General features: G+C 46.2%; 2 protein-coding genes across 3 annotated transcripts; both read left to right on the top strand.

The window, feature by feature from the left end:
• Window positions 1–23,777: 23,777 nt before the first annotated feature.
• Window positions 23,778–59,192, top strand: LOC126525214 (uncharacterized oxidoreductase TM_0325-like). The gene is made up of 9 exons (XM_055067588.2): window positions 23,778–23,880; window positions 33,171–33,310; window positions 40,822–40,914; window positions 43,101–43,239; window positions 43,616–43,656; window positions 44,635–44,704; window positions 50,521–50,557; window positions 55,211–55,274; window positions 58,583–59,192. The coding sequence occupies exons 1-9, from the start codon at window positions 23,844–23,846 to the stop codon at window positions 58,781–58,783; spliced, it is 822 nt and encodes a 273-aa protein (XP_054923563.2). The 5' UTR covers window positions 23,778–23,843; the 3' UTR covers window positions 58,784–59,192.
• A 15,203-nt stretch (window positions 59,193–74,395) lies between these two features.
• LOC140216766 (COMM domain-containing protein 7-like) lies at window positions 74,396–111,807 on the top strand. Of its 2 annotated transcripts, none has more exons than XM_072287293.1 (3): window positions 74,396–74,645; window positions 99,275–99,445; window positions 110,526–111,807. In XM_072287293.1, exons 1-3 carry the CDS (start codon window positions 74,487–74,489, stop codon window positions 110,730–110,732), a joined length of 537 nt encoding a protein of 178 aa, XP_072143394.1. In that variant the 5' UTR covers window positions 74,396–74,486; the 3' UTR covers window positions 110,733–111,807. The 2 variants fall into 2 exon arrangements, with proteins under 2 accessions (XP_072143394.1, XP_072143395.1); XM_072287294.1 differs by lacking the exon at window positions 74,396–74,645 and adding an exon at window positions 84,464–84,589.
• The last annotated feature ends 32,372 nt before the right edge of the window (window positions 111,808–144,179 follow it).

Below are 144,179 nucleotides of genomic sequence, written 5' to 3'. Positions count from 1 at the left end.
GTGTGTTTTCATCTTAAAATATATTGGCTGGCGCGGACAATCTGCCTCGTGCGGAACGATGCAAACAGAAGCGAAATATGGCGCGACTGCCTCGTCAATCGGGAGATCGCGAGAAGCAGCGCGTGGGTGACGCGTGGGCGCGATTCATAGCACGCGCCGCAGACAGATCTCCATGATGACGCACGCTACTCCGGCGGCATCTCGTAGCCATCGTCGCCGCAGCGCATGTCTTGCGAGGCACTACACTTTTCTTCTCGCTCTCGTCACACCCTGCTCCTCCACTTGCCCCCTCATGCTTCCGCTGCACCCTCCTCCTCCGCTTTCCTCCTCGCGCTCTCCCTGCTCTCGCCACTTTTTTTATCCCCCGCTGCGCTCCACCTTCGCGATTTCATCCGGTCCGCTCGTTCGCTTGGTTACGTCGGAAACGCGGACGCTCGACGCAGGAATGGGTACCTAAGAGCTGAGCTCTAAAAATTTCCAAACCACATTTCACAGTCAACATCTCGCAATTGTCAGTGACCACAGAAAAAGCCTCAACCATTTCACACTCAAGCACATCCTTCACTAAAAGCACAGCACCGCCGCCTATCTCACCACCCCTGTTCAAAAAATAAGCCGCCTAATTACGGATCAGAAGGACTTCAGACTCGTAGCGATACCTAGGTTTCGGTCATAATGATGACGTCGGAGGAGAATTCAAGCGATTCAAGCAGTGTCGTTATTTGGTCTGCTTTATTCCTTGTTCATTGTGCGTTTATATGAAGGAAAGAAAGGGTCGCTTTTATTTTGAGACAGCAATAAAATACACTCCTGTGGCGTTAAAAAACCTGCACCAATTTTGATTGCGTTGCTTTGTTTTTGATGAAACGGTACGAGCTTAGACAATCTCTTCCAGGCCGCTTTCAATTGTTATCTGAAGTACCCTCGACATCTCATCCTTCCACGGTAAGCCTTGCCGCCTTTTCTACAGGAAAAGCTCCATTTTGCTTTCTGCTTGTGTGCAACATTTTGTTCAAGTAGCTTTTCAACTGTGGGCATAGGTGTTCATTTACGTACTCGTATGCAGTAGTCGTTCCTGGGCAACCAACATCAGCTGTCGTTAGACGCATCTTCCTCACCTTCTCTAGTACGGTGTCGCCCTTTGTTAAACTACACGACATGAGGGCAAGAGCGATCTTTAGTACTCACGCGAAGGCAAATTACTATCATATTGACACGTGTACTTATCTTTATCGGGCAACCACGTTTCGCCGCTTAACAACTGTAATCGCACAGCGAGGGACGCGCCTGCATGTATCCGACGTTTCTGGAAAGTTATCGACGCTTCTATCCGCGTGTCTGTTGTCGCCGAACCTTGTGTTATCAGATTTCATCGCGTGACACGAATGGTGTAGAACTTTGTGGAAGACACGCGGGTCCCATCAGTTAATCAGTAACATTCGCCGACTGATCTATAAAAGCCGACGCGCTTGACCCGCTAATCAGTTTTCCGACGATCGCCGACCGTGTTCGCCGCTATCGTTGTGCTATAAGTGTAGCCTGTTTTTGTGGGCACAGGTTCGCCCAATAAAAGCTAGTTTTGTATTCCACCGTATTGCTTCTTTCTTCACCGTCACTACCACGTGACATCTGGTGGAGGTGCTTTTCGTCCATGTACAGGACGCCCCCGACAAGCCGTGATCCCAGCCCAGACCACGAACAGAACACCAACGTAGTCCCGGACCACCGAGCAAGCCGCCGTCTTCAACAGCTGCCCCCGGAGCACGGACTTCTACCTGAGAAGACCAAGAAGATTGTGGCCAAGGCAACCGCAATGGCAGCCCCGGCGTCCCCCATCGTGCTGCAGCAGCCCAGGGAACCACCAACGTTCCGCGGTTCCACATTTGAGGACCCGGAAACCTGGCTGGAAACGTATGAGAGGGTCGCTACGTTTAACAACTGGGCAAGCGACGACAAGCTACGACATGTCTATTTCGCATTGGAGGACGCCGCCAAGACGTGGTTCGAGAATCGAGAAGCCACCTTGACGACGTGGGACCTCTTCCGAAGCGGCTTCCTGCAAACATTTCAAAGCGTCGTGCGAAAAGAGCGAGCCCAAGCTCTACTGGAGACAAGAGCACAGCTGCCGAATGAGACGATCACGATTTTCACTGAGGAAATGAGCCGTCTGTTCCGCCACGCCGACCCAGAAATGTCCGAGGAGAAGAAAGTACGTCTACTGATGCGTGGTGTAAGGGAGGAACTTTTCGCCGGTATGGTAAGAAGCCCACCGAAGACCGTCGACGAGTTTCTTCGTGAGGCGACGAGCATCGAGAAGACACTGGAATTGCGGAACCGGCAATTTGACCGACGCACCAAGCCAACAAGCTACTCCGGAATTCAATCACTGGCCACGGACGATTTATGCGAGACCATCAGGGCCATCGTGCGCGAAGAACTGCGCAAGGTCTTGCCATCGTCGCAGCCTCAAGTGGCCTCGATCGCTGACATCGTGAAAGATGAGGTTCAGCGATCGCTTGGGGTTCCTGAGGCGCAACCTCAATTACCGCAGCCCCAGCCAGAAGCGATGACCTATGCCGCCGTCGCACGCCGTCAAGGTCCCCCTCCGCGACCACGCCAGGGCCCTGTAACGACGCAATTCCGTCGTCCACCGCCGCCGCCGCCAGCACGCCCACCCGTCGCCCAGCGCACTTACGCGAGGAAGACGGACATTTGGCGCGCCCCCGACCACCGCCCGCTCTGCTACCACTGCGGCGAAGCCGGCCACGTGTACCGCCGATGCCCATACCGCGACCTGGGATTGCGAGGCTTCGCCGTGAACGCACAGCGCCCGAGGGAAGGTGAACGCCCTCGTGACATCGCCGACTACCTCGCCGCTACTCAGTGGAGCCCTCGACGACCGTCCCGTTCGCCGTCTCCAGGCCGCTACCTGTCGCCGCAGCACCGACCATACACCGGCCCAGCCCGGGGCCGCTCTGCGAGCCCATATCCGGAAAACTAAAAGCAGCAACCGATGGAGGTGCGGTTGCTGTTCGTCGAACTGACGAAGATCCTCCGCCGCCGACGAAGACGACGAAGAAACCATCTCGACGACCTAATGACGACACGCCGCCGTCCCGACGAAGTCAGGAAGCCAAGACTACACCGACGAAAGACGACTTGACGAAACGACGTTCCTGCTTCAGTTCAACACGACGCAGCCGTGATCCGACGCCACGACCTAACTGCAACGCCAGACAAAGAACCACCGACCTTGACGTGCTTCTCGACGGCCACGCAGTCACTGCCTTAGTCGACACAGGGGCCGATTACTCCGTAATGAGTGGACACATCGCCGCCCAGTTGAAGAAGGTTAAGACTGTATGGGAGGGCCCCCAAATTCGGACCGCTGGAGGACACCTCATTACGCCGACTGGAGTCTGCACGGCAAGAATTACCATTCATGACCGGACTTACCCTGCCACCTTCGTTATCCTGCAACAGTGTTCACGAGACGTCATTCTCGGCATGGACTTCCTAAACCAACACGGCGCAATCATCGACCTGAAGTCGCAGTCAATAACGCTGTCGGAAGATCAAGCGATACCATCGGAGAGCCCTTGTAGTCACCACGCCTTGAGTGTGCTCGAAGATCAAGTGAGCATCCCGCCTCGCTCCAGCATCGTTATTTCGGTCGGCACCGAAGCACCCGCTGACGTAGAAGGCGTCATCGAAGGCGACCAACGTCTACTACTCGACCGTGAAATTTGCGTCGCAAGAGGGATCGCTCGACTGCATGGAGGAAACACGAGAGTGTTGCTGACAAACTTCAGCCAGGAGTTCAAGCACATCAACAAGGGCACGACGATCGCATTCATCGAGGAAATACAGGAAACCAGCGATGCCTTTGTCCTCTCGGATTCTGTTGCATCTACCCCGACGACCGCAGTTCCCGAGCCAGACTTCAACATAAATCCAAGTCTCCCCGTGATTAAGCAGCAACAGCTCAGAAGTCTGCTTCGACGATACAAAGACTGCTTTTCGACGTCATCAAGGATTCGACAAACACCAGTCGCAAAGCATCGCATAAACACCGAAGAGAGCGCTCGACCACTACGCCAGAGCCCTTACCGAGTTTCGACGCGAGAACGCGAAGCTATAAGACAACAAGTCGACGAAATGCTGCGCGACGACATCATCCAGCCGTCGAAAAGCCCGTGGGCGTCTCCAGTTGTTTTAGTGAAGAAAAAGGACGGAACCCTACGTTTCTGCGTCGATTATCGTCGACTGAACAAAATCACGAAGAAAGACGTATACCCCCTCCCACGGATAGACGACGCATTAGATCGGCTCTGCAATGCTAAATACTTCTCATCGATGGACCTCAAGTCTGGCTACTGGCAAATAGAAGTCGACGAAAGGGATCGCGAAAAGACCGCCTTCATCACGCCAGACGGCCTCTATGAATTCAAGGTTATGCCATTTGGACTGTGCTCGGCGCCTGCAACGTTCCAGCGCGTGATGGACACGGTTTTAGCAGGATTGAAGTGGCAGACCTGTCTTGTTTACTTGGATGACGTCGTCGTCTTCGCCGGAAATTTCGACGATCACCTTAAGCGGCTTGCGACAGTATTAGAGGCCATCAAGTCATCAGGGCTCACCCTGAAGCCGGAAAAGTGTCGCTTCGCTTACGATGAGCTTCTATTCCTAGGCCATGTCATCAGCAAATCTGGAGTGCGCCCCGACCCGCAGAAGACAGCTGCCATCGCAAAGTTCCCGCAGCCAATCGACAAGAAGGCAGTGCGCAGATTCCTTGGCATGTGTGCCTACTATAGGCGCTTTGTCAAGGACTTTTCGCGCATCGCGGAGCCGCTAACACATCTAACGAAATCTGATGTTGAGTTCAATTGGGAAACGCCGCAGGCCGACGCATTTGAAGAACTCAAACGACGCATGCAGTCGCCGCCGGTACTTGCACACTTCGACGAGGACGCCGATACTGAAATCCACACTGACGCCAGTAGCCTAGGCCTCGGTGCCGTCCTAGTCCAGAGGAAAGAAGGACTTGAACGGGTGATATCGTATGCTAGCCGGTCGCTGTCAAAAGCGGAAAGCAATTATTCTACGACTGAAAAGGAATGCCTCGCCATCATTTGGGCTACAGCTAAATTCCGCCCTTACCTCTATGGCAGGCCATTCAAAGTCGTCAGCGACCACCACGCGTTGTGTTGGCTAGCTAACTTAAAGGACCCTTCAGGACGGCTGGCGCGGTGGAGCCTCAGACTACAAGAATATGACGTAACGGTAATATACAAGTCCGGAAGAAAACACTCCGACGCCGACTGCTTATCACGCGCCCCAATCGATCCCCCGCCGCAAGACGACGTGGACGACGACGCCTTCCTTGGGATAATAAGCGCGGAAGACTTCACTAAACAGCAACGAGCTGACCCGGAGCTAAAAGGCCTCGTCGAGTATTTCCTTAATGGATTCAGCGACACCTTCGCCAATTTTCTGAATGACCCTAATGAACTGTTCCCCCTCCACGACAGGGAGGCTTTTCACTTCAATATTTCGATTTCGCGAATATTGCTCTAGAGCGGTAGTTCCGCGGCCACTTATGAGAACGAGCTCCTTCAGTTGGCCATACTCAGTGGCGAGAGCGTCATTTCGAGCCTTTAGCTCACTCTTTTTCTTTTTCAAACATCGTGTGCTGGGTCGACATTTCTTCACTCTCCTAATTTGAAAATTCAAATTGCACTGCACTGACCTGAAAAAGCTGTAGTCAGTAGCTCAGTAAGCTGCGAGCAGATCCACTGCTGCTGCCAAAGTATGGATTAGCACACCCCGCGTAGCTCTGATCGAAACAGTAATCCAGGCGCCTTTCACAGCGGGTCACGACAAATCACGACCGCGATGATCACTGCGATGACTGGCCTTGAACTTGTAATGCATAGCAAAGCTTTGTTGCCAACGATGTGTTCGAGGCCTCAGCTTTACCAAAAATTGAAAGGTTCTGCGCTACAAAAGATTTAACGTAGCCTTCAAGGGTTGGAATCCTCTCTTTCCAAAAGTGTGCACTTGTGTGCATTTAATAGAACACCAAGGTATTTCGGTACCACCACAGACCACTCTAGCTATTCTAGCGAACGAAGTGGGTGTAGACCACCATGACCGAAACCACAGACTGAAAGCGGAATTCACTGAGAACTTACGAACAAATTTTGCCGTAAGAAAACTATTTGCAAGATCAGCAAACTTGAGATGGTCGGCGCTGCAAACACAAGTGCTGTAGTCGAAAAAAAGTGTGTGTGTGTGTGTGTGTGTGTGTGTGTGTGTGTGTGTGTGTGTGTGTGTGTGTGTGTGTGTGTGTGTGTGTGTGTGTGTGTGTGTGTGTGTGTGTGTGTGTGTGTGTGTGTGTGTGTGTGTGTGTGCGTGCGTGCGTGCGTGCGTGCGTGCGTGCGTGCGTGCGTGCGTGCGTGCGTGCGCGTGTGCGTGCGTGCGTGTGTGTGTGTGTGTGTGTGCGTGCGTGTGCGTGTGCGTGTGCGTGTGTGTGTGTGTGTGTGTGTGTGTGTGTGTGATGGCAGCACAGGTGCAAACTTCAGTGCTTGCGCCAACAGTAAGCGTACGCGGATTCAAAATTCATAAACCGTTGCAGCTGCCCAAGGAACTTCTACGATAGGGGGATAGCTGTCTTAAGATAATTATGTCTATGTGCGCCAGTGGACCTGACATTATTAAGCGTTGGAACGCGCTGATGCGGCCGATTGGCTAGAGGCCAGAATTGATAGCCGAGAATCAGGCGTGCTTATATCAGATTTTTCAACTCAAAGTGCACTGCGCAGTTTTACTGCATAATTGTACTGGGCGTGCGCTCCTGTGGAATCCAGTAACATTAATGATGTGCTGTGAACTGCTCTTTGATGTGTTATCGACGGTGTTTCTATGTGCACGCAATAGCCAGAATGTTCATGCTTGTCACGACACTCTACTGGGTCGTAGCAAATAGAACTGTGGTGTCCGTCGCCGACAACCGTCAAGTTAGTCATTGATGTGTGTGGAGGACTTCTAAAGTTGGAGCTTTCTCTCGCTCATAGGGCTGAGGATGAATATTTTTCCCAGAGCTTTTAATGCAATATAATTAATTCTCCTTGCGACATGAAAAAATGAAAAAGAAAGCCAAACGTTTGTAATACCAAAACATCTTGCTGTTGTAGAAATTGCTCTCGTTTTCCGAGTTGTAAGCCTTAGCCTTCTGTTTAATTACCCAACGCGCCATGGTTTCTTAGTGGCTATGGTGGTGGGCTGCTAATAACGAGGTCACGGGATCGAATAGCGGCCATGACCACCACATTTGCATGGGGGCGAAATGTGAAAACACCAGTGTGCTTAAATTTAGGTGCACATTAAAGAAGCCCAGGTGGTCCAAATTATTCTAGAGTCCCCCACTGCGGCGTACCTCGTAACCAGGTCGTGGTTCTGGCACGTGAAACCCCAGAATTCAATTAAAGAACTCACGGTTTCAATTCAGCATTAACTCGAAGCCCCCGGTCATGCTCATCCTGTGGCCTACGGTGTGAGCGAACCTATGCGTACGAGGTACGGCAATCCTTTCTATGATATGAAGTGGGACGTCAACACTAGACACATAGAAAAAAGAAATGGCGAATAATATCACATACCGCCATTCATACGAAAATCACGTAGACTGCCCAAAGAAGCCTGACGCTGCGGAATAAGATACATTTCACCAACTGAGCGAATAGGAGTAGCACCAGTCCTCGCACACACAAACAAACATACAAACGCATGCACGCACGCACAGACACAGGCACACACACTCATTTATATATGTAACCACTCTGACGCGTATCGCGGCAGACATATCGGTTTTGGTTTTCAGAAATTCACCTACTATTACGATACTCCCTAATACGGAATTAGAGCGCAGCTCTATACATTTTTTTTATTTCGTGCTTTATTGGCTGGCATGGACAACTGTCTCGTGCGGCTCCTTGAAATCGGAACGAAGTGTGGCGCGGCTGCCTCGCTAATCGGGAGATCGGGAGGCAGCGCGTGATGACGCGTGGGCGCGATTCACAGCAGCTGCTACAGGCAGACCTCCGCTCATGCACTGCTTTGTTTCCATATGTGGTATCGGTGGTGTCATCGGTGAACACACGACGTGAGCTACTTTGACGCCATCTCGTAGCCATCATCGCCTCAGAGCTCGTCTTACACGACACTACGCTTCTTTTCTCACGCTTTTGACATACCCTCCTCATCCGCTTTTTGTCTCAAGGTTCAGCTGCACCCTTTTCCTCCGCTTTCCTCCTCGCGCTCTTTCGCTATCGCCGTCTTTCATCCCACGCTGCGCTCCGCGTTCGCTCTTTCACCCTTCAATGTGCTGGTTCGCTCGGTTACGAAGGACGCCGACTCTCGCCGCAGGAACGGGCGCCTAAGAGCGGTGCTTTAAAAGCGCGCAGAATAACGCTCATAAAGACGCCACTACATTTTTGCTTTACATGCGCAAAGCCAGCGAAAGAGAAACAGTACACGGGAACATCAGACTAAAAATGAAGGCAGCAGACGACATGCATCGTCGTCTTATGATTCGCTAGAGATATTTATTCTAAACCCCCGACTAAAATCAGTTCCTGGCGACATGACATCATTAACGACTTTCACTCGCTTCGTGCCAATGTTCTTTCTATCTTTTCCTTCTCTAACTTAAGGAACCCTTCATAGGCGTTCAGTGAAAAAATTTCCGTCGAGCCGGCGACGGTGTTACGGTGCTCCGCGCCTGCTGCGTAGTAGTCTGGTTAACATGAGGGCATGAAGAAGCCGGCCACAGTGGCCTCGTATGGCGAAGTAAACAATGTGAAACATCCAAGACGCTAAGCGATGTCACTAAAACGCGTCGTATCGGCAAGATGAGCATTTGCGTCGCTCAAATAATGCTGTCGTTTGTGCTCTCACGGTAGCTTACATTTCGATCACCTCATTCCGAGCATCTGGACGAAGCAACGAAATCTTTGTGCATTTAGCCGTCCAAATGCATATCGTGTGGTTTGTACTGAAGAAGTGAAGGAACTTCACAACAAAGCAGCGGTGCTTGCAGCATTCGGCTGACAATTGAAAAAAATTATTTCATTCATTTCATTATTTCATTCAGTGAAGGAGAAACTAGGAATTGGCAAGGATCAGATGTATGCGTTAAGAGACAAAGCCGGCAATATCATTACTAATATGGATGAGATAGTTCAAGTGGCTGAGGAGTTCCATAGAGATTTATACAGTGCCAGTGGCACCCACGACGATAATGGAAGAGAGAATAGTCTAGAGGAATTCGAAATCCCACAGGTAACGCCGGAAGAAGTAAAGAAAGCCTTGGGAGCTATGCAAAGGGGGAAGGGAGCTGGGGAGGATCAGGTAACAACAGATTTGTTGAAGGATGGTGGGAAGATTGTTCTAGAGAAACTGGCCACCCTGTATACGTAATGCCTCATGACCTCGAGCGTACAGGAATCTTGGAAGAACGCTAACATAATCCTAATCCATAAGAAAGGGGACGCCAAATACTTGAAAAATTATAGAGCCATCAGCTTACTGTCAGTTGCCTACAAACTATTTACTAAGGTAATCGCAAATAGAATCAGGAACACCTTAGACTTCCGTCAAGCAAAGGACCAGGCAGGATTCCGTAAAGGCTACTCAACAATAGACCATATTCACACTATCAATCAGGTGATAGCGAAATGTGCGGAATATAACCAACCCTTATCTATAGCTTTCATTGATTACGAGAAAGCGTTTGATTCTATCGAAACCTCAGCAGTCATGGAGGCATTACGGAATCAGGGTGTAGACGAGCCGTATGTAAAAATACTGAAAGATATCTATAGCGGCCCCACAGCCACCGTAGTTCTCCATAAAGAAAGCAACAAAATCCCAATAAAGAAAGGCGTCATGCAGGGAGATACAATCTCTCCAATGCTGTTCACAGCGTGTTTACAGAAGGTATTCAGAGACCTCGATTGGGAAGAATTGGGGATAATAGTTAATGGAGAATACCTTAGTAACTTGCGATTCGCTGATGATATTGCCTTGCTTAGTAACTCAGGGGACCAATTGCAATGCATGCTCACTGACCTGGAGACGCAAAGCAGAAGAGTGGGTCTAAAAATTTATCTGCAGAAAACGGAAGTAATGTTTAACAATCTCGGAAGAGTACATCAATTTACTATAGGTAGCGAGGCACTGGAAGTGCTAAGGGAATACATCTACTTAGGGCAGGTAGTGACAGCGGATCCGGATCATGAGACGGAAATAATCAGAAGAATAAGAATGGGCGGGGGTGCGTTTGGCAGGCATTCTCAGGTCATGAACAGCAGGTTGCCATTATCCCTCAAGAGAAAAGTGTATAATAGCTGTGTCTTACCAGTGCTCACCTACGGGGCAGAAACTTGGAGGCTTGCGGAAAGGGTTCTACTTTAATTGAGGACGACGCAACGAGCTATGGAAAGAAGAATGATGGGTGTAACGTTAAGGGATAAGAAAAGAGCAGATTGGGTGAGGGAACAAACGCGAGTTAATGACATCTTAGTTGAAATCAAGAAAACGAAATGGGCATGGGCAGGATATGTAATGAGGAGGGAAGATAACCGATGGTCATTAAGGGTTACGGACTGGATTCCAAGGGAAGGGAAGCGTAGCAGGGGACGGCAGAAAGTTGGGTGGGCGGATGAGATTAAGAAGTTTGCAGGGACGACATGGCCACAATTAGTACATGACCGGGGTTGTTGGAGAAGTATGGGAGAGGCCTTTGCCCTGCAGTGGGCGTAACCAGGCTGATAATGACGACGATGATGATGATGATGATGATGATGATGATGATGATGATGATGATTTCATTTATGTGCAGCTTCCATATTTACGTTCAGCCACAGGGCACGCCTTCGCAACTCATCTGACCCGCTTAATCTCGGCCTCGTTGATAGTTCCGGCTTTAAGTGTTCTAATTATCCACAAGAAAGATGGCAAAAATAGTTCTCAATAAAGCGGTCGGACAAGGAGACACAATCTCTTCAATGATGTCACGAAATGCTTAGAAGAAATACTCATGTTGCTAGACTTGTAGGGATTAGGAGCGACAATCAAAGGCTAATATATCGACAACCTTCAGCTTGCCGAGGACATTGTCCTCTTCCGCAACGCTGGGGAAGCACTGCCACAATTGACTGAGGACCTTAATTGAGAAAGTATAACTGTAGCTTGAAGAATAATGTGCCGAAGACAAAGCTAATGTTGAATAGCCTGTGAATTGAACAATAATTCATGATTGACCGTCAGCCTCTAGAGGTTGTACAGGAGTAAGCTTATCTACACGTCATTTACTCACGGGGAACCCTGATCATGAGGAGGAAATTTGCAGAAGAGTGAAAATGGGTCGGAGCGCATACGGTCGGCATTACCAAATCATGACCGGAGCTCGCCACTGTCGTTAAAAAAAGGTAGAATAATTGCATTCTACCGTTGCTAGCATATGGGGCAGAAACTTGGATGCTAACAAAGAAGCTTGAGAATAGGTTAAGGACCGCTCAAACAAGAGATCGAACGAAGTATGTTATCTAACGTTAAGAGACAGGAATAGAGAGGTACGGATCAAAGAGCAAAGGCGGGTAGCGGTAGTTGGCATAAAGAGGGTAAATTGGAGCTGTGCAGACCTTGTAAGTCGTAGGGCAGATGCCCATTAAAAACAAATAGTGGGTGCTAATGGAAAACAAGCACTGTTTAGGAAGGCACAAAATTAGGCGGGGTGATGAAATAAGGAAATTTGCAGACAACTTGGAAAAAACTAGCACAGGTCAAGGGTAATTAGAGATCGCTGGGAGAGGCATTCGTCCTACAGAGAACATAAATATACGTAACATCTTGATGAGGGCTAGTTGGTTCATATTTAGAACTCAGGTTGAATAGCGCGAATAAAACAAGGACACGAGGAAACAAATGCCACAGACAAGCGCTGTTTTTTTTACTGCCAACTGGAAGTTTATTTGAAATTCTCCAGCCATATTATAGCTTTTCCAGCATAGGCATGCGTGCACCAGTCGCAAACACATGTGCGAAATCAGCTACATCGTAATCTTTCATGCAAAAAAGCTATTTCTTTTTCAGACAAGGCAAGAGAGGGAGCGCTTGCACATTTATCTCCTTCCTTTCTAATATAATAAGCCTCTATTATTTCCCTTTCCCTCTGTTTCGTCGTGTCCTTGTTCTATTCGCGCTTTTCAACATCAGTTCTAAATGAATATACTCTGACGACTTTTTACATCAAAAATTTCTCCGGAATTTCGACGCACTGTTGCTCTAAAGACACAGTTAGCTTCCTACTGCGAGGCCGCATTCGCACGTTTGCAGAATGGTGCCCCTTACATATTTTATACCAATAACCCCATCTTGTCCTCGTGCTATATGTGCAGTGACTGCTCCGAACTATCACCGTGGCAAAAATTAAGCGGTTCAGATGAGTTGCAAAGACGTGCCCTGTGGCTGAACGTAAATATGGAAGTTACATACAAATGAAATAATTTTTTTGCGTCAGTGTCGCAAGATGCCCAAACGCTTACTCAGAACTGAAAACATTTATTGAAAGCAGTGGCGTAGCCAGAAATTTCGTCCGGGGGGTGAGGGGCCGGGGGCTCGTGACAGCTCGGCCTCCTCCTTATAGAATTTGTCGAGGGATCAAATACATGAATAACTGCACTGCCATGCCAAAGATGCTCCGCACTTTCAAGGCAAATAAAATCTCTATTTTCTCATAAAAGAATATGTTCGTATATCCCAAAAATTGTGCCCAAAATAACTGATATCAATGGTTCCATGCTTTTTGTCTATTTAATATGCAAAGAAAATATCACACGAACTGTACAAACATACCAGTTCGAAAGCAACAAAGCAGTGCATACCGCTCATATGAAAAATGTACCCGCCGGGGTTGCTTAGTGGATATGGTGGATATGAAACATTGTCATTCAGGAAACTTGTTTACATTTTTATACATATACAACAGCCAGGGAAAAATCTCAACGACACTGTCCTTCGTTCCATTGTATTGCGAAGAAGCAGCTGTCACCGGTCGCGTATTTGAGTAATCGCACTGAATTTATAGTCGCAACAGAGAGGCCATATAGAAAGCAGGAGTTTTGCAATATATACGAGGGTGAGTCAAATGAAAGTAAGCCAATTTGATATATGACTAACGGCGTGCTTTGTTTAAAGTAGTCTCCACGACCATTTAGACTTTTGTCCTACTGTCTAACGAGTCGGGCGATTCCGGTCTCATAAAGCTTCTTGTGTTGCTGCTTCAAAGAGTCGGTAACTGACTCTTTCACATCATCGTCCGACGCGAACCTGGTTCCCTTGAGCTGGTTATTTATTTGGCCCAAAATGTGTAAGTCACAAGGCGACAGGTCTGGGATGTATGGCAGATGTTGCAGCGTTTCCCACTTGAAGTTTGCCAGTTTAGCGTTAACCACATCAGCGACGTGAGACGGGCCTTGTCGTGGAGCAAGATGACCCCATTCGTCTATATTCCACGTCGCTTGTCCTTGAATGCAACACGCTGCCGATCCGGCGTTTACCAATATCGGAAACGATTGATAGTCTCTCCAGGTTTATCAAATTCGATCAGTAATGGCCCCTGATGACCTAAAAAAAAAAGTCAACACCTTCCTGGCAGAAATGACGGCCTTTGCATTGGGGGTTTCCACTGTAAGCATTGCCGTCGTGTTTCAGGCTCATAATGGTGCCACGATGATTCGTCCCCGGTGACAACTGCAGACAAGAAGGCTTCACCCTCATTGTGATACCGGATCAGATGATTCAAGGCAGCGCCGAACCTCTCCGTCTTATGGCGGTGATTTCTATATTATTGGCATCCATTGCGCACACAAGAGCCGATAACCGAGATGTTCAAGAATTGTTGTGTGAACCGAACTTAACACGCTTTGCCAGTTCATCGATGCTTATCCTCCGTTCTTGTCTAATCCGGTCATCAACCTTTGCAACTGTATTGGGGGTGACTGCACGGTGACTTTGGCCCGGTTTCGGATCGTCTTCGCCACTTTCAAGTCCTTCTTTGAACCGTTTCCTCCAAACGCTTCACAGTGGCCAATGAAGTGCAATGTTCAACGTACACGGCAGCGATACGGCGAATAATTTCTTTTTGGAAAACACCTTCAGCTCTCAAAAACCTCACGACACCACTCCGTTCGACTTTTGGAGTGGCCATTATGTCACGCAACCATGTTCAACCCAGTGTATGAGAGCATTAAAGAACATTTATTCTCACACCTGCGTATCACTTTTGTAAACGAGAGATGGCTACGGGCTACGCGCATGCCTCGCACATAATGAACCAAGCCATTATTGCGCAAGCTGGGTAGGCTCACTTTCATTTGACTCGCCCTCATACATAAGAAATGCGAAGATACAATGGAATATATGAATGCGAAAATACAACTTGATAAAGGGCAAAAAAGTGTCACTGGAAACAATGTTCACTTCACGTATACACAAAACCTCGCAACAAGATATTTAAATATACGTACAAGTCTCCAATAAATCTACGTATCTAAGAAAAAGTCCCGGTATATAATGCGTCAAACAAGGTTAATAAACATGTTGCTCAGTCAAAGATGCACAGATCACAGAATCCTAAGGCTCCCCCCCCCATCCATCCGTTCCCCCTAATGTATCGCGGGCAACGGAAGGCGGCGCGCTTCCTCCCCACTTTTCTCCCTTGCGCACACAAGACCGTGCCACCATCGTCGGTCCACCCAGGCCACCCCCCACCCCCCAGCGGCTTCACTCGAACATACAGCATGCGGCGCGCGGTCACGGTTTTATCGCCCTTCAAGTTTATACGGAACATGAGGGCGACGGCAGTAATGCGCCTACATGGTGGGTCCGTATAGTTGCTACCGCGATAATATAGTAAGAGTATACGGTAACTGATGCGTCCCGTGGCCCATTACTTTCCGCAAAGGAAGTAAGAAAATCGAACTTTCCCCATGCGACAATTCGCTGCCACGCAACAATGCCTTTTGTTTTTGTGGGGCGGGGGCACCAAAATGAAAAAAAGAACTCAAAGGAAAGGATGTTGGCCACGATCTAATGCCTACTTTGGGCACTTAATGAGGCTACCGAAGGAATATCGAAGAAAATGTGAGACGCTTGGTCCACAGATAACCATACGCATACTGCTCGGTGTCCTACACCGGCGAGGCAAGACCTTCCTGAGAGCTTGCGCTCAACCGAACACATTGCAATCCGTCGAGTCCCCACAGTGATGGAAGCGAGCGACCATTGTTTATTTTTCTCGGCTGCTAGCCAGACAACGTCAAAAACTCTGCCAGGCGAAAATCTTCTCGGCCAGTGAAAAACGAACGCGCACCCAAGTGCGCCGCGCGGTGGTCGGGGCAACACGAGACAAACGCATGCGATAAAAACGCAAGCTGGCTCTGGCAGCCCGCGGGTAGGGAGAACTAGAAAATTGAAGAGGCTCAATGTGTCCTCGCGAATAAAAGTCAAAGTAGGAAAATAAGAACGTTGTTACTTTTGCTGACTTTAGTGTCTTGACATGGATGCTTTGGCGCACGTGAAAAAAAATGTTGATATTCTTTTCTGTGACATGACGGCACGAATGAACCATCACAACGCTTTATCACATCGAACCTCGTTGCGTGTTTTGTCAACATGTCTGACAGTGTGTTGATTTGGCTTGTCTCGCTGTATGGTGCGATGTAAGACTTTAGAAAAGTCAATGCACTTTTAGCGTCAAATGTTTATAAGAACATTAAACCCACAACGTTCTGGAACTGAAAATCTAAAGCATGAAAACGTCAATGCACCTTTCGCATCAAAAGTTTATGAGAACTTCTTGCCCATGAAGTTTCGGAATTGAAATCCATGCTCTCTGTAAATTCCGCGGCTTCCGCGAGATGCCGCGACGAGCTCGCTCGCCATCAAAACGCCCTTGAAACTGTGGGCTCGGATGAGGCTCCTTGCGTCGTGTGACTCCCGGTGTATGGGTGTCGCCGCGAAGTCCATCCCCAGTTCGCCATGTTCGTGCTCAAATGTCTATTCGAGCGCAAAAAAAAAGCATTCTAAACAAAATCCAGAATGCTTTCCGGCGTTGGGAGTTGTTTGGGTCGGGGGTGCATGACAGCACGAAAATATTACGGGAAAGGGGGGGGGGGGCTGAAGCCCCATAAGCCCCCCCCCCCCTGGCTACGCCCCTGATTGAAAAAAAAAACAAATATATACACACAAAAACGGAGTAGGATGGCTAAGCATGCGTTACAAGGATCACGTTTCTTGATAGTTAGGACTTTTTTACCTTTTTTTACTTCTAATGTTGCCTTTCAAATTATTTAACCCGTGAGCCTTGTAACGCATGCTCAGCCGACCTACTCGGTTTTTGTGTGAATATATTCGTTTCCTTACAATAAAAGTTTTCAATTGTGAGTAAGCGCTTCCGCCTGACCACTCTCTTCGTTCTCGTCTTTGTGCGCTTTTACAGTATTAAGATGCAAGTAAACCAAGTAGCCCAGTTATCTATTCTGTTATAGTGAAGTGTTTTTTTGTCATAATTTGGAAGCATCGGTATAGCCACCGCTTCTTTCAGCATTTCTCTTTTACTTTGTGGGGATTTGGGGAATTCGACGCGCCATTGCGCGGGCGCATTTCACCCATGTCTGCAATCCGTAAGCTACATCGTTCTCGCTCCGAACCAGTTTTAGCGGTGGCGCTCCACTGGCGGTGGTTCGCGGTGAGGGCGGAGCTAGTGACGTCACGGAGCGGCCCCTGGTGGCTACTGCCGTGACGGTAGCGACTCTCTTGCTCCTTGGGACGGCGCCCGGTACGTACATGCTTCCTCTCGTCCGCCGACACCTTTGTGACTAGGACTGAGCTCACGCACGGTGCCTTTGCCCGTGCGGGGAGCGCGTACCTCGTGTTGTTCCTATCCCGACGCTAAGCCGAAGAACGGGTGCCTAGTGCTCGCGCGAGGTCGTACCACGCCGAGCCGCACTCATCGGAGGCCCAAGCCGAAGGAGATTGCCCGAGCTCTCGCGAGTTGGCCCATTGGTTATTGCGAGAGCAAGTAGCATAGCCGCCGGGACTTTTCCTAGCGGCGTGTCCCAGCTTGAGCCTGTGCTCTCGCAGCGACGTGCTACAGGCGCCCCTGACTGTATTTTTCGCCCTTGGTGCGGGACCCCTTTGGTTCCCCGCCGTCCCGGGACCGGGCGTTCGTGCAGTCTTGGGTGCCGTGGGAGACAATAAATGGTTTCCGTCAACTTAGGGCAATACTGTGTTTTTGCGTGCGTCGCTCGGTAGCCCCTTGTGGCCTGAGCTCGCGCGCAGCGGCGCTAGAGGCTGACGGCTGACGCGGCCCTGTGGCTCGCTAAGCTCGAACCCGCGGTGGTCGATACTCCTGTGAGACCTGAAGACCCCACAACTTATGCTTTCATAGCTATCCGTACCTGGACAGGCACTCTACAAGTTTTCTGACGTTTCGACAGGTCTCATCGTCGGTTGGCGTTCCACGACATCGTCGACCAGCACTATTGACGGCACCGGCTGGCGAGACAGCAAATACTGAGCCTATTCGCGCCATTAGAACCACGAGTGCAACCCCTTAAGGCGCGATCTCATACTATACCGATAAACAAGCTGATGCTGGTTGCCTTGTCCTGAGGCCATATTGTCACGTGGTAGTGACGGTTAAGAAGGCAGCCAAACTGGGAAAGACGAAACTAGCGTTTTATTGGGCGAACTTGTGCCCTCAAAAACAGGCTACACTCAAAGAACAATGGTAGCGGCGAACACGATCGGCGGTCGTCGAAAATCTGATCAGCGGGTCAAGCGCGTCGGCTTTTATGCAGCAGTCGTCGAATGTTCCAGACTAATCGTTGGGATCCGCGTGTCTTCCACAAAGTTCTACACCGTTCGCGTCACGCGATCAAATCAGATAACGCAAGGGTCGCCGACAACAGACAGCGGATGGAACCATCGATAACATTCCAGAAACTTCCGACACATGCAAGCGCGTCCTGCGCTGTGTGATAACATTTGTTAGGCGGTGAAACGTGCCGCTCGATAAAGAGAAGTACATGTGTCAATATGAACTAGTTATCATGCAGCTTTTTTTTTCAATTTCATAATTAGTACCAAAATAAAGGCGTGTAGTCGCTTTGTGATATGGTGGTAGTGGTCGTGGGGATGTTGATAAAGGCCTGGTTTACAGCCTGGCAGACCAGGCCGGCAATAGCTCGTCTCTTTCTGCGCTAAATATGTCACCACGTACCCATCAGTCCTGTCTCTCATGTGCAAATTGAGAATGTGTGACACTTGCACTACTATTTTTTCTTTTTTTTTTTTTGCGGTGAATGGGCGAGCGTGACGTTACTTGTCGGTGCTGTAGCAGACGCCAGGAAGAATTAGCTGTCGAATAGGGGTGTGCTGTGACTGGGGCGTAAGAATATAGCCTCAACTACAGATACATGATGCATGATGTGCGAACATGACATCAGGTTAACCGCGTTTGTTTCGTTTCGTGTCGTTTAATCTGAGCTTTGCTTCCTCCTCGCTCTCATACGACGCCGTAAGTTAAAAGCGCTGCCACTTGGATTGCACCCTTATCTTAGCGTGAGAACATTTTGGCTAAGAAATTGCGTACGAACAGTTCAAGTTAATGAATCCCCCCGGAAATTTTTCAATAGTTCGTCTGTGCGCCTGAAACAATACCAAATTGCTCTGCAGCAGTTAGAACTTCTTCAATGCTTACTTTGCCCTTGTAGAAAAAAGGCAGTTCGTCTGCGTACGCTAGACCACGCTGTCCTAGCACGCTGTAACCACAAACGCTATCAGGGGTGCGATAACGTAAAGCTATTCCAAACTTGGCTATTCCAATTCTGCAGTCAGCCATCCACGATTGGTAAAAAAATTATCGGGCCACAGCCGCTTCACCTGTCTGTCACGCGACGCCTAGAAAACCGTGAAAACACCCAATCTGATATGACATGTGCACATCCGTTATGCATGATTAGACTGAACGAAACAAAAATAATTGTTTCTGATTCGACGCCTTTTTGGCCACTAGCCTTCTGCTGTTGGTCAGACGTTTTCGGGCTACGCCCACTTCACCTGTATGTCACGCGACGTCACAAAACTGTGAAAACTCACCGCGTCAAAGTGACGTGTACGCATTAAAAACGCATTAATATGCCGAATAAAAGGGATTTTTTTTTTATTAGCCGGAGTCTACCTATTCCAAACGGAATATAAGATGGCTACCCGCCGATCGCTCTGGCACTGGCTACTCGGAGCTGCTAGGGAGCATGGATTTGTTTGCCTATAATAAGAATTTACGCGTGGTGCTATAAGGTTATCGAGCCATTTCAGTACGAATACGACATCGCTCTGTCAACACTTCTTTGCTTGTAAGGGGCAGCGAACGAATCGCAGACGCCGGCACCACCCTTCTCATCCGGTTATCTTGTGCTGGTTCGCGGCGTCGAAACGCTCTTCACTTGAGAGTGCTCCACGGCTCTTGTCAGCCAATTAGATAAAAAAAAATTTGCTCAATGTATACGTGATGCTACTCGCGTTGAAAGCAAAAAAAAGTGACCTCCTATAAACAAGGAACGCGTTTGATTGGGCTTTTCAAACAACCCTACGGCTTACCGCCCAATGCTTGCGTAGGTGGCTACGTAAATTTGACATGGGGAAAATGGAACAAAGAGAAATTGGAATAGTTGTACTTTATAGGGCCCCAGGTTACATAACGCATAATCACAGCGGCTCTAAGTAAAAAGAAAGCATCACAGGCGTCAGAGGACAGCCTTCCATGACAGAGGATTCCGAGAGATATCCGTTCACAATCAAGTTGGCAGCACAATACCTGTAACAAATTTGCTATCCTTTTCACAAAGTAGGGCCAAGATTAGCTTGTATTAGAAGAGAAAGCATAAATTTGTCGGAAACACGATCCAATGCTCTTGCGAGTTCAACTTTAAGGCATTTCAATTTTCTCGTAAGGGTTTGGGCAAACATCACGAATATATTGAGCTATGTGAATGTTAGTATAGAGTGGACTTTCAATCCACACATTTGCTGTTGCCCAATTAGGATTGACACTACAAGTTGTAATCTATTACACAAAATTTAACAAAAGATTGTACAGTCAGCATTCGATAATGTTATTTGATGGTGGGGTTTTCAAAGTCGCAGTTTCCCCTGGAAGGCGAAGCATCGATTGTAATAGCAAGTTAGTAGAAAGCTCAAAAATAAATATAGTAGTTTCATCGGCCCTAAAACTCGTAAACATGTGCTTACTAACTAAATTAACAAGAGTGGTGTCACGCGCGCACAGGCAAACATAAGCACATATCGCCCGATGAGTGCCGACACTAGCTGTCAAAACGCTGGCGTGAGCTATAGCGGCAGCAGAAGCCAGCGAATTGACTATCGCGCTGCCTCTCCCTTCAGCGCGAACTAAGCGGTGAGAACACAGCGCACACGAAGCTCTCAGACCTTGGTGCACGTAGACTCTGTACTCAACGCAGGTCGCTTCCAAGACGCAGCCCGCGCGGCTGCCCTCAGTCGCATCATAAAGTGCCGGAGTAAACCGCCGCCGCCCCACACACACACCCCGGTGCCTTGCGCGCGGTGGAAGACGGCGCGCATCCTCCCAGCCTATGCCCCTTGCGCACGCGAGATCAAGTCACCATCCTCGGCTTACCCTCGCACACTTACACTCGCACCTACAGCATACGGCCCGTGGACAAGGTGTTATCGAAATTGGACATTATACGGAACATCACGGTGACGCCAACGCCGACGGCGATGCTGTGCACCTAAAATGTGCATATAAGTGCTATCGCGATACTGAAAATTTTGACTGTGTGTCAGGAAAACGCCGTTACAGAGAGTTAATATGTACGTTGTTCCCGCCACTAGTTTACCGCGCAAGATGCATTGGCCTCACAGGACAGAATGTGCTAGCCCGTGTATGTAAATGCATTTGCACCATCTACAAAAACGTTCTCTTTTAAATTATATTTGAAATCTTGACTAACAGAACTGAACGTTTATTTTCATTTAACATTTATTTTCTTTTATTTCATCATTCATCATTAGCACTGGAGGATGTCCCGGAGTTAGAAACTCTGTTAGGTGGACCTCTTATTAGTAACTTAACAATATAGTAATTAATACATTATGGCAACATAGAAGTGAGAGACATCAGATTACACTAAGTTAATGAAGGAGATGAGCAAATACAAGAAAAGTGCTCATAACAGTTGAAGTTTAATTCAAACAAAAGCAAATGAAATAGATGTTGTGTATCAGTAAATACAAATGTAGTTATTGACACCTTGAATTAACAAAAGAATGACATATATCAAAGAACACGAGGTTAATGTAGCAGATAGTTAGAAGCAGAAACTTGCTTACAGTATGCAAAGTACAAGTCAAATATACGCTATGGAACGAAAAACTTACTATTTCTAAGAAATAAGTATGAAAGACAATGAAGGATAGATAGACTTGGCAAGGTTCAAAAGACATTTTCGCGACAACAATTATTTTCACTTGAGGGATGTATCCGAAATAATTGAGCCACGACCAGCATACGTGTTTGTTCTCATAAACTGCAGATGGGGTCGTCATAAGTCGTGATGTGCGTAAGGTGCGCTGCCGGTCATAGCCTTTGCATTTTTGCAGTGCAGTGAGAATGCAGACCTATTTTCAGTTGTGCAGAAGAAGTAGCGGGAGACCGGCCTCACAGACTAACTTGCCGAGTTAATTATGAACTCGTCTGAACGCTTCAGCACAATACTCGGACGAAATGATTTAGGCAACGGCATCGCGATGGTATACACTGCGATTGAATCCGTTCGTCGGACCACTACGGCGTGCGCACGTCAGAGCAGCCCGGCGTGATTGTGCGCCGAAGGCGAGAAATGCAAACAAGAGAGCAGAATCTGCCCCGACAAGATGGCAGAGTAACGCCAACTTCCGGCGCCCCTGAGCTCCGCAAATAGTGACGTCAGGGCCTCTTTTTAGTTTTTTCCTTCCTCGATGGGCCCAATCCTGTTTGCTCGCAGCGCTCGCACAATTTTTCTACACGCGGCGCCTCAGCGGAAGTGCCGCCCGGCTCACTCAACCTTGTTCCAGTACACTCTAGTTTCAGCAGCCCGTGTGGATGCACTACAATGGGCCACCTCGTGTCACCGAAAGTAATTTTGCGGACGAATGAATCCGCGACTTGCCGAAGGAGCCTATGGCCCCAGCTTGTGTAGAGCTGATTCTTGCACAGCCGTGATACCTTGCAGCAACCGGGAGCCGAGACAAGATGACTCGCTGAAAGCCGCAGCAGCAAAGCTGGATGAGTAGTGGGTCGGAATGAGCTGTCAAATTCTGCAAGCAGGCGTCTCTCCAGTATTTTCTTTCTTTGAAAGTATTCAGGACAACGTGGATACAGAGAAAACAAATGTGTGCACTTCAAATCGATGTTGAGCCAGTCATGTCTCCTACTTGTTGTACAGGAGGGTTGACCGGGGATTTCAAGTGAAGCTCCTGACTACTCCTGAATGTTCTGGATGTATGAGCGGTGCTCTGCGCCTTCCGCTCGGCTGAGTGTAGGTCAAATCCAATTTTCATCTTCCTACAATCACCTCTAAATAAGCGTACATAAAGTCTTTAAAGCATATTCGACAGGTGGGATGAAGAAACGGCTACAGGGGCAAAAGGTGAAGGATCAGGATCAGTGAAGGACCACGAAGCTCATATAATCCGCCTGAACAAGTAGAAGCTAAAGCGGAAAGGAACATTAGTTTTCTTATTACATAAAGGTGAAGGCCACTGCATATCCATACAAGTTTCAGTACACGAGCACATAAAAGTACAATACAGTACAAACTTGAAGGTATCTGCTGTCAAGAAACCGTGATTCGGCTAAATCAACTAAAATGCAACAATAATTAAAAAAAAAATTTAGGGACACACGAGCACTAACACACACCGGAAGAAAAGAAGGGGCATCAAAACAAATGCGAATCACTGCACAAGATCTTCCGTGTTATTTTGAGCACATATCCGTACTAATAAAAAAAAAAGATGTCTTCATCTGCAATGAAAGCTGCCTCTCACTAAATGGCCATGGTCGAAGTATCGTCCGAAGTGAAAGCGCATGATTTCCCCGAGCCAGAAGGTTGGCTTTGCTGGGCTTATCGGGCAGTTTAGCAACACGTCGGCCACAATGCTGAGGCAAGCACTTTGTTGTATTCAAGCATTTCATATTTAATTCTGGCATAAATAATGACAGTGACTTCGATTAGTCGGTACTCAACCGCCCTATTCCATTTTTTTTTTCTTGTTGATACGTCGACACTCACACCACTCCCTTCACACACGTCATACACGAACCCATGGAGGAGCGTTAGCACAGCTGTTATGTTAAAAGACGAACCTACAAAACTGCATGTGCGCGCGGTGTTGTAAATGGCTCACTGATACGTTGCCCTTTGTAGCGCTGTTAAGGTTTCCGGTCAGCAGTGTTCGAAGCACGAGCGATAGGGCCAGACTCGTAAACGAAATGGGACAAGTTACCAACCTATGGCGTGCGGCTACAAAATCTGTAGCACACTGGGAAAGAGGATAGGGGAGGAGCATAATGCTGTATATAAGAGGAACCACCGCAAACGCTTCAGTCGACGTGGCACGGACCAGACGTACGCGCTGATTCATCCACACCTGTGGGGTACATCAAGGGTTCACGCGCACTTTAGCGCATAATGCCAGACCTAAAAGGAAAAGTCGCCATCATAACTGGTAGGTTCTGATATTTTATTGTACTTAACGAGCAACATATTGGTGTAATTGTATGAGCATGCACCTATTTATGCACAGTGCATACACCTGGACATTACGAGGCAACACGAGACATGGCTCGCACATATTATGTCACATAGTTATGAGGCTTTCAAGTGTTTATGTATACCACGTCAAGACTTTGTTCAGAAGGGACTCTATAACAAGGGTAACGTGGTGGATAATAGTAGTTTCTTGATTGATCAAAAAGTTGCATTCTGCTGTGACTCACGCCTAGTTGATTTTTTGACCAGTTTCTAATAGCCATATATATTGTTTAGCAGCTAAGTTTAATCAGGAACACAAATGGGAGCGCGTGGGCTCGGCAGAAGAAAAGTGGGTCTACCGATATATTTTCTTTGTGGCAGCTAACCCAGTCTGCACATTGATATGTAACTGCTGGTGGGGAGATGCCGTATGCGTGAACATTCCGAGAAATTCTGTCTCAGCACCTACAATTTTGTAAGCTTAGCCAAAGGAAATGCAGGTTTATGACATCCACAAACAGGCATCTGGAAAAGAAAACAAGAACAACCAAAAGAGCGCAAAATTGCGCAGATCCAAAGGTCATGTTGTGGTTTATGAGAAACGAAGCCTTCGCAACGCGAATAATTCAATCTTAAAAGATGGTTCATTTTCTTCACCGCGTTTTGCACCATAAAAATTACGGACCTGCCACGGCCACATGGCCAGACCACGCGTCCCACGTGGCCCACATGGCCGCAGATTACATTCTCTGAAAGATCGACTCATTTTGCTCGGTGAGAGAGCCACCAAGCAAGCGCGCCAAACTCCCGGAAAGGAAGCCTAGAAAATCTTAATATAATAATGAAAAATACGCGCTTGAATCCGTATATCTTTTTCTTTTTTTGTTGGGAGGACACATATGCACATTTTCTTGTTTCGTTGCCCAATTTCGTAGAGAACAGAGCCCATCACCATCATATCCATATGGGCAGCGCAGATAAGGCTACATATAAGCTTAATCGTTATGTGAGTGCTGTCCTGCGTATAAGCTATGCAGCAACACAGCCGGAACAACAGCACTCAGCACGAACAGTTGGCAACAACTCTTGGGGAGTTTGCAACGAAATCTTCGCTTTAAAGGGGGTGTTTTTGCCGTAGGGCAGTGACAAAATACAAAATTATGAAGTGCTTCTTCACATATAGTAAGTTCGTATGACATACACTGAAGCAATAGGCACAATACTATATGGTTGGACGAAGTTCCACGGGTCGCTGGAAGAAACGAGTCCTTCAACCAGGTAAGGATTTCCAAATATTTTCTATGGTGATGGTCGTACTTCGGGGGCATAGTTTATCTCTTGGTTGACCGCACCAACCCACCGTCATGGTGACACGCGCGAAGTCGTACTGGGACGCCTTGCCAACGGCACTTCGGCATGCTGTGCTAGTAGCGGGAAATGTAGTAGCGGTAAAATCAGTTTCGTTTTATACACGGCGTCGCAGCTAAGTTCACAACACGGGTTAAAAAGATGCCCAAGCACTCCAAGAGTGCGCGAACAAGTATATGCAGTTGGCTATTCTATGGAGCAAGTAGCACTACTTTTTTTCGCATTCTGCTCATTTGCACAATTAGTCAAGATTTTTGTAACCAACCTCCCAAGCAACAACTTCGACGCAAAACTGCCACCGATAAGGTTGTGCAGTATTTAAGTAATAATCTAATTCCCAAATCTTCTAATTTTCTACAGGTTGCGTAATCATTCTTTATTCCACGTTATCAGATAAACCCGCGGAATGGGAAAAAGAGCGCATGACATGACATGACATGGGTGACGCGAACATGTGTCGTGCATTTTTTTTATATTTCACCTGCTTTCTTCAGGACGCAGAAAAAAGTTTTGCGTAACTAGTAGGACGATAGAAACTGGTTAATTGGATGTTTTCTAGGACGAACAACTTTCTCGTTGGAATTTGTCAGTTAAAGTTAATAGTTTGAAAGTTGTTTAACATCGGTAAGCATCTTCCGTGTACGAGCGTTGGGGCGCGTGGCGCGTTTCATTGTACTACCAATTATATGAACACTGCATGCAATTTTTTTGCCTTTGTCCATAATTACACATGAAATATTGATATATTTAGTCTTATTACTTTTTCTAAAAAACATTACATTAAATGCACGCTTTCCTTTCGCGTCAGAATTTGAACGCCAGGTTGTGAAGCATGTCTAGGCGTGCTCTTACAGTCATACAGTCATACAGACTGCTGCGCAGAAGCAGCTGTATACTAAAACCTCAGGTTAGACAGTTTCACTTGGGCGAACGAGGTGTAACGCAGCTGTGCGCATCCTGCCTGCTTGTGCTATAGTTTTCCCGCACGTATTAGGGTAATTGCACTCCAAATAAACGAGCGTTTTTCTACCGTCAGATATATTTGAAAAAAATTTCCACATGTTAGTTCAAGTTAAAAACTTATTTTCTGCGTTTATTTTTCTTACCGTGCCCTTTGTAGCACTTTGGCTAAAATTTATTATTCTTGCCAAGCCGAGCCAGGAGACATCAGTGAACATTCTTCTTCAAAAGCACATTGTAGGATCCAGACGTTCAAATTGTGTTTATGGCAAGAAAACGCACTGATGCGACTGCAAAAATAACAAATATTTCAAATATTTGTACACTTCGAGTGCTTTTGGCACCGGCAAAAGCCGGTAAGATTGCAAAGTTTGAATTGTTTTTCTGAGAGCACAGAAAAATATAGAATGGCAGCCCGGTTGACATAGTATAGCCAAAAAATATATGAAGCTTCGGCGATATCACTTGAAAAATAACTGCAATGTTCCATTTTCTTTTTTTTTTTTTTCTGCAAGAACCTTCGTTGAGACTGCTGCCATGCCCAGCTTGCCTTGTTTTGTACACTATTGGGAGTATTGCGAACCATGACGAAGGGCAAACTGCAGAGTTTGTCGTGCTGCCTCCGAATCGCTGAATATTGCCCAGCAATGAGGTGGCTATGGCAGCCCGTATTTGAGGGCACCTTGAATAGCCTGCAGCCACGCTCCTGTCAACGTCGTTATGTGACAGAGTGCAAACTGCATTGCAAGGGAATCCGCGGGTTTAATTACAGCTCCAGTAGAGCCTTTGGAACTGGTGGAATCGTCCGTGTAAATGCGAACGCGGTCGGAATAGGGCGCGTTTAGAACACAACCGCTTCAAGGGCTAGCGGCGACATTTATGCCTTATAAACACTCTCAGTAACTCAGAGGCACACCTAAGATCGCCGGGGACACCACAATGCAGGGTTCTGGACGCTTCGCAGGCTTCAATCCAGAAGGCATCGAGTCATAGTGACTAGTCGTAATACAACAGCTTGGAGTATGTGGTCTCTGTGCTGGCAACAAGGTACACATTGTGATTGGAGTCGTGCAAGATGTCGAATGTGCGCTCCGAGAGTCTCAGTAGTTATATATGTGTGGACCAGGTACTCCTGTCTAATGACAATCGTCGCGGCAGTTGACGAATATCTGCAGAGAGCAATACATATCCATAATGCAGGGGCTTTAATGCTCTGTAGTGTACGGAAATCCCTTTTGAATGTGTTGGACAATACGCGAAGGCTGTAGCGCATAGAGAGCGAGAGAGAATAAAGCTTTATTTAAGATCCAATAATATGTCATCACCTAGATGCTACTCAGCCGACATGCAGCATATGGGATCGTCAGTCCAGACCTCCCCCAGCCTTCAGTCCTCCCCCAGACTGTGCTTTTAATTTCCTTCAGGGAGCATATCGAAGCGTCTGGTCCCGTTGACTTTCAAAATGTCACTGGCCTTTCTGTTGACAATTTCGTTGAAATGCTAAGATTTTATCTCTCTTATACCCTTATTGTTGTTGACCAGGACACTTTTGTGCAAAAAGATGGTGTCTGCATCGGATCGCGCATAGCGCCTCTTTTAGGTGATTTGTTTTTATCTGTTGTTGACAATTGTATTTTATCATTACTTGACAATACTATCGTAGCTAAGATTTTTAGGTATATCGATGACTTTCTTGTTGCGCTGAAAGGTATGAAGCCTGAGGGGAGTGATTATACTGTTAAAAACTTTCCGGGTGTTCTTGAAAAGTGTAGAGTAGGTCATAAGTTCCCACATGAGTTGTCAGTAGATGGTCTGCTACAATTCCTAGATATCTGTATCCTTGTAAATGATAGTTCCATTTCGTGGACCTGCTCTCCTAGGAGCAGGAAGCCCTTGCTTGACTACCGTTCGGCCCACTCCAAGTTACTAAAAAGACGCATAGCCACTAAGTGCCTGAAAGCTGCTTCGGTTAAATCTTGTGTGCACCAGATTTCCTCCAGCGTTCAGCAACAATCAAGCCGTCTGCGTAGGGCCGGGTATCCCGATGACACCTTGGTGTCAGTCACCGAGAGCCTCTTTAAAGTGGTAAAAACTGACCCGGCAGTCGCTCAGTGCAATAACGCACGTCCCAGGGGGCGCTCTGCGGCCGTGCCATACGTACACGGGGCGTCTCACCGCCTAAAAGGTGGCGAACATGTGCGGTGTGAGGGTTGTTGTTAAAGCGCTACTCAAGCTCGCAAGAATGTGCACGGTGGTATACAACGCCGGGAGTCAAGGTGTATGTGCTATGGACCATGTCCCCCGCTTTGTTGACTGCAATGTGGGAGTGGTTTAAAAAATTCCACTTCACTGCGGAAAGTGCTATATCGGACAAACAGGCAGGTGCCTGAATGACCGGCTTAGGGAGCACCGGAATGCTGTAAATGCTCTGGCAAGCGCTGGCCACTTTGCTGACCACTGCCGTAGAAGTACACGTAAATGCTCCCAGTATTTTCATAACACGCAAGTGCGCAGACGGTTAGCCAGGCAGATAGATAGGGAAATATTTGAGTCATATTGCATTTCAAAAGCTGCTGATGAATGTCTAAGCGCTCCATCACTGGCACTCACTGATAAACAGGAGTTGTACCTTGAGAAGAACCTGATCAATGCTTTGTAATGGCTTGCTGTGGGCGCCTATCGCCTTCGTTGCGCATGTGGTTTTTCCCTACGTAGCACATTCGTTTATGCGTCCGTCTGTGCGTTTATTTGAGCATACGGTGGTTTCTTGCATGTTTTCTTTTCTGAATAAAACTTTTCAGTTGAAGTCTAGTGCTCTGTCCTGTCCCAACTTTTTTTTCCGTTACTCGTGTTAGCACTAGTAACTGTGTCAGCAAATGCGTGGAGAGAAGGCGGTCGAATGGCTAGATGGCTAGAACGGGAGGACAGCTGACAGCCTACATGAACAACTGGCATAGACTGCCCATGAGCCAAAGCGGCGGGCTCCGCAACCTAGAGAGCATCGCTTCCCTGCATGGTCCGTAAAGCAGCCTACCAGCTCCATGGGTGCCACAATCTAGCAGGAACAGGGACAGGTCATGGCCTCGCCCAGAGTATCAGCAATGTGTTAGCTACTCGGCAGGCCATCCGGATAGCTTACCGGTGCTCTAGCAGTACATGATACACGCAACACCGTGGAAGGGCCTCCAAGGGGGAGGGGGCAGTAGAGGAACATCTGCATGGCCGTAGCGGCGTACAGTCATCCTTTGTCCAGTCCAGTACAGTGCATCCTTTGTCAAAGTGCAGTGATGAGCGCCTTTGCCACTGGCGTGCCGATGGTCCGATGGTCCTTCTGAAAGACCCAAGTAGCTCACGGCCAATCCCGAGAAATACGGTGGGGTGGCTGACCAACGCCTCCGTCTTCGTGGACGAGATAGAGAGGTCCACCGTCTAGAAGTGGAGATCTCTCTGTCGTGGGGCCAAACGCAGTGTTTGTCTTTGTAGTTATTCTAACCTTGCACGCGCGGGCCACGCATGCGGCATACTGAATACCTGAACAGCAGGACGGCACCAAATATGACAGCACGAGCACGTCTCGAGTGTCCGAATATATGATATCGCAACATACACGCTAAAGTGTGTAGTCATGCACACACACACCACGCATTCGAAGGGAACACACCCACCTTATGATAGCGATCGGCGAGGCCACTCTTGCAATACGTGACTCGTGCCGGAGAGTGATGGCAGCTTGTAATACTTGCCAGCCTGCAATTGGTGCTCTATGAAAAGTAGTACTGTATGTCAAAGCAGGGGCAACATGCTACGAGTGATTGCGAGTCGTTGCATGCGAAAGTGCCGGTGATTCTTTCGAACTGTCACATTTTACGGCTGCCGTATTCGGCGTGCCCTCAGCGCCGGCTCCGCGGGGCTCTAGAGAGATTTGTCATACTCCGGAAGCAAAGCTGTGCGGCATAGGCAGCGTTAGTTTGTCTGGAAAGCCGTCGGTGGTGACAGCGACAACGCCTGACAGTTTCATCCGATTCACTGTAGGACAAATTTTTTATGGCAGTTTTCTTTAGAATAACGAAATCGTCTTTAATTCGAGGACAATATGTCGAAACGGTGCCGTGAGAACCAGCTCGCGCACTTCAAAATGGTTGCATAGTTGGTGCGTACTCTCTGCGATTCAGCTCACAGGGCGCACACACAATTGAGTTTGTAGGCACAATTGTCTACTCTTCAGGCACACGCGACACTGAATCGGCGTCGAAATGCGGGAACTGCATGTCGGAAGTGGATAACCTTGACAGGTGCAGATATGCAGTCACCGTTAAATGTGATCTTCACACAGTGCATGTTCCAGAGATGGCCAGCGTGCGCCAAGACTCTCCAGCATATATAGCGAAGAGTCCGCTTTCAAACACCCACTGAAGCAGCATGTCAAACATGTACAACATGGACGCAGTTTGTAATACCCTAGCTGAGCACTACACGAGCACAGGTCACAACATCGACCGACAATCAGCAACTATCGTGCTAGAAGTAAAATCACCATCAATTCGCTCAATGCTCGAATCATTTCATACTCATGATACAGAACATAATCTAAATCAAGCGCCTAGCAATATTACAGAAGTACACGTGTATACGCCAAGTGTGGACTTAATCGTTTTCACAGGTACATGATCATCATTGTCACCTTCCATCATCGTCGTTATGTAGGGTCGTTTGAGCATATTCCAACATTAAGCGTTTGGTCTGCCTCCGTCCGTCACGCGCTACAATATTTAGTACACTGCTTATCTTAGCGCCATTTTTTAAAACCTATAGGGCTTGACTTTAATCAATCGCTTCTACTGCTAAAGGGGACACGATCGAGTAGTTCAATGTCAATTTATTTTTCCTTTTGGCGGGGCGAATGTTATTAAGTCGAAAGCCTTAAATGGCTCATTGGTTCAAAAATTTAGTCTGGCGTTATGGCACCAGATTGACGGGAGTGCAAGCCACAACCATTGGTAGGAGTCGAACATACGACTTTTGGTGACTTATGGTGTTAAAGTTATGTTAAATAAGGCACAGTTAATTAACATATTGTTCATTAAGGCACTCGAACCCTCGATCTTTTGTGGGAGTTGAGCTCACGACGATTGGTGTTAATAAGGCAGCGTTAATTAAGGCATAGTTAATTAAGGTAGAGTTCATTAAAGCACTCGAACCGACGACCTTTGGTGGGAGAAATCAAGTAATAGGAAGTAACAACGCATTCTAGTGAGAATGTCAAGTGATTTATTGAATGAATGAGCAGGCTTTCGCCTGCACCCTCTTTAACGTATGCTAAAGCGACCGTCAGCTCCTTAAGCTTTAGAAAATTTCACGATCACTTGAGCCCATTGACTTCGACCTCTACGGTGATAAACACATATCTTGTTATTCCTGTTGCTCCCCAAGACTGTGTTCGCCGCTTCAGTCATGTGTGTAACTACGCACACAAGTGAAGTGGTCAAGTGCTTGATCCTCACCAACCTTTTTGCTGGGCCTACGGCCATCGAAAATAACACAGCGAAAAGCATTGAACGCAGTCAAACATTCTTTCGAAAACAGGGCATTTTTAACAAATGCTAGATGCCGCACCGAATAGTCACGCAGTGTAACAACTTGTTTCCGTTATTCGTCATGATTATTGTTTGTGTATTACAGGTTTTACTTTTGTATGTCGTGCTGAAGCTGAATGTTGACTTTCATACTCAGTACATGCATTATTTTAAGTCCGTGTAATTTGTCATCTGTTTGCATGCTCATCATACTCTACATCGCGGCCGCTTGTGTGTGTTGTAGAGAAACTCGTTGTGGTGCGACCTGCCTTTGCCTTCTATATCTATATGCTCGTGGGTATATAAGACTGTGTGTTGTGGATTTCTGGTCCTATGACCTTGTCCCTTTTCACTTTCTTACTGCATATATTTATTTTGATATTGTTGTCTTTGTTTTGCGAAAATAGTAGCCATCACCATTATAGGGTGCTTACATCTCTGTCTATTATTAACATTTAAATAAAAAAAACGCTGCACGTGCACATCGAACAGCACGAGATGACCGCGTCGGTTCGCCGCTTGCGCATTTGCGGGTTAATTTTAACGATCACCACAATAACATAAGAAGTAGGTGAGAGCCCTCAACAATGTCAAACATAGCAATCGTAAATAAATGTCTATTTTTGTAATTAAACTTCGGAAAGTGCGTGGACGCTGTGGCAGCCAGCTTCCCAGCCTTGTAGTCACCTTTGTGAACATTTCTGCAGAATTCGGTAACCACTGTGAAGGGTCGAGTGTAAGCTAAACATTACATTTCGAAATTCTAACGGGTCTTTAGGGGTTCATTCGCAGCTCCAGCTCTCCATATGCATACCTCCTACTATAATAAGAAGCCAACAAACACCGACACCAAGGACAACAAAGGGGAAATTACTTGTGCTTAATAAATGAAGTAAGGAAACGATAAATTAATGGAAATGAAAGTGGATGAAAGTGTGTTCGGTTGTTTCTTCATCCACTTTTATTTCCGTTAATTTATCGTTTCTTTACTTCGTTTATTAAGCACAAGTAATTTCCCCTATGTTGTCCTTGGTGTGAGTGTTTCTTGGCTTCTTATGATATGACTAATAAAAATCGGGACCCTCAGTTAACCCCTTTTTTTTCTCGTTTATACAACCTACTAGTATGTCCCGATGCAAAAGTAGTCATACGTTTGCTAAAGCTTAGTTATTTTCACGGCTATGCTGGGCAATTTATGCTGCGCAGCTTTACGAACAAACGAAGCTATGAAAGGGGGACGCTCACACCCAAGCTAACGTGCATCTTTCCGTGTGCGCGATCAATTACATAGAGCCTTTTCTCATTCCAAGTTTTGTTAGGGTAACTTTCTCTCACATTGGTGCTCCCCCGTTGCGAATGACAGGTGCCTCGGCGGGCGTCGGCGAAAGCACAGCCAAGCACTTCGCCTCCCTCGGCTGCGGGGTTGCGCTGACTGGGCGGAACACGGCGAATCTGGAGCGAGTGGCCCAGGCTTGCTGTGCAGAGGGGCTTCACCGAGACAAGGCAAGTAGGCGATGACGCCAAGATGAAGCTTTATTCACTCAGGTCAAGAAACCTAAACTAAAAAACTGCCCAGAACGCAGCGACATCAACCTCAACATTGGTTGGTCTCATCGCGACTGCGAACGGTGATTGCAGGCTTGAAATCAACAAAACAGAACCACTGAAATGGAGAAGTGATGATCGGTGTTTATCGCGAAAATATATCACAATTTTTAGAAAAGTTGTTAACACCTACAATAATTGTATGCAAGGTAACCGAAAAAATAAATGTTATATGAAAGGCGTAAAGACGTTTTCTTCGTTGTTTTTACTTTATGATTGCAACAAATATTCAAGACGCTAGATTAAGAAAGATTACGTTCAATATTCGGCGGGATGTCACAAAAAGGCGAAGTTTGCTGGTGACACTGTTTTTTTTTTTTTTTTACTCACACAGAACGTACCTCACAAAAATGACTGATGCGCTTTAGCATCAAAGTCATGGTAAATTTACTAATGTGCAAATATCTAAGTGACTTCCAACTGCACGACGAAGAACAATAGTTTCAACTCATAGTTAATTGCTTGAAGTAGTCAACGAGTAGAATACTTATGCTGGAGAAATCGCCACAGTAACATCGCACCGCGTAAAACATGCAACTAAGCGACGAAAATTATCTAGGCAGTGCATCCTAGGTATTTCAAAGTCATGGTAAATTTACTAATGTGCAAATATATAAGTGACTTCCAACTACACGACGAAGAACAATAGTTTCAACTCATAGTTAATTGCTTGAAGTAGTCAACGAGTAGAATACTTATGCTGGAGAAATCGCCACAGTAACATCGCACCGCGTAAAACATGCAACTAAGCGACGAAAATTATCTAGGCAGTGCATCCTAGGTATTCTCAAGCCATGAACGTCAGCTTACCAGTGTACTTCGAAAGAGTACTTAATAATTAGTGAATTCTTTTACTACCAAGCTACGAGGCCGAAATCTGAAAGACGATGACCAAACATGAAGGGAAGATAAGAACGGTACTACAAGCCTTAAAACGTAGAATCACAGGCGCAATGTAAAAAGACACGAAGACGGTGATGTGGCGTACAAACGAAGGTGGCTCATATTTAAGCTGGCACTTCGCATTCTTGTTAATATCAGTATTTATGAGTGCAGTCTGGCAATTGCTGTAGCACATAGAACAGATAACTGGTAGTCTACGACGACACAAATCTAGGTGGTGTTATGAGAATGGGAAATTTAAGGCATGAGATTGTCAGATCACGACAGGCCGAAGTAACTTCAGGTCTTGAGGTCAATAAGATAGACAGCCCCTCTTCAATGTACGTAAGGTAGACTATAGACAATTAAAGTATCATGCGTGTCGCTTCGTATTACGGACATATATAGACACGGTTAGTACGACGGTTGATTAACTTATACGACACCCTTTGTATCCATAAACTAATCAAGTCCTAATATTCAAGGAGCAGCCACCACTTCTGACACCTTTGACTTCCGATTGGCCCTTCACAGGTCATGTTTCTCACTGTTTTTGAAAGAAAACGAAAGCTTGCAAAAGTGACTTTCCGCTTCTCAAGATGACGAAGCACCACATTAAGTAGCGCAATTTTCCAGAGAATGTTTTTTCTTAGCAGCACATTCTGTTCAAACGAAAAGGAAAGTTAAAAGAAATCGGGGAATATATATGAAGTTAACGGCTATTACTTGTTTTAACAATAAGCGCGCAAATTGCAGCTTTTTTGTGCATCATAACTCGTCCCCCCGGTTGATGAGGTCGCATATTTTCTTCCAACCCATTAATCCTCGTTCCGATCAGGGAACCTGAAGAACTCTGACGTACCTACAGTTAGAGAGAGAGAGAGAGAGAGCAAGAACAGGAAAGGCAGGGAGGTCAACCAGACGAGCACCGGGTTTCCTACCCTACACTGGGGGCGGTGAAAGGGGAATAGAAAGAGGGGAAAAGGGAGAGAGTAAGCACTAAGTGCATGTGGGAGGGACAGTATGCACAGGGTGCACTTCCGGTGCACTTCAAGTATTGTACTAGTGCACGAACCGCTTTTAGTGCCAGTGACGGGTGTGGCCACGGTCCGCGTCTTTGACTCCGTGAACGGTCTTGAGTATAGTCGGTGTAAAGTTACCCGCAGAGAGAGGCGTTATACATCGTAGGGAGGGCAGGTACACAATAGGTGCTCGATGGTTTCCGAGCACCCACACGAGTCGTACACCAGGCTCTCAGCCATTCCGAAACGAAAGGAGTAAGGCACAAGTGGCACAGCAAGGTTGTTTCGCCGCGGAAAAGGTTAGATGGCCGTTGTAGCCGTAGCGTGGGGTCCAGTTTTTGTAACCGGCCATTGAAGGCACTTGAACGCTTCAGAGATCTTTTGACATTTTGCGTGTGAGTAGGTGAAATTCTCTGGCAGCGTCCGACCTCGCCAAAGGTGTCGGACGCGTCTGGGTATCTTCGTGGGCAGACCGGGCAGCCTTGTCAGCAAGCATATTTAGCGCCAGCAAACAAGGACGTAAGGGAGACGACAACACAATGCGCTAACTTCAACAACTTGATTTTCAGGAAGTACACCTATATAAACCATGCACAGTGGCGCCACCTTATCCAAATCTTATCCACCCAAAAAAGCCGTCTCCTTATCTAACAGGTCGATTGAAGGGGCACTAACACACGTGTCTCTATTCCGCCAGATAGCCTGCGCTTCAATGATCTCTCGCACGTCTTTATCTTTGTGCTTTGCAAGAACCCGACAGGATTCATAGACCGGCGCACAGCCGCATTCTTGACAGTGGGTTGACAGATGACCGTTTTGCTTATTTTTCACAGTTTGGCAATGTTCCCGTAATCGGTCATTAAGACATCTCCCTGTCTGTCCGATGTATTTCTTCCCACAGGAAAGCGGAAGCTCATATACAACACTTTCTGCGCATCCCACTGGCGCTTTCCGATGATTCGTGGAGCACCCGGCAGCTGGCTTACGGTACGGGTCTGTCAATCGACATATTTTTGCCAGCTTTTCTGGTGCGGAAAAGACCACTTTTGTGTCCACCCGGCTAGCCATTTTCTTAAGTTTATGTGCCGTTCTATGCAGGTAGGGCACTACCGCTACCTTCCTTCTACGTTCCGTCCCTTGATTTGCCGTGTCTATGTCGATACGTCGAATGTCTATGTCGATACGTCGATATGTCGAAATATGTCGATTGACAGACCCGTACCGTAAGCCAGCTGCCGGGTGCTCCACGAATCATCGGAAAGCGCCAGTGGGATGCGCAGAAAGTGTTGTATATGAGCTTCCGCTTTCCTGTGGGAAGAAATACATCGGACAGACAGGGAGATGTCTTAATGACCGATTACGGGAACATTGCCAAACTGTGAAAAATAAGCAAAACGGTCATCTGTCAACCCACTGTCAAGAATGCGGCTGTGCGCCGGTCTATGAATCCTGTCGGGTTCTTGCAAAGCACAAAGATAAAGACGTGCGAGAGATCATTGAAGCGCAGGCTATCTGGCGGAATAGAGACACGTGTGTTAGTGCCCCTTCAATCGACCTGTTAGATAAGGAGACGGCTTTTTTGGGTGGATAAGATTTGGATAAGGTGGCGCCACTGTGCATGGTTTATATAGGTGTACTTCCTGAAAATCAAGTTGTTGAAGTTAGCGCATTGTGTTGTCGTCTCCCTTACGTCCTTGTTTGCTGGCGCTAAATATGCTTTCAATTTACCAACACGCCCAACAAATGGCAATGCTACAAATTGTCAGCAAGGTTGTTGCCGACGATGCCACAGTGAGCTGGAATTCATAGAAAGATAATGTTGTGCCCTCTTTTCAGAGCATGGTGGTGCACTTCCCTTGTGTCAGATATCATCTGCTTGTGATTTCTGACGTGTAATGCAGAGACTTGATACTGTGGAGAGCTGCGTTAGAATCACAAAATACGACCTATTTCTCTGTTGGCTCTTCGGTGACGTACGTCACAGCGGCATGGAGAGCTGCAAGTTCTGCCGACGTAGATGTAATCGAGTGTGACAATTTTAATCTAGCTGTAACCTGCTTTCTGGAACGATGAATACGGCAGATGAGCTGGTAGGTGAGGTCTAACCATAGGTATATATATGTATGGGGTCATGGTACGTTTGGTGCAGTAACAAGAGCGTAAGTTGCTTCAGAGTCGGCGATGTATCATTGTTCTTGCTTGTAATTACAGGAATAGCGAAATTCACTTGAGGCTGTCGCAGGCGCCACAGGGGAGATGAAGGCTTCGCCGCCCGTGTAAAAGATGACGGTATGCACTCATGATGAGCGCTAATCGCTCTTCAAAAGGTCTCTTCCGGTCTCTCGGTTGGTAGGGAGGCTAAATGATGGTCGGCGATCCTCGACAGATGGCGAATGTGCACTCTGAGAGAGTCGACAGCTGCATGTGTCTGGATCATATCCTCTCCCGCGATGGCAATTGTTGCTGCTGTTGAGGTGCACCGAGGCAGCCCTAAACACGTGCGTAGGGCTTCACCTTGTATGGTCTCCAAAGCGCGAAAGTTCGTTAGATTGACACCAAATTGCACCAGGTAGCCAAAATTTATTCAGCGCCTGGCACTACGGCGCTTGTCCTAACCCATTTGTCGCTCCAGGACGTGAAATCCCATAAATTAAACGCAGAGACACTCTTTATCTGCCATAAGATCAGCTGCAAACGCAGTGTCGTCGCTGAATTTATTATAAATATAACTGCTTGTCTGTCACCGGTGAGCGTGGAAGCCATTGTTATGGCAATAAATAGGAATTGTTTTAATGGCATGAATACGTCGACGAGAAGGTCACCAATGATGATTTAATAGAGCGGAAATGTGCAGGACTTTTTGTCTTCGTGCAATGGTCTACACCCCTTCTGAGCCCCAGACTAACATTTGTAAACGTAGTTTTTTATCACGAATTTGTGACATAGCAACGCATGGCTAACTTGAATGACCTCTGCGTACTAATATCAGACTCTATAAAAATTTTCCCCAAAATGCGCGGCTCCAACACTTGAAATTCCCTCATTGTCGGAGTTTGTATAGTTAGTTCACATCCGAAATTTGGTGACTGAAATATATTCATGTGTGCAGCTATTTAATAAACCGACAATTTCGCGCCAACTCAGGAGGAGTAAACGTTTATTGTTTAATCCTCTAAATGGCCAAGCGTGCTAGATAGAGCAATCGCTCCAGAGCCGAAGTTTCGATAAGAGAACTTGCTTTCGCAAAGGCATCAGCAGCTTTCCTTTCAAGAGAAAAAGCAACCGTTTCTCTCACGAAGACAGATTTTCTGATTGAAGTGTGATTTCCACTTTAGATCCTTTGTCCTAGCAGTGCTTGTCAATTGGATTTAGTTCAATACTATTTTTTTTTCGAACAGCCCATGTATTTTACAGAACGTGCCTGGTACTAAAGGCATCAGCCTGCCTGATATGGTCGCGGCACCTGTCAACATTCGTATGATGCAGGGCTACAGCAAAAGCTACATACACCGCAATGGCCTATCTATATAAACAGGACCACAGACTTTTTTGGCAAGAGGCCCTGAAAAAAAGAAGAACTGACACTGAAACCATAAGATGCGTTCGAATATAAACCTGTGGCCACGTGGAGAATAAGAATCCTAGCACTCTACAATATTTCGTGATGCCGCACCACCATAGGGCCCCTTGTTCTTAGTGCGCAACTCAATATGGCACGGAGGCGAAGCTTCGCGAGACACGCAAAGTGCCTCGAGCGGCCAGTTTGCGTGCATTCGCGGGCTGCTTTCACTCACGGAAATACTTTTATGTAGCACGCATTGAGCAAAAGAAAGCTGTATCTGAAGTTTTTCATGCAATTCTACAATTTTCTCATTGACACTTTTCATCTAATTATAATACTTGAGAAGTGCATTAATTAACCAACAATAATTATCCAATTAGTGGGAATTTAAAAAGTAATTTGAGTATCTCCATGCGACGGCGAACAACATTACGTTGGTTCTCTCCAGCTACGTGGCACTCGCATATTTTTAAACTCTGGCTAAACTCAGCTGGGACACCTTGTATACAGGTATTATTATTATTATTATTATTATTATTATTATTATTATTATTATTATTATTATTATTATTATTATTACTATTATTATTATTATTATTGAAGGACACAGACAACGAACACATCTTTTGACTGTGTAATGATTTATTCTTATTCTTTTATGAAGTAGTTACGCTTGCAAGTAGGCCGCATGGCAGTCAGGAATTCCACAATATTTACAACTTTACTGTTAACTACACAATTATGAAAAGTACATGAAACTCGTCGTATACGATAGCGCAAGCGCAGATTCACATGGTTATGCTTCACATTTAGCAACTTTCCTTTAAACGTCGAAAAAAAAAATCGCCACGCAGCATGTGCGTTGCTACAAAAAATTTGATCGGTCGTTTCTGAGCCACCTCTACAACACAGCGATACGCACTTGGCCCTAAAATGAATATTAAAAATTTTGCATAATTCGTCTGAGTTCATGAACTAATTAACCAAAATATAAAAATATACTCTAAGGAGCGCCACATGACGGCAAACCATATGCCGTTGGTTTCATTCAGCTGCGGCTAAGCACTTTCTTTAAATCCTTAGCACGAGCTACGTGGGATACCCTGTTACAGCTTCGCTGTAAAAAACGCGTGTGAAATCACACGGAAATCCTGCGACTGCGCCGTCACTCATAGTGCCGTACCTTATTTTACTAAATTTAGTCACTATATTGTATTCGACCGACAATCGAAACAGAAGTAAAAGGAACTTAGGTACGCGTTCAAGTGGTGAAATAGTCACATTTAATGGCTGCTTTAACCTCACTGTACAGGAATAGTCGCATCTTTATAATCAGTGCATGTATAGGAGAAAGTTCAGCTCCACAACAGCGGCGCCAACAGAGCAGGCAGAACGCAAGGCGGACACCAACAAGAAGCACCTTGCACGTAGTGTGACTGAAACTGCGTTGTGCGCTCCTTTCATGTGCGGTAGGCATGTTCTGTGCGCTTCGCGCAAAAAAAAATGTAGCATTCGAGGACAACACATCATCAGTTCACTGCAGTCAGGGCGTTTCGTTGCTCACATCGAATCGCCGCCGTGTACTTATCAATGCGCGCCGCCGACCACCCATCCACGCTAACGCGGTGACGGTGATGCCACCTATAACCCGATCTCGCGGCTAATAAGGCTCGAGGCAGCGTCTCGACAATGGAGGCCTATGAGACAGGTTCCCTCGACGTCGGCTCCAGTCTGAGACAAGTTACTCGTTTGAAAACTGCTGATCACAACGTACTAAAAAAAATCAAGGGCCTCGGTTTCCCTGTTTGCTCTTTTTGTAGATCACTCTGGTAATTTCTGGTACTTGTCGGATTCACGCAACTGTGCGAGCGCTGCGCACTTTACCTGGCCTGTCGTGACACTGCGCTGACGTTACTGTTACTTTGCGTTTTAATGCTTTCCAGGTTCTTGTCGTACCCGGTGACCTAACGGTGGAGAAGGATGTCGCAGAAGTGGTGCAGAAGACAGCCAAGCACTTCGGCAAAATTGATATCCTCGTGAGTTCGGTGTTACGGGAACGGCTGCTAAACGTCGTAAAGCATGCCATCCTTAGGCAGTTATTATCACGCAGGAAGGGCAAGAAATATATAAATTCAAAACAGCTACGCTGAAGGTTAACAGCTACGCTTACTAATAATATTGTTTGATTGAACGTTTGGTGAACGTTGGCAACATAAGCAACGTAATCGGAGCATGAAATAGCGTGAACTATTAACGTTTATCTTCATCACTAGGCGTCAAAGAATATATAGCACGAAATAGTGCTAAGTATTACCGAAAATGGATAGTAAGTATTTTATTTTGCTTCAGTACTAATTCTCCTGTGTCACATACGTCGCATACGAGCCGCCAGTGACCTTAAAACATAGATCGAGAGCGAAGACGAATACTTCTTCGTTACCAGTACTAGTTCCTTGGTGACAGGAATATTTACTTGCATAGAAGGTCGTGTGTACGATGCTACATATTGTGATGCCGTTCTTTTGATGTCAACACAATCCAATAATTATTGGACTATCCATGTAGCATCACATTCGAATGCCTCCGCCAAAAATTAGAAAAATTATTCTTATAGATTTTTTTTACGCGAACCAAGAACCCCGTGGCTGTATTAAGGGCGCTTATTTACTACTTCATCACAACCGAGTCGTATTGCCTGCAAAAGGAAAAGAAAACAAGCTCTGACCGTACACACCGAGATCATGAAACGGTTTTACCGAGTCACGTTAAGGACACCATCAGGAACTATGAAATTTGCTTCTTTCGTGATTGAAACTGAAAAGCACCCAGGGGCAGTTCAACTCAGTTTGGTTTCGTTTCGTTTTTCTTTACTGGGTAACACTATGCTCGCCATCTCCAAAGCTGTCGCCGCTGACCCAAAATCATGTACGAAATTCGCATAATAATTGTTGGGTTACCTTTCGAGGCAGAGTGATAGCGACAGCATGGGCACGAGGTAAGAAAGAAAACAGACGATCGCGGACATAAAACTGGGTTTATGATTTTAAAAGAGTTCATAAGTATGCAAACACTTTGTATCTTCGTAGCCGCGACAATACTATGACACTCTGTTTTATGCTATATGGTTTTCTTTTTCTTTCTTCAGTAAATGTTCTAAAAATTTTGTAATTCCGCACTCGTCTATTTGTTTGCTTATCTTGAGTCCCATATTGTCGCACAGGCTGTGCCTGTGCATCGGTATAAACTAGCCCAGCTATCAACCCTATTAAGACAGGGTTTCGCAGGAAGATGGAGGCTTCAAACGGACAGTAGTGGTCGAACAAGATATGTCGCTACAGATTATGGTTCGACTAAGGCTATTGTTTTCGCCTGGACGAACGCAAGTCATCTTGTCGAAATGTTGGCTAGGAATGTCTTCTTTGACCGCTGTTTATCATGTCGACCCGAGAATAGCAAGAAGCTGCAGTAGAATCCGTGCGGGCTTTTTTTTTTTTTGCATATTCTTGCTGCTGTCGGGTAGATGACGATCTTTCCTTGTAATTGAACGTTCTCCACCTCCCTGATTTGTACAGAAGGTATGCTTTCGGACGGTGTGCTTATTAATCCCTTGCAAGAAAGTAGCCATTCATCTGCATGGTACATACGTTATATACGAAGGGCGTGCGTTTTCGAAGGTTGTTATTATTTGAGTACAGCAACGTACAAGGGCCTGTTACGCTATATAATGTCGAAGTTATGACAAGTTGTGACTGTAAAATCAGTCAGTATAGGTGGGTAACCATCCTAATTCGCTTCCCTACGGTTGCAAAATATGCCCCATGCATGGCCAAAGGTGGACAGCCCCCAGTGTAGATATACGTGGTAGAAGAGAAGAGTAAGATGGTATTTTTGAGAATAGTGGCAGGGAAGCTTATATGCCTACACTACAACATTGTTAAACTTATGGTGCTGTCATGAACGAAAATAGTGTGGAATGGGTCATGAAGCATATTTGATACGGTACATACGTCTGAGCACCGCGTAATGACGGCCACTGAGACCGTTGTTATTATCGTTATACTGTACTTGCATGATCACGTCTACTGCATTGACCAAGTTAGCGGCTGTAGAATGATTATAGCGAAATTAAAAGATAGATTTACATCTTTGTAATTTTTAAAAAAGAGACACAGTGACTATTGAGTTATGATGTTGCCATTTCATTACGCGCTTTTTATTACAGGTGAACAGTGCTGCAATTCCTGTGGTAGGATCTATTCAAGGTGCCTCGATGGAAGACTTTAATAGAGTGTGGGAGACGAACTTTATCGGTCCGCTCTGCATGATCAAAAACGCAGTGCCCTACTTGCGTCAAACGAAAGGTGCGGTTTACGTAGTATTCAAGCCAACGCTATCGCTCTGCGCCTAACGTGTTTTTCGATTTGCAAGCGGTCGTGTATTATACGAAAAGCTGCGCAGTGCATTATTAGTCATTTATTTCAGCAACCTTATTCTAATTATTGCATAGTGAATACAATTATACGCACCTGATATCTATTACCTAGAGATACAAGGCTTTCATGCTTACCTTACAAAGATATGAGCTTTCAATTCATCTGGCATTGGCCACAGTATATTCTGCCGGTTGTGTACGAACCATAATGAACTGTAAGACCAATGATGTACTGCATCCAATACTGGTGCTGTGTGATAAAACAGTAATCCATGTGTGTGTCTGTGTGTTGTCTTTTGACTCAGGTAGCATCGTGAACATTTCTACAGTCTCATCGTTAACGGCGGTAAGTGAATACGGCAAATTTACCGGCCCGCTGTTCATATATAATTAGTGCGTTAGCGCAAGATCTACAAAGAAACACACAGAGACATGAATGGAATAGGGGCTAACTTCTAACTCACGCTTAACGCAAGATGTCCTGAATATATGCAGCTAACAGACAAAAAGGAAAGAAACAACGTAACTAACAACTTGATCGTACCTACATGTGTGCGTTAGGACGCACTTGTTACGAGGTGCCCTAAAGAAAATTAATTTCTTTGGCAGATAACAAAGGATACGTTGAGCTGACGAACTCATAAAGCCTATAAATATAGGCTTTAAGGCCCTGTATGGACCTTACGCCCGTCCGATCGCGATACCATGTGTTTATCCAACAACAGCAGCCATGGTGGAGATTACGTCCGCGGCTTTGAATCAGACGGGGAAGTAATAGAGGGCGTTCAGCACGATCGCTGAGTTTTGTGCGGTTTTAAAGCTTTTAGAGTTGTCAAGTGACGACTTCCAACTTCAGGAATTAAATAAGGGGCCACTCGTTCAACAGAGTGCGTGTTTATGGCGTCAAGGGCATTGAATACAGCGACAGCGAAGTGCTCGGGACACAAACACCTCAGAGTTCCTCATGCTATCTCCCCAACCGAAGCATTTCCATTATCAATAAATAAATAAGTAGTGACATCGCAACGTCAACAGTGAGAAGTAGCCGGACGTTTCGAACCTGTGGGCGTAGCAGTTGGCAGCAGATGCGGCCACATATTTTTTTTTTTTTTTTATTGCGCATGCACTCGAAACATAGGTATACTGCTAATACTACTACCACTGGGCTGACGCCAAGTAGCACAATTATCATTAATATTGCGCCTACAAAAAAAGAAAAGAACTACGGCTACTGCTAAATCTCGCCACGACTACTACTACTGCTGATGCAACTAATGTTAATCACATTGGCGTTGACTGACCCATCCGTCATCTCTCCCGACAGGTACAGACAACCGTGCCGTACTCTGTCGCCAAGGCAGCCCTGGACCACTTGACTCGATGTGCTGCACTAGGTGAGTGCTCTCTTGGGAGTGGGACAAATTCGGCTAGCCATGCTCGCTGGGGGAGTCGCCAAATACAGCGAACCAGTTGTCAGAGTGCGTCGTGTGCACGAGCGCAGGTTAGTGCACCTCGCGGTCGTCGCACGGCGAGGATCACGGTGCGTCGACGGCAGTGCGACGTCCTTACTGCCGCCCTCGGCCTTTATCCCCTCGACGAATCGAAAAAAAAAAAAGCGCGCTTCGTTGATACGAAGTGCGACTGGGCCCTTTTCGTATACTTGGTCGTGCGCGTTTCGCAGCCTTTCCTACTTTGCTCGTTCGTGTGGAACCTGGGGGCCGCTTTCAAGATCGATCAATCAGACAAAACTTGGACTTATTTAAACAATTCGAAGAAATGCGCACGAAATAGTTGGAACAATAACCTTATGCGGCTAGCGACTTCGAATGCCAGCCGGGTCCATCTTTCATTCCGCTAGGCGAACCAACCGGACAACAAGTTCGAAAAATATATACGCGGGATTTGAAGCCATGTGCTTGGAAACCATACCTCAGTAGTGATCACCAGCTTTCGAGGGAGCTGTCAATGAGTGTGTGATATCGCTACGTTGTCATTCACGATCGAAAGCACTCGTCAAGTACCTTTCGCTTATCGGAGGGTGACAGATGTTCAGGATGTTGCATTGTAATAACAGCGCCGATCAATTATGATCCAATCATAGTAGTTCTAGAGAGAACTTCAGCAGGCACCCTATAACGTAAAACTATTCCAATCTGTTTTTATTCCCATCTTCTGACGTCACATTTGCGTAACCACCAACGCAAGCAACCGGCGGTAACGCGCAGTGTTGCTTTAAAAGCCCTATCAAACGTGCTCCACGTTTAGGGGATGTCACTTTTTTTGCCTTCAAAGCGAATAGCATTGCCTACATCAAGCAAATTGTCACGTCGAATTGGCTGACAAGAGGCGAAGAACACGCTCAAGTAGAGAAGGTTTCGATGGGGCCGAGCCAGCATAGTGAAAGTATATAACCGGATGAAGAGGGTGAGGCTGGCGTCTGCCATTGATGCGCTTCCCCTTACTTAATTAGCTTGCGGTGGCTGGCGGAAAATTGCGGCGGCGTGCAACGGAATGTCAAGAATGCCGCTAAAGCGGATCCTCAGCAAAGGAAAGTTGGCAGAGCAATGTCGTACGTCGCGAAAGGGCTCCATAACGTTATACGGCCACGAAAAAATGTTAATTATACGCAAATAAATCCATACTCCCCAGCCGCTCCGCGTAGCCAGCGCCAGAGCAATCGACGGGCAGCCAGCTTCTATTCCTTTAAGAACGGGGCAGTCTCCAGCTATTCAGAAAACATTCACTTATTTTCGGCATATTAATGAATCTTTAACGCGTACACGTCATTTTGACGCAGTGAGTTTTCGCGGTTTTGTGATGTCGTGTGATAGACAGGCGAAGGGGGCGCATCCCGAAAACGTTTGATGAACGGCAGAGTCTTTTGGCGAAAAAGGCGTCGTATCAAAAATAATTATTTTTCTTTCGTTCGGTCCAATCATGCATAATCAGTGTGCATACATGATATCAGTTTTCGCGGTTTGCGTGACGTCGCTTGAGAGGCACGCGAAGTGGGGGGTGGCCCGGAAACTTGTTGACTTATCATGAAGAGCTGCTTGCAGAACTGGAATAGAAAGTTTGGAATAGCTTTACGTTATAATGCCCCACAACTTATTTGCCATATTCAGTGCCTCTGCGTTTTGACTTGTCGAAGAGTTCGGCTTCGCTCTGCGTTCTACTGGCTTCCTGGTTAGCTCAGATAATACAGCGACCACTTCGAAAAGCTGTTCTTCTCCGGTTCGATCCGCAGACAAGGCTGGATTTTCCTTCAGCTACTAAGCTTTCTTAGAAGCCTGTATAGGCTCCACTTGTAGCTTCGTGCTATTCTCAGGTGGTTAACATTTCCCTTTCAGAGAATTCAAATGAATCACATATACGAAGACACGAAAGGGGATACTGCTTACGTTTTTTTATATCTGTTGCTCGAGTGTAGCATAATGATGCCCCCTTGATCCCCCCCCACCCAGACGTTTTTTTCTATTCGCACGTCTCGCTAAATATGGTTTTAAAAATATTCGAGGATATGTCTACTCGGGATGTGTATTCGGGTTGTTTAGGAAAAAATCACAGTTTCGCCCGAAAGGCGAAGCATCGACTGCGATAGCAAATTAGCAGACAGCCATAATAAGTAAGCATAGTAGTTTTCATCGGCCGTAATCTTGTAAACACTCGCTTACTAACTAAATTAACAAGCATGGTGTCAGCATGCGCAGGCAAACATGCACACACCACACTCGATGACCGCGGACATTCGCTGTCAAAACGCTGACGCGAGGAAGCGCTGCAACAGCAACGAGCGAAGTGGCTTTCGTGCTGTCTATCGCAACAGCGGAAACTGAGCAGCGAGAACAGAGCACGCCAAAGCTACGAACCGTAGGCCCACCTCTGCCTCCAAACGAGGTCGCGTTAAAGATAAAGCCCGCACGACCGCGATTTACGCGGTTGCTACCGAAGGACAACCCCCCTTCCTAATCTCCCCGTCGGTTCCTTGCGCGAGACGGAACACAGAACGCTTCCTCCCCGATTTCCTCCTTTTCGCGCGCAAGATTAAGCCGCGACTGTCGGCTCACCCTCGCACGCTTTCACCCGCCCATACAGCATACGGCGCGCGGCGACGGTGTTATCGCCCTTGGACTTTATACGGGACAACACGACGACGACGACAACGCCAGCGAAAATGCGCCTGGAGTGTCCATGTAATTGCTATTGCAATAAAATAATGACCGATATATCCTTCCGTGCCTCAACGACACCACAAACGTATTTCAAGAAGTCAGTGTTGAACTTGAATGAGAACATCTGCGATATGTTTTGTTTTTACGTAGACGACAGTATCACCGTGATAAAGATTTCCCCATGCAGCATTCTACAGATAAGAAGCAGCTACTTACCACTCTCTCATGGTCGCGCTCAACTGAAGCGCCGATACGAAATGCGGCAGCCCCTAGCAGGCGTAAGACGACTGTGTTTGTGCTTGCAGTTCTTCAATCCACTCCAGAATCACAAAGCCCAAGTAGCGCTGTAAGCGTCATATATGGCCACTGCAGCCGCACGTGTCGACGATATCCGCTAAATGGCTCGGGAGAATTACCGTGCTAAGCTAGCAACTTAACCGATCCTCGAAGAAAGGATGAACCGGGTATTTCATTGAACGCGATTTCGTGGGAGCCGCGTGCAGGTTCTTTTGCATAGAGCTCCCAACAAATCAATAATTTAGCCTGCTCGTTAACCTGGTGGGAAATGATACATGGTTTATGCTTTTCTCAAGTAAGGTAACTTAATCTAAGCTAAGAACTGTAAGTGGAGTACTGTTACCACTGCATGGAGTACGCCGAGATATTGCCTGTGCTGATGATGACTGGTCACGATTGTGTCTGAGAGTATTCCCTGGAGTGACGAAACCGTCTATCGTGCCTGCCGCGGAGAAAGGATTTGGGAGCCCTACTACTGTCCCTGTGAACAATCTGGAAGCCGCTTCAAACGTCGACCTAACGAAATGCTTTAGTATCACGTGGCACGACAATCACTTTGTAGTTGTCGTGCGTTTGTTCTGCGTGAGCCCAGTAAATTCAGAACGGTACATGTCTATGTTGAAACAAGATATGTGACTTTCTGTGTCCACTTGTAAGGACATCAATCAGCTAACTTTTACCGGATATGGCCCACTTCCGCTCACTGAAAATTCAGCCCTCGAGGGCCTTATGGCGACATTCGTGAAAATTTATATGGTTACGGAGAGCCTTAGGTGGGGCAAGAAATGCATCGCGACAAACGCCATACTTAAAAACAGCTCGAAGCTCCAATGCGATATGTTTTCAGGAAGACCCAGCCGCAGTCACTTCGTAAATCCTTGCATGTGCAAATAATGCTTGTTTCAAAAAAATTAATCGGCCTATACATTAACAACGGGGACTGATTTTCCAGCTAACACAGCAATGCGCTGCTGCGCACCAGATTTCCGTTCAATTCTCCTACACATCCTTAAGCAAGCACTCTGCTTTGTTTTGTTATTTTTGCTTGCATTCTTCTATGCGTGTGTGTTGTTACCAAGAGTCCGGCATTGGGTCGTCGTCATTCGTTTAAGACGGCACATGTTTGGTGCAGAAAAACTGCACAGTCATTCCTACGCTCGCGGGACACGTAGTGCAGGCCTCGTGCAGAGGGTGAGGGCTGTTTTTTCTCGTGAAAGAACGGAACGGCACTGAACTAGAGTGAACTATAGTTCACAAAGTGACAGGGCGAATCGAGCGTTGCTAAGGATCATTTGTTAAGACCACCGAGACTTGACGAGGACACACAAAAAAGGGGCCCTGTAATGCAAAGCTATTCCAAACTTTTCTATTCCAATTCTCCAATCAGTCCTCTACGATTGATCAAAAAATTCCCGAGTCACCCCCATTTCGCCTGTCTCTCACGCGACGTCACGAAAACCGTGAAAACGCCACATCTGATATGATGTGTCCACATTGATTATCCATGATGAGACCGAACGAAAGAAAATTATTTGTGATTCGACGTCTTTTTCGCCATAATACTCTGCCATTGATCAACGTTTTCGGGCTGCGCCCACTTCGCCTGTCTGTCACGCGACGTCACAAAACCGCGAAAACTCGTCGCGTCAAAGTGACGTGTACGTGTTAAAGATGCATTAATATGCAGCAGAAAACTGAATTTATTTTTTTCAACTGCCGAAGACTGCCCCGTTAAGAAAGGAATAGAAGATGGCTTCCTGCCGATTGCTCTAGCAATATACTCGGAACGGCTGGGGAGCATAGATTTATTTTCGTATAATAATTTTTTTTTGTGGCACTATAAGGTTTTCGAGCCCCTTCGGCACGTATAGTACATCACTTTGCCAACTCTTATTTGCTGAGGATCCATCCAGGCGGCATGTTTAACGTTACGTTCCACGCCGCCGCGATTTTCAGCCACCGCAAGCTAAGTAAGGGGAAGGGGGCCAATCGCAGACGCCGACACCACCCTATTCATCCGGTTATCTACTTTCACTGTGCTGGCTCGGCCCTATCGAACCCCTGTCTAGTTGAGCGTGCTCCTCGTCTGTTTTCAGCCAATTCTATAAGAAAATCTGTTCAATGTAGGCGATGCTATTCGCTTTGAAAGAAAAATAAGGTGACCCTCTATAAACCAGGAGCGCGTTTCATTGTACTTTTCAAATAACGCTGCGGGTTATTAGACAGCTTTAGCAGAGCGTTTGCTTGCGCTCCGCTCCGCACACGTTTCACGCGCACCGGTGGCTGCACAGAATGCATTGATTTCGCTTATCTAACAAGCACGCCTCCCAGAGATGCCACTGACGTGCTCTCAGCTTGGCGGTAAAACGATTACGAAAGCAACTACACGCTCCCTGACGAACCGCTAAATCAGGTTCCTAGCGGAACGTGGTCAGCGTCCCACGTTCCGCTGCCGCTATGTGTGCTGTGCCCACGCGCGTCAGTGTTCCTAGTAGCCTTTTGCTGAGCGGCTGCGTGCCAATTGTTGTGATAGGCCCGTCTGAGCGGAGCGGACCGTAAACGCTCTGCTAAAACTCTCTATTGCCAGATGCTTTCGCAATAGTTTCGGAATAGTTTTACGTTAATGGGCCCAATGCTGCAGCCAGAGGGCCCAAACCTGTCAAACATACAACGTTGCAGTGAGTGTTCTATATTGCTAAGGCAACAATAAGACATTTTATTTTATTTTTGTTTTCTTTCAGAGAATGCTCCGTACGGTGTGCGCGCGAACACAATCAAGTAAGCGCACTCTTTTTTGAACGGGTTTTCGTTTGTGTATCGAGGTTCGGCCGCGTACAAGAAAATAGCGCAGTTACTGCGCAATGTTTAGTGTGGACAGCACTATTTTATTTCATCTTATAAGACTCTAAAGCTGGTTTTGCTTTATGTAAAATTCCTGAACACCGTAACCAAAGGATATCCCCCTGGGCTAAGGCGTAGCTGCATTGTAGCTATTGCATGGCGGCAACACTATAAACAGCTCCATGACTACTGTTGATTAACCTTGTCTTGTCTATGACTGAAACATCGCAGCAGCCAATAACTATTGTTTTTCTAATGTGTAAACTAAGCTACAAGAGGTGGTTAGAGAACAACAAAATCGGGTGGAGGCCAAAGTGGTGCGGAAGCTGTCTAACTTCCAGCAAGAAACGTCTAACAAATAGTTATTTCACTTGACATTACTTTCGTGTTAAGTTTTTTATTTCTGCCTTCTGCCATTCCTACAAAAGAAAGTGTCAAAACTACCATCAACTCCCATGTATTTTTCATGCATAATTTTGATATATTTCTCAATGCGTGTAGCCTGAAATTTAGTATTGGGAGAACAAAACAAGATGATTTTAATAATGTTGTATGACCCAAGTCTAGCTACCTATATATGACACTCTCACCTCATTGCAAGAATAAAAACATCGGATCATGTAGCTGTTCGAATACACGCGCTTATACAAAGCTCCCAAGTCAACTTCGCCTAATATTTAACACTGTGCCGCTTCACAACGGGACGTAATCACTCAATGCATGTCTGTAATAAAATAGCAATTTGTACAAATAGGTCGGAGTTCGGAGTTAATGGTCTAAAAGCAACGCAAAGCTGAATTGTGGGGTAAAAAAGTAAAATCGCGGGTAGATGAAAGAACTACAGCCAAATGAGCTAATCGCCTGAATATTTTTGTTGAAAGAGCGCCACAGAAGTCGAGTGGGTTTTGAGAAAATATATCGCTGAGACATGTCAATTTCGGCCGGATAAAGAATACGGCACGAACGTTTAAAATGCATTGCTCGGTAGAAAAAAGAAAACAAAGCAAGAACAAAATTCAGATATTGCGAAATAAATAGTGCACTGGTTCAAAAGCGCGAATTATATTTCACGTTATGACCTGAGCGGTTACTTTATCAACTGTCACCATGTGTCTCATATGGCTTCTGGTATATCCTTTACCCGCGCTTCCATTTTTCTTCCCCCATATTGGTGCTTTGCGCTCCTCTTGCAAAAGTATTGAAATGCATGTTTTCTTTGTTTATGCTACGGAGCAATTTAGGCTATTTTCTTTATTCCACGTAATTGTGTATGTAACCACAAGCACCAGCGGCACCGTACGTTCTGCCCCCTCCAGGACGAAGGCCTGTCCCTACAATGTACAATTCCACGTTTGCGTCAACCGGCTCCACAATATGCTAGCGAAATTCCTTGAATTACCACGTCACCTAACCCATTGCCATCCACAAGTTCTTGTCAATTTCCTTAGCACTCATTCTGTTACTGGAATAAACAACCAGTTAATGCTCACTTGTCTAACCCAACTGCCCAAGTGGCCTGTAACCCTCCCTGAAATCGGCTGTGCTGCCCAACTGTCTAAATTACCTAAAAAGAACCTGAAATACCCAGTTTTGGCCAACCGCCCAAACAATCTGAGAAATGACCTGAAATGACCTGTTCTGCCTAAATGAGCTGCCCAAATCCATCTCTCTCAATCAAAGCATAAACATGACTTACCAGCGGTTTTCCGTGTCTTTTAACATCCCACTTATTTCCCGTTGCGTCATTCGTCCCACGGTTGTTCTTTTAAACTGCGATATGTTCGTCGAGATAGAAGTTTTAGCGCACTAGATTCGTGCAGTAAGATTTCACAGATTATATACCCTCTGTTTTTTAAGGCAATCGACAAGCAGCTGCTAACAACTTCGCAGTACCTGCCGTCCTGTACATTCAGGAAAATTTCGGAAACTATACGAGTCTTAACGTTACAGCAAAACTTCCACTGAGAAAGTTTTAAAGCGCTCCACAAGGCATCACATTAAGCAACACCCCGATGTTTGATGTGGGTCGTCAGGCGTTCGTCGGTTTCCCGCCTGAGGGGCACGAGAGCCAAGTTCCAGCAAACCGGTTGTATGTACGTATAGTGTGACAGAAAAGCTTTGGGCATATCAATGAAAGGTGGTCAGGTGCTCGATCACTCATGTCTGTTTTTCAACATAATCCCCATTCAGCGTCATACACTTTTTCCTCCGGTGCTACAGGTACATTATCCCTTCCTTGTAGAATGTTTCATCCTACATGTCAAACGCCTCCTCCACTGCATAAATTACGATCACGTCATCGTGTGATGAAAAGTGAGCTCCAGATAAGTGTTGTTTGAGGGTAGGCAAATAATTAATGGTCTGAGGGAGCCAAATCTGGCGAAAAGGGAGCGTGTGGAAGCAACTGGAAGCCACATGGCTCAATGGCAGACATTGCAGTGGTGGATTTGTGCGCTGGTGCGTTGTATCGGTGGAAAAGCACACGCTTCTTCAATGTTACAAGCCGTTTCGCTTTGATAGCCTCCCGCAAACGCTTCACTTATGTAACGTGATGTGATCCGTTCACTCTTTCACTCTTTTTGAAGTACTCAGTCAGGTTGACATCCCTCGCATCCCATAAAACAAAGCTATTAACTTGCCAGGTGACGGGATCGACTGGAATTTTTGGAGGGTAGGGGATGAGGTGTGCTTCCGCTTTTTTCATTGTGTTTTGGACTCTGGCAAACAATTTGTGTACCCATGCTTCTTTCATCACGAAACGTTTGATAAAAGTGACAGGGTTAGCCTCAATGAAGGTCACGTTTTCGGCAGACTTGGCATGTCTATGGCGTTTGTTTTCAAAACTTAGCATTTTCGAGATCCAATGGCTTGACACCTTGCTCACGTACAGTAGAAATGCTAGGACGTGTCCAACTCGCTCCCGGGACATCCTCGCATACATTGTGATAAAACGTTCTGTCACACTCCTTTCTAACATTACAATATCCTGGATTTCTGGGATGCTTTCTTCAGTACTACCCGCTGCTGGCCTTCCACTGCGAGAGGCACCATGAACAGAAGAGCTCCCTCTCTTGAATTCTGCCACCCACATTCTCACAGTGAAATAGGATGGATAGGATGGGGCATTCTCTCCTAATATTTCTGTCACGTCCTGGTGAATGTCATAACCACTCATGCCTTTTTCAGCAGTCATGGATAACTGCACGTTATCTTACTTTATCCACTTTTTGAAGGAGTGTTAATCTGCATTTCAGTCTTCAGTATCTGGCACAAACAATAAGCTATCAGCGAGAAATGTGATACGAGGCCTCAAAAATACATATACTGTGAGAGGCAAAATTAATATTCCGCTCAGGTAAATGTATCCTAGTCGGGCAGAGTTTTCAGTGACTCGCATAGTAGTGCACATTGACCAACCGTATGGTAAGCGCACCTCGGTAATAATTGCGACATAAAACAGGTATATATACAACGTGGGATTATGAATAGAACAGTGCACAATATGCTGAATGGATTCTTTTTCTTTATTAAATTTTGTTCTTTGGGCTACCGCGTTCTTAAACAACTGGTTACGTGTCGATGGTTATGTTTCGATGCTTGGCTGATTATTTAGGATGAGGTATGTGCAACTGTGAGACAAAGGGCGTAAAAGCCACAAATTTATTGAAATTGGTGTCGCCCACAAGCATCACACATCGTCTTCATCCTCCTGACAAGACTACCTAGACGCCTCAAGCAGTGTATCCGCAAAACTTGGGACTGGCAATTCGGCATAGCTTGCGAATGCTGTAATGCGTGAACAGGAACTTGGCGTGAAATTACATGATGCGTCGTATTTAATCACGTAGCATTTCATTAGTCGTTTTACTAAATGTTTTCACCGTTTAAAACAGGGCGCCCGGTGTTGGCGCCGCGGCAACGACGCTGTGCTGCTAAGCACGAGGTTGTGGGTTGAATTGGTGGCATTCGATAGGGGGAGGGGGGATGAGGGGGGGGGCGAAATGCACAAACGCTCATCTACCGTGCTTTGCCTGCACAATCAGGTAGAACCTTACGTAATCAAAACTAAAGCGGTACCTACCCAGGGACCAGTGACACAAGTGAATCCGATGGTTGGTTTCGAACTCTGTTCGCTCAGTTCAGCAGCCCGAAGCTCTATACCCATTTGACCATGGGCTACGCAGGGACCTAAGTTGGCGTAAAACAGGTTATCCGCGGCCAAACACATAGACATAACGCAAACTTGGTGAAGTTTTCTAGGAATGCTATTTGCATTTAACTGAAGTGGTTTACCTTAGTCGAATGACACCAATGTTATGCTCTTCGTAGCCTTCTGCGGTTATTCAGAATATTTTCAAAGTGTGATCAGTTAGCTAATTAGTTACGCTTAATTACGCAGAATTTTAAATATTCCTTGTAGAGCAAAAGTTGTATTTCAAGAACTGGAGGGTACGTGTGCCCTGAAAAACCCAATGAAGCTGTTTCCATGACGTTATATTTTACGTGGTCCTTTTCCCGGGCTTTGAGAAAAGCATTAGACGTATGAAAGAAACTGACATACATGTGCTATGTGCACGTCTATCTTTGCAGCCCGGGGGTCATCAAGACGCTGATGATGCTGAAACCTGGAGTCAGTGTAGAACAACACATGGAGGTACGTACTGAGATGGAAAAACGACGTAAATAGACTGCAGTCATCCTTCTCCATAATAGTAGAAAATGCCGTGACCTTGAAGTTGATTCTTTTTCAGGATGTCAAGACAAGCCTGAATCACATCTTCATGTACTTGAGTGATCAATTTAAAGCCTGATAGCAAATTTATTTAATCGCGTCTTTTCTGTATCTAGAATACGTAGCAGCTTGTCGTGCTCCACCTTTAGTCTTCATCGTCGATGAAATTGTCATTAGTCCAATTATGTGCACACCAATACAAATTTATCTTTGTCAAAGTTATCCATCTTCTCAAGCAGCACCAAAGCTGTTCCTGCAGCTAACGATTTTTGAATACGATGCTCTCAGCAGCTAAATCTCTGCTGCAGCCGACTTCTTCTACTTTCTTGGTAACCGTTCCTTTTTTCCCATGGACCACCGGTTGTCAGTTCCCGTGACACATGTCGTGTTGCAAACTAAGACATAAAACGAGTTTGCTTTTCATTTTAGCAAATATTGCGAACTGTGACATTTCCCTGATTAGCAGTACGTGCTTATATCTGTTAGCGGTAAGTCTATGCTTTTCTATCGGTGAACATCTCCCGCACACATATATGTGCAGTGTTCCAAAGAATACGTTATCTAAATTTCAAAAGCAATGCAATAAGGGTAATGGAGGGCTTTTAAAGTGAATCTGTTAGCCTCTAGTCGATCGGAATTTATCGCGTCGGCGTCCTCACCGAAAAAAAAAAGCCTTCAGCGATTGAAGCGAGAAGCGCACACATTATTTGGTATCAGGAATACAACACAGTATGACATCCTTTCAATAAAGAACAAGCCTAAAACAAGGATCCAAAAGATGTAATTGATAAAGCGCTCCTGCTAACAATGCGAAGCACGTAGCGCTACCCACATACGTTTCCCAGTAAAGATTGCTGTTGCACAAGCTGCCGCAGTGATGGAAGCTGGTGACGTGAGGAGTGACGTCACTAGCCTTTCATATATAAGAGCCCCAGCCTAGCAACTGATTTCATTGTTGTTGCTGCACCAATACGGGAAGGCATCGTATAAGTTAGGACTCTCGAGGAGCAGCATGAATACGAGGGGCAGCAAAATGGAAAAGAAACGGTAATACGACGAGCGGCGGCGTGCGGTCGCTGGTCGCATTTCCGTGGAATTGCAGCACACGGGAAGTCCGCACGTCCACACAGACCTGTGGCTGAATCAAGCACCGGATGAGGAGATTATATATATATATATATATATATATATATATATATATATATATAAAAGGTAGGCAGGGGTGCTATACCTGTTGGCTACCCTGCGATGGAGGAAGGGCGAATGGAATAGAAAGAAGGGAGAGAGATGGGGCTAGAGATACGTGCACGGGCGGCACTACAGAGTCAAAGGCGCTCGCACAAGCCAGATGTTCTGAGAAAGTACAAAAGTACCTTCATTGCCTTCTGAGCTGATGCGCCAGAGGCAGAATTGAGCAATAAAGCATTGCATGCCCCCCTAAGCAGTTGTAATGGTGGTTTTCAGCAGCTTCGCTGGACATCCGCTTTCACAGGGCCGGGATGGGGTGTCACTTTTTTAAGGTGACACGCCAATCGGGTCTATGGGTATTCATAATATTGAAAAACTCATTGATTGACTACCTAATCAACCGATGTTCAGCATACAAACTTAATCTATTACTTTGAGTGCACGATTCAACCGATACGCTGCAGCCTTCTGATGCTCGATGTCCACCCTAAAACAGGTGCACACCTTGAAGATAGTCTTGAAGGCTAACGCTGAAAGTTTGCCCGGTAATGACCACACGGATAAACACACTGCAACGAACGTTTCAGACACTCCGTTCAACAGGGCGTGCCATCTTATGCTCACATAGGAATGCTGCGCCACACAGAAAAATACAGTATATGTACAGGAGGCGCTACCAATTAGATAAGAGAGACGCGCCTACATACTAGAAATTTCTGACTGCCTTCAACTTTGACATAATTGTCCCCGAAATCTGCGATGAAACACATCAGTCCTCAAGGTAGTATTCTATGGCAATGCATAAGGAACAGCTTCCTTGGAGAATCAGGAGACGCAAATGCCTTTCGCCGCTTATGGATAAATGTCGAAGCCGCAACGCAATTGCTGACACTTTGAAGCTTCCCTTCTTTGCCTTGTTACATCTAATTGGCCCTCTCAGATTGGCTCAAAATACTAGCATGGCGCAATGCGACATTGTCCAGAATAGCTCACCTGGTGCTAGACTCAGTATCCGTGCTAAGGACGTGCACTGATCTCAGGCTGGCTGAAAACGGACCTTCAAGCGAATAATTTTAGATAATAGTGGAACTCGCTTGCTCAGAGGTATAAGGAGCATTTATCGCAAATCTTTTATGTTCACCGGCACGAAGAACATTACGGCGTCGTCTAAAAAATAATCGCTCTTACCCTGTACTGCATACACAAGGTTAAATGGTCACGTCAAAGTCCTACACTCTAAAAATTATTTCACCCTTGAGCGTGCTGGTTTATACTTACCCGCAAAGCAATAAAAAAATTACTCTACACTAAAGCAAGCTCCGCCTACACCTGCGATGAAAGAAACTGTAGCCAAACCGTAGTGGAAAACTGTGTTAATTTGAACCATTGTACTCCCTCTCACAAGCCGTTTGCAGCACCGTGAAAGCTGAGAGACTCCTTAGCCAATAGGAAGGCGGAATGCTTCCCCCCCTCCCCTCGAGATGTGTTAATCCGCGCCGCATCGTCAACTCAGCGGCTGCTGAATGCGTGGCATACGACGTGTATGCGCAAAGGTCCTAACATGGCAGGTGTCGCTGTAATGTATCATAGCCCGCAAAAAGAAAACTCTCTATTTCCGTCGTTATTCAGACAGTTACGCCTAGCAGCGCATTCCACTGCGCAAGGATATTGCCTGTGTGCGCCTCGTGCCTTCGACGGTGCTGCAAATGACTTGTGATATGGAGCATGACGCACACCGAGCTATCTAACACGCGAGTTTGATATCAATGGCTACAAAAGTTTATTAGTTGAGCTTTTCATTTGATCTGTAAAACCGTAATCTCACCTCTCAAGAAAAAGAAAACTTTGTCCCCATTGACAATTGACCTTACCCCTAATGAGGAGGGTTTCAGCCATGGAACCAACGAAGCATCCTTCATACATATAAACGCATATACGCATATAAGGGTGTTAAAATTGTTTAGCGCGCTATAATTGCAATACCTAGGTGAGATGAACTTGCCCCACTTATCGTCGTCTCCGTTTTGCGTTCTTTCGCGCAGCATTTGGAGAAAGCGACCAGTTCAGTGCACCCGCTCGGACGAGTGGCCACACCAGAAGAAATCGCTCGTTGCATCGCTTTCCTGGCGTCCGACGACGCCAGTTTCATCACGGGGGTCACGATGCCAGTTGATGGAGGCGTGCTCCTCACGTCTTCCGTCTCGGGTCCCGCCCCGTCGGCGGCGGCCAAAAAGGCTCCCTAAGAATCCAAGCACGTAGCCTTGCTTGACGATACTGGTGGTACTACAAGACGCTCCAAAAATCAGAGCGGAGTTCCACAAAACTCTCTTGCCGGAGAAACTCCCCATACAATATTTGACTACATTTTTTAGAGACCTCGCACTCTTCGAAGGAGTAGGTTTGCTTTCTCGACAGAGCATACGTTCGCTCAGATTAGGTCAAAGCGTACTGAACAGGGAGCGCAAAATTACTCCAAACCGTCGTTCATTGTTATAGAGAGGCAGTTTCTACTGCCTCTCTATAGATACCGGTATTCCATTAATTCTCGCAACCCAGGATAAATGACAGAATAATGTTGCAGGTAGTCTATCCTCTGTTACCTTGGCTATGGTTTCGGTGTTTTCTTATAAATAAAGGCTTGCTTCTCTCTCATGTTTGTCCTCTTATAAAACCAAGCTTTCTTAAGCTATCCCGCACTTTGGCACGGTTGCTGCCACTTGGTCGGTATATCTCCCAGCATACTTATGTGGATATACATACAAGCGTTGTAAGTGCGCCGCATACAAGGCCAGTTCGCGTACCTATATATCATGGAATTTCTACCGACAACGCAATGCTACTGAGCCCACCTCTCTTCTCCATAATAAAAACAAAGTCATAGTTTCTCCCGAAAGGCGAGGCATCAAATTTGGAAGCAAATTACCGGACAAATGAACAAATTATCAAGGATGTTAGTTTTATCGACCGCATAAATATTTGTTCACATTCACTAACTAAATTAGGAAGCATGATGCGACGCGCGCACACGCACACATTTCATTACGAGTGTGCCCTTAGAATAATTGGAACATGTCATTTATTCGGGTACAACCAAGTTTCTAACCTCTGTTGACCTCTTTCACCCACAGCAGCATGGACTTCAAGAAAGTATATCCTGTGAGACCCAGCTTGCATTATTTATTCATGACATCTCAAGCATCGGTCACAATGTTCCCATAGATGCCTTGTTCCTGTACTTCGAGAAAGCCTTTGACAAGGTGCCAGACAAGTGGCTATTCCTTAAGCTCTCTCCCCTAAATCTTAACCCCTCTGTCTTCGACTGTCCGTGCGGCTTCCTCACAAACAGGAAACAGTTCCTCTGTCCTAATGGGCATACTTCCTTGTTAGCACCTGTTGTATCCAGAGTTCCTCAAGGCACCGTTCTCGGACCATAACGTTTTCTTATTTTCATCAATGGCCTACCTACTAAAATCTCCTCCTGTATTCACCTTTTCGCAGACGATTGTGTCATCTACCGTCATATCCATAGTTTCCATGATAACATTTCCCTGCAAAATGATTTACAAATGGTTGAAAACTGGCGTAAAACTTGTTTAATGTCTTTAAATGTCAAAAAGCTTCACAGATCTCCTTCCACCGCCGAGCTTCGTACGAAGCATATTAGTACGTCGTTTCTGGCTCCGAATTATCTTCAACCTCATCATATAAGTACCTGGGCCCCACCTTATCTCATGATCTCAGTTGGCAGCATCATATAGCAAGTATAACAAAGGAAGCTAACCACGTCCTCGGCTATGTCCAGCGTAACCTTAAGCTCACCCCTTCTCACGTAAAACTGATAACGTACCAAACATTTGTTCGTCCCAAGCTGGAATACGCATGCGCAGTTCGGTACCCGCATCTGATTAGCCTACAAATAGCTCTTGAATCCATCCAGAACCGCGCTATGAGATTTGTTTTCTCAGATTATTCTTACCATGCTAGCGTTACTGAACTAAAACAGAGTTAATCTTCCCAGTCTTGAGTCATGCAGAAAAATAGCGCGCCTGTCCCTCTACCATTTATCACTCGACTCTTGCTTGCTCGATTATCACACCTGCTCATCGCCTTTCGCTCCGCAACAGTCATTCTAAAGCTGTGTATCCACCACCTGCGCGCACCACTGCGCATCTGAACTCATTTTTCATTCGAACAGCGAATGACTGGAATCATCTGCCCACCGACGCTGCGCACCACTCCAAGTCATTCATCGAAGACCTGACACAAATGTAATACCCACCCCTCATGTAAAACCCCGCACCAGGGGCATTTGTGGTATAAATAAATAAATAAATAAATAAATAAATAAATAAATAAACGACATTCGGCTGTAAGGACGCTGACACGATGAAAAGCAGCAGAAGTGCCGAGCAATTGCCCTTCGCGCTGCCTGTCGCTTCAACCCGAACTGGGCCCACGAAGCCACAGCGAACACGAAGCCATCAGCTATCTCTGGTTGCCTACCATTTGGTCTCGCCGCAGATTACCTCCAAGATAGCGCGCGCGCGGCCGCCATCAGCCGGGCCATGCGCATCCGCGGCCGGCCGTAGTAGAAGCGTGCTAACCTTCCCCCCTTTCCCTGCTGGTACGCACACATTTCTTCGCTCCCTCCGTTGCGCGCGCGGAAACACGGCGAGGATTCCCCCCTCCTCCCTTGCGCGCGCAAGATCAAGGATGAAGCTACCGTGCTTCTCCGCTCGCCGTTACACACTTTCCCTCGCACATACAGCATACTGCGCGCGGCCACAATCTGATCGCACGTGAACTTTATACGGAACACCATGGAAACGCCAACGGCGACGATGACGGCGGAAATTCGCCTGAGTGTCCATGTAATTTGTATCGCAGTAAAAGAAATCGTTGCAGAAAACACGCATATCTGTCGGCTCATACAGGTATACCTCTTACGCGCACAGACCTCTTAATGGAATAGCGCATTATATCCGGCGTAAGGGTGTTCGAATACAGATATTTCCGAATCGAATCAAATGCGCCTATTCGAGAAATACGACCACCGAATTTAGAATCAAATATCACATATTTTCTTATTTCCAGAACAACATGAAATATGAAGTTTGCTTGCAATCAGTTTGGTAAAAAATATCAGGCTTACATTCAACATGTGAAACCCGCATGTAACAACTTTCCCCCCTACCCCCCCAAAAAAGAAAAAACGTCATGGCGATGGCTGCTTCTAAATGAGAAACCACTGCTTTTCAGTTATCTGGAGCACCATGGCAAAATGAATGAAGGAATAAAACACGACCTCACTAGATATTCGTATACGCTGTTGTGCTTGTTGAAGGCAAAAGGCGCAATACTATACACCACCGCAGATTGTTTTAACACCATGCAAACATAAAGAGACTGGCCAAATAAAAATCCAAACAAGTTCGTATATAGGCTGCCTAAATGCGAGTGATTCTTATTGAATGATGAAAAATTTGTAATAAGCAAAAGCTATCTGCCCATTGCGTTAATTCTGGAACAAGTACCTCTGGGAAACAACCATAGCTCTCCATCAGCAGAATTATTTGAAACAGTCTTGCCTTAGATTGTTCTCTCTCCTTCGAGACATCAATAATTGTTGTTGTGCCTTATGTATGTAAAAGAAACGAACATTCGGGGACTTCAAATGGTGAATCCTCGAACCGAATAACAGCGACTATTCAATTCGATTTGTATTCAAAATTTCGAATGTTCATTCACCTCTAATTCAATGGCTTCTTACATTGTGCAAAAAAGGAGGTGAGGCGTGCAGACAGGACACAAGAGTAGAGAAGTGGACAGCTTAATGAACCTTTACCAACTAGCTCAGCTTTCTGTCGTTCTAGGTTTCTTACATCTTTCTCAACTTCTATTTGGCTATCCTATTCTTTTGCAACTGGGTAGGTGCCACTTGCTGCTTGCATTCGCATTGGTAACGCAAGATTCCAGAAAATACGCTCACAAAGAAGTAATCGGACAATATTAATCCAAGCTCTAGCAACGAACCGGCCCGACTTTCCACCTTGATAGCCGCCGGAGGCTCCGTTTTACATTGCACCGAATTTCGGTCGACGATGTTGGGCCAGTGAGCTCACCGGCCTGTGTTCTGCGTATTAAAACAATACACCGTGATATAATATGTGGATATGCAATGTCGACTCAGAGGTACATCTAAAGCATTCAGACCTCCTATTAAATTAGCGTATGTTGTACAACTGCTTCATCGATTTTCTATATTCTCTCATATATATATATATATATATATATATATGTGTGTGTGTGTGTGTGTGTGTGTGTGTGTGTGTGTGTGTGTGTGTGTGTGTGTGTGTGTGTGTGTGTGCGTATATATATCGTAGGTTATTAGGTTTGTGGCAATGGGTAAGTGTTCATTCTTGGGGGCCACTGTGAAATAAATGATATCGAATGCTGAAGGGTATTTAAATATTTGTCGTATTCCTGTGCATGCACGTCCCATTACTATTTGTTGTTGTTGTTGTTTCCCCGACAAGCTTCAAAGATCACCTTCGTCTTCGTCACATGGCCGCGTCAATCAATGTCTTGACCTGTACATACGCCTGACTTAGGGCTTTCATTTCGGAATATTTTGCGAGCGATGTAATGCATCGACATAATCATTCCATGAGGTCAAACTTGTGACATTTATAGCGCAGAAGCGTAAACAGTGCAGCAGAATGAGCGTTGAATAGGATGAAAATAAATACAGTTGTACACACAGCATTCAGTAAATTGAGTAGCATTTATTTAAACGCTTAACTGAAGCTTCAATTCACATAGCTTCCAACATGTCATCCAAATATCCTATAACATTTTACACACATAGCTCTTATAGCGTAATTCCAACTTCATTCGAGCCGTCGTCGATGTTAGTAACATCACGTTAATGAGCAGGAAGCACGGCGCCAGGGCCTGTCTTTAACTAGTACGAAGGTGAACGAGACTAACGAAGTTCGTAACGCGCCGCATGACATTATAAGATTACTTTTTTCTAGCATACAGCCATTTTTTTTTCGCAAGGAAAGTGTCACTACCACTATACGCGAGGAACGATGTCCATATAGCATCCGCTCCGAAAGTCGGTGAAAATTTACTAAGAAAGCCATCGCAGCTATGGGTTATTAAACAGTTATGCATTACAAAATAATGTTGAGCTTCTCAAGTTGAAACTCGGCGAAAATAAGGTGTGTCTGAAACATGCAGAAAAGGTTAGTCAGGTAAAAGCCTTAAGGCAGAGCATGCCAAACTTCAAGTGCATTTATCGGATTTCTCTTGCAGTCGTTTGTTTTTATAAAAATTGTATGCTTAACATCAATGCTAAGAAATCATTCCACTTTTAGCAAGTTCATTCCTTCTCGGTAAAAGCCATACTGCACCCGCAGTTATACATCATACTCAGTTTGAAACGACCCAAATTCCGCGGGAACCGATGGGAACGGGCAACAGGGCGGCGATACATAGGATATACGGGTCTCCAACTCATTACGTCAGTTAGGCTTACATAAGCGAGGCCCCCCGAGTACTCTGTGACAGTCACGTCATTGACGCAAGCAGTCTCGCTCTACGATACTTCAATTAGGTATTCTTTTACGAAACCAGTAAGGAGCAAGCGGAAGAATAGCAGACGAGGTTCCCCGTGAACATTTTCGCGCCTCGCTACCAGCAAGACGTCTCGTAGGAAGGCTTCAAGCCTAACACCATAGTTTGCGTCCACGTCTGGTGCGCAGGATACCGGTGAGCACATTGCGATAGAAAGCACATATAACGTCTGCACCATCTGCAACTGCGCCGAGCGGTCCTTGAACTGGCGCTCCGAGACTGCCATGCTCCCAAAAGCAGGCTGCTTCGACCACACTCTCGTATAAGTGATTACATCATACAAGCCTTCGAGGACGATAAAGGGACTTGCAAAAGCCTTATCTGATTTCTTTCTTCAATTATAAATGAAGCATGAAAATCTCACGAAAGACATGTCGAAAGTTTCGGACACAAAATTAAACATATCTCGGCAGTTTATGAACTTCACCAAATCGAAATTTGAAAAATTCAATGGTGGTCTTTTGTGTCCCAAAAATGCGCAGTGGGTTATGACGGAGACACTTTAAAAAAATGTAACGAAATTCCTAAAAGATGCAGCTGAGGCTAAGCGCGAGAACCAAAAACTCACCAAGAAAAACAAAAGGTAGGCTCATGACTCGAAAAAGAAAACGAAAAAACGCATTGACATTTACAACTGCACTCTCGGGATCAACGTGGCATCCCTTCGAATTCCGCTGAAAATCTTGCGGCAACTGTGAAGGTGATTTCTGTCAGTTTGAATAGTCTGCTCATGCATAAATGTCGTTCGCCAAGTGCACATGACTAATAGTGCCTTGAACATCACTGTGGAGCTCACGTCCGAAATGTATGACAAAGAGTTCAATGCAGAGAAGAGGCAGATGCAGAGCTTTTCCTACTTGATGGACTTCTTTTAAACATTTTAATTTGTCACTTCGGCCCTGCGAACATAGTGCTGCTGGGGAAGGAAGTATAACCAAAGCGTTAAAAACGCTCGATGTTTACACGTAAACTGGAAGTTAAATGATAAACGAGCTTAGAGTACACTCGCTCGTGATACGCATCCCAAAACTGAACAATGCGAAATAAAAAGAACACGTAAATTCCGCTAAAACCTATCCGTCCTACACGGTAACGTCCATAGTGTTTCGACCCGTTGGTTGCTTACCTATCGTTACAAATAGTTTGATACTATGTATTTGCGACACGTTGCTTCGTTAAAACTACATCGGCTTGTTAACGTAACTGGGTGTTCCAAAGTCTAGGTATGAAGGTGTAGTACCTCTAAGTGTTTATCAAAAGAGGTCTTTATCACAAATGCCGCTCCGATGTTGCCTACAGCCTTGCGCGCACCAACATTTTGACAGCGAGTGTCCACGCTCATCGATTGTTATGTGTTTATGTTTGCTCGTGCGCGACACCATGTTTTATATTCAGTTAATAAGCGAATGTTTCGTAGCTTATACGGCCGACAAAAAATTTGCTATCGCAATCGATGCTTCGCCTTCTGGGCGAAATTGCAACTTCTTTTTCTTTTTTTTTTTTTCGAGGTGATGTTTTGGTAAAAATAATGAAGGTAGGAAGGGCTGCAGAGGAAGCACTGAATGTGCCAGGGCAGTTCGTTAAGTTGACGGTATCGGTGCAATGTTGGTGAAAGTTTGGAGTAAAATAGCGTAGAAGTAATCCTTTATTTTGGAAAGAAACTTATCAATTACTTTGCTGCGGCAGTAATCGGTAAATTTAATCAATTACATTTTTGAGTGAAGTAATTGCAATCTCTTACTTTTTTTTCTGTAACGTGTACAAGACTTGTGCACGTTACAGAAATAAAGTAACCAATTGCAATCATCGCAGGCCGAAAAATAAAAACGACTTAAATCTCTGCAACGTGTGAGAGCCTTCAGCGAAAGCTTTTCAGCCTTTGACGAAGATAGGTGCTCACTTCGAAACGTTGGCCAGCCATTCTGAGACACCTTATTCCTGTTTATAACCTTCATACCACAGGGAAACCTTATATTTTAAAGCAGTAATGACATACTTTTGCAGCGAAGGGAACTTCATCCCACGCTTACCTCGCACGTAAAATTATAGCAATTATGCACGCAGGTTTTATCGAATGTTTGTTCTGATACTTAAATTGTTCTCGATTTGCTACGCTTGTATCTTCTTCATTATTGTCATATCAGGACGCCATCATGCAGCGAAATTCGCTGACGTCATGTGCAAAGCGGGTTAGGTATGAAGACATTATTCATCCGTATTATACAGGCTGCGCGTGCCTTCTCGCAGTGCTACTGAGCAGCAGCCGCAGCGATCGCAACAACGGAGCGATCGCCAATGTGCCGTGACGTTTGGGACTTCCTAGAAGCTCAAGGCCCACACTGGCGTGGCAATAACGCCGGACGTACTGGCGCGCTGGCATGTGCCATAACGCACGCAAAGCCGCTCCTGCACACTTGTCTTCTGTACAGACAGTGTTCATTGCGTGCAACATCACGGCTGCACCTAAAGTTCAAGACGTGTTGTGGGACTGCCTGAAGTTCTAAGCCCTCCGATGTAAGCACCAGGCCTAAGCGGCTGGCTACGAAGAGTGGATCCGTCCGTCGGCGGAGGCCGGCGGCGTTTTGCGAACGCCCTACGCCGTTCGTTGTGGATTCGGGCATCCTCCGTATGGTGTACGACGGAACAACTCTCCACAGCTGGCCCCACTCCACTTCCCTATTTCTCTACCCTCTAGGCCAATGAGCATTGGGAGCCATGCCTAGTAAATAAAGCTTGATCATCATCGTCCTGCATGAACCTATTGGGAACCGAAACCAAAACTAAGGAGTAAGAACAAATATATGTGGTGTCCATCCAGATTTATGCCTCATAGGAAGCGCTCTCTGGATAAACAGAAATAACAGTCGAATCTTTAAAAGTCAACGACGAGGTTGTATTTGAGGAAAAAAGATAGCATGAAAGAGAACCAGATGAAAAAGGACCTGGTGCTGACAGATTTCAACTGGAAGAAATCTGAAGAAAAAAATTCCTGAGTACAAACTCACGACGAGGTTCCCGTTAGGCTGATTAATGAACTAGGACCAAAAGGTAAGGAAACTCTGTTGAAAGCCGTAGAAAAAAACCTTCAAAAATCGACAAATACCAGACAGTTGGTGACAAAGCAGAATAAACTTAATTTATAAGGGTAACAGCTGAAAAGATTGAATTGACTCATATAGACCGTTGACCAATACATCGGTAATATACAGATAGACAGATACACTGAAGCGCAGCCCTTGACCAGAGATCTACGACTGGCAGATATCTATCAAGGCTTGAAGATCCCGTGCACACTGTGCCATCACCACTAGGTCACCCTCAAAAGCCAAGGCCGGCAGTTTGTCGTTCTCGTGTATCACCGAGGTGGTGTAGCTGAGGCGGAAGCCGAGGCCTGAGTTCAAAAGCTTTCTCTCAATGCTGGAGACATAAATGATGTACAGCAGTGGTGACAGCGGGGAACCTTGACGAAAACCCCCGACCACTGTGACAGGCTCGGACTCAACAGCTACAAAGTGCGCCGTGGCGCTGTTCCCCGTATACAAACGTCGGACTATTGACAACAACGCTTCCTGCAGACCCAAGGAGGCAAGGCAGTCAAACAAAGGTGCATGCGGTACATTGTCGTATGCCTTCTCGATGTAGACGAAGCAGCATAGCAGAGACCATCCCTCGCACCTAGGAATTTTCGCGCATTGAGTGAGGATAAAGATATTCTTCAGTCAAAGACCCGAACGAAAGCCGTTCTGTAATTCAGTCAGCACGAGCTTAGCATCTGCCCAGGCACTGATCCACTCCTTCAGTACTCGGGCGAACAACCAGTAAAGAACGCTTGTGACCCTGATCGGTCGATAGCTTTGGAGAAACTTTAGTCTTTTTTCCTTGCTTACGGATAAACGTTATGCGGCCCTGGCACCAGTCCACTGGGATCTGTGCGCCTCCAAGGATACCAGTCAACTGAGCGGCAAGTTGTTCCAGTGCATCAGGCCCCAGGCTCTTCATTAAACGTGCTGGCATACCGCCTGGTCCAGCAGGTGTGCGTGCGTTAAGATGCACTAGACCCCGATCCACCATCCGCTTTCTTGACCTCCCAGTGTAGCTCTGTCGACCCACAACTGCTAGTGAGTGGAGGAGCTGCAGGCAGTGAGTTCCCACAGGCCCTATCTTCAACATTCTGCACACCAGGGGCGCCATACATAAGGGTCTCTTGCTGAGTGAGGCGCGCCTTGAGATCTGTGATTGGCTGGCCGGATACCACATTCTTGGGCTGTACATGTATATGCGACTCATTTTCTCTCCTGTCGAGGGACCTCACATATCGCCAAAACTTATGGGCTTCCGGCTTTCCCTCCTCTCGTAAAGCCTGCATGAACTGCAGATCATGTCGGGCGACCTTGTATTGCACCAAAGCTTGCACCTTTTGTTTGAGATACAGCTATTACGCCCACGTAACTGTGCAAGCGTCTGTATCCACCATTTTGATGGCTTTGCGGTGCTCCCGATTAGCCTCGCGTCTTGTCTGCCATGTCTCCTCAACCTCACCGTCCTACCATAGATTTGTCATTGCACGTGTTGACCATATGTCAGGAACCATGTGGCCCTGCATAACAGACGACAGGGCAGACACATATTCCTCACCGGTAGTGGCCTGTAGCCTCTTTTTCACTGGCCTCAAAGTTCGTGGCGACCGCCTCGATGGCCCGGCTTTCCAAGTACAGGCAGGATTTCTACTGTCTTTTGCTGTTAGGGTCATATCGGCCTGAGTGACTAATGTCGAGCCTTAGGCGATTGTGGTCCTTACTGAGGCTACACGTGCCTTCCTCGTCTATCATGCACCTATGCAAACAGATTCCAAGTTGGGGTGAGAGAAGGGAGTAGTCGATGGTTGTGCTGCTGCCACGAGCACACCATGTGAACTGTCCTTCACAGTGTGGTTCAAGATTTGCAATCACAAGCTCTAACTCATCAACTAATTGTAGAAGTAGGTTGCCGTTTGCATCACTACGGCCATCTAGTTCACTCAGATGCCCGTTTAAGTCACCAATAATGACGAGCTCCTTGCCGCCCCGCAGCCTTTGTGCGTCGTTGCGGACACACTCCATAAGCTGCACATTTTCTTCATCGAGACCTTGCAGTGATAGGTGCACAACACAAACTGCAGCGCTCACGCCAAACAGGTTCCCATTTACCCTAAGGTGGTCTCTGCAGTTCCCCTCCAGGCGTTGCCACTGAAGCCCGCGACGTCACAACAAACCAGCCCCTCCCTTTTTGCGACTTTGAGTAGATCTGTTCTGGCCCACCCAGCCCCACACTAAATGTATTGGGGGCTCTTTAAGGTCCCGAAGGTAAGTTTCTGCCACTGCGTAGACAGAAAGCTTCTCTACACTGAATGTACGGTATAATTCCACCCCTTTTACTCCCGACGAGCCCCGTTGAGGTTTAAGAACACCAATCTGAAGCATTGCGACTTCGACTGGCGTTTCCTTTTGCGGGTGTGTTGCCTGACCGGCCCTGTGTGCTTCGCTTAACACCGGGCACGTTGTTGCTAGGCTGTATCACCCTGTATTGCCGTGACATATACGTAGGGAGCTGTGCGATAGCTATAAAGCGTGTTGTCTGGGGCTTGCCATCTGGGTCTGGTACCACTGCCGGTTCATGTGTTGGCACACTAGGTCACCAACCATGCGGGTCAGGTCAAATTTGGTCAGTAACTGAGGCGTTACCGAAGGTGGCATGTGGGATACTGGCTGAGGCAGCATGGCCTGGCCTGTCGGGCACACCATCGACGGGCTCAGGGTGGGTTGCGCCAAGGAAGCAGCCTGCACTGGTCTGTCCCGGCTGAGCAGCTGAATCCAATACATCAACACCGTTGGTTGACACTGCGAAGCACTGGAAACTGTGGCCGCAGCTCGACTGATTTGGCCCCTTTGTTCCGGCGTAGGAAGAGCAAGTTGCCTGTTCAAGTCGCGAGCAAGTCGCGTGCAGAGAGAACTCTGTTACAGGCTTGAGGTAACCGATTTGGGAGCCAGGGGGTCGAGGCACTGTGACGCTGTAACGGGTACTTCCCAGTTGGACCATTTCTTCTCGTGGGGCGGCGAGGTTCAGAGCTACACTCTCTTTCTTCTTCCCCAAGTCCTAAAGAATGACGTGCTGCTTTCCCGATGCAACCGGCAATGTTATGTGCTGTGTTGGCAAGGTAGTGACCTCCGTCACGCGCGAAATGTCCCTCTCCTTCCTACACTTGTGTGTTGTCCAGGAACTTTGCACTGACAGAGCCACACAGCTTCTAATTTCCGAGTTCAGCATGACTTCATCGCGATTGTGCTTCCTTGTCCCACGCGGACAACTCCGGTACCGACCAAACAATCAGCGCTGGTACGTATACGGTCACGATTTCTTGCATAGCTGCAGAAACAACATGGGATTCGGTTTTCTTAAGCACATCAGCCGTGAATACGTGCAGGGGTAATAAAGAGGGGGTTCTTAGTTACTTAGCCATGGTGGCGAAGCAGTAACCAGTGCGCACACTTGACTGTAGCGTGTCTCATAGAGGAGGTCTTCACGCTTACCTTATTTCCCAGTAGACGTCGAAGTGCCTCCGTCACTCGGGGGACATTGCCGTTGCCCAGCAGCAATTCCTCGCAGGGTGCGTCCGCCTGGGGAGAGCCCTTGCGATGCTTGCAGCTGCCTTTCTGCCTGACATCACTGCTGCCATCAGTTGTGACCGGTGGGGGACGTGTTGGTCGTGGTCGATTTAGTGAGGTCTTCCTGTGAACACAGGCTCGCTTGTCAATCACACACGGAGCAAAACTCTTCCCCTTCATTATCTCGGTGTCCCTAGATGTCTCTCTTGATTCCAATTGCACTTGGGTGTCTTTGGTATTCTGCTGAGGACCATTCTCCGCTTATTTCGGCGAACTAGACATTGTGCCTTCGATCGATCCTGGCGTGTTAGCTTGCGTTGTAGGGGCTTCCTCCAAGGAACAAACGCGCGTTTTCACCCCTTACATGTCTTGACTTGGGTGCCACGTCTCCGCATCATTCTGCAGGGGCCGCTCCGCAATTCCCGGAACTTCGGCTCGCACCAGCTGCAGCGTATCGCGGAGTGCTGCCACCTCTGTTTCTGCGCCGTGCAGTTTCTCCTGTAAGTTTTCCACCCCTACTCTAAGCACGGCCACTTCCGGTTCGGCAGCCTGTACGCTCCCGTGTAAGCTGTCCACCCGAATGCATGGCTTCCACACAAAACCGTCCTGCCGCATTAGCTGCTTCAACATCATCGAAACTTGTTTAATCGAGGTAAAACCAATTATCGCACCTGCCATAGCGCGCCAGTGTCTCATCCGCTCGCTGCCGCCCTCTGTTATGCTTCGCCATCGCGTTTGGAGCAGTTTGAAATTCGCGGCGCAACACCAACGCCACTTCGCGCTGGGTGGATAAATGGATGAATGCTATGAGCGTCCCCTTTGCAACGCGGCGGTGGATTGCGCAGTCAAGCTCTTGCTATTATACTGCGTAATGTCCTACCTAGATTAAACAATAAAAAAGAAAAAGAAAACACTATGAACTCCCACAACCAAATTTTCTGATCCCCTATTGTGAACTGTGCTTTTGTACGTCTCCGCCTTTTGTCGTTTCGCTATACTTTTCTTCCACCAACCTTCCAATCGCCTCTTACTAATCTCTATTGCAGACATGTTTACTTTTTCATTGCACTCGCTGAACCCAAGGGCTTCAAGGAGGCCAATTGTGCCTAAATCGACCGCTGGACAGACGTCTTCACATTCTAATAAAACATGCTTCATCGTTTCCCTAGCTTTACCGCAGCAAACACATGCTTCCTCTTCCTTCTTTTATCTCGCTTTATAGGTGCGTGTTCTAAGGCTTCCCGATCTCGCTTCGAAAAGTAATGCGCTTCCCTTTGAGTTATCATAAATTGTTTCTTTGCTGATTTCGTTTTTTCCTCTTAAGTAGTTACTCATGGCAGGTTTCTTTTCCATTGCTGCCACCCATGAGATTATTTCGGCCTCTCTGACTTGCCACTTGACATTCTTTGTTGCTGTGTTGCCCACCCTACAGGCCGCATACTTGCTGGTAAGCGTAAGCGGGTTCTTTTCCTCCACTGTGGATCAATGTTTTTCCCATACAGATACCTCAACACTCTCCCAGCCCATTTACTTTCTTCCATATTTCTCAGTCGTGATCTTCATACTCAATTTTACTGCGAGTGTCCCTCACTTCAAAACTAGTCCAACCAATATCACCCTGACCAGCTTCATTTGTAGTCTTCCCGTGAGCGCCCAATGCGAGGCGACCCACTGGCATTTGGTTCCCATCGAGTCTTGATATTGTACTCCTGATTTAAAGCAAACAACCGCATTTCCAAAAGTAAGTCCTAGAACCATTACACCTTTCCACATACATATTGGAGCACCTCGTACTTATTGTATCCTTAAAACGCTCTGCGCTTCATTATGGATGCATTTCTCTTCCCCTTCACTGTTATTGTTTTTTCCTGTGTTTCCATATATCTATTGCCTTCGTTTATCTATATACCAAAGTATTTATATTCTGTTACCCGAGGTATTTCCTGGCCCTGTATCGCCACTGTCACTGTATCGTGTTCAGTGTTTTCATTGAATACCATAACACCTGATTTTCTAACACTAAATTTCAAACTTAAATTGTTGCCTTCCTGTCCACAGATACTAGCCAGACGTTGCAAATCACTTTGCTTGTTAGCTAGCAACACAATGTCGTCCGCATAAAATAAACCTGAAAGCTGCTGCGCTGGATGGATGGATGGATGTTATGAGCGTCCCCTTTGTAACGGGGTGGTGGGTTAGCGCCACCAAGCTCTTGCTATACTGCCTAATGTCGTACCTAAGTTAAACAATAAAAAATAACAAAATAAACGCTATGAACTCCAACACCGAAATTTTCTGATCCCCTGTTGCTAACTCTGCTTTTGTACATCTCCGTTTTTTGTCGTTTCCCTACTTTTCGTCCACCAATCCTCCAGTCACCTCTTACTAATGCCTATAACGGACACGTTTACTTTTCCATTGCTCCCGCTGAACCCAAGGGCTTCAAGGAGGCCAGTGGTGCCTAAATCGCCCGCTGGGTAGACGTCTTCACATTCTAACAAAACATGCTCCATAGTTTCCTTAGTTTTACCGCAGCAAGCACATGCTTCTTGTTCCTTCTTATATCTCGCTTTATAGGTGCGTGTTCTAAGGCATACTGATCTCGCTTCGAAAAGTAATGAGTTTCCCTTTGAGTTATCATAAATTGTTTCTTTCCTGATTTCGTTTTTTCCTCTTAAGTAGTTACTCATGGCAAGTTTCCTTTCGATTGCCGCCACCCATGAGATTACTTCAGCCTCTCTGACTTTCCGCTTGACCGTCTTTGTTGCTGTGTTGCCCACCCTACAGGCCACATACTTGCTGATAAGCTTCCTAATTCTTTTTCTCCACTGTGAATCAATGTTTTTTCTGTACAGATTCCTGAACACTTTCCCAGACCATTTACTTTTTTTCCACATTCCTCAGGCTTTCTTCATACTCAATTTTACTGCGAGCTTCCCTCACTTCAAAACTAGTCCAGCCCATATCACCCTGCGCAGCTTCGTTTGTAGTCTTCCCGTGAGCGCCCAATGCGAGGCGACGCACTGATCTTTGGTTCCCATCGAGTCTTGATTGTACTCCTGATTTAAAGCAAACAACCGCATTTCCAAAAGTCCTGGAACCATAGAGTTTGAAACTATATGCCTGGAACCATTACACCTTTGCACATACCTCGGAGGACCTCGTACCTATTGTATCCCCATAGCGCTCTGTGCTTCATTATGGCTGCATTTCTCTTTCCATTCACTGTTATTGTGTTTTGCTGTGTTTCCATATATCTATTGCGCTCGTTTATCCATATACCAAGGTATTTATATTCTGTTACCCGAGGTATTTCCTGGCCCTGTATCTCCACTGTCTGTTCACTGTTTTCGTTGAATACCATAACACTTCATTTTCTAACACTAAATTTAAAACCTAAATTGTCGCCTTCCTGTCCACAGATATTAATTAGCCAGCCGTTGCAAATCACTTTGCTTGTTAGCTAGCAACACAATGTCACATTGGAATGGTGCGCCGTCTAGTGTGTAATATGTCGGCGCGTCTGGCTCTCAAAAAGCCAAATGAAGAAGGGCTTATCCGCTTGGAGTGGGTACCTAACAAGTGGGCAAGTGGGGGTGTGTGCTGCAACCGGCGGGACCCAAGCTCACAGGGGCGCTTCTGAACGTGCTATTACTGTGTAGCCATGAAAGCTGAAGACGTAAAGCTTTCGGGCGGCAAGCCCAGCAGTGTCGTGCTTGCTGACATACAGGCTGTGAATTCGTTAAGTGCTGAGCAATTCGCTCAGCTCGTCGACACTACTTGCCGCACGTCAACGGTGTCAGCGCCGTCGTCGAGTGGCGACGTGAGTTTTCTCCAATATTCATTTATTCTAAAAGCAGGTGCAGATTATCGTTGATTCTGCCGCTGTGTTGTCACATGTGCACAGTACATTTGATAGTGTGCCTTGTGAGATGAGAGATGCCCGTTTGAGCTAACGCCGTGTATTTGTGACGCATTATCAATCCAATACATTCATCAAATGAGAATTTTCACTTCCTGACGTTAACTTTATTGTTTAATTTATTGCCTTGTCTTGCTTCGCCATCCACATGCTTCAAGGTAGCCCATAATTTGTCGTGATATAGTATCTCATGCCCTTAGGCATTACCGCAGAAACTTTGGGCGCAGTGGGCTGTTGTGTACTGTAGGTTATGCCACTGTCTATGCACCGTGTCGTGCTGTCTGCGACACTCGTTGTTGTCAGCATGTATTCCAACCTTTACTGCAAGAGAATAAAATAGAATAATAATAGTTGCTATGATAAAATTAATTGCGGCTGTCACTAGCTTGTTTGTTACGAAGCCGCCGTATCGGGGCAAAATTTTAGAAATTACAATGCAAACGACAGTCAAGTACCGAATGATTATACGCGCGTTTTCATTTGTAAATGTTATCGAAGCTTCATGACTTCATTGATTCCATAACTACCGTATAAACTCGCTCGTTTTCAAAATGGGGCTGCATAAAGTCTATATATTAACAATTTCCTTGATGCAAGAACTTTACCCGTGTGATTTTGTGAATTTTTGATAATGATGCTGCATAACATCTAATGACTGCAACCTGTCGCTATGACCGAATTGCTGGAAAAAGTTTACTCATGTTAACCACTTTTCTTTCTCTCACACCCCTGTTTGCGTTGTCTAGCTTCTTTCCCATCCAATACTTCGAATTCTCTTCTCATGCATGAGAGCCAGTGGGAACTCGGACATTATTTGAATACCATTACCAAGTTCCTTATATGCCTGTAAGCTTTGTAACTGCTTTCAATGCCAAGGAAGACTGCAAGGCATATTCAGCTTTTTTTCTTAAAAATCATAATTGCTCGGTTACAAAGTCTAAAACAAATGAATAGGGGATCACATGTGATCCTCTGATCCTATGAGGCGTGCAATGATAAGTCTGACAAAATCATACATTTTAGTATAATGTTGCTAGTAAAGTGGCAGAATGTCACCTTCTGAACACATTTTCATACATGCATAAATGTGCAGAATCTTTTGGAACTGTTTACTGGATAGTATGGTTATAGTGGCATATTTATTTGTTTCCCACCTTGTCCAAGCATTAGTATTCAGTATATTAATAAAAAGCTTCTACATTCCAATCACTACATGATCAAGCATGAAAATAGTGCTAGTAGTTCCACTGCATATTAATCAAATGACACAACCCAGCATATTAAATTCAGTTCTATTTATTCCTACATTTCGTATATGAAATAAATAAGCTAAACAGAAACAAAAGGCTTGTCATGTGGCCGCTTGAAGGGGTGCCTGTATCCTTACAGGAAAATGTTGGCAGATGCGTGATGAAGTTTGCATTTGTACAAATAAAACGTGACTTTAACTGAACTCCATAATGAGCATCAAAACCAAAAGATACATTCGTACAAAAGGCAATGCTAGTACCAACTACTTTGCTTTTATGATTGACTGGTGGGCCAGTTGGTAATGCACTGTGAATATTGCGTTGAGGGGAAAAAGTTCCAGGGAAAAAAGAGGTATGATGGATTCTCAGTCCTGTTTGTCCTGTCCGCTTTCCCTCTCTTCTTTCTTTTACATTTTTTCCTCTCTCCGCAGTGGCCACATTGGCTGACTTCTGGACAGGAACACATCCCTGCCCCCCCCCCCCCCCCCAAAAAAAAAGAACTTATGGCAGATCTAATGCTCTTGTTGCAAGCTATGTCAGAAAGTGAGGCATTCTTGTGCCATTTAACTGCTTTGTATCAAAAGAGACGTGATATACTTTATTTCAGAGTTGCGTGATCATTTATACATTCTGCCTTAAAGGGGCCAACATCCACCTGGAATGCATCCCTCATTGCATTGTGGAGCACCTGAGCACTTTTTTAACCACTGTTTCTAACCACTTTTGTACGCACATGAGTTTATGAGTGAGTACCCAGAGTTCTGTAGTCTCCCTGTGAGATAGAAAATGCCATCAACCAGTGTTTCACCATAAATAGGTGCATAACTTGCAAAGAAACTTGTTTGAATCGATTGAATCGAATAGACATTAATAATAGCACTACTACCATATCCTGCCACTGAGCTTGGCTTGGCTAAAAAAAAATGCCTTGACATGTATATGGCCAAAGCAGTTGGACAATAAACCACACAAGCATGTAGCCATTATTGTAGAAATATTTCAACATTTCAGAAAACATGAAGCGCAAGAACATCGACTTGACAAATAAAATATGCTTTCCCAAACTAGAGCCGCACTTGTCTGCTTTGGACCAATGCTGATGCATAATTAATCACACTCGCCTATCAGCATGTTTACAGCGTATGACTACATCCTCACTGCAGATCAAAGCGTTCTCATCAAATATGTTTCATGGCATTATGCACATTACCACTGTGTGACTGGACACTCTGACCAGTAAGCTTTTGATTGCACTAAAAAAATGGGCATCATAAAAATTCGTTGTCGGACCCTTTAATGGCAAACACAAATCAGGTCTGCATTACTGAACAAAACCATTTTACATCAGTTTAAAGATATAAAATATGTAGAAATAATTTAGTATTGACCACTTCGGGATATCTGTTGATAAACTGCTTTCATGCCAAGGACGAGTCTCACTCATCTTGATGTTTCCTCCAAAATATGTGAGAGAAGAGTTGCTCGTCAAGAGATTTCCTTTGTTCTCCTGAGTACCACGGACAAGTGGAAGTCATTTCATCATATTGGCGCCAATGCTGCTCTATTAAATGGCACCAACTTCCCAGAAAACTAATTTTCTGGGGGTATACTTGGCAGTAACAAAGCGGGCGTCGGGCTACCCTGGATTTCAAAAGTGGCAGCACAGAGTGATGTAGCTGCAGCAACAATGGCCTTTCCAGTGATCTAATTGTGTTTTTGGACGTTTATTCACATCAAGTAAACAATTAGACCTGGAAAGTTCCAGTAGTCATGTTCTGAGCTTCAACTTAGTAACTACTAAATTGCGCGAGAGATTAAAAACCTTTGGCGACCTCTCTCGCATGGATGCGGCTTGACAAAAACGCTTTGCCGCAGGTGCGATTGCGATTTTTTTTCTACACTGCACCAGGAATAATGCATCTCATGGAGAGTAACAAAAGTATGCTTGGCTTCTATACCAAGAAATATCGCACTTCATATGCAGTGTTTCTGTGGCCTTGCTTATCTGCAACTCATAAAGATGAAAAAATATAATTGACAGTAAAAGATAACAGAAAATAAGAAATGACGCGCTGATATTGCAATAATGTAAGCTAAATGAAATGAATCAGTCATGAAAAATTTTTGGGAAATTGTGCTTATTATAAAAAAGGTTGGTAGGGAAAGGGTTGAACAGATAATCACGGAGATGGCTCAGAGTAGAGGTAGAGCATCGAGTTCTTGTACTTAAGATCCTCAGTTTGGATGCTCATCCAAGTTGCTGCATTTTTAGGCTTGAAATGCTACCTGAATCTACTAAAGAAAAAAGAACTGCTATGCTAGTCCAGGCACAACTAAGTTGGAAAGGCCCGCTGAGCTTCAGAAGAACACTTCAACAGAGCAGGAATTGGCCTTCCTGGTGCCGTACATGGCCATTGCTTGACTCTTTCTATTGACTGCTACTGTCAGTTTCCACCTGACGACCCCACAGCCACCCAAAGAGAATAAACATGCCGTTAGCACACTCCGAAAGCATCGATATGATGCCTGCCACCCTTCTTTGCCTGCTGTCCCATGCCTGGGCCGCTCCAAGTGCCATGTGCTTGGAGAGCCAGGCACCGTAGTTCACTAAAGGCTGTCAACTTTTCTACCGCAGCCTTCTTGGCCCCACCTCATCGCTGGCTCTACAGGCCTAATGATACGTAGGAACACGTATGAGTATGGCACAGGCCTAACAGCTCCCACCTGCAATATCAATGCTCAAGGTTGGACTATTCGTAAGTCCTCCAAGTGCGTGAGCCAGCGTACTCCTTCTACCAGCACATCGTCTGCACCCCCTGGAAAACTAATATACCTGCCATCACAAGGCTTGTTCCTTATTGAAATTCCACCCTGTAAGCTTAACTGCTCGCTTGGCTAACTTCCCAATTAGACAACACAGAAGTTTGCATTGTCCTCAGTCGTATTTTGCCCGAGAGTATCATCGCACTTTTCACCTGCTATACGCCTTCTGTAAACTCAAAGCTTCTGGCATTGGATCCTTTCACCATCCCGAACTTTCAACAAGCTGCCCAAGTCTACCAAGCCCTTCCACCCGACACCTGCCCAGGAGTCGTGCATCTTATTGCACCGTAAACTTTCTCAGCTGAACTCACGGCAACCTTCTAGGATCTCGACTTAAGTACCTTCACTGCTCTCATGACGGGCTTGATGCAGACCATCCTTTTCACATTTTCTGGATCCCACGTTCCACTATGGGTGAACTATCAGGGCGTGATGGTGCACTGTGCCCCACACAAGCCTCTTGCACAGTTCTAATGTCTGCTGTGTCCTTGGTCACCATACGAAAATTTATCCTAATATTGCAGTTCTAAAATGCCTCCCATGTGGACTCGCACTCAACTCGCCTGACCAGCCTCATGCATGCGACACAGGTGGCCCCCTTTGTAGTAGGGACCACTAAGCTGGAGATCTTTGCTGCAAAATCCAAGCAGCCATGGACCACGCCCTCCATCAAGCGAAGTATGCACACCACCTACTGTGTCTCCATCAAAGATGCCAACTATGTGGAATAGCCATCAGTTTGGCAACAATCTATGCCCCTGCCTACCCAGCTTACACTGGCGGTATCCATCGCCAACTCCTCTGTCCCCACTGCAACACTTCACTGAACCAAAAATATCAGCCACACGAGGAGCCACAGTGCGCCCCATATCCCCTCCAAAATTCCCCACTGCTTGCACAGTGGACCAAGAAGCCAGGTTGCCTCTGCCTCACAGGCTGCAGCAGAATTCCCCTCTCGGGCAAGTCAACCAGGCAGTCATTCTTAAGATTTCCCTGCCCCTCACCCCATCATGCAGCCAACGGTCCCAGAACCCCCATGAAGCAAAATATGACTACCGTAGAAGAGTTAACTGCTGGGATAGTTGGTCATCTTGCATACTGAAAAAATGTGCCAAAAAACAACACACCGAAAAAAGATGACGACACCGCGGGCGCTACTTCAACTGTTTAATGAGGGCGAAAGCACTCGACATATATAGCCCTCCAAAACACCGCGCATGCGTACAAGGCAACATAGAGTACAAAGTTTTATCAGAGTAGGCACGATAGAAACTTCAGCTCAGTCTCGGAAAGAAAAACCGATGTATCACTAACACAGTTCAGTCCCGCTTTCTTGATGTAGAAGGCTTCCAATGTCTCACGCGATGTCTGATGCCTGCCTCTATCCAAAATCTTCGCATCACGGAACCGTGGAAAACAATCGGTGCAAGCCCTGCAGTGATCCACAAGTCGCTCACCTTCATTATTTTTTATACCCTTTGCATGTTCCCTAAGCCGGTCATTTACACAACGCCCCGTCTGTCCAATGTAGGATTTCCTGCAGGTCAGAGGAATTTCATATACGACGTTTGTGGCACACCTTACGAAACGCTGGCCATGCTTCTTCTGACAGCCAGGCATTTGGCTTTCGCAAGTTATGTGACGGCTTAGCTGGGCACGATTTTGGAGAGCGGAGAACACCACCGGTTCCATACATCCATATCCCGTACATCCACAAAGTCACGCACAGCCTGAAAAATGTGGCTAACGGGTATAATGTACCGGTGGTGTTCTCCGCTCCCCAAAAGTTTGCCTAGCTATGCCGTCGTATAACTTGCGAAAGCCAGCAGTGGAACTACTGGAGGCTTGCAGGCAAGTGAGGGCGCCTCCTGTAGTACATTGCATTGCAGACTTTGCCACCAAATGTGATCTTTTTTCCAAGAACCCGCTCAACTTCTTTTTTGTTTATTACTCTACTCATCTCCCTTATGTATCAAAGGGTCTTACGTCAGTCAAGGTAGTGTACACTCCCTCCTAACTCCCCATTCGCCTTATTTCTGCCTCCTCTTGTGCCCCCCTTGCTTTTCCCACTCTTGCACACCACTTGCACCCCCAGCACCACCCTAGGTGATTAATTTCGCTTGCACCTTACTCGCCTCTTTTCCCACCTTATCACCTTACTACCATAGGTAACTTTAACACCCCACGCAAGGCCTTGCACTATTGGAATAACACCCCCAAAAAACACTCATCTCAGTACTCCTCTTGATCATTCTTTCCTTTTGGACTCACTCTCCCACCCATTAGGGTAACGCAATTCAAGGAAATACAATCCCCATTCTCATGTTCATACATAGTATCTTAACAGCAAAATGTAGCAACGCCCACATTTCTCAAAAGTGACTATGAGCAGGGTGCACAAGGGAGCTGGTTGGCAACTTAGCATGGTGAAGAAACATCAGAAAAAATGGCAGAAAAATGGGACAACAGCTAGATTACATGAGATACCATGCTAACAATGGATGTTTGTTTACAATATTCATACCAGATAGCAGGTGAAAAATTAGTAACAGGGTAGGAAAACTCAACTAAAACCACCCTTGAGTGCACGTATCTGCTGTTAATCTCTAAGATGGGAAACCTCTTTTTTGCAAGGAACGATTGATGGTGTGCTTATTTATGACGATCCGTTCCTGTTAGGCACCTCTCGAACCTCATGCGTATTTTGGTCTTGGTAAGTAGCTAAAATTCCTATGCTGATGCAGGCATTTGTGCATGCACTTCTCTGACCGCATAGAAGCAGCCACAGGATAAGGGCACTTAATGTACCATGTTGTTCTTGCAAGAAATGAAGCATGGTGGCTGCAGGCGTTGCTTTCTATACCATTCTGCACAATGTCATTGCCAATCACACCACCATCTAGTCCTACTCAGGTTCACCAGTAGATATACAAAGTTGCCCTTGCTTCTACTTCAGCTGTCACCCAAACAATCAGGCGAAATGTGCACTCCTCTTTGTCCACCATCTTTAAGGGCAAACCCCTTCCATAATGCTATTGCTAGATTGTCACCCCAGCCAAGTAGTCAACTCCCTAAAAGTCCTAATTTGATGGCAAAGCTTCTTTGATTGTCTGGAACCATTCTGTGACAAGGTGAAAAAAATTCTACACCTCATGCACTGCAGGCCTATGTGAATCGGAACTTTGTCTTCAGGACATGCTTTTTCTACCTTGCTTTAGCAAAAATTGAAGTTTCATCTGCCGTTACCACGGGCTGATTATGAGGCATGTTGTAAGGGGAGGACTCTGGAATAACTTTAACCACCTGGGGTTCCTTAACATGCACTCAAATCTAAATGCACGAGTGTTTTTGCATTTCACCCCCGTCAAAATGCAGCTGCCACGACTGGGATTGAACTTGTGACCATGTGCTCACCACCGCAATGCCTCAGCCACTGCTACTACAGCGGATCTGTTTCACTTTTGCTACCAGCTCCCTTATTATTGTTACTTTGTTGGTGAGACCTAAATCTTACGCTCGTAACACCTTTATACACAAAGCAGTGCAAGTTGCTTTAAGCCTCCCAATCAGTGTCAGCAACAGCTGCTTAACTGGGTGTCCACGGCACCACTAAAGTAATCCTAACTCAGTGTTGCAGCAAGTAACTTAACCTCGGCACTCAGATACCACATACTGGCAAGTGTCGGCTTTCCCATCTCTACTTCTCCCTTACTTTGTTGCAGCACTTTCATCATTCTATGTAACACTGCTCCGGATCGTGCCATTCGCCCGCAGCAAAGACCGTAATGTGCACGCAGAGTGCCACAAGGCTCATATCTTCTTACTATGAGCATTTCATCCACACTCATTCAAATTGCTATTTCTGCTACACTGATGTTGGCATCTTCATTCTCAGTTCTACCTTGGTGTTTTTTTGAAACCCCCTGTGCCCAACCATGAGAGGGAAGTCCTCTCTATTACTGACCCCATGCTTGCCGAACTACACACTGTTATAGCTGCTTGCCTCCGTGTTCCCCCATCCCACTTGGCCCGCCTATCATTTTCATGGACTCCATGACTGCATGGTGACTCCTCTTACAAGCTGAACTTCCTACTTTTCTCGTAAACTCTCTCCAAACTAGTCTTCTCACACTTGTTGAGATTGTGTGGTTACCTACCTGATCAGGCAGCACTGTTGGAGAATGCAGTACCTGTCTACTCTTCACGATGCTCCTAAATTTATTGTAACCGAGCCTACAAGATCCTAAACCTTCTCCAATTTCTGTCCTGCCCTATTGACTTAACCACTGTGTATTCCCGCCTTTACAGCCCAGCCTTTGCCGAGCACAATGCGCCCTTATGGAATGAGACAAGCTCAGTCAGGCTTTTTTTCCCAAAACATCTTCACACATTCATGGAAGAATCTCTTCTCTCATGCCACAGCTACGGTGGTCATCCTATTGGCTTTTGCACAATATGGTAGTTAAATGGGGTTTGGCTCTTGCAAAGCATGAAGTACTTTGACATTGATTGGCTTGTTTATAAGGAAAATTGAAGTTGTTGAAGGGTTAAAAAACAATGATGTTCATGGGATAAAATGAATACAGAGCTAACTGTTAGATGAATATAAAAAAAAATGAAAAATAGTTCAGACACTGAACAACTGTTCAGGTGCCCAAAGTCCCACTTGTCGAAAAGGCATTTGTTGGAGGCCTAGAGATCCATGTTACGTGCAAGGCATAGTGTCTTGTAACCTGTAATATCATTTACATTTTCTGCTCAGTCAACTGTTTCAGGTGTAGTACAGCATTTTTGTGAGTGCCAGCAAGTAATGAGAATACAAAGTTACTTACTGGCATGTTTCGAAGTTGGTCTCACCATTCACTGGCATGCTAAACGATTCACAACCCTATGGATTGGGTGCATTCTTGTTTCCAAGTTAGTCACAAAAATATAAATGCAATAAACATGTTTTCCTGTTTCTCAACCGCTTCACGTTTCTGCTCTCCCAGACCTTTCAGCTGTAGTCTCCACACAGCTTTTGTCTCCCATTTGTAAGTCAGCGCTACCATGCTGATCATTAGTCACAGTGGCCACAATAGTCACCTCCTTATCATCAACTTGTATGCTACTACCTGCAGCCCCCAAAAAGCACAGGACACAATTGGTTCAACAGCAGCGGCGGCTACTGTCGGAAGACCCGTGACTATTTGTGCAAACATCAACTGTAGATGACTGCCATTTTCTGAAAAGGGTTGAAGCTGGGTGCTCTAGTGTGCATTTTGTCCACATGATGAAAAAATTAGTGCGACCCCACAACAGTGTCCGTGGCATAGCATGCATACAACCACCTTCGGTGACTCTGGAAAGACCACCGTCTGGGAAAACGAGGTCACCACTTACAGTAACCAGCGGCGCAACAATGGTCCTGCCTTCCTTTTCATGCTGCCTCCTTAACGTCTCCCAACCTACCCCTATGTACTGCTTTGTTTGACTCTCACCAGGTCCATGCAGGCTGAGCAGCACCTGGCCACCTTCATTGCTGATGTGATGAGAGGTTGCGCAGCAGCACCTGGGACTGCGGTTCCTTCCCACAAGTGCTGCTGTTATTCCTTAACAATTTGTCTCCCTCTCTTTTCTGCAGCCACCTTCAACTCCAGTCGCACCTATAGTGGCATTTCGTGGGACACTATCACCACATAATCAAAGTAAAAAAGAAGCAACACAGCAATCCTCTTTGTTCTCATGGAGCCCACTTCCCATAGGTTATATTCTGCTCAGGGTTATGTAACTGTGAGTAGTTCAAGCATTTCTTTTCTGCCTACTGATCTTGCGTTCTCGATCCACAACAGATTTAGTGATGGCAGTGAGAGCTCAAGAGGAATAAAACATTTCAACTGTGATGAAACGTGGAAGGACCCATCAAAGTGACATCATCAGACAACATAGCACCATTGGTGGATAACAGCACGTTTGGAATGGCACTTGAAAGGCTTGCCAAGTTTTCCCATATCATTGGCAGTATGAATGCCTGCACAGAAGATTTAAGGCAATTGTAAGTGCTGTCAACGTTGATAACCCAAAGAACATTCGTGTGTTCTTGACATGCTTCACCTCACTGCAAGTATACCAGTAATACCACCAGAGTGCTACAGAAGCACTACAAGCTCGTCACTGTCACATAATGATACAGCTTCCAATGGCAGCAATCAAGGACATACCAAAATTATTAGGAATTTCTTGTTTAGCTAAACAAGCTAACAGCAGCATGCAAGTTAGAAGTTTCCTCATAAGAGCTCTCAAAACCAACTAATATTGGCCCTTTGCAGCAAGGACGTCTCATGCCATCTGCTGTCTCTACCGGACCATGAGGCGACGTGAGAACTGGAACAAGGCATTGCTTAAAAAAGAAGCCAGCGAATAAGTTCACACTAGTGACAACAATGGAGGCTGCTGCTTACAAACCAGCGAAGTTACACAAAGATGTGCACTTACAAAGGACCAGGAAGATTTTTCATGTCTGACAACGAGCATTTTGCTGAGGCATGAAAATTTTTTAAAAGTCACTGTTTCAAAAATCGAAGCAGGGCCAAACTGATTAAGATGTATTGGACAAAACTCGTATTTTGTGGACAAAAAGCAGCACAGGCAAAATTGTTAGCACTGGGACATAACCAAAGACTCAAGACAGACATCTTTTGTAGTAGACCAGCATATCAGTGAGAAGGGCTTAGCAGTCTAACATTGTAGAGGGAATTTTGGAGTAGTGTTCCAAATACCAAGCCTTTCGCAATGGTAGTGCACTTAGTCATGTAAACTCAACTCCTGTAATGGTTCAACGTTGCATACAAGTTGATGTGTATACAGTGCACTCTGCCACACCTTGGTACTCATATTAACTCAGCGTGAGTTGGGCTTGAAGATGTCAACAATTGGACATGATTGGTTATCAAAAATAAGATTGGACTGGTTGGAATTAATGTCTGTAAGGCTAGAGTAGCTGAATGTGCCTTGCCGCAAGTTGAAAAGGAATTAATGTCCTATATTGCAGAGCACAGTCATTAGGCCACACTCCTACTAATCATGCCAAAGAAGGTGACTTGCATGGTTTTTATTGTAATTAGAGGGTGTCTGTTAATTTCTGTTCAGAAGAGGATCATTGCCCACTGGTATCTACCATAGCACTGTTTTCATCGCTTTTATCTATGGTTCAGGATCTCTCCTAGGCCTACCTTCAAGTTTGGTTTGATGAGTGAGCCCAGGATCTTCTAACTGTGGGGAACTCTTTTGCATTTGTTCTGATTTAGGAGACTGCGGGAACATGGCGTTCTGGCCCTGTTCCACGTTATCATGAACCACGTATTGCAAGGCATTCCTGACACTACAGGCCCCACACGTAATGTGTAATTTCAGGTAAAAAAAATGTGAGAATGCTATAAAAGAACAGAAAGAACACTTCAGCAGCTACAAGTTCGTGGAATTTGTGTTAATGCTTCACGAGGCGCAACAGTGGCAACAACCTCGCTGTCTGATAAGTCAAGATATGTTGCCACTTTGCTGTCCACGTCTTGGAACGATTCTAACTACAGAGCCTTGGTATTACCTAGTTGCTCCAACAACTCTGTCAGCACGCTGTCACAGTCGTTTGCACTCTCTTCGTTTGCGGCATTCCTTGCCTGCACAACAAACTTGAACGAAACAGTTCTCTAGTGTAGTGGAATCCACCAGCTGCCACGAGTAGGCTAGGAGGTATATTGCACCTAGCATGTCGATGCAGTAGTGCTTGTCGCACTCCATTGCTTACAGCATTCTGCACAGCAAGTCCTTCCTGTATGAATGCTTGACTGAGTGAATGATGCCCTGGTTGAAGGGTTGTGCAAGCACCATCGTGTTCGGCAGACAAGAATAAGAATCAGATTGCGCTCAAGTTATCCGGCACAACATGTGCCAAAGCGTCGCTGAGCACACGAACTTTTCTTTTTTTCCTCCATAAAACACTGGTCCGGGAGCTGCAGATATTCCTAGAAAAGCTTTACCGTCATTTAAGCCTTTGTGTTGTTGCTTCTGTACATGACACCCAAGGGTAGTTGGGTGCCTTTAAAGCACCTCGTGTTCACATACCAGCCGATAACAAGCAGTGGCAGCTTTTGGCCTCCTGTTGCATTGACCACGAAAGAGACTGACAGCCTTTCTTTGTCACACTTGCCGCCAGCGCAGTTTTTGTCTTTGAATGCCAAAACTATTTTGGCCCTATAAAAGAGTGCCGATTCGTCCATGTTGAAAGCGCTTTCCATGGCATAGCTGGCTAGAGTTTCCGGCAGCGGCCCATTCTGCCATTCTGCGGCACCTTCGTGGTCCACGTGTGCTGCCTCTCCGCACACCACCCTCGCACTTATGCTGTGGCGTACTTTAAACATTGCTAGCCAACCGTTGCTGCAAGGAAAGTTCTTGCAGTTCAGTTGGCTAGCAAATATTTCTGCCCTTTCAGCAAGCAGGGGGCCACTGACTGGTAAGTTCTGCACCCTGGCTTTTTTCAGCCACAATCTCAAGGCCTCTTCAACTTCGAGAAAGGCTGATCCCCTCAAGTGGCACCTCTTGATGCTCTATGCAGCACCGCTCCTTAGCTTTTCTCGGGCTTTCCATATGCTGCAAACACTTGTCAAAGACAGTCCCTATGTACACGTGACGGCGGTATTCATTGAATTGTTATTCCGGTTTCAATGCTATGAAGGATGTTTAACTTCTCCTTTACGCTGAGCATGTGATTCTTTTGTCCATTTAGTTTTGGCATGGCTCTGTTTCTCCGGACAAAACCCAGCGAAAGGTTCAATCGATGTTGAACCGATGAAATATCTAGTCACCACTGAACCACCACGAACGACACCACATTGATGACACACGTGCAATAGGCAGCGCTCGACTAACTCGATCTGGTTGCAAAGCAGCAAAAGTATGGACAAGTCAGAAAGGAAGGTTGAGGGTTGCTACGATGGGGCTATCAGCTAGGCCACACTATTCGCACTTGGCAACTCGACCTAAAGGATAAAGCCCCATCACCAACATGGCGTCGTCGATACAGGGCGTCGATCAATACTTCCGAGCACCGATTTAATTTTGGTTCCTGCATTGATTTTCATTTTCAGCAGTAACGCACAGGCTACAAGCCCTCATTGCGGCACAAACTGCTGTTCGCCACACTGCGACTTAGTGAAAATGGTACACGCTAACCAGTACGCATTCTACGAGACACTACCCCACCCTGTAAGCGGTCAGTCAATACATTGGTTTCAATGGGGGCCCGGCCAGGGAAGTGTAGCAACTGCGTTTTAACTGTAACTACATTTTAAGCAGGTACGTATTAGCGAGGTTTTACTGTAATGTTCAGAAAGCTGTACCCCCTTGAGCGATATGAAACGGAACACTGAAACTGCCTTCGAGAGATCACAGTGGCTAAACGCAGATGTCAAGCACAAAAGTGATCAATGACACTGTATGTTTATTTGGAACACTACCTGTTAGAAACCGACACATCAGATTGGAATCCATGCATCATGAGTAAATGTTGCTTAAACACAAAACGAATTCAATTCGCTTCTGGCACTATATATTTGGTTTGTATTCGATTCGGTCTCGGGAACTACACTTTGCACAGCCCTACCGTTGTGCATGCCTAAATTTTTGAGAAATCTCAAAGCACTTATGGATCTTGTCAACTTCTATGTGAAGTTTTTGCCCAAAAGACGGAAGAGAGATAGGGAAAGAAGAAAAGCAGGGAGGTCAGTAAGACACAAGTCTCTGGTTTGCTACCTTTCACGAGAGTTTGGGAAAAGGGCGCTAGAAAAAATGGAGGGGCAACACCACTTATGTCATATTGCAACTTGCTGTGCAAAGAAATTGTATGGAGATATGAAGTATGGAGATTATGAAGATATGCAAATATTGATGTACTGAAAAACATGTATGACATACCTGATTAATTGAAGCAGGCTAGGTGACTGTTTGTCACCGTCCCATTTCAAAGAAAATGTCATTAAATCATCATCATCATTAGCATCGTATCATGTCATTTGACATGCGGAGTGACATGCGCACTACATAGCGTCAATATGTACAAACTTTGCATTGCAGTTCCATTATATTTCACCAGTGTCCTGACATGTAGCATTTAAATATAATAGTTGCATGCTGCATTTAGCTGGACCTGGTTAACTCAAGCAGGCTAGGCGACTATTTTTCACCACCTCTTTCAAAGAGGATGCCAATAAACCATCATCATCAACAGTATCGTATCATTCCACAAGTCAAGGAATGTGACATGTGTGCTGCGTAGTCTGGGTACCTGTGTTTACTCTTTGTCACACATTGTGGTGCCTCCTCATAGGGAATGAACCATTGCTGAAGAAGCGACTCGTAGAGCCATGCCCACAGCTGCTACCAGGCAACATCGGGCTTAGCAGACCGTTGTGGAGAGAGCAGGACAAGCCTGAGCTTGCCGTCGAGGTCGGGCAGACTGTTCTGATCGTTCTCATGAAAACAATGCATAGAGACTTCGCTGTGAAGACCCTGTAGTGTGTGGTGCCAAAAATAGAGCTCCTATGGAGCCGCTCGTCCAACATAATGCTGTGACTGTGCTGTGTGTGTCACGCAGGCCGGCGACTTTTTTCGTACCACTCGAGTAGACGCCACTTCTCCATACATTGTATGCATAGTTCCAATGAATGTACACACTGTATGCTTCACTTTGATGAGTGCTTGTAGCCTGTGCGTTACGAGAAAGATGAACCTTTGCATTTTTTGCTTGCTTGGGGGGTATGAGCCATTGCTAATGAGAATAGTTTTTGTACCATTGGACCGGTGATGCATTCTTTTTTTCAAGGCCATCGGCAGCGTGAGCCGCTTAAGGCTTCTGGCTTAAAAGCAAGTGATGCCACTGCCCGAAAATTTCTGCACTAGTTGGCCATGACACCATAGATTTTGATAGCCTCTCCACTCTTCTAGTTAATCATTTGTTAGTAAAAATAGACTGTATTGTATTGTTAGGAAACCAAAAACTATGCTTAGCAAGTTTCAGGACCATTTTCGGACCAAAATGGCTAAGAAGGAAGAAAATGCTTCAAAATTCTCGACGTCGCTTGGGCATGCCATCACAGACGTTTCAGCACTCCGGGAGTAATCGCCCGTTTTCTGCTAAATTAATGAAAATTTCACCATTGTTACCCGATTTAGAGTTGCTCATTTAGTTTCCATTTAATGTGCTTCTAAACCAAGTGCACTGTTGTTCTGTCCCAATCGGAATTCAGCTGCCATATTGAATCTGGTGCCTCACATGCAGCAGCACGGAGCCATAGTAACCTATGCAGCTTTAGCATAGCATGTTCTTATGCTTGAATGATATGGTTGTAAATAAGAGGCCTACCTCAATCACTGCTAATTCTTTCATGCTCAATTTGAGAACTACCTAATGTGCAGTGTCCATGCATGGTAACACTGCATACCTGAATTCCTCCCTTAAATTCTAGGGTGTCTGCCAACCGGGAATTCTCAGGGATTTTGAATAGTCTGGAAATACTCAGGGAAAACTCTGGGAATTTGTACATATATCAGGGAAAATTAGCTGTAATTCTATTGAAAGGGAACGAAAATCGCGTTAATGCTGGCGCGCGTAACAGAGAGGGATCATAACGAATACGCCTTTTGACGCTGTGCCGTCGGCTGGAGGAGTTGCCAGTGTACAGTCAACGACCGACTTTCCGGACGCCCATTAATTCTGATGGATTCGCGGCACCACCACGTACCCCATAGAGTGAATGTATAAAAATGTTTGAACTTTCGGACGCAAGAACCCTTCGCCGTCCGATTTTCCGAACTTTTTGCTGTGACCGTAGGTCCGAAACGGCATTAATCAAGGCCGCCACTGCAGTCGTTTTGATTACCTCGCCGCCGCGGTAAACGCTAGGCCCAGCTGTTTCAACGTTCGCTATTAAGCTTTTTGCCGTTTAGCAATGACACCAATTCCGTCTTTGTGGTCCTCGCGATTGGCGTCAAAGCTTGGAAAGTACGGCATGTTACATATTGCTGGTTCCCGAAAGTCAGCTTCACCTCTATAAAGAAGTGCTACGCAGTGAAGCATTGCAGTAAAGCATAACAAGCGTGGGAAGGGGCAATTGTCACGGGACGCAGTATCTATTCCTTAATTATACAGGCATCCAGCCGCCATCTCCTGTCTCAATACAAGCACCGATATGCCTAATGAGTGTACTGGCAGGCCTTTTCACATGTGCCTATGGCGATTTGAGCCCTTAACGGCAGTAAAAGACATGCATTCATTTTTTCTGATTTTACGGACGTTTTTGCAGCCTCTAGGGAGTCCAAAAAATTGGACGTTGACTGTACAACTGACGAAGAGTTGATGGTCCGTGGGGCGAACGCGCAGTGGAAGGAGGACAAGAGCAGAAAGGACCTACGCATTGAGGAATGAACAGGAAAAGAAGCGTGCCGCCGCTTCTTTCAAGGAGCTTGAGCTCAAAAAACAGTGTTGGCTGATGCCAAGATGCAGGTGTCCCTCATCCAAACCAAGATACACTCTTTAAAGCAGTGAAACGCAACACTGAGGTGTTGTGCGTGGGCTGAGAGTGCGTCAGGACAGTTGAGGCTGACACACCAGCTGTTGAAAGAGAATCTCACTTGTGACAAATTTGGGCCTCATACCAATGAGCTTGCTATCAATTGATAAAAATAGCTCGTATCCCCTGCAGTCACGGTGTCCACATATGTGGACGCGGCCTACGTTTTCCATTTCTGTGCAATGGTAGCAAGGAATAGAGCACAAACATTAAGGGAAATTGAGCATTCTGATAACCTAACTGACTTCCATTTTGCTTCTGAGTGATATGTGTTGTTACAGAGTACCACCTTGATGAAGGCACTGCCATGTTTTATGTGATGCTTGACGTAGGGCATATCGTTAGCAACCTTGAAATACATACTTTTTTCTTTCTTGAAATGCTTGAGGCCAATGAATAACTTGCACCTGTAATTCGAGTGGGAGATTTAATCCGTTTTATGAAGAAATGTAGCATGATTGGCTTTACAGTATTCAAATATTTAGTTACTCTGTAAATTTGGTGACTCATCATAAAATGCTCAGTCATTCTACGATCTTGATTTCTTTCAGAGGAGTCTCAAGCACGACCTATGTTTTACACATGTATCGACAGTCGATCATAATTTGTGACTGAAGGCGATATTCGAAAACATTTGTTTCTGTATGCATCTCCTTTTTATTCGAATTTGAGAATGTTCGACTCGATTTGCAATGAGTTTTACCATTTTTTTTTCAATGATATTTGATTCGCTGTGCATTTTACTAACACCTCCTGTCTCATTTCTTTTTGAATAAAATAAATGCTACTCTTTACTATTCAAACTGGATTAAGTTGCTTTCTTTTATGTTTAGCATGCTTACAGCACTGGGCGACATGGTGCCAGCCTGTCGTGATGTAGAACAGACTTCTGTATCACTCAGGGAATTCAGCAAAGGCACTCGGGGTAAACCAGGAAAGCTCAGGGAATTTGGAAATGTCAACTTATAGACACCCTGAAATCATTTTTAAAAAGATTTTGCACTTAATGCTGCCAGCTTCTTTCTCACATTTTACAAAAAGGTTGCATTCATTTTTTGGTCCAGATTGTTCAATACAGCACTTGGTACCAGGGGCGTAGCCAGGGGGGTGGCTTATGGGGCTTTGTACTCCCCCCCCCTCCCCCCCCTTCCCCCCGAAATCTTTTCAAGCTGTCATGCACCGTTGATTAAAACAACAACCCTCGGCATTGGAAATCATTCTGGATTTTGTCTAGAATGTCTTTTTCACGCCTAAAAAGACATACATTTTAGTGCAAGCATTGCGAACTCAGGCTCGATTTCGTGGCACCGCCTATGCACTTGCAGTCACATAACATAAGGAGCCCCATCCAAGCACCAAGTTTCAAGGGCATTTTGATGGTGAGCGGGCTCGTCACGGCATTTACGGAGCGCGTTGATTTCAATTCTGAAACTTAGTGGGTTCAACGTTTTCATAAACTTTGCATCCGAATGGTGCATTGACATTTCCAAAGTCGTGCTTTAGATTTTCAATTCCATAAGTTTGCGGGTTTAATGTTGTCATAAACATTTTGTGCCAAAGGTGCATAGAGCGTTTTTAAAGTCGTATATGGGACCATACAATGAGACAAGCCAAATCAACACACTATCAGACAAGTTGACAAAACACGCAGCGAGGCTTGATGAGACGAAGCATTGTGGTGTTTTATTTGTGCCGTCGTGTCTCAGAAAAGAACATCAACATTGTTTTTTCACTTGCACCAAAGCATCCATGTGAAGACACTAAAGCCAGCAAAGGTAACTACGTTCTTTTGTTTTTGTACTTTGAATTTTATTCGCAAGGACACATTCAGCCTCTTCAACTTTCTTGTTCTCGCTACCGGCAAGTTGCCAGAGCCAGCCAGAACGCATGCGTTTTTCTCGTGTTGCCCCGACCACCGCGCGGTCCACTTTGGTGCGCATTCGTTTTTCTCTGACCGATTGGATTTTCGCCTGGCAGAGTTTGACTCTTTCCAGCTAGCAGACGAGGAAAATAAATAATAGTTGCTCGCTGCCATCATTATGGGGACTCAACTGATTACAACGCGCTTGCTTGAGCGCAACTTCTGTGGAAAGTCTTGTCTTGCCGGTGTAGGATACTGAGTAGTATGCGTATGGTTCTCTGTGGACCAATCGTCTCATGTTTTCTTTCATATTCCTTTGGTAGCCACATTGGGTGCCGAAAGTAGGCATTTGATTGAGTTTGAATTTGTTCCTTCTTATTTGGAAAGTAATGAGCCTGAGGATGCTTCAGTTGCCGGATACTCTTACTATATTATTGCAATAGCAATTATATCGACACTCAGGTGCCTTCCTGCTGTCACCCTCATGTTCCATATGAAATCCAAGGGCAATAACATCCTGACCTTGGGCCGCGTGCTCTATGTGCGAGTGAAATCGTAGGGGGGCAGGGGGGGGCTCAGTCTTGTGTGCGCAAGGGAGAAAAGCGGGGAGGATGCGCGCCGCCTTTCGTCGCGCACGGTACGTCAGGGCGAGTAGAGGGCGAGCCTTGGGATTCTGTGATCTGTGAATCTGTGATTGCGCAACATGTTTATTTGCCTTGTTTGACGCATTATACACAGTGACTTTTTCTTAGATACATAGATTTATTGGACGCTTTTACGTATATTTAGATACCTTGTTGCGAGGTTTTGTGTATAAGTGCAGCAAACATTGTTTCCAGTGACACTTCTTTGCCATTTATCAAGCTGTATCTTCGCATTTGTATGTTTCATGGTATCTTCACATTTATAATGTAAGAGGGCTAATCAAATGAAAGTGAGCCTACCCACCCCACGCAATAATGGTTCGCTTCATTATCTGCGAGGCATGCGTATAGCACACAGGCATCTCTCATTTACAAAGGTGACACACAGGTGTGAGGATAAATGTTCCTTAATGCTCTCATACACTCCGTTGAACATGGTTGCAACATAATGGATGCTCCAAAGGTTGACCTGCATGGTGTCATAAGGTTTTTGACAGCTGAAAGTGTTTCTCAAAAAAGAAAGCTGCCGTGTACATTAAACATTGTATTTCATTGGCCACTGTGAAGCGTTGGAGCAAACTGTTCAGAGAAGGACGTGAAAGTTAAAGACGATCCAAGACCGGGCCAACGCCACCGTGCAATCACCCCCAACACAACTGCAAAGGTTGATGAGCTGATTAGACAAGAACAGAGGATAAGCATAGATGAACTGGCAGAGTGTGCGAACATCAACCACGGTTCAGTTCACACCATAATTCATGAACATCTCGGTTATTGGCTCTTGTGTGTGCAATGGAAGCCCAAGATTTTGAACCACCGGACGGCGACAGAAAGGTTTGGCGCTGCCTTGACTCATCTTATCCAGTATCACAATGGTCGTGACGACTTCTTGTCTGCAGCTGTGACTGGGGACGAATCATCATGCCACTACTACGAGCCTGAAACACAACGGCAAAGCTTACAGTGGAAAGATTTGAATTGACCACTCCAAAGAAAGCAAAGACTGTCATTTCCGCCGGAAAGGTGTTGACCTTTTTTTTTCGATCGTCGGGGGCCATTACTGATCGAATTTTCTAAACCTGGAAAGACTATCAGTCATGTCCGATATTGTGACACGGTGTATTGGCTGCATGTTACAATGTGTGTTGAAGCAATGAACGACAATCTTGTGGCCGTCATTAAGGAGTGTGCAATAGAAGTCGGCGGTAACTCCGTTAGACAGGATACCAGTAAGCTATCGCAGGGAATGAAAGATCTGATCAAGAAATGCCAATGTATGAAAGCCTCTAACCCTCCAGCTAGAATAGAACTAGCAGAACTTTCGAAGTTAAATCAACAAGCATAAGACAGCTGACATAAGGAAGTATAATATGGATAGAATTGAACAAGCTCTCAGGAACGGAGAAAGCCTAAAGGCAGTGAAGAAGAAACTAGGAATTTGCAAGAATTGGATGTATGCGTTAAGAGGCAAAGCCGGCAATATCATTACTAATATGGATGAGATAGTTCAAGTGGCTGAGGAGTTCTATAGAGATTTATGCAGTACAAGTGGCACCCACGATGATAATGGGAGAGAATAGTCCAGAGGAATTCGAAATCCCACAAGTAACGCCAGAAGAAGTAAGGAAAGCCTTGGGAGCTATGCAAAGGGGGAAGGCAGCTGGGAAGGATCAGGTAACAGCAGATTTGCTGAAGGATGGTGGGCAGATTGTTCTAGAAAAACTGTCCACCCTGTATACACAGTGCCTCACGACCTCGAGCGTACCGGAATCTCGGAAGAACGCTAACATAATCCTAATCCATTAGAAAGGGGACGCCAAAGACTTGAAAAATTATAGATTGATCAGCTTACTGTCCGTTGCCTACAAAGTATTTACTAAGGTAATTGCAAATAGAATCAGGAACACCTTAGACTTCCGTCAACCGAAGGACCAGGCAGGATTCTGTAAAGACTACTCAACAATAGATCATATTCACACTATCAATCAGGTGACAGAGAAATGTGCAGAATATAACCAACCATTATATATAGCTTTCATTGATTACGAGAAAGCGTTTGATTCAGTCGAAACCTCAGCAGTCATGGAGGCATTGCGGAATCAGGGTGTAGACGAGCCGTATGTAAATATACTGAAAGATATCTATAGCGGCTCCACAGTCGCTGTAGTCCTCCATAAAGAAAGCAACAAAATCCCAATAAAGAAAGGCGTCAGGCAGGGAGATACGATCTCTCCAATGCTATTCACAGCGTGTTTACAGGAGGTATTCAGAGCCCTGGATTGGGAAGAATTGGGGATAAGAGTAAATGGAGAATACCTTAGTAACTTGCGATTCGCTGATGATATTGCCTTGCTTAGTAACCCAGGGGACCAATTGCAATGCATGCTTACTGACCTGGAGAGGCAAAGCAGAAGAGTGGGTCTAAACATTAATCTCCAGAAAAGTAAAGTAATGTTTAACAGTCTCGGAAGAGAACAGCAGTTTACGATAGGTAGCGAGGCACTGGAAGTGTTAAGGGAATACGTCTACTTAGGACAGGTAGTGACTGCTGATCCGGATCATGCGAGTGAAATAATCAGAAGAATAAGAATGGGCTGGAGTGCGTTTGGCAGGCATTCTCAGATCATGAACAGCAGGTTGCCATTATCCCTCAAGGGAAAAGTGTATAACAGCTGTGTCTTACCAGTACTCACGTATGGGGCAGAAACCTGGAGGCTTACAAGAAGGGTTCTACTTAAATTGAGGACGACGCAACAAGCTATAGAAAGAAGAATGATAGGTGTAACATTAAGGGATACGAAAAGAGCAGATTGGGTGAGGGAACAAACGCGAGTTAATGACATCTTAGTTGAAATCAAGAAAAAGAAATGGGGCATGGGCAGGACATGTAATGAGGAAGGAAGGTAACCAATGGTCATTAAGGGTTACGGACTGGATTCAAAGGGAAGGGAAGCGTAGCAGCGGGTGACAGAAAGTCATGTGGGCAGATGAGATCAGGAAGTTTGGAGGGACAACATGGCCACAATTAGTACATGACCAGGGTAGTCGGAGAAGTATGGGAGAGGCCTTTGCCCTGCAGTGGGCGTAACCAGGCTGATGATGATGATGATGATACAATCAAGAACATGCAACATGGGAATTTGATGAATGGGGTGATCTTGCTCCACGACAATGTTCCTCCCTACGTCGCTGATCTGGGGTGGCTTGCATGAACATTTAAGAACGAAAATAATAACGAATTTAAGAACGCATTTTTAAATGTTCGACAGACAATGTTTAGTCCACACAAGAAAGCATTCTTAAATTTGTTATTTTCGTTTTTAGATGTTCGTGCAAGCCGCCTCTGGTTAACACAACACTGGCAAAGTTCAAGTGGGAAACGCTGCAATATCCGCCATACAGCCCAGACCTGTCGCCTTGCGACTTCCACATTTTGAGGCAACTGAAAAAACAGCTCAAGGCAACCAGATTCATGTCGGGCGATGATGTGAATGAGTCAGTTACAGACTTTTTGAAGTAGCAACCCAAGGAGTTCTACGAGACAGGAATCACGCGACTCATTAGTAAGTGGGACAAATGTCTAAATGGTCATGGAGACTACTTTTTGATAGAATACACCGTTTGTCAGATATTTGCATTGGCTCACTTTCATTTGACTTGCCCTTGTATATTTTGCAGAAATTCTGCCTTCTATATTGGCTCTCTGTTGCAACTATAATTTCGGTGCAATTACAATAAATGATCGGTGACAGCTGCTCCTGTGCAATACATTGAAACAAAGAAGAGTGTCATTGAGATTTTTCCCTGGCCGTTGCATTTGTACAAAAATATGAACAAGGTTGGTTTTTGAATGGCAACATTTCATTAACATATTTGCCCTCAACTTGTTCATTTCATGGCCTTTACTTTTTCATATCGGTGGCATGCACTGTTTTGCTGGTTTCGAACTGATGTAGCTCTAAAGTTCGTGTGATGTTTTCTTTACTTATTAAATAGACAAAAAACATGGAAGCATTGATGTCACTTATTTCGGGTGCAATTTTTGGTACATACGAGTATATTCTTTTATGAAAAAATACATATTTTACTTGTCCTCACAGTGCATAGCGTTCAATTTCGTTTGCAGCATCTTTAGCAACGGCAATGCAGTTATTATACATTTATTTGATTCCTCGACAAATTCCATAAAGAGGAGGCCGAGTGGCAACGTGAGCCCCCCCCCTAGTGAAATGTCTGGCTACGCCACTTTTTGGCACAAATACTTGCCTTCTTTGTCCTGAAAAAAAGTGTGCACTTTTCTTTGTCTTAGGCCTCTTAATGTCCACACAGTACCCCAAACTATTAATGGAACCCATTCTCAAAAGCCTGCAGGTGGTGGAGGTAACATAACTATGTTTAATTAAGCATCGCTCACTGCAAGGGCCACTGACGAAGGCAAATCTGCATTTGTTTTTCAAAATCGGGCAAGTAACTTTACCAAGTGTTACATGGAAATTTCCAGGCCATTGTGATAACTGCACAGTCCCAGGACATGTCGGCTGATGGATTTACAAGGATGCACGCAGTTAGGTGAATTTCACCTTGACCAAGTCGGGTTATGTGTGCTGTATTTATTCCTTTGAAACTGTGACGCCCTATGGGCGCTGCAACAACTGATCTTATCACACCCATAAAATGTGATCTTGCAGTGAAACTTGAGTAAGAACACCGCAGAGGTGAAATCATTTTATAATTAAAACAAAAAAAAAACTGCAGGTCTCTATACATTTTCCTGCTGTGCTACTTTTACATTTCCCCGCTTCCTTCAGTTATACTGTTTTCAGAGTCTGCCTCGTCCGTTGCCAGTGGCAGCAGTGGGACTTTGTAGTTGGGCAAAGGTTGGCTGGGCCTGCAGTTATGTGGCTTTCCTGTGGCAGTTCTTGTGTACAGCAGGTTGGGAGAAGTGGAGGCTAGTTACATGTCTAATGGGGACAGAACGTACCCGTGTTCAAGGTTGCATTGTAATTTCACTTATTGTCCTGAGCAGCAGTGGTGACAGCTTTTAGAAAGCAAGCAGGAGGATGGTTGCAGTGGTAGAAGATGTTGGTTTGGCTCTCCCCTGCGGCAAGTTGTCTTTTTGTCTATTTGCATTTTCCTTATTATTTTCTATGCTTCACTTGACAGGAACAGTTGGTTTCCCCCTATCCTCTTCCTGGCTTCGTTGTCTGTTGACTTCGTGCGGTTGTAACAAATGGAAAATCGGGCCCTTAGGGTTCCCATTAATTTTATTGCTCATTTTAGACTAGAAGTGATTCAGATGTGTCAGGCAACAACAGTGGCATAGTAACCACGCATGCATTGAACACTGCAGGCAAGCAGTAGACCTGGCAGCGAGACCCTGTCCCTTCTGCTGTCCGAGGCGTCGCGACATGGCTTAGACGCTCCTCAGCTGCGCCAGAGCCTGGAGAGCCTCGGTCTGGACAGTGCACGTGCAGCCACCCTGGCTGATCGCTGGCTGGCATCCTCTGCTGCTGCGCCGCAGGTACCTGTGTCAGCGTGCACTTTAATGAGTATTTCTGTGTTATTTTTATTCAGGCCTGAAGCATAACAATTTGCTGCTTATCGTTTGTGTTATATTGGGTGTCAGTTGCCGAGTTCCAAGCCTTGCAATGAACTGTGCTCCTCAGTAGTACATGTGACAGCGTTTTGTGCACATTTGAGCGGTGTGTGTCTCTGTGTGTGTGCATTTGCGCTGGGTTAAAAGGCTATGTAACAAGCAGGCTCTCATGCTGTAATGAAAACCATTTGGAAAAAGCTTTCACTTGAGGAATTGCTGGTGTCATTATACAATCTTCAATCACCCTTTAATGCTGTTTTTCGTAAATTCGTGCCATACTGAATAAGTGCAGCCTATGTCCTGGGAGTACGTTTTCTGGCTCAAGGGCCGGTTGTCACACATTCGTGACAGTGTTTTTGACCACAAACAGGTGACGCCACCTAGTAACGGGAGTCTGGCAACCATTTTTTGCAGCTGCAATCGGCAATGTGCTCACACATGCAATGCCAACTATTTTCTGCAGGTTTTTGTGAACGTAAAGAAAGTCAGTTCATGGTTCCAAAATTTTCTTTCTACAGGTTACAACCCAGAGATTGTGACGGGTGTGTAGTGAGCTTGAGAATGCAGTTAATTCTAGCATTACTGCCTTGGCTAGAGTATGCCACAAATTTGCAACATTCAGCATTTGCAGCACTAATCGGCTCTAGCAACATTTGTTCAAAAACCAGGAAAGTGCCTTGCTTTTTGGCAGGTAATGGATGTTAGGTCCTTTTACAGTGGGAAGGGGCTCCACGCATGCTTTCTGCTGGAGGATATAAGCGACAACTGTCTAAGAGGAATAAGAGTAGTGCGAAGTCGGTGTCTGTAGCCAGCAGTAGCATAGCATAGCAAGGAATTTTTTTTTTTTCGGGGGTGAGGGTCACACATTAGACTGCGGTAGGGGGTGGGGTAGGCAGGTGTTGTTACAAGCCATTTTGTACATGGCATCCCTTGTATACATAACTTTCAGGGGTAAGGTGGGTGGCACAGAGCGATGGGAAGGCACATGCTTGATGTGCCCAACCCCCTGCTACGCCACCTCCCTGTAGCGTGCGTTAGCACTGGCAGCACCGGACCCTGGCTAGCTGTCGACAGCACATGCCCGCCATGCAAGGGACCAGGGTGCAAGGGAAGGGACAGAAAATTTATGATGTATGCAAAGTGCAATGTTCACCTCTTTCTGAATAGAAGTGTCAACTGTTTTCAGTATATTCAAGAGCCATAGGTTGCAAGAGAAAGTCGTAACATCTATTCATGAATTATGTGATCATCTTAAGTGTGAAATAAACAGTTATGCACAAGTTAAGCCAGAAACTGCCTCAGGCCAATTTTTTTCCTGTGATATGTGCAATACATTTCTTGGCCTAAGTACTGGATGTTGCGAATTCGCATCTTACCCCAAAGTTCATAGGAATTTCAGTCATCCCACAAAATATTTGTGGCATTTGATTACGAGGTCTAGATGAAGTTAAAATTTCCTGCAACAACTTGTTCTGCCAGGCCTTTAATAATTTGAGCAAAAAAGTATTAATGTTTGCATATATCAATTTTTGCTTCTGACGTAATAGCATTTAAAATGAGCCTTGCTGTTCATGTTTATGATTGGTACATATAGGAAGAAAGTTGTCTGACAATAGACCCCATCGAGTAGATGAAACAGATTATTTTAGTATCAAAAGCTTCTTTAAACATGCTGTTGTATTATTGTTATATTGAAAGAAATGCTACAGTGTCAGGCATATGTTTATCATGCATTGTTCATGTACTTAGAAGCATGCTTCTTAATTGCTGTTTAATGACTAAAAGGAACACAGGTGTTTAAACACTAAAAGGAAAAATTATTTCAGCTGTATTTGTAAATTACCATTCTGCAATACCTAAAAAAGCCACTCATACCACAAGAGAAGGTATGACAAGCTATAAAAGGCACAAGAACAAGACAGGAGGCTATGGTGCCGTGACGTTCCCACACCAATTTGCCATGATGCCATGGATTTTGACGGCATCTCCTCAGGCCTAGTTAATTCTCTTAGTGGTAAAGATGAGCTACATTTTATTATAAGTGAGCAAGAGCCTGAAGTTTCAGCAACTTTTACCAAGCCATCGTGGCCAAAATTTTATAGGTTATGCATTGTGGAAACAAAAAATATAAATAAATAAATACAACCAGAAAGTTCGGACATATTTGTGATAAAACTAGTTGCCACTGCGGTGCCCATGGAGTCGGTTTCAGTGGAATAAATACAGCGCGCATGACCCGGATTGGTCAGTGTGAAACCTGCCCAACTGCATGCGTTCTTGTGAGTCCATCGACCAGCATGACCTGGGACTGTGCAGTTATCACAATACTCTCTTTATTGTCCCTTGAAAGGGGCACTGCAACAATTTCGAACATAGTGTTGCCGCTCAAGATGGCGTTTGGGCCAGGAATCCACCAGGCCCATTGATGAGTACATCCGGCAGTAGGAATGAAGGAAGAAGGGTTTATTTTACGTTATTTACACTGGCTCCAGATAGGGAAGCTCACTCCTTGTAAGAGCGTATTAAACGTCGGAATTCACATCAGGGCACGTCGGCTCACCCACGGCACCAAAAGTCTCCGCCTTTAATGCCGTCGTGTTTGCTAGGTGACGAGACTAGGAGATCTGATGACTGTATCGCAGCCAATTGCAACCGTCGAATCGCCCACATTATCCCACCCATGATATCGTACCATTCCACCAAACTCCGCCTCCAATGTTGTACTTTCGCCTCCGCATATTTAGCAACCTGGGAATACAGGGTCTAAGCTGTTCCCTTGGTAGCATTCGATGTTGGCCCTTTTCATCAATTAGTTCAGGTTCTCAGGTAGAGGGGTCTTTTGTTGACCCGTTAACGGTTGGTGTCAGCGCTGCGTTGACTTCTGGATCGGCACTTATAGATGGGTGGGGTTGCCTCATGGTAAACGTCTAACTAAAGCCCTTAGCCATGTTGAGACGTAGCAGTGGTAAGAAATTAACAAGCTGTAGACACTGCTGCTGGGAGCATGAGAGCGAAATATTAGTCTCCTGCGTGCAGCAGAGAGCCAACGACCTTTCATAATAGATCACTTGCACTCTCTTGTGGCTTTCGAGGCCCCGTCTCTTTTATTTATTTGCTTACTTATTTATTTATTTCCCATACCCTCAGGGTGTAAACACATTACAGAGGGGAGGGGCATACATAGTAAAAGTGAACACGAAAAATAATAACAAGAGGAGCGAAGCATTATACAGAATAGTTACATACTGCTGTAAACTACACACAACAAAGTAATGTACGGTACTACAATAAGTTTGATGGGGCATTTTTAAAGCTAGTTGAATCAGCTATGTCCATTATGAAGGCAGGTAAGCGATTCCAGTCCCTTGCGGTTCTGGGGACTAATGATTGTGAGCATGCAGTAATTGAAAAATATGGTATGTCAACTTTATGGGGATGATCACAAGCCAGTGTGGCGCTCTTTGGCCATACCTGGCCCTTGCGCCACTAAACAACACACATTCATTCACAAGCCAGTGTGAGATGGTGCTGGTATGATGAACAAGGATCGAAGAGTGGGTTTGTGGTAGTACATTTTGTGAAAAAGACAAATGCGTGACTGCTTTCTACAGTTGGCTAGGGAAGGAAGACGAAGAGTAGCTTTCATTTCTGTGATGCTGGCATTGCGATTATGGTTAGCTGAAATAAAGCGAGTGGAGCAATTTTGCACTGCCTCAATGCCCTGTATCAATGTAGCGTGATGTGGATTCTACACAGACGAAGCGTATTCAAGCTGGGGCCGAACGTAGGTTGTATAATGTAACAGTTGGAGTGACAGTGGGAGAAGGTAACAGTTTTTCAAGTAACCTAATGTTTGGTTTGCTTTAGCTATTAGTCAATGCGATGTTTGCGTGATAAGTGACTACATATGTAAACACCAAGATAGCGATAGGAAGCTGTGGTTTGCAGGGAGTTAAGAAGGTAGGATGGATAGATAACTTCACGCCTAGTTGTGCGCATGCTTTTGCATTTAGCATCTCTTAATTCCATGTGCCACCACTCTGTTACAATATTTAGATCATGCTGAAGTGATGTTACGTCTGAATCGTTTGCTATTGCCACTGTCAATGACGTCACTGCAAGTGTGGCAACCCTTGATGTCAGCCACTGGGCAATTGTTCAGGACCATTAATTACCCTCAAGCTTTCACGCACTTGCACACCCTCCCAACCGTCCAGAAAATGGGGAAGCATTGGTTGTTAATGTGGCCCTCCTGGCCTGGCACTGTTCGTTTGTTGCTCTCAGGCACCTTTGTTAGGTGCCGGTCTTGAAGGGTTACCATAAGCACACCACGGAAAGAAGAAAGGAGTAATAGGCAGGGCATTGCCATCGGAGCCGGCTCATTTGAGAGGAAACGTTCAGTTGAGGTGGAACAGGAAAAATAAACATTGTGCTCTTCATATCTCCATTCTTATTACGTCCTTTCCAAAAATTTTGTTCAGTATTATATTTGTTGAAAGGCGTCATACTCATCCAAATGTCTTTCATAGATTAGAAAAGGTGTTTCAGGGCTCCTTTAGGTTGCAGCAGTTCACTCAAAATGGCACCTGTAGCTTTAGGTATCTAACACAAGTCTGAACACTAACATCTCCACATGTCTTAAAAGGTATTCTTTTCGTGATTACAAATCACACCTTCATTATTTTTTGTCACATACTTGTTCAGCATCATCTAAATGCACTGCTGAACGTACAAATGTGCATTTTACTACAGGCTTATCCACTCTTAGGGTGAACACACGAGCAAGTAAATGCACTGTGTTCAGCGTGGGTGCAGCGAGCACAGCTGCGCATCAAAGCGAATGTGCATATTTGATGCCTGGAGCTGTGGCTTCATGTCTTCTGCTGAGACATTAATATGCATTGTGGTAAAGTGAACTTCACTCCCAACTATATGTGAATTGTTGCTGCAAAGCCAGCCTTGCATTTGCACACTGTGCGTAAACAGCAAGCAGGCGCGTCACGCTAAGCCAATCAAGCTCAGTCAGTTCTTTGAGGGAACAGGATTTGGTTCTTCTCAAGAGCTGCTGAGGGCGATAAAAGGGTCTGAATCGTATTTCCTCTACAGAAAAAGCTTTCTAGTACTGTTGATGTAGTTCATTATCTGAAGGAGGTGACACCACTGACCTTTTACATGTGGTTCACAAATGCAAAAATGGATTTGCCTCTACGACAGTGTGCTACTGAGAATGAATCTCACTGCAGTGCAGGTCTGGCTGGCCCAAACAACATAGCCGAGGACACAAAGCCACGCCTCCAGGCATCACCATACTTGTGCATGTTTTCTTTGATGCACATGCTCATCCAAAGAGAAGTTGAGCTTGTACTCTGCAAAGCCAAATCGGTTGTAAGTGGCCAGTAAACATACTTGATGTGACCACTCAATCTTACGACCATGACGTTCACCTTTTTACCACGTGTGCATGTAGCACAGGCACCATTTCGTAATAAGCACGGTATGGCATTACATAAGTTACGGGTATAAACATGGAGAGAATTCAATGAGAATTACTAGGAAATAGAGAACACAGAAATATTTAGTGCCTGTAAATGCCGTGACAGCTGCAGCTGTGTGACTGGCAACCTTTCTCAAGAAAAAAGAATTCCACCATAGCTTTTTGCATTGCAAGAGGTGATTTTGTGCATGGCCAAAGTGCCACGTTGCCCACAGCACTTATATGGCACTAAGGCACCAATAGCAGTACCAAAGGTAGTATTTGCTGATGAGTATACAGACATGCCCATTTATCGGGGTGAAATATCGCCTCGTGCTGGCATCAGTTCAGTGGCTGTTTGTTGGAGGTGCTGTTAATCAGAATGCTGTATCCTTCTTGGTGTTCTACTACGGAAGTACAGCCCCATACCACCGCCCAAAACCTCGCATTTTGGGTAGTGCTGTTGGGCACCTGAAAGCATGGAAGTTGCATCATTGTACCGGCAAACTTTTTATCTGTCGAGCTGTATGCATAATGTTGAACCACACTGACGTGTTTAGTGCTTACATGTGATGTCCCCGTTTCTATTTCTGGCACTCAAAATGGAAAGTGCAGGAAATCCTCTACTGAGTTGCACATTCTTTTACCGCACTCTTAAACAAATCTACACCCTTTGGGGCTTATCTTGCCACACAACAATAATCGTCATCTGTCTTGTCCGCATTTCCTTTCTTTAACAATGCAAGCCCAATACTTCTAATTCACAATCGGCATGCGCATTATCAGCATGACAAAGCATTGTCGACAGTAAACTAGCGAGCCCAGTGTTTTCAAGAAAGGAAACGCTAGCAAGACAGATGACGATTATTGTTGTGTGGCAAGGTAGGCCCCAAAGGGTGTAAATTTGTTTAAAAGTGTAGTAAATATGTGCTTATTTTGTTGCTACAGCAGTTCTGTTCAGCAGTTAGACTTTGCCCAGACGATCCATTTGTGACTGACTGAAACCATGCCAGCTGTTGGGGTCTCGGTGCTGACGCCCGTTATTGCAAATGGGTCGCAAGCCCCAAGGGTAGCGTTGGCCTGGCGGCCTGGGGCACTGGAAGCATCCGAAGGTCCCGGCGAAGCAAGAGTAGACTGGTAACAGAACAACTTGTTTATTCTAACAACGCAAAAGAGCGGCCGGTCAGGTCGACCGAAGTGGAGAGACGGGAGAGCACGTAACTCAACAGAAGAAATCGGAGCCTCCCTCTCGGCGTCCGGGGGCAGCTGCTCTTATACTCTCGGCGTCGTGGGCAAGAAGGAAGGTCACGGGATGAGCCCACGCGACGGCGGAGCACGGAGCCCACGCGACGGCGGAGCACGGACGAGCTGAGAGACATGTTGAGACGAGTGTAGTGACGCATCGCCAACCCGCCGACGGACAGACCTCCTGGCTCCTCACTTGGGGAGCTCCGCTCCCCGGCTGCCGCGTTTTGACAAGCGTGGGCACACACACACACACGCACACACGAAGACACGTGGCACTGAAACACGCCTGGACACGCTTGGCGGGGAGGCGTTGCGGCGGCGTCGAACGGGCCAAAATGTCCGCCGCTTTGAACGAAGCCCCGGAGTCCGTTGCATCCGCGCCGGCATTACCGCGCGTCGTAGGCGAAACGTAACAGACCGCCCCGCCGGGGGAAGGAGATCCCGATGGTCAGGGGACTGCATCCGCTGTCCGGAGGGATGTCGCTCGATGATGCTCATAACCGAAGTCGGGCGTCCTTTGGCGTTTCTTGAGCGCAGCGCACAGAGAAGGCCTCGTTCTCACGTTCAGGTTCACACAGGATACTGCAAAGTGACTTCGGGAGAGTTGACATTTTTGTTCTCGTTTCCGGCAAGCGTTAGAACTACGCCGAAAGTCAACCGCTCAGTCAGCAAGCACGGCACAACCCTCACTAAGCCCTGCCAGGCTCTTTCCCCTTTTATACTGCTGCCTAGTTCCTTACAGTAGTTTAGCAGCACTCAGAACGCGTCCACAAATCGGAAAATTGCACTAGAAAGCACATCATCACTTTGAAACACTACACAAAAGCAATAGGTTAAAAATCCTGCCTCAGGAAGAAAAACATCAGTAACAAGCAATTTTGAGGCTGATTCCCACGTTAGGGGCTTCGACTTAAGCCATCGGCGTTACCGTTGAGACTCCCCTTTTTGTAACGCACCTCAAAGGAATATTGTTGCAAAGCGAGGCTCCAGCGCAGGAGGCGGCCATTTTTGGGAGAGATGGTCTGCAGCCATTGGAGAGGGCAGTGATCCGTCTCAATGATAAACCTCGAGCCAGCTAGGTAACATGACAATTTCTGAACGGCCCACACGATACACGCACACTCTTTCTCGGTGGCGCTATACGCCTGCTCACGACTCGTCAGCTTACGACTAGCATACAGGACGGGGTGTTCTACTTCTCCATTTTCCCGTTGGCACAGTACAACGCCCATGCCTCGCTCACTAGCATCACACTGAACAACGAACCCTTTTGTGTAGTCGGGCGATCGTAGCACAGGCTGGCTTGTTAGGGCGCTCTTTAGGGCGCTAAAAGCTCTTTCCTTTGTCTCATCCCAGACGACTGTTTGCGGCTCTGTCTTTCTCAGAGCATCCGTCAAGGGAGCCGCGATATCAGAGTACCTGGGGATGTACCTCTGATAGTAGCCGGCGACACCTAAGAACGACCGAATATCGGTCTTCGTGCGCGGTTGCGGGAAGTCTCGCACAGCGGCCACCTTTATTTCAGAGGGGCGGCGACGACCCCGACCAATCACGTGTCCGAGGTAGACAACCTCGGCCTGTGCTAACTGGCACTTGGGAGCCTTGACTGTCATTACGAGCGCGTTCCATCTCTACCTCGAGACGCTTCATTTCCAAAGCGTGTTCGCGCTCTTCTTTTTCTTTCTGTTCTTTAAGTTCACGCTCCTGTCTCTCTTTCTGTTCTTTAAGTTCGCGCTCCTGTCTTTTTGCCGTCTCCCTCTCCTCAATGGTCTCAAGACATTCCGACAGCTCGTCATCCTCAGCTTCTAACTCAAGAATAGCCCTTAGCAGTTCTGGTTTTCTGAGTTTGTCTGAGACATCCAGACCCAACTCTCTTGCAAGCTCCAGCAATATCGGTTTGCGCAACGACTTCAAATCCATGGCTGCTCTGAATGCTGCTTTCTCTACTGCCTACTATTGTCTTGCCGCAAACTAACCCGGCAGCAACGACAACCACAATTACCAGCTCTGTTTCTGACACTAACAAAAGCCTGGCAAAACTCAGAAGAAGAAAGTCCCGCACTCACCAAACCTCGCAGCCAAGAATTCAGCGCAGTCGTTCCGCTGCAGGCAACCAGTCATCACACAGGGCTCGTTGCACTGCTCCCGGATGGTCGTTGTGCTGCTCAGCATACATTCAACCGCATCTCTTCGCTGCTGGCCTCCGTTGTCGCGATCTCACCGCTGGCAACCAGCTGTTGGGGTCTCGGTGCTGACGCCCGTTATTGCAAATGGGTCGCAAGCCCCAAGGGTAGCGTTGGCCTGGCGGCCTGGGGCACTGGAAGCATCCGAAGGTCCCGGCGAAGCAAGAGTAGACTGGTAACAGAACAACTTGTTTATTCTAACAACGCAAAAGAGCGGCCGGTCAGGTCGACCGAAGTGGAGAGACGGGAGAGCACGTAACTCAACAGAAGAAATCGGAGCCTCCCTCTCGGCGTCCGGGGGCAGCTGCTCTTATACTCTCGGCGTCGTGGGCAAGAAGGAAGGTCACGGGATGAGCCCACGCGACGGCGGAGCACGGAGCCCACGCGACGGCGGAGCACGGACGAGCTGAGAGACATGTTGAGACGAGTGTAGTGACGCATCGCCAACCCGCCGACGGACAGACCTCCTGGCTCCTCACTTGGGGAGCTCCGCTCCCCGGCTGCCGCGTTTTGACAAGCGTGGGCACACACACACACACGCACACACGAAGACACGTGGCACTGAAACACGCCTGGACACGCTTGGCGGGGAGGCGTTGCGGCGGCGTCGAACGGGCCAAAATGTCCGCCGCTTTGAACGAAGCCCCGGAGTCCGTTGCATCCGCGCCGGCATTACCGCGCGTCGTAGGCGAAACGTAACACAGCATATGATCAGGCCAAGCCTCAGCTCTAGCAGCATCAGGAGCCTAAGCCCTCACGGCGGTTTTTCTGCAACACTTCAGGTGCCCAAGTCATCTGCTAAACAAAGCTCGGGTGTACGCTGGTGGTAATGCCAGCACCTAACTAGTTTTAAATGCTGCTGGCGTGTTGGCAGACATGCTCGCAATGCCAAGGAATTGGGAACCCACACTTTGGTGACAAGTCACAGCACATTGAAACGGTCGAGAGTGAGCAAACCAGGGCTGGAGCCACCATTCTGACGAGCGGACTTGACTTTGTCAGGGCCCCCCTCGTAGAAACATTGGCTGTCAATGATTTGTACAAACAGCACAGGTGCTGCGTTGCTTTGTCAGTGTTGTTTTGTTCTTTCAGTGTTTTACTGTTTTTCCTTTCAGCACCTGTGTGGTCGTGTCTTTCATCGGTCCCATCGCTACTCTATCTTTCTCAGAATTTCTCGCTGTTTCTCCCTGTGTTCTAAATCTGGCGACAAATTTTGTAAATGTCTACCAGTTTAATGTACTTAGTCAAAAAGCAGAACCTAGAGCTTTAGATCCATTTATATTGCCTTCCTAACAAAAAGTGCAATTTATACGCACACTGTGAATCCTGTGAAGGTAACCATTGCATCATCATGGTCACTGAGCCTACGGTCATAGAGCCAATTTCAGTCACTCGCGTGTTGCTTTTAAATAATTAAGTGCATTCTAGGAGGCTATCTTTGAAGCCAGTTTCCTAACTTTAAAGTTGCTAAGATGTCGCCAATTGTTTGCGTATTGTTAAAAAATGTTGCCGGTCACTAACATGAAAAATTTGTCACTAAACATACGAAAAAGTTGTTAAATCTAGTGATAGAATAGCTAAAATGGCAACACTACTACTGGGTAGCAAAAGTCAACATCAGAGGCCATGCTTTATCATACAGCAAAAATTATGGAAGCAATTAGTATACATCGTAGCCACCATATTCTGGAAACTGCTCATGCTGAGAGGCCTTGGTGAAAGCAACTTGGCATTCTTTCTTGAAAACCAGGCATGTAGCAATGCCAAGTGTTATATTGAATGATCCAGACCTTACAATGCTATGTTGCAGCTAAATTTGTGCAAGAACAAAGCAGCGGTAAACTGGATATAATTTTTTTTTATGCGCAGAGAAAAACATTGTCTCCATATGTGTACAGGTTTTATGACGTGATGTACTATTTGATTACAGCAAATAGAGATGCATTCACTTGTGCTACTTTGTCAGTTAACATTCAGCACTGTATAATACATCTATTTAGAAACCTTAGTACTAACTAACTTAGTGCTAATGCTAACAGCAAACACTGGTGTGTGGGCAGAGAAAGTTTTGCTTTAATGAGAAATGCTTTTGTCTTGGCAGGTGCGGCCCTGGCAGCTACGGGACGTGGAGTGGCGTTTCGGAGTCACAGTGGCCAGCTCGTCGCAGGAGCCACGAGGCAGCTTTGTGCAGCTTCGTTTGGCACTAGCGAATGGACAGGACGTACACGTTGAGATGAACCTTGCTCAGTTCTACTCTTTGTGCCACGAGATGGAGCAGGCGAAGCTCACTTTGGAGGCCTTGCGTTGAGATCCATTGCACCGAAGCTTTATTCGTTGCAATTTACGTGCTGTAGTTGTAACTGATTGAATGACACAAATAATAGCCATTCGTCTTGTGCCCTGCTTGCGATGGTCTTTGTGTGCATTCTTCTTGAATGGTGTGTAATGCACAAGCTGGGTCTAGTTTCAAGCAAGTTCTACAAAATGGGCATGCTTTTCATGCTATACTACTTTTGGAGCACCAGGAATCATCCAGACCCTTTGTAATTAAAAATAAAAATGGTGTAAGCATCAGTTTTTCTTATTCAAAAGGTGTTGTAGCTCTCATACTGAGTGTGAAATCAGTAATATCACGTGAAACGACCTGTGATACATGGTAACAGACAGCGCAAATGCAGAGGACGAAAAAATAACTGTTCACTTGATTTGTGATAGTTTACTCTCGCTGCAGCTTAAAATTTTTAGCTGCAGTTAAAATTCCTCCATATTGCTCTACAGCAGTTAGTTTGTTCAATGCTTTCTTTGTCCTGGCAAAAAAAAAAAGAATTTCGTCTGCATACTCTAGCATTTTAATCTCCTATCATAGCACGCTGTAACCACAAATGACCCGCCGTGGTTGCTCAGTGGCTATGGTATTGGGCTGCTGAGCACAAGGTCGCGGGATCGAATCTCAGCCATGGCAGCCGCATTTCAATGGGGGTGAAATGAGAAACCCAGGGTACTTAGATTTAGGTGCACGTTAAAGAACCCCAGGTGGTCAAAATTTCCTGAGACCTCCACTACGGCATGCCTCATAATCGGAAAGTGGTTTTGGCACTTTAAACCCCATAGTTTTTTTAGTTAAAATTTTCCTTTAAGGTATTTGCTAACAAATGTATTTAGGCTGTTAATGTCTTGGCTAACTACAGCCTTTAAATTATCGTCTTATGCTCCATGTACAGTTTACTTCTTGAACATTGCATCACTGCTCAGAGAAAGGGAATTTGCAAATTGCTCACTTAGCGCAACCACAAGCGAGCTTTCGCATCAAGGCCACTTCCTGGTCATCTAGTTCATGACATTGTATTTCTTTGATTCTGCAATAAATATTTTTCGGTTGTGTAGATCATTAGATAAGCTTGACGGCTGGGCTTGTAATTCTAGATAGAGTAGCTGCCTCACATGCAGCACCTGCTGCACTAAGGTAATAGCTACAGTGGTGGTGCAGCTGCGTCATTTGTGCCTACTGCAATTCTACTTCCTTGCACCTGGCTGCACCCACTCAAGTGCCATTTGTCCCAAAGTGTGGTATTTTTGCTTCCTTTCACAGCAATGGAACAATTTGAGTAGGGGTATGCGAATACTGGTATATGCATGCAAATGAAATAGTGAAGGGTTAAATAGTTCAATTTGTGAGCTGATTATCTGTTGCCACATTCTTTTAATATTCAGTGAAAACCCCGGCAAAGTCGGTGCCTCGCACGCAGCCTTTCGACAGCGCTTGGTCTTTTTCGGTCCAAAATAATAATAGTAATAAATATATAAATTCTGGAGTTTTACATGCTGAAACCAGGAACTGATTAGGGAAACAGCGACAAAAGCAACGATTATGTAAAGAATGTTGGGGTGGGGTAAATATAGCACCTATTAGCCACTGGAAGGCATCCACATCGTATCAGCAGGCTAATGCTCAGATTTACACGTTTGCACACACAGTTATAAAATTTCTGTCAACACTTTCTGTCAACACAAAGTTCTGCACAAATGTGGTAGTTTCTAGCTGGTTGCCTGAGGTTGCGAGTGGCACTTCAACGGTTGTCGAAAACCTGTACGCATAATCTACAAATCAATATCTGATAAGCCACTAATAGGAGCATATTAGCGGCAAGATTTCTGTGACAGCTTGCGGCCCATATTACATCGGCCAATGACTCATTTTCGTCACAGGCGCACTGCCCTGGCCATTGGGCCAAATCAGCACTGCTTCGTCAGGTCAGGTGTCGGTGGCTAAAGTAATGATTTAGTGCCGAATCGACTTGTACCTATTTGCAGAATTCGCGTGACACTCGGAAAGCTGACAAACTGCCCTGCAACAAAAGCGAATGTTTGAGATGCTACCGTTCCCAGTTTCCATTGCCATCTTTTGACATCGTACAGTGGCAGCATATTTGTTTGCAAGTACCAGCCCAATACCAGCCTGAATTTGTCTGCTTTTACTCTTGCTGCCTATAGGCTGACCTGTTTCTTCTTGACCAATTTTGCTCTTTCTTTCTCCAATTTATGTGAATGCTAGCCCTCACTAACCTTTGATTACTGCACTATGCTGGGACCAGCAGAAAGTATGAACTCAATTTCATTTCTACTTTCACAATTAGGGCTCTTGTAGGTCCACTTTCTGTTGCTACGCTTCCTGAAAAAGGTCTTCATTATTCGAAGCTTATTCCTTTCTGCTAATTCTACCAGCATCTCTCCTCTAGCCTTCCCAGAATCGGCGCCGTAGTTGCCAATTGCTTGTTCACCAGCCTGCTTTTTCCCCACTTTTGTATTGAAGTCGCCATTACTACAGCATACTGGGTTTATGCTTTTCTCATCGTTAATTGAACATCTTCATAAAACTGATCTACTTCCTCATCATTGTGACTGAATGTCGGAGCGTAGGCTTGTACGACCTTTAATCTATACCTCTCATTAAGTTTGATTATGACTACAGCTACCCTCTCATTAGTGCTGTAGAATTCGCCAATGTTGCCCACTATGTCTTTATGGATTAGGAATCCTGCCTCATATTGCTTCTTACCTAGTAGAACTCTATAGCAGAGGACATGTCCATTATTCAGCAATTTATAAGCCTCACCAGTTCTAATCTCACTAAGGCCTATGATATCCCAAACAATGTCTGATAGTTCCTCAAAGAGTCCTGCTAAGCTAGCCACACCCGAGAGGGTTCGGATGTTAAACGTTGCAAGGGCCAGTTTCCATTGGTGGCCTGTCCGCACCCAGAGATCCTTAGCACCCTCTACTGCGTTACAGATGTGACCGCCGCCTTTGTCAGGTTCTCCGCAGCTGCTGGGGACTGAGGGCCAATGGGTAATTGAGTGAATCATTTGGGAGGGAATGGCTGAATACTGCACCATGGAGGCCAATTCCTGTTCTGGTGAGGGCGTGTCTTGTTGAAGCTTAGTGGGCCTTACTAATTTGGTTGTACCTGGATTAGTATAGCCCCACTCGCTCTCGGCATCCTTTGCCGGTGTTGGTCGTCACGCCAAGCCTGCAGATGTAACGCACTATAGGAGGTGAATCTTTAAGCTCACCATCGTCAAAAAAGAAAAGGAAATGGAAAAGAAAAAAAAAACCTTTATGGAAAGATTCGAACTTACAATTATGGCAACCGAGCATGCATTCGACATAGCTCAGTCAGATAATCCCATAGGCAGCGAGGCTACCTTATCGCCAATAGAACAGAGAGAGATGATGATGACATAGAGCTAATGAATGAAACCATAACTAGGCAGGCTTCAGAGGCAGCAATGGAAGTGGGGGGCAAGGCACCGAGGCAACCAGTAGACAAGCTCTCCCAAGTATCGAAAGACATAATAAAGAAATGACAAAGAATGAAAGTGTCCAACTCAAGAGATAAGATAGAATTCGCGGAACTGTCAAAACTGATCAACAAGGCCACAATAAGTGATATTCGAAACTGTAACGTGAGAAAGACTGAAGAAGCCGTAAACAATGGACGCAGCCTGAAATCAGTGAGAAAGAAACTTGGCATAGGACAAACCAAGATGTGTGCACTGAAAGATAAGCAGGGTAATATCAGCAATCTCGAAGATATAGTAAAAGAAGCGGAAGAATTCTATACAGACCTGTACAATACCCAGAGGAGCCAGGATACCTCCATTAGAAACAGTAATGAGCAGGATCTAGAAACTCCTCCTACAACTAGCGATGAGGTCAGAAGGGCCTTACAAGACATGAAACGAGGAAGAGCGGCTGGAGAAGATGGAATAACAGCCGATTTAATCAAAGATGGAGGAGACATAATGCTTGGAAAACTGACTGCTCTTTATACGAAGTATCTATCGACTGCAAGGGTCCCAGAAAACTGGAAGAATGCAAACATTATACTAATCCAGAGAAAGGGAGAGTTAAAGAAAAAATAATAGGCCCATTAGCTTACTCCCAGTATTACATTAAATATTTACCAAAATAATCTCCAATAGAATAAGGGCAACACTGGACTTCAGTCAACCAAGGGAACAGGCTGGTTTCAGGAAGGAATACTCTGCAATGGATTACATCCATGCCTTTATTCAGGTTATCGACGAATCCGCAGAGTACAATAAGCCTCTCTATATGGCTTTCATAGATTACGAAAAGGCATTTGATTCAGTAGAGATACCAGCAGTCATAGAGGCGTTACATAATCAATGAGTACAGAATGCCTACGTAAATACCTTGTAATGGTATATCTACAGAGGTTCTACAGCTACCTTATTCTACACAAGGAAAGCAGGAAGATGCCTATAAAGAAAGGAGTCAGAAAGGGAGACACAATCTCTCCAATGCTATTCACTGCATACTTGGAAAAAGCATTCAAGCTATTAAACTGGGAAGGCTTAGTAGTAAGGATCGACGGCGAATATCTCGGCAACCTTCGGTTTGCCGATTACATTGTTCTAGTCAGCAACAATGCAAAACGAGTTACAACAAATGATTGAGGACCTTAACAGAGAGTGTAAGAGTGGGGTAGAAGACTAATATGCAGAAGACAAAGATAATGATGAATTGCTGGGCAGAGGAACAAGAGTTCAGGATCGCTAGTCAGCCTCTAGAGTCTATGAAGGAGTATGTTTACTTAGGTCAATTAATCACATGCAACCCTGTTCCCGAGAAGGAAATTCATAGAAGAATAAAAATCGGTTGGATTGCATATGGCAGACATTGTCAGCTCCTGACTGGAAGCTTACCATTATCATTGAAAAGGAAGGCGTACAATCAGTGCATTTTACCAATGCTGACATATGGGGCAGTGACTTGGAGATTGACAAAGAAGCTTGAGAACAAGTTCAGGACTGTGCAAGGAGCAATGGAACGAACATTGCTAGGCATAACATTAAGAGACAGAAAGAGAGGTGTGGATCAGAGAGCAAACTGGTATAGATGATATTCTAATTGACATCAAGAGAAATGGAGCTGGGCAGGTCATGTAATGCGCCAGTTAGATAACCGTTGGACCATTAGGGTTACAATGGGTACCAAGACAAGGGAAATGCTGTTGAGGATGGCAGAAGACTAGGTGGAGCGATGAAATTAGGAAATTCACAGGCGGTAGTTGGAATTGGCGCAAGAAAGGGGTAATTGGAGATCGCAGGGAGAGGCCTTCGTCCTGCAGTGGACATAAAACAGGCTGATGATGATGATGATAACAGTGGCAGCATGTTCTGGGCGCCATTCATATGCACACATCGGTCTCTTTTTAAGCTTTGAGCATCGTTATTAGGCATAATACGCATTTTGTGTATTGATATCGCTTTGCTTTTTGTGTTGACTGGGACCTGCAGACGCCGGAGCTCATAGATGATGATGATGAATAAGATGCATCGCACTTCAGGTGCCCATCAGATGACGACAACATCCCCCCAAAGTATGAGGTGGAGTTTGCCTACGAACCCAGTGAAGAAATGCAGTGTCAACACCATAGTGTTGCTTGGAAAGGTACTGTCATTGCAGAGCAAAGTGGTGTCATCCAAGGTGAAAAGTGGTGTCATCGAGAAAGAACATTGTGCGTGAAACTACTTTAATGAGAACTCCCCTAATAAAACTTGGCTGAGAGATCGCAATATGGCCAGTTTGTCGTCTTGCATTGTCGCGACCTCATAAGGAGCAATATTAGACTCGGAAACATAAGGCAGCAGCACTAACTTGGCAACATTTCACTGCTACGCTAAACTCAGTAACATAGATCATCGACACACAGCAACAAGTATGCTCTCACATTTACACACATTTGCTTAAGTGCCCCATAGTTCTTGTTGTATGCCTGTTTGCACAAATTGTTCTAGCACAGTTGTAATTTTTTGTCTGTCTTACACCTAGCCCATAGCTTTTTTCTCGTTAGCCTACAAAACTATATAACTTATGCAACATTTAAATTTTATTGTAATCATACTGTGACACGCTGACGAACAATACATTCGAAGCTTGGTTCGAAGAAGACGACGCTCTGATTATCGCGCGCTGTCTATCTTCTTGTCATCTCCTACAGTTATTGTAATTATCCTGTAAAAATATTTGACTTCTTTTACCCCTGGAACATTTTTGGTGGAGGTTGCGGGATCAATATCGACTGATTTACTGTATTTACTCACATAATGATCACACTTTTTTGTCAGAAAGATTGACGCAAAATCAGGAGTGCGATCATTACACAGGTTAAATTTCCTGCGAAAAGAAAAAAAAGAATTTTTCGTCCCGCGTTTGCTGCGGGACACCAAAACAAAATTGCGACTGGCGGAGCAAGCCGAACGCGCCGAACGCGATTTTTTATTATTCTCGTGAGTACATTACGTGCATTGAAACAGTTTCTTCTGTATCAGTAATGAATAATAACGTTAATATCGGCAAGTGTGCGGCAATAACATAGCCATGTTCACTTTGAGCGGACAGAAACAGATGGGTGCGCTCAGCTGCCAATGACATAGAAATACATGGCCGGCATGCTGTGGAAACTGTGGCATCTGTCGTCACTACTATCCTAATACGGCACGTTTCCTCTAAGGGTGGGTGAATATCTTAGCTGTGTTACAAGCGTCGGCGTATAAATAGGATACACTTTTAACGTATCAGTGTAAACGTGGCTACTATTGTTGCCGCTCGCGATTTGTTGCGTGCCCACAAGTGCAGATGAGAAGAATCGAAAGGCGCCTTTTTTGTTGTTGTTGACAACCATTATAAAGCCTACACATAATAACGGCAAGTTTGGTTGCAGCTTTTTTTTTAGTCATGGACGTGCGGAAAGTGATGAAAGTAATGAAATGAGGCATCTGCTTAAGAATGTTTGGTGCATGCAGACCGCTTGGTTTGTCTTGAGGAGTCGTTCACGTAGCATTCGACAGATGGTAAGCGTGATCAATATTAGCTAGACTTGGCACACGACATATCGCTGCGGCAAGTTCGGGGTGCGGTCATTACACGGGAAATAAAAAAAAATCGCATTTTGACGACAAAATTCAGGGGTGCGATCATTACGCGAGTGCGATCATTATTCGAGCAAATACGGTACGCAGCAGGCACTCCTTAGCTGCATCTACAATGCCAGTGAGCATGCTTCGGGCACTTCGGCACCAACGCGCACCATCATTCTCGCACAACCCCACGACCCTGGAACCTTTTCTGGCACCAACAACACTGATGTTGAAGATCGGCTTCAACTATGTGAGCAAGTGAGCGCCAGCAACCACCGGGACCAGACCGTCATGCTCACTAATTTGATATTTTACTTTGCGGGAATGGTACGCGTCTGGTTTCAGCCGCACGAGGAGGAACTTACTGTAGTAGGATGCAACTTTAAAAACAGCAGTTGGCAACCAAGGCACACAGATTGCGTGGGATTATGTTACTCCGCCAGCCAGTTACAGAAGCAAACACAATCGTCATCACATGACCTTTTCGAAATGGCGTCGTACTTCGAGAGCATCTGCTTTTTTGTCTTCATCGGCGGAAGTGGGGAAGACTCCAATGAAAACGTGCAACAGATATGGATAGAGTGTATGGAGTCTGAGAATTTCACTTTTCAAAAGTCCGCGGTACAGCTCATTTCACTGCTGAGCCCGTTTTACTCTTGAAACTTCACTGCCAACTGAAGTGAAACTTGACACTAAGTTGCAGAGAAGCAAGCGTTTTATTTCAGTTCAATAAAGAATTAGGCTTTTATCGATTCACTATTATAGACGATTGAAAACATATAAAATTATGCGCCTATAATGTTATTTTTGTGGTTGCTGTCTTAATTAGGTGACAGGAAAAGTTTGAAGTAGGAACTATTTGCAGCCTTGTGGAGAAACAGTGGCTGATGGTTATGAGGGCGTGGGCAGGGCTTCACTGCAGACTTAAGTTGTATCCGACTATAGCTGGGACATTTGTAAACAGAAGCTCCAAGATTTGTTTGGCAAGCCTGTTGGATGTCAGCGCGCCACCCAAAAAGATGTCGCTTTGCGTGTCCAGACGTGCATAGAGTCCTACGTCACGTATGTACAAGAAAATATGACACATGTTGTCTTGTCTTATGATTTCTTCACATAGCTGTGCGTGTTTTTAACCTCGGAAAAGTGAATAAACTTGCATAGCAGCAAGCAGTAATGCGAGTAGTTCGCTCTCCAGCAAAAAAACTTCACCTTCATAAATTGTTCCCTCAAGATTCTAGAGCATGAAAGGAACTCAAAACGTTTGTTATCAGAAGTTCTAGCTATTAATGCACCAAATCTATGCAAATATACTGTGAAGCCCCAGAAGTGTCCAGCGTAACAGTCAGTTTAGCTTTACAGTGGTCTGCCTCAAAACTTGGGTGCAAATGTTAGTTTGCAGGCATGCTAGTGTTGCGTTATCTTACCTGATTTGGGTCTAGCTGCACTAAAGCTATTCACCTAGCTAATTAACATTGCTTGACAAAATTTTCAACTTTTATCCGCATGAAGCTTGCTGATTTGCTACTGAAGTACTAAAGTGGCAAACAGACGACACAAGAAGAGACACGGACAAGTGTCGTCTGTTTGGCGCTTTAGTACTTCAGTAACATGCACCAACTAGCCCAACAAAAAGTTCTGCTGCAATTGCTGATTTGAAATGGCACAGAATTTATTTTTTTACGAATGTTACAGATCTGGCTAGTTGGTAATCCATGATGCAACTTCGTAGCTTAACTCCATAATTCGAAGAACATTTCTGGTAGCATATACTGCAATATCTTAATATATTCAGCAATTTTGTTGGACTTTTGTATAAAGGTTTAATTATGTCATTGTAATAAAAGAAAAGTTTAAATATACAAGTGTTTGCAGTGTAGATATGGTTTGAATTTTTCGGACCACTCAAAATTTTTATCTGGGCTTAACATCAAATTGAGCCATAGCAACCTGTGCAATGCGGTGGCTAAGAGTGTACACCCGGCCACAAGATTTTACGGACTACGGGATCTCGGAAAACGTTCAGTTCCCAAGCAGCCTGTAGCAATAGCCAGTAAAACTGCATACTACAATGTTGTTAGCATATTCTAGTCGAGGCCCGAAATGAAAATATCAGTCTGTGTCTTGAGTTTGCCAGAGATGTTCAGATTTTCTCAGATATCATGGTCCGTAATATTTTGTGGCCAGGTGTGCATTAGGAGTATGGGGCATCTGCGTAAGTGCTGGTGAATACAACAAAGGTGCTGCGTTTCTGACAAATTTTACCATGGAATTAAATACTGTAATTCTATTAGTCGAATTTTGCAAACCAATTACAGTATCTTACAGCAATGGTCAGCTTTTATTCTGTAGGATGACCTAGGTAATGTTAGCCAATCTGCGCAACGAAAAAAGAGGTGTTCAGACATAAGTGGCGTGACTTCCAAACACAACAGGTCTTATTGTATCTTGCCCTGTGTTCTTTTTTTCTCCTTGTTGAGCAACTTGGCTCGCATTAGCTGGGACACACGGTAGAGTCAGCAACAGTCTAAGAAAATGGGAAAATGCATCACTGCCCTGCTCAGAGAGTTCACATAAATGCACCAGCCAAATACATTCATGCATTAGCTGTCCATATTGGTATCTCTCTGGAATGGTTTTTGGAGCACTGTGACACGGAAGGCAGGAGCAGTGAAATATTTTGGGCAGAGCTTCTACTGAATTCTTGGGTTGTCACTGAGTATAATGTTTTCATTTAATTGAAACTGTGCTATTATATTAGAAATTGTAACATTCTCCGCTATAAGTCCGTGATCATTAATATTCTGACCTTTTCGTTGGGCATTTTTAGCAAGAAAACGTCCAAGACGACGACTAATTCAGGGAGCAATTTCCAAGCTTCATGGGCAAGTTGCTATCAATTGTATAAATAAATAGTAATGGTGATATGACATTGTGAGACTCACTTTATTCATGTAGCCATTGCAAGATTTGCAATAAATCATAATCATCAAAATACAGATCTACGATCTTGTGAACCCAGTCTTCACATTTTGATGAGCGCTAGAACTCTATATAATAAGATACCTCATGAGTGTTACAATATTTATTTTGGCATTTACATGCTTGCACGTTAACAAAACATTTCAAACAAGCTCACCAGCTATTTGCCGACAACATTGGTAACTGTGGTGGCATTAATGTGCCTCAGCATATGTACCGTCGAGGACAAATGAAATGCGGACAGCGAAGCATGCGGCCGAAGCATAACTAATAACTAAAGGTAAAGTGCATGCCGTCGGCCAATCATTGTGCATATGCGTGGGCATGTAGTTCTCGTGCAGAGTTCAGCACTGCTCTCCCTACTGCAATAAACACCGCCCGTATTTTGTATGAAAGTTGTTTTCTCATCCCACCGCAGCAGTACCATTCCCACTTGGCAGTATCTGCTATAGGGCTATCACCATCGCTGCATCTGTAGCATGACATAGCTGGCATGCATCCAGTTTCCAAATGTGCGTTCCTTTCGTTTTGTTTCCAGCATCAAACTTTGCTGCCAGTATCTAATCATAATTCGAATAGCACCACAAATGTATTACACTGCAGGAGCAACAACAGTGCTATCTAACAGTAATCGTAGATACTAATGGCACTGCAGTGGCGGGGTGAGAATAAAAGCTTCATACAAAATATAAGTGACGTAATCGCAATGGGACGAGCAGCCCTGCACTCCGTGTCGAAACCACGTGCATGTGTACAATGACAGCTGGCCAACGCTGCACACTGTGCTTTCAGTTATGCTTCGGACACTGGAATAAGTGAACAGGGAAGATCCATTAGGTGTTCTATGATCTCCTGCATCCCTTAAACGAACATCTATTAGACGTCACTTATGTTCAGCTGAGACATCCTTTCAACATTACAGCAACGTTATCTGGATGGGACTTAGATTATCCATAGTACGTATTTGTAATGTTGTTTGGAGAAATATAGATATCTATAGGATGTGTGCAATGTCTAGAACATGATGTTCTATGGACATCTATGGGGCATAAATAGTTCGCTGGTTTGTAACCTGGTCCAACAGCCTAATATATTTAGAAACAAGAAGAGGGGGGATTGTTCGTGCTTGTCTTTGCGGTTTTTGCAAGAGAATGACGTGGAGCCGTGGGAAGTTCTCTCTTTGAAGTCCATAGAACTCGAACACATCTTCTGTGCACCCTCTTTTCTGAGGGCGATCATGGAATAGTGGGAAGGAACTAGCCATAAGGATATGTGGAGATTTCGGGAGCAACGCCAGCCCCCCACCATGAAGCCTACGAAGGGGACGCCGCAAGAGTTGTAAAAAAAGTCGCAATTCGCCCGAAAGGCGAAGCACTGATTGCGATAGCAAATTAGTGGATAGCTATACTTAATAAGCATATTAGTTTTATCGGCTGTATAATGTTGTGAATATATGCATACTAACTAATTTAACAAGCATTGTGTCACGCGCGCACGAGCAAACATGGACACATCTCGCACGATGACCGCGGAAACTCGCTGTCAATACGCTGAAGTGAGTAAACGCGGCAGCAGCGGCGAGCGAATTGACCTTCGTGCTGCGGCTCGCGTCAACGCGAACTAAGCGAAAACAGCGCGCGGCGGGCTCTATACAAGTCGTAGATGGCTTTCAAGACATAGCGGCCAGGGCGGGCGCATGCTGCCGACCGCGCCGCCACAAGTAGAACGCGCTCCCCTTCCGTACACACGGTGTACCTTGTCCACGTCTGAGATGGCTTTCAAGGTATAGCAACCAAGGCCGGCGAGGGAGGGCGCACGGACTGTGCGGAAGAGAATTCGAAACCCCCTCCATATCCTCTCCTCCAAGCCTTGCACGTGACGGAAGACTGCGTAATTCCTCCCTTTCGTGCGCGAGATTCAGCCGCGATCGCCGGCTCACCCTCTCGGGCTTGCACTCGCGCAAACAGCATACGGCGTGCGGCGACGATTTTATCGCCCTTAGACTTTATACGAAATCTCACGGCGACGCCGACGGCAGAAATGCGCTTGGAGTGCTCATATAATTGCTGTCGCAATAAAAAAAACATTTCATGCTAACGCCAACTACGTTATTGCTATAATCAAACATGTGCTAACAAGGTTGGTTGCTCCGCACGGGGTTAACCCTTGCTGCCCCGAAGTCGAAAGTAAAAGGAAATCAAGAGAAGACAGAAAAGCTTGAAAGTGAGAGAAAGACGAATATTGGCGAGGACAGAAAAATGCAGCTACCGATTTCCCCTGGGTGTGCCAGTCCAGGGGTGCCGCCTACGTGAAGCCGAGGCGAAAGCGTTGTATTACCTCCACTGAGGGGTCTTAAAGAAGCTAACGCTCAGCATAGGCTCAACCCCCAGTATACCCTATTACCCTGACACTGCTAATCCACGCACGGTTAAACGTGGGTAGGGTTCCAACGCTATGTGCTCTGGTACGTTGTGGCGCAACACACCAAACACCTGTGTAAGCGCCGCTGCGGGACTCGAGGTTGTTTCAACAGCCCAATAAAACGCTCTCCTCGTTTATAGGCAGTGACTTTTATTCAGCTTCAAAACGAATAGCATCGCCTACAGCGACAGGTTTTCGTTTTCTGATTGGCTGACAAGAGAGAGGCGAGGAGCACGCAGAAGAGGGTGTCGGTGTGGGAGAGATAGCGCAGTGAAAACAGATAACCGGGTGAGGATAGTGATGCCGTGCTTTCCGATTGGTTTGCTTCCCCTCGCTCACCTTGTGGTGGCTCCTCGACTATCGTCGTGGCTTACAGCGGGGCGTTAAAAATGTCGCCACAACGGACGCGCAGTGCAGAAGATATGGCACAGCGATGTCGCATACGTGCCGAAAGCGTTGAACTACGTTATGCTGCCACGCAAATTTTTTCACTATGCGCCATGCACAGAGTAGGCGCGCCACTGAAAACCACGTAGCGGCGGCCGTTGGAACCGCAGGCGGGCCTCTTGCCGGAGACTCCTGCTTCCACTGCAGGCGTGACTGAAGCGTGTGCGCGCGATTTGCCGCTTGTGCGCGTCGCAGATAGCTACTTCTGCGGTGCCAGTGTACGCAAGGAAATTGCACTGTACCATAGTGGACATGTGTCCGACTTCACGGCTCTCTAGGACGACATTGTCTCGTTACGCGCCAAGTGTTTGTCGCAGATGAACGCCAACAAGCTTGCCTAAGAAGTGGAGCTCATCGCCAATATGGCGCTTTCGTTATAACGCCCGCTAATGGCTTCATTTGTTGGCCCGTGAACCAACGTTCTTTATGCACACACTTGGTTCGCTTACATGCCGTGTATTTTTTATTGTAGGTTAAGGGAGTGCCGTCGCGCCTGCGAATGCATGGTTCGTACAGGCGCGGCCACATTAGAAGCCAGCGAAAGTAAAGCTTGAAAACCAGCACAATGAGCTAGACAAAAATAGCACATATAGGACTCTGGCAATAATTGAGGGTTGATTGTTTTTATGCTTGCGTTTTACCGCTGTCTCCGCAGCATTTATTTCGCGTATTCCATCGGTAAACAAGCAGATTGTTTAGATGATTTCACTGCAGCATGCGAGTGAGACATCGAAGACGCCATAGCAGAAAATTTGCCTCCCTGGTCAGTCAAAAGCATACTGCTTTTATATTTTATGTTATTCTTTAGCGTCGCCACCATTTTTACTAGTATCACCCTCGCACCCAAATACGGAATTAAACTGCATGCTTTATCGCCTGTTGTAGTGCCCCGAGTCGGCATAGCCAATGCAGCGCTTTTTGGTTAGTTAAAGAGTACGTTGACACGATATTAAGTTTGAAAGAAAATACAAAGCATGGCATTCAATAATTCTTGTAAACCCCGTGCTACACTGAAATCATTTTCAAAGCAGAGACAACTACAGTGAAGCAACATGAACATATATTGACCCATTTCATGCAAAAGAACAAAAAGGGAGCAAGCACTCGCTAGCACCACTAGCAAGAAAAGAAAACAAAAAAGAAACATGAAAGTTTCAGAATTGACCACAACGCATGACACAGCTAGGGTAAAGTGAATCTGCGTTAGTTGCAGACATCAGGGCTTCGAAGTTCAGGCGTTTCCCATTACCGCGGAGTGATATTAAGAGGAATTTAAAACGAGGTTGAATGCCCTGCGAAAAGGCTTTAATGCTCACCCGACGCCAGGTTGTACAGTCAGCATGCGGATAGCTAAGGCGAGCGTACACCGAACGTTCTACGCCGCAGGTCGAATTTCAGTGCCATCGATAGGTAGAGAGCAAAAGCCGATTCTGTGTAACGCATGGGAGCTCGCGAGACGCTTTTTTGAAGGTGTCATCACCTGCTTTTTAATACGGAGCCCTTTGTTCAAAGCACATAACACAATGAGCGCTTAACCGCTTCGCCGTGTTCGCCATTCGTCATGTTCTATGCCAGTGCCCGCAGTACAGTGTGCGGAGACAATCGCTGTCCATCGCGCTGAACCAGTTGGACGACCAGCATCTGTCAGAAGAAAGGATATTACAACATCGACGCGACTTAACATCGCATCAGAAACAGAAGGCCGTGCCAGCGCTACTGCGCTTCTTGAGATGGACCGGCCTGTGTGAACGCCTGTGATTCGAACGCCTTTTCTGTTGTGTTTTCTTTTTTTTCCCTTCTTTTAAACTTTTTTTCTCCTCTCGCTCTTCGTCGTCTTTGCAAACCCTATATCCCCCATCCCAAAGCACGGTAGCAAACCGGAAACTCGCTTCTGGTTAACTTCCCTGCCTTTCCTCTGTCTCTTTCTCTCTCCACAGCTTCCCTCCGCATTCTCTAGCTTAACTTTTCGCATCTTTCTTTTTTTTTTTTTCAATGGGGAGCCATCCCGTTTCATCAGTAACAAAAACTTAATGTTTATTGTATGTTCTGGACTGTAGACGAGGCGAGCAAGTTGAAACGACCCGCCGTGGTTGCTTAGTGGCTATGGTGTTGGGCTGCTAAGCACGAGGTCGCGGCATCGAATCCCGGCCACGGCGCCCGCATTTCGATGGCATCGAAATGCGAAAACACCTGTGCACTTATATTTAGGTGCACGTTAGAGAACCCCAGGTGTTTGAAATTCCAGAGTCCCCCATTACGGCGTGCCTCGTGGTTCTGGCACGTAAAACCCCAAAATCTAAGTTTAAAACGCGCAGCGACATCAACTTAAAAGTAAAACATAGTACTAATTGCTCTAAATAGGCAGTAAACAAAGCGTCATTGCTTATCTTCTCCGCCGAACAGCTGCCATCCACCGCGGCCGTCGCTCTTGCTCGTGAAGCAGCACCGGAAACTAAAAGTGCCTTGCGAGTTTTTGTACATTTTAAAGTACCCAACAACGCAACAGTTGTTTCAAGACATCGCTGAAGGCTGACAGAAACGTTAAATCATGATCAAGAACGCAAGCATGACACAACGCGCACAGGCGCTAACGGGAAAAGTGATTGCCCGAGCCCTCCTACGCTTCGCAGCCTTGGGGACAGGCAGCGTTGACGGCGTTTTGCACATGGTGCAAACGCAGTGAAATCAGTTCTCGCAGCAGATACAAGCATACAACGTCGAAACCATCAGTGGACAGCCATCTCATTCCTTTGGGAACAGGGCAGTCTCCGGCTGTTGAAAAAAATGAAGATAGGATTTCTTAGGAATACTTATTCATCTTTAGTGCGTACACGTCACTTTGACGTGGTAAGTTTCCGCGGCTTTGTGACGTTGCATGGCAGACAAGCGAACTTGGCGTGACGCAAAAAGCATTTTTGCCAATCACGTAGCGCTAATGGTGAATGAATGAATATTTGATGTTTATTGGCGCAAGGGCCAGGTGTGGCCAAAGAGCGCCATGCTAGTGTTAATGAGTTCGCAGCGGACTGATGGCTTCTGTGATCTTAATGCGCCGTGGCTGTAAAGGGGCCTAAAAGAGTTAATGTAAATTCCATAAAATCTACGTACAATAAAATTATGGGAATGAGTATTGAGGTGTACTATGAACATTAGAATGTATTGAGAAAGAATGATGCAATATATAAAATACGTGAGATGCTGAAATTGCCTAGAGCACTACTGCCTCACTAGAGCCCTTGAAACCGAAGAGCCCAGAGGTATGTGCTATACAAGACAACTACCACAGCGACGTCCTCTGGAAAGAGTATGCGCTACGAATTTAATGAACTTATAACATGTAGGACATCACTTAAGAAATTGAGGACTGCTTTGTTGTTAAAAAACGGTTGTTCACCAAGAAACATAGCTGGGTGAAGAGGGACGCAATAATGATATGCAAGAGGAAAATGTTTCTCTCAGATTCGGCTTTCTGGCACTCCAAGAGGACGTGGAGGATGGTCAGCCTCTCACCACATCGACCACAGGTTGGAGGTTCATTTCCAGTAAGCAGAAAATTGTGGGTACCAAATGTGCGCCCTATTCTGAGGCGACCGAATAGGACATCTGTTCACCGTGATTTTGTTGGGGAGGGCCAAATACCTAACTGTGGCTTTATAACGTGCAGTTTATTATTTCTGCGTTACACATGCGTTGCCAGTGTTGTCGCAGTTTCTTGGGCAAGAAAAGCTTCAGATCTGTGACAGGGACAGCAGCTGTAGGAAGTGTTAAGTGATGTGGCCATTTTATCAGCCAGTACATTACCCTCGATACCTCTAGGTACCCAGCATATTACTACTCTATATGTGATTGATAAATACTGCATAAGAGCGAGTAAAGTTTAATGAAAACATGATCTTTATGCTTTTGTAAAGAAATAAACGCTTTTACGAGACTTAGCGAGTCTGTGTATACAATTGCTCTGTCGAGTTTTAATTTCTGTATATGTTTTACTGCAGACAGTACTGCATAGGCTTCTGCAGTGAAGATACTTGTTTGCGGGTTCAACACGTCAGATTCAGAAAGAGGGACCAACAGCAGCGTAGGATACGTCAGCATGTGATTTTGACGCATCTGTGTACAATTCTGGGCACGAGTACTTCGATTGAAGTTCACGGAAACGCATAGCGATTTCGAGGTCAGGTGCGTGCTTTGTGACCTCTACAAAGGACACATCACAGTCTATCACCTGCCACTCCCAGGGCGGTAATGGCTTAGCTGGAGGCATTAGGCGATGTTCGAGAACTGGGACATCCATTTCTTCACTAAGTTCTCTTGCACAGAGTGACAAAGGAAGTCTCATGGAGGGTCTATTACGAAAAAGTGTTTCGCAGGTCAAGTCGCTTACAGTTGTGAAACACGGATGTTCTTTATTAGAGCGCACTTTGAGAAAATACGTGAAGCTGATGTATGTTCGCTGAAAATGGAGTGACCACTCGTCTGACTCTACATATGGACTTTCAACAGGGCTTGTTCTAAATGCGCCTGTGGCCAGGCGGATACCCAGATTATGAACGGGGTCTAACATCTTTAGCGCACTCGGTGTGGCAGAGTGATATACAGCAGCATAATCTAACCGTGATCAGACTAGGCTCCTGTACAGATTCAGTAAACACTTCCTGTCACTACCCCATGTGTGGGATAGGATTTTAAATAAATTCATAGTTTTTAGAAATTTTGCTTTAAGACATCTTATGAGTGAAACGAAATTGAGCCTGGAGTCAAGTATAACACCTAAAAATTTGTACTCTTTGTTGAAGGGAATTTGTTGTCCACCCAGTTCTACACAAGGATCAGGCACCAGGCCTCTCGTAAAGAAAACACAAGAGCTTTTGTGGGGGTTGATTTTAAATCCGTTTTGGTCTGCCCACTTGGACACCTTGTTTAAGCCCTGCTGTACCTGTCTCTCACACACTGTGAGGTTGCAGGATTTGAAACCTATTTGTATACTGTCCACGTAGACGGAATAAAAAATGGCCGGTCGTAGAAAAGGACGAAGTGCGTTCATCTTAACGATAAAGAGTGTACAACTAAGTAGGCCTCGCTGGGGTACACCAGTTTCTTGTATAAAAAGTCGTGATAATACGTTCCCAATTTTCACGCGGAAGATACGATTCGATAAATAGCTTTCAATTATTTTTAACATATTTCCACAGATACCCATTCGTGACAAGTCTCGCAAGATCCCGTAACGCCATGTCGTGTCATATGCCTTCTCCATATCGAGGAATACGGAGAGGAAATACTGTTTGTGTACAAGTGCATCGCGGATATATCCTTCAATGCGCACAAGATGATCGGTTGTCGACCGCCGTTGTCTGAAGCCACACTGATAGGGATCGAGCATATTGTTGAGTTCAAGGAAATGTATGAGTCTGCGATTAATCATTTTTTCAAAAAGCTTACACAGACAATTTGTAAGAGCTATCGGACGATAACTTGCTGCCAAGGCAGTGCCTTTCCCTGCTTCAGAACAGGAACCACCATCGCTTCTTTCCATGTGGATGGGAGGTATCCCGCAGCCCAAATAGTGTTGAAAAGTGTCAGTAGCGTAACTTGTGTGTCAGTATGTAAGTTACTGATCATGTCATACGTGACTCTGTCAGGTCCCGGTGCAGTGCTCTTGCATGTGTTCAAGGCAGCTCTCAACTCGGCAATACTGAAAGGCCGGTTTTACGGTTCATTCTGTCTGCATTTTCGTATGACTGGCTTACGTTCTTCTATTCATTTATGTTTAAGAAAGGATAGGGAATAGTGGATTGAGCTCGACACACGCTCAAAGTGCTCCCCAAGAGAGTCTGCCTGATCTTGCAGTGTATCGCCCTGTGTGTTTCCCAAAGGGAGTGAATATGTTTATCGCGCTCTTATCCTATTAACCTTGTTCCAAACTCTGGCCTCATCTGCATACGAGTTGATGCCCGATAAGAACTTCTGCCAACTCTCTCTTCTGGCCTGTCGGCGTGTTCTCCTGCCTTGGGACTTTACTTTCTTAAAGTTAATAAGATTATTTGCAGTGGGAGGCGCACGTAGCAACACCCGCGCTTTGTTCTGCTTCTTACGAGCGATCCTGCATTCGTCGTTCCACCACGGGACACGCCGTTTGCATGCCAAGCCATTTACTTATGATATGCATTAAGATGCGGCATCTATTATGAAGGCTGTAAAATACTCCACAGCAGCATCAATTCCTAACAACGACAGGTCATCCCATGAGATACTAGTGAGAATTCGGAATTTCTCCCAATCAGCTGTATCAATCTTTCATCTAGGAGCCTCTGGAGGATATTCGTTTTCTTTAGGTGTTCTTAGCAGTATGGGGAAGTGGTCGCTTCCGTAAGGATTGTTGGTAACTTCCCATTCAAGTTCAGGCAGTATAGACGGGGAAACTAGGCTAAGGTAAATTGAAGAAAAGGTTCTGTTTGCAAGGCAGTAATATGTGGGTTCCTTCTTATTCAGCAGACACGCCCCGGATGAAAAAAAGGAACTGTTCAACAAGACGACCTCGCGCATCTATACGAGAGTCGCCCCACAGGCAGCTGTGTGCATTGAAATCGCCAAGAACAACATAAGGTTCTGGCAATTGATTTATAAAGGACTGAAATTCTGTTTGTGTAATTGGTAATGCGGGGGTATGATGATGATGATATGTGATGTTTAATGGCGCAAGGGCCACGTATGGCCAAAAGGCGCCATGCCAAAAGGAAATTTTAACAATGTATTGCGAATGCAGTGGACAGTGAATTCATCATGGTAAATGTGACATGGCTGTAAAAAGGCCTAAAAACTATCGTTGTAAATGGCGTAAAATAAATAGGTACTAAATGATGACACTGATTATGGCATGCGCGATGGGAATTGGGTTTCGTTAAAAACATGATGGAAGAAAACAACCCATAACAGTGACAGTAGAGCCTCAAGAGAGCCCTTTAATACAAGGGATGTTAGTCGTGTGCTAAAAATTCCCTGTCCAAATGATTTTGAGAGTATCTGTTTGCGATAAAAACTGTAAGACTAAATTCAGGTTAAAAAGCGGTTCATCGCTAAGAAATAATGCTGGGTGAAGATGTATATTTTCACGATATCCAGAAGGAAAATACTTTCTCCGCTGTGTTTCTATTGCAGGGCACTGAATAAGAACATGGAGTTCTGTCAGACTATTTCCGCACTTACTACAAGTCGGGGGATCGCCTCCAGTCAAGGGATAAGAGAGAGTACCGTATGTGTGGCCTATCCTTAATCGGCAAATAATTACTTCCTTGTAACGTGCTGTTTTCCCACTTATCCAGTTCCCCAGTTTTGGTTTTATTATGTGAAGCTTATTCATTACTTGTGTATCCCACTCGCCTTGCCAATGATTCTTTAATTGACGGCGTAGAGAAGGCTTTAGGTCTGTGGCAGGGATGTGAATATTTCCATCTCTGTCGATAAAAGTTACTGACGTAGCGCTTTCGTCAGCTGCTTCGTTCGCTTTTATACCTTTGTGACCAGGTACCCTGCATATGACAGTCACTTGATTGCACATATATAGGGCGCACAATAAGTTATTCAGCTCATTCAAAACGAAATTCTTATGTTTTCGTAGACTAATTAGTGCTGTCACGACAAATGAGTCTGTGAAGAGAACAGCCTTAGCGACGTTTGTGAGCCTTATGTGTTTAATAGCCGAGAGCATAGCGTATGCTTCCGCTGTAAAGATGCTTGTGTGTGGGTTTAGTGTCCCAGATATTGAAAATGAGGGTCCGAGAGCTGCGTAAGCAACACCATCAGCAGACTTTGAAGCATCCGTGTAAAATTCAGCACAGGAATACTTCTCTTTTAGTTCAAGAAAATGTGATTGTATGTGAGCCTCAGGCACTCGTTTCGATATTTCTAGGAAAGATATGTCACATTGGATTGTCACTTGTTCCAAATGGTATTATTAGATGCTTTATTGGAATTTCCTTGTCATCGCGCCTTAACTTAATTCGTTGCACCTTTACCACGTTTTGTTCTTGCCATCCTTCCAACAGTTCGCTCTCACTAAGTTCAAGGAGGTCGTCATCAGAAATGACACCACGTACAGTGTTCATTGACCGGTGGGGGCCCACAGAGACAGGAAAGTCACCAAACGCAACAAGTTTGGTCAGTTTGCTGTATTGGCGCGTGTCACGCACTTCAAGAAGAAGGTCGCCGCTTCCCATCTTAGTTACTTTGTAACCAGAGCCCATTCCTTGTGTCAGACATTCTGCGACCACAAATGGGGATATTGTACGGACTGACTTGGTTTCGTTTCGACTATGTATTAAATGGTACTTGGGAATTATTTTTTTTTTGGTTTCAAGAGAAAGTTGAAGGTTTCATCCGTGCGCCGACTCTTCAGGGAGCGATCAGGGAGTGGGGGGAAATTTGAAGCCATATATACGATTACTGTATTCGGCAGGAATGCCCGCCGCCCACCTCGGAGCCCAACCTGGGGACGTCACAGGATTAGAAAAATTCTATTCTGCGTACGGCAGCGGTACGTTCCCACTATAACCTAATATATATATTGTCACGAGAGGAAAAGCCAGTCAGTCAGTTCTAAGCGAACGGCCGTTTACAGTTCGTTTTCGCAGCAGCTACCACACACACTTCTTCCTCGACATCTAGCGTAACTAGCGCGTGCCATTACCCCTCCCTCCAAAAAAAAAAACAACAACAAATAAATAAATAAATAAATAAAGTTGGGGAGATGTTAAATGCCACAAGGAAAAAAATAAAAGAAATGAGAAAGACAACGGACGAGACGACAGGGGCCGCATCACAAAGTTTGTGAATGAGAGTCAGCGCGAATGGTAGGGCTTCATCCTGGTAACGTGAACAATGTCAGAGGAACGTGGTCTACGGGAGTGGTGCGAACTGTCGGCTGGAATAACTTCGTAGTTGACAGGACTTAGACGACGCAAAACTATGTAGGGTCCAAAGTATCGGCGCAATAATTTTTCTGACCGGCCTCTTTGACGTATAGGGGTCCAAACCCATACAAGATCTCCCGGGTTGTATGTGACGTCTCGATGGCATATGTTGTATCGACGAGCATCTTGACTTTGTCGGGATAGAATTCGTTGCCGCGCAAGGTGCCGCGCTGCTTCGGCACGCTGAACAAAGGCTTCTGTATCTGGTGCGGTAGGTTGCGACGAAGTTGGTAGGAGCATCACGTCGAGCATAGTGGTGACGTCGCGTCCGTAGACCAGACGAAAAGGAGGAAACCCGGTGGTTTCTTGTAGGGCAGTGTTGTACGCGAATGTCACATACGGGAGCAGTTCGTCCCAATTTTTATGGTCCGTGGCAACATACATGGAAAGCATATCCGCAATCGTTTTGTTGAGACGCTCAGTTAAACCGTTAGTCTGCGGGTGATACGCAGTTGCCGTACGGTGCGTTGTCCCGCTCAGCTGCAGGATATCTCGGACCAACTGGGCAGTGAAGGCCGTACCACGGTCTGTGATGACGACAGCGGGAGCACCATGTCGAAGGACGATATTTTTGATGAAGAAGTTAGCAACATCTGAAGCAGTAGCTCGCTGAACGGCTTGTGTTTCGCAGTATCGAGTGAGGTAATCGGTGGCGACGACGATCCAGCGGTTATCAGCCGAAGACTTGGGAAATGGGCCGAGTAAATCCATCCCGACTTGTTCAAAAGGTGAGCAAGGAGGCCGGACAGGCTGAAGCAGACCGGCTGGTTTCAGTGGTGGAACTTTGCGACGCTGGCAATCTCGACAACTTCTGACGTACTGCTTCACGGTTTTGGCGAGTTTTCGCCAATAGTACTTCTGCTTGATCCGCGCGAGAGTACGCGTGAAACCAAGATGCCCGGACGTTGGTTCGTCGTGGCATGCACGTATAACGTCGTCGCGGAGAGTAGCGGGAACAACGAGCAGGAAAGCGGTTGCCGTAGGGTGAAAGTTCCGCTTGTATAGGATGCCGCCACGTAGGCAGAAAGATGACAAGTGACGCGCGAACTGCCGTGGGGGTTGTGGGCGGCTTCCTTCAAGGTATTCAATCAAGGGCTGGAGCTCGGAATCTTGGCGTTGCTGTTGAGCAAGGTTTAAAGACGGAAGAGTACAAAGAAATCCCGAATCGTCGTCAGTATCTAGTGGTGCGGGTTCGACGGGGCGGTAACTTCGAGGCGGTAACTTCGAGGCGGTAACGTCACGCAGTCATCGACCACGCGTAAAGCCGCGCGGTGATGTTCATCCTCCACACTCGAATCCGAAGAAACGTAGTTAGAAAAAGTCACGAACAAGTCACGAAGGTTAATGATCGCCCCATACTCCTGGAGAAAATCCATGCCCAGTATGACTAGCCGAGAACACTTGGGCAGCACAAGGAAAGACGCTACGAAAGTCGAAGTAGAAATTGCAAGACTGGCGGTGCATCGTCCAATGGGTGACACGAGGTGTCCTCCGGCCGTAATCAGATGTGGGCCGTCCCACGCTGTCAGCACCTTGCGTAGCCGAGTGGCCAGTGAGGCACTCATAACCGAGTAGTCAGCTCCCGTATCGACAAGTGCAGTTACCGGATAACCGTCGATTGAAGCAGTAATAGCAGCAGAAGTTCTTTTTGCAGTTTCGAATGAAGGCGTCAGCGGTACGTCGCGAGGGGATGGCGTCGGCGGAGGATATTTGACGGTTCGCATGACAGCGGCCTCACCCCCGGAGGTCGCCGTTTTCAGTTTCCCCGGCGCGGGCTTCCACCGTTGACTCCAGCGGAATCAAAGGCGGGTCGAGGACGGTTTGGTGACGCGTACCGACGAGGTGAAGGCGACCGTGACTGTCTTCGCTGTTGGGCAGGAGGAAGCCGGTTATTTTCTAAGTATTGCTCGATGTCGTGCGGGCGTTCGCCATAGCGCGGGCAACGGGCGTCCGGATGGTATCCCCGCAGACCAATCCGTCGGTACTGGCAGTCGCGATACATGTGACCAGCCTCCCCGCAGTGATAGCACAACGGACTGTTGTCGGGGGCGCGCCATACTGTAGATTTCCGCGGACCAGGATGAAAAGGTGCTTGCGGATTCGTGCGGTGGATCGGACTTGGGGAGCGTCGAGAAATCCCAGCAGGCGGCTGTGAAAAACGGCCCGTCGACGGCGCGGAAGCCCGAAGAGCATCCGCGTACGAGAACGTGGGAGGTTCGGGTCGTGTTGGTGGCGAAGGATGAACCACTTTGCCGATTTCTTCCCGAATGACATCCGTAAGAACCGCGGCACTGGGAGGTGTCGGAGCTGATGCATAGGACTTCTGCAGTTCTTCTCGAACGATTTGTCGTATTAGCTCGGTAAGGGACTCCCTGTCATCATTTGCAGGTACGAGAGAGCATGCAGCAGTCATGGTGGTCTGGCGTTCATACTGCGAGAGCCGCTGCCGAAGCATACGTTCCATGACTGTTGCCTCACGAACGAACTGAGAGACTGTTGTAGGAGGATTGCGCACGAGGCCCGCGAAAAGCTGTTCTTTTACGCCTCGCATTAACAGACGCACCTTCTTGTCTTCTGGCATTAGTGGATCGGCCCGACGGAACAATCGCGTCATGTCTTCGACGAACATGGCGACGGTTTCGTTTGGCATTTGGAACCTCGAAGACAGTGCCTGTTCGGCTCTTTCTTTCCTTTCGGGAGTGCAGAAGGCTTCGCAAAGCAGTCGGTAAAACTCCTGCCAGCTGGTAAATGAGGCTTCGTGGTTCTCGTACCATACTCTCGCCGCGTCTAAAAGGGAAAAGTAGACGTTCTTCAACTTACGGCGATCGTCCCAGTCGTTAAAGGCGGCGACCCGGTTGAAGTGGTCCAACCAGTCTTCAACGTCCTCAAAGGCGTCGCCATGGAACGGGTTAGGCGTGCGAGGCGCGTTGAGAATGCATGGTACGGCAGCATTTGGGATCCCCTCGGTTTGGCTTGCGGTAGTTGTTGACATCTTCCTCACGGAGCTTGCCAGGGGGCTGTATTGCGGTGGAAGACCTTGGAGGCGACGGCTGCTTCGATAGATTTCTGCCGTCCCCGAGGTACTGGCGTCGGTAGCTTCTGGTTGAGGACCCGTAGGCATACAATGGATGCGTACCCAGCACCTCCACCAGTTTGTCACGAGAGGAAAAGCCAGTCAGTCAGTTCTAAGCGAACGGCCGTTTACAGTTCGTTTTCGCAGCAGCTACCACACACACTTCTTCTTCCTCGACATCTAGCGTAACTAGCGCGTGCCAATATATATATATATATACCCAAGACTGGATATATTACACAAGGTTAACCCTTGCCGCCAGTAAATAGGAAGGTAAAATAAATGAACAGAAGAGAGGAAAGATGGAAAAGTGGGAGAGAAAGACGAAGAATTGGTAGGATGACAGGAAAAGGCGACTGGCGATTTCCTCCAGGTGGGTCAACCTGGAGGTGCCGTCTATGTGAAGCAGAGGCCGAAGAGGTGTGTTGCCTCCACCGTAGCCTTAAGGTCCAAACACTCAGCATCAGTTCAATCCCCAGGGTCCCCCTTTCCCCAGACACGGCTAAGCCACGCACGGCAACACGCGGGAGGGTCCAACTGTCATGTGCTCGGGTACGTGGTGTCGCAACACACCAAACGCCTGCTGACGCAGACGCCCCAGCGGGGAATGTGGGGGTATGTAAAGCGAGGAAATGGTGATGAGTTTGTTTAGGAGAACAAGTCGAACCGCCACTGCTTCAAGGGGCGTTTTTAGCTGCAAACGAAGTGTGTTTCCTGGAAACACAGCACTTTTGTATTGTGTTTGTGGATAAGTTCTTGCACATCATCAAGGTTTTTAAGAAGACCTCTGACATTGCATTGAATGATTTGTGTATCCATATTCAAAGTAAATTGGTGCTGTGTGTACGGAAACGGAAGTGATGCCTTAGATTACAGAGCTCTTTCGAGGCCCTGTAACGGGGGTTTTGCCCTTTCTCGAGGGTTCGAGGGAGCCTCGCCGCTCCTTAGGCGCTTGGTGCATCTTGAGGATATGAATGAATGAATGTTTGGTGTTTAATGGCGCAAGGGCCATGTATGGCCAAAGAGCGCCATGCCGTTGGTAATGAGTTCGATGTGTAGTTATGAGTTCTATGAAGTTGGTGTGACGTGGCTGTAAAGGGGCATTAAAAATAGTCGCTCTAAATTGCATAAAATCTGTATAATCAGATTATGGCCGTGACATGTGACGTGTACTATGAATATTAGGATGCATTTGAAAAGAACGATACGATGTATACAATATATCTGATTCTAAAAATTTACAAGAGCACTACTGCCTTCTTAGAGCCCTTGAAACACAAGGGCCTGGACGCAAGTTTGGCGGCTTCGGCAGCTCTGCGGACTGTGGCCAAAACGCTGGCATTTGAAACATCGGAGCGGATTTCTCACGTATGGCCTAACACGGAGCTTGATGTACCCGGCCTCGATTGACTCGGGCAAGACACTTGAACCAAACGTAATTATTAGGTGCTTCGTCTGAATCTCTTTGCCATCCCGCCTCATCTTAATTCTTCTGACATTGATCACATTTTGCTCGCTGAAGCCCTCCAGGAGTTCCGCTTCAGTCAGCTCAAGCAAATCGTCATCCGACACAACACTACGGGTGGTGTTCATTGTACGGTGCGGGGTTACTGTTATGTGGGTCTCCCCAAATGACACTAGTTTCGGTAGTTTCTCACATTGTTTCTGATCGCGGAGCTCCAAGAGGAGGTCACCGCTTGCCATCCTCGACACCTTGTAACCTGGACCAAAAACATCAATCAAGGACTTTGAAACAAGGAACGGTGAAATGGTTTGCACTGTTTTCTTTGTCTTTTGAGAATGAATAACGTGGAAGCGGGGGAAATTCTGGACTTGGTGTTCGAAAAACTGGAAGACACCTTCGGTGCGCCCTCGTTTCTGAGGGCGATCAGGAAGGGGGGGGGGGAAGAAGTTTCCATGAAAATATATAAACATTCGGCAACAGCGCTGACCGCCCACCACGGAGCCCAACGAGGGGACGCGGCAGAGCTTGCATACAAGTCTGCACGACGCCAGTCGTACGCCGTCACTATAACCAAATATGGTGTACGCAAGGTTGGATAGCCACACAGGGTTAACCCTTGCCGCCAAGGAAAAGGAAGTAAATGGAAGAGAGAGTAAGACAGGAAAGGTCAAAAAGTGAGATATAAAGACGAAGATTTGAGGAGAGAGAGACAGGAAAGGGCGACTGCCGATTTCCCCCAGGTGGGTCATTCTGGAGGTGCCGTCTACGTGAAGCCGAGGCCAAAGGGGTGTGTTGTCGCCGCCGAGGGGCCGTAAAGGTCCAAACACCCGGCATTGGCTCAACCCCCAGGATCCCCTTTTCCCCGGACACGGCTAAGCCGCGCACGGCTACACGTGGGAGGGTCCAACCCTCATGTGCTCGGGTACGTGGTGTCGCAACACACCAACGCCTGCTGACGCAGACGTCCCTGCGGGGATGCCTTGAGGATAGGGGTAGTGTCCATTGCCTCTTCTGAGGCGCCAGACACGCGCTCTTGCGAGCGAGAAGTGACCAGAGAGAGTCCTGCCTCGGAGGGCAAGACCCCTGCGCCCACCAGCACGGAGGTCGATGGGGCTGCCTGTGAGATTGAGCTACGCCAGCTGTTGCCAGCGCTGGAAGGGGCCGGGGAGGCTGAGGCAGCCTCGGCTGCGCCCATGTTCGGGGTCGATGGTCCCTTCTGCTGGGTTGGCGGAGCAGCGCTGGCTGCAGCCGCCGCGGGGGCAGATGGCGTAACTGCTGACTCACTGCTTGTGGGTCGGACAGCCGCTTAAAGCCTTTGTGTCGCTGCCCCCTGACGCGTCACATCGGCAAAGCTTTTCTTGGGCAGGTATGAAACCCGCCTGCGTGCCTCCTTGAATGATATATTCACTTTTACTTTGATTGTTACAATTTCTTTTTCTTTCTTCCAGGATGGGCACGACCACGAGTACGCGGCGTGCTCCCCATCACAGTTTACACAGTGGAGAGAATTCTCACAAGCTTCAGAGGTGTGTTCATGGGCACTGCATTTCGCACTAGTCTGACGGCCTCGGCAGCTCTGCGAACTGTGGCCGAAATGCTTGCAATTGAAACATCGGAGGGAATCTGGCACGTATAGCCTAACACGGAGCTTTATGTAGCCGGCCTCGATTGACTCGGGCAAGACACTTGAACCAAAAGTGATTATTAAGTGCTTCGTTTGGATTTCTTTACCATCCCTTCTCATCCAAATTCTGAGGTTGATCACATTCTGCTCACTGAAGCCCTCCAAGAGCTCAGCCTCTGTCAGCTGGAGCAAATCATCATCAGAGACAACGCCGCGGGTGGTGTTCAGAGTGCGGTGTGGAGTTACTGTCAATGGAACATCCCCAAATGACACTAGACTGGGCAACTTTTCGCATTGTTTCTGATCATGGAACTCTAAGAGGAGATCACCACTTGCCATCCTTGATGCCTTCTAGCCTGGGCCAAAGACATCAGGTAAAGACTTGGAAACTACGAAAGGGGAGATTGTTCGTACTTGCTTATCTGGTTTTTCTGAGCGAATGACATGGTATCGTGGGAAGTTCGGCCTTTGAGTCCAAAGAACTGGAAAACATCTTCGGGGCGCTCTCTTTTCTGAGGCTGATCTTGAAGGCGAGGAAAAGCCAGCCACCCACCGTTGAGCCCTACAAGGGGACGCTATAGGTACTGAAAACCAGGTCCTGCAAACGCCAGCTGTACGTTATCACTATAACCAAATATGAGATAACCTAGATTGGCTTTTCACTTAACCCTTGCTGCCTGGAAAAACTAGAAGTAAACGGAAGCTAGGAGAAGACAGGAAAGATGAAAAGTGAGAGAAAGACGAAGGCTGGATGGAGAGAGAGACAGGAAAAGGCAACTACCGATTTACCCCGGGTGGGTCAGTCCGGGGGTGCCGTCTACGTGAAGCACATGCAAAGAGGTGTGTAGCCTACGCCGGGGGGCCTTAAAGGTCCGAACACCCGGCATCGGCTCAATCTCCAGGATCCCCCTTTCTCCGGACACGGCTAAGCCGCGCACGGCTACACGCTGGAGGGTCCAACCCTCGTGTGCTCGGGTACGTGGTGTCGCAACACACCAAACGCCTGCTGACGCAGACGCCCCTGCGGGGATCGCTAATGGTGGCAAAGGCGCCAAATCGTAGAGAAATATTTTCGAGTTCTTATGTTCAGGCTAATCATGCGTAATCAGTATGTACACGTTATCTTAATACGAACAGTTAAATTCAATTGTGGGGTTTTACGTGTCAAAACCACTATCTGATTATGAGGCGCACCGTAGTGGGGGACTCGGGAAATTTGGACCACCTGGGCTTATTTAACGTGCACTTAAATCTAAGTACACGGGTGTTTTCGCATTTCGCCCCCGTCGAAATGCGGTCGCCATGGCCGGGATTCGATCCCGCGACCTCGCGCTGAGCAGCCCAACACCACAGCCACTAAGCAATCACGGCGAGTTATATGAACAGTCCTGGCGTTTCGTCACCGATAAGCGATGTCGATGTGGCCCTAAACGTGTTTGACAAATCGCGGAGCGCTAACGAAGAAAATTGGATAGAAACAGATTTAAATAGCTTTGCGTTATAGCGGCCATGGTCGACTCTTCATCACGTGAGTCCTCTCAGAGTGAGTCCGGAGTGCTCCATCGATCGCTGAGCCGATGTGTGCGCGGACGACGTACTACTCATGCCACTTGATAGGACAACAAACGGCTGCGTTCAAACATCTAGTACACTGTAGCCCAGAAATTTGATGAAACCAACGTTATTGCAGTAATAGGGACCATAAGCACGTGTCGACTACAGCGCATTGAAAAAAATAAGAAGCACAACATTGAAGCCACTTGAGGAAACAGCGGAGGCGGCTCACCACAACTGGCGCCGCAACGGAGAGCGTTGAGGAGGAATGAGAAACACAAATATTGCTCGTGGAGTATCTATACGCCTCGTAGTGGGGCTTCTTGATAAAATATTTGGTGAATATATTCGTTGAAGGCATAATAAGTGTTCCAAGGTGTTTTTGAGGCTTCAAAGAAAAGTGGTTCAGGACGAATATACTTTATTTGTTCATAAGCTTTGTCTCATACCATTTTTGACCAATTCTAGATCGTGGGTATGAGCCACGAGCTAAGAGGAGAAAAAGAAGAATAACGTATCGCCATGCAGTACACCGAGGGAACTGACCGTCCCAGCCGTTGTGCCTGGGCGACACGCCACTGGGAGCCGTGCGTCATCGCCTCGTCGGTGGTTCTGGGTGCCGTCCTGGGTTTGTCGCTACAGGGCCAGTCTCTCAATCAACGGCATCGCATGTACATCGCCTTTCCTGGAGAGGTGTATGCAAGGGTATGAGTCTGTCGCTCGGGATAAGCGCATTCATTCCACAGAGCGAGATAACGCCATCGTCATCACGACTGAAATCCATAACATAGGACATTCGTTCTAGTCGGTGCGCATTTTAATCGCATGATATTCAGGCACGAGATTTCTCTCAGTTTGAGGAGAGAAAGAGGAAAATTAGTCGAGAAGAAGCAAGCCAGCTAGCAGTACACAGGGGCATTTCCAAGTCGTGAGCGGCAGCTTACCGCTAACCTTCGAACAAAGAGTATAATATCGCTGCATTATACTAGTACTAACATATGTAACAGAAACTTGGGGGTTACCAGACAAATTGATATGTCTAATCTTGAGAGAGGAAGACTGCGATGTGGATCAAGCAGTTTTAAAGTATTTAAAACTTCCTTGATGTTGATTAGAAGGCAAACAGGAGTATGGGAAGAAATTGAGTTGAGCGGGCCATGTGTTGAACACTTAAGCGTAGTTCTTTTAGAATTACAGGTGGTTATGAGGGCAAGAGAAAAGCAGTAGAGGTCGCGTCAGAGGAATATAGGTGGTGGAAATTTGCAGGCATGGGATGGAATCAGCTGACTCGAGACAGGCGTAATTACAGATCGCTGGGAGAGCCGTTCGTCCTATAGTAAACGTAAAATAAGCCGATAATGCTAATGAATCTGAAACGAGCACAGTCAGCAGCAAAAGTTTGTGTACTACGCCCTGGTGGCCCAAACTGTATCTCCGCGCTTTCGAAGCCGAGGGTGCTGCTGAGTACATAGCTTTAATGTAAGTGTGTCGCGTTGAGCTCGCAATCGTGCCGATTGTTTCGTTGCAAAAATGGCGCTTAACATACGCGTCGACACGATACGTCTCTGGTTCGGCAGCGGAATGAGTCGATCTTAAAGGAAGCTTCTAACCATTTAGCAAAAGTAAAGTAGCCTTTCGTACCTTTTCACTGATGATACTCAGGAGCCAGAAGACCGTGGTGTCTGCCGCAGAATCGCGGTTTTCGGGACGATGAGGAAGGTACAAAGATGACACAAAGAAACGGCACAAAAAAAGATGCGAGCGCAAGAGCATGGCAGTTACGCCTACGATCTATACCTCTGACATTAGCTGTCAGGTATATAGAAGGCGTGGAGACGCCATTCGGCACAAGCTCGCATGGTCCGTCAACATCTTTCCTGGACTCTGCATACCACGTGGTATGGCAGCGCTCCCATCGCGCAGGTTTAACAAACAGACGTGCTGACGCTGGTAGACTCTTCGTTCACCACTGTCACGGGGAAACACTGTTTGTATTGACGAATATGCATGCTGTGGTTATCTTCGCGTGTTGTGGTTTCATCATAGAAGTTTCGAGGGCCGATCTTGTCGAAAGAAATCAATGAATGGCCGTTGCTACCTTGGAAAACTCTGTAGCAGTGTACAGCGGAAACGATGGCAAACGAGAAGAGCGCGAAAAATTCGAATGCAGAGAACAATAGCCAACAAAGCCAACAGCTTCTTTGGCTCCTTCTCCGTTCCAGCGTTGGCCGGTCTTTCACCGCCGATACATAGGCGCCCATGCGCAGGGCGCGCGCTCTTGCCCGAACGTTCGTCGCCACCCATCACACATCACACAGGGACATCACTTTCATGTAGATGGGCCAAATTTTTCGCCAATTTAGAGCGGACTTTCACTCGTGCTTGGCGGCGCCGCCGCTAAGCCTAACGGCTGCACCGGCACCCGGCGACGCAGAAGCCGCTCTCCGCACCAACATGGCGAACTCCCCACCTCAACGCGGCTACGACCCGGACGCCAAGGCCTGGTCGACGATTCCTCAAGCCAAGGAACCCAATTCGGCAGCATCGGACCAGCTCCGGAACGATAATCTCCTGCGTCTCGTTGAGAGCCGCTCTCAGCGCCGGAACGCCAAAATGACGGCAGACGCCACATCGACAACCGGCAAGTCGACCTCACCTCAGCACGGTCCCGTCTCGCGTGTGGCCAAGGACCGCCAACTTAAATCAACATGGAGGCCCAAACCTCTCCCCAAGTTCCAACCCGACGATTTCGTCGTGATCAAGCCCCGAGCTGCTGTGGCCATCGGGAGTGCCTTCCAATATGGTGAGCTGGGCCTAGCCTTGCGTGCCTACCTCGGCGCGCAAATGGCGGCAGAACTAAGCTTCGTCCTTTACCGCGAGCAAAATCTACTCATTGCGAGCACCAAGAACGCCTACGTGGCAGACCGCCTGCTTGGTGATTTCGTGATGAAATCGGCTCAGGGAGACGTGCTGCTGCGGGGCCATCTCAAGCAAAATGGCGAAGAAATTTGCTACGGCGTCATTACTGTGGCAAATCAGGAAACAGTGGAAACTCTGAAAGACGGTGTCCAGTGGAGGCATGGCACCATCTTAGAAATTCGTAAATTTGGAACCTCCAATAAGGCTCGCCTCACTTTTGCCGGCAAAGTGAGGCCGCGGACAGTGAACTACAACTCGGAGATTGTCCAAGTGCAGCCCTACCTACGCACTATCCCTGCCTGTGGTTTGTGTGGCACCGTGGGCCATAGAGCAGACTCATGCCCAAATCCAATGCAAGACAAGTGCGGCCTGTGTGGACTGCAGGCTCCTTCCTTGGAAGGGTTGCGGGCCCTTCATGAGTGCAATCCGAAATGTGCTGTTTGTGGTGGCGGCCGTGCCACAAACTCCAGAGACTGTACCGCCAAGTACCGCCTCGACACCAAGATGGCCGCCCAAAAGGGCGGAAAACCTGGCTCGACGAGGAAGAAGCCACGTCAGCAGCATCGCGCCACCGGCGGTGACTCAGCTTCCCGCGGTGACGTCACCAACTCCAAGAAACAGGCGCCCCCAAGCGAGCGTGACGTTAAGGGCGACCAAGCGCCACCACCAAGGCGAGACCGGTGCCTGGGCAACTGCGGTCAAAAAGGGAAAACAGGTGAGCGGCTCGGGTAGGGTTGCCTCCTCCTCCCAACCAAGTTCTTCTTCCCCTAGCTCGGCGACCGACGCCGAGCTTCGCAACTTGGTAGCATCTCTCCGGGTCCAAAACGAGATGCTACTTGCCAAAATTGAAGCCTTAGA

The sequence above is a fragment of the Dermacentor andersoni genome, chromosome 3 (genome assembly GCF_023375885.2).
Source record: "Dermacentor andersoni chromosome 3, qqDerAnde1_hic_scaffold, whole genome shotgun sequence".
Lineage (NCBI taxonomy): Eukaryota > Metazoa > Arthropoda > Arachnida > Ixodida > Ixodidae > Dermacentor > Dermacentor andersoni.
This window is presented reverse-complemented; position numbering and strand designations above follow the sequence as displayed.

Excerpts from the sequence above, each read along its gene's own strand:
- LOC140216766 (XM_072287293.1), top strand. The coding sequence starts at position 74,487 with ATGAAAGCTGAAGACGTAAAGCTTTCGGGCGGCAAGCCCAGCAGTGTC. Across the intron at positions 74,646-99,274 it reads CGCCGTCGTCGAGTGGCGAC|GCAAGCAGTAGACCTGGCAG; the intron begins GTGAGTTTTCTC and ends TGAACACTGCAG. Across the intron at positions 99,446-110,525 it reads CCTCTGCTGCTGCGCCGCAG|GTGCGGCCCTGGCAGCTACG; the intron begins GTACCTGTGTCA and ends TTGTCTTGGCAG.
- LOC126525214 (XM_055067588.2), top strand. The coding sequence starts at position 23,844 with ATGCCAGACCTAAAAGGAAAAGTCGCCATCATAACTG. Across the intron at positions 33,311-40,821 it reads AGGGGCTTCACCGAGACAAG|GTTCTTGTCGTACCCGGTGA; the intron begins GCAAGTAGGCGA and ends AATGCTTTCCAG. Across the intron at positions 43,240-43,615 it reads CTACTTGCGTCAAACGAAAG|GTAGCATCGTGAACATTTCT; the intron begins GTGCGGTTTACG and ends CTTTTGACTCAG.